The following is a 110928-nucleotide window of genomic DNA, read 5'->3' on the forward strand; positions in this document are numbered from 1 at the left end:
TCTGAAGTTATGAAAACCATTTGGCCATCCACTAAAGGCAGACACATTTGAGTTTTTTGGTTTTGAGGTGGGTTTTGGAGGAAGCATTTTATGAGCAGGCACAAGTAGGGTAAGACTATCAAGGAGAGCGAATAAGCAACTTCCCAAGGGCTAGTGAGTATAATTTTTTTGGTTTTTGTACCTTTGAGAGTGAGGGTGGTATGGAGTATCAGAGGCATCCCATTCCTGAAAGCACTCTTGGTGACCTGTTATTCATTCAATTCAATTCAACAAGCATTTATTAAGCACCTGCTGTGTGCTAGGTATTATGCTAGTTGCTGGAGTTACAAAGACAAAAATGAAAATGGTTCCTGCCCTCAGGAGCTTACAATCTACTCTCCTCATGACTCAATTAGTCTGCTTCATGAGGGTGGCAGAGTTCCACTGAGAGATGAAAGGAAAGGCTAGGGCATCTAGTTCACAATGGAGTGTGGGGACAGATGTCAGCAAAGCCATTTGAAGCAATGACAGTTAATATATAAAGCAGAATATTTTTATTTTTAAATTGAAACAGATAAAAAACCTTTACATCTAATTAATTTACATTGAATAATAAATTTTCAGAGCATGGATTACTATGGGAATATCAGCCTAATAACGTTTCATGGAGTTCTCAGGCCATTTCTGAGTGATTATTTTAAGCAGCATGTTTGTGGAAAGGGAGTAAGGAAGAGGCTTTGGAAGGACTTTCAGCTCATTAACTTTCCCTTCCTCTAGGGAAGCTGATCTGTCAGCTTTGGTTCAGAATGAGGCGAATGATTTTCACCTGATTTATTTCTATCTCATTGAACCTCTTGGTATTCCTTGTTGGGAAACATTTTTAGCTCTAGGAACACATCCAATAGATAACTACTGATTTGGCTTAAGACTTTTTCTTGCTCTAAGGCATACTCAGTGACCCAATTTGGCCTCTTGGGAGGTACACAGGTATTCCTTATTCTAAGTAAATTCAATGATCCCAAACTCACTATTATGGAATTTACAAATTAGGGGATGAATTTCTTAATATTATAGGTGAACCAAAAATATACAATTTCCAGATCCTTTTGGTGTGGTGCCCAAAGAGCCTAGCTCATGGTCTAATTCAGAGAAGGTTAAAAATAGCACCTAGAGAAGCAGATGGCTTAATACCTTGTTATGTTAAAGAGGCTTTTAAAGGAAAAAAAAACCAGATTTATTTTAATATCCCAAAGTGAACTGCTGGTGGGAACTACAATTTGCAGTGGACATATTGCCATTGGGATACTATAGTATCCATCATGCCCTGGGGTGGGAACCTATTTTAAATCCTTCCTTGAAAAAAGTTTTAACTCAGTTCATTGGAGGATTTTTATTTACCATAGGAACACATCTCTGATTTTATAATATATCAGCAAGGGAAAAGGATTCAGTATATAAAATTTTAATTTACACACATTTTCCCAAAAATGCTACTTTTTTTTAGTGAATCAAGGTATGCTAATGTACTGTTAGTCTTTATATCAAGAGGGCTACTTTTCATCACTTTTAAATATTCATTGCAATGTGAATTCAGCATTTTCTATTAATCCTTAAATGAAAAGAACTCAGATCACAGGACTAGAAGTTGCTTGAAGCTAGAGCATGTTTTCCTAAGTGCTCCACAGTTGGGAGACTTTAGCCTCCTTTCTGGATTCCTTGTCTTTTCTATAGGCTGCTGTAAATACGTTTGATAGTCTCAGCTTCTTCTTGATCAAGTATGCCTTTCTCCACATAAATGTCAGCCTGTTGGTTGATGAAGTCCCTCATCTTTGAAAGGTCATAATCTGGAAAATAAAATTAGTGCAAAGTGAGCAAAGCAAAACCCACTATAATGAATACCAGAACCATGAAGCTCTTTCCAAGTGCAAGTGGATGGTCCTAGGAAATAGGACTCTGTTGATCTGATTAAAAAAATTACATATAACAGATACTCTCATAAACAAAAGCTTCCTTTGGTTCTGGGCTATTAATAGGCACACGATTTGAAAGGAAAATTATATTTGGAGTCAGAATAATTTGGGCTTGAATCCAGGCCTAACTGGATATGTGTATGAATTAGGGCAAGTGACTTGGTTTTAAGGCAAGTTTCCCAATCTGTAAAATGTAAAAAAATATATTTCCACTCCCTATCTCAGGTTAATATTTTATTTTATTTTTTTTAATAAATTTCTTTATTTATTTTTAGTTTACCACACACGGTTCTACATAGTTTTGAGTTCCAGTTTTTCTCCCCTCCCTCCCCGCTCCCTCCCCAAGACGGCATGAAGTCTCATATAACTGTCATGTATAACTTCACATTGAATTAATTTATGCACTAGTCAAGTCGTGGAGAAGAATTTTGACCAATGGAATGAATCACGAGAAAGAAGAAACAGAACCAAAAAAACCACAAAAAAACCAAAACCCCAAAAACAAAAACAAAAGAGAAGCAGAAAAGGCGAGCATGTAGTGTGCCTCATGGTTAATATTTTATTTAATAAAATTTAAATAAAACATTTTATGTGAAAACAGGTCATAAACTATGGAGTGGCATACAAATGTAAATTATTATCATAAAGACAGGAATGTAGTGGAAGGAGTGCTAGATGTGGACTCAATAGAGACCAAGGTTCAAATTCTACTTCTGATACTGTATCAGTAAGGCAATAAACACAACATCAACAATAATCGTGAATATGCCTATGTAGTTCTGTATTGCAGAGTATGAGAGACTCACCATATAGAAGGCAGAAGAAATAAAATATTTATTCAGATACCAGATAACCATATCCCATAACCAAACAATCTGCTCCCACAACCAGTCAGCCCACTTTATCATAACAGCAAGGAACTTAAAACACAATATCACAGCATGGAGCCTCACCATCCCAAAACCTCTCTGACCTCTTGCTGGGATCTTCCCAAAAACTCAGAGTACAGCTATCACAGGTCAACTTTCTTTACCTTAGCCCTATCACTACGGCCATTAATAGCCATAACAACTCTCTCAGCATTTCCTGTGACACAACTTCCTTTTCCTCTCAGCAAGCTCCTTCTACCACATGTGACTTAGGCTTCCTGTGACATAAGCAGGTCACATGGCCTATTTATGGGTGGGAAAGATCTTCAAATCTAAATTGCTATTACAGACACTTAACTGGATCTGCGGGTGTGAAATCACCTAATCTCTCAGAGAGCTCCGGTTTTCTGTAAAATGGGCTTAAGAATAACCTTCACCTCACAGAGTTGCAAGGCTCAAAGGACATGATAAATGTAAAGTGCTACAAATAAGTCGTATCCCATCAGGTAGAATGTAAACTCCTTGAGGGTAGCAATTGTGTAATTTTTCATCATTATACTCATAGATTCCAATACTATACTTGTATATATAGTGAGTACTTAATAATGTTTATTGAATTGAATTGTCAGGAAGAGGAGAACTGAGTTGAGTTATAAGTAAGCTTTTCACATTTTTTTTTGTCTGATATCAGTAGCCATCTTCCTTCAGGTCCCTGCCCCCCCAACATCCTAACTACTCAGACCAAATCCAACAACACTCCAAAACCACCAGGAGAGAGGGAGAGGGAGAGAAAGGAAAGGAGGGAGAGGAAGAGAGAGGGAGGGAGAAAGAAAGGGAGGAGAGATAGGAGGGAGAGGGAAAAGGAGAGAGAGGTAGTGAGGGAGAGGTAGGGAGGGAGAGAGGAAAGGGGGGAAGAGTAGGAAGAAGGGGGAGGGGGAGAGAGGAGGAGGGCAAGGGAAGGAGGAGCAGAAAGAGAGAAAGAAGGGGGAAGTGGGAGATGGGGAGAGAAAGGAGAGGAGGAAGGAAAGGGAGGGGGAGAGGGAGAGAAGAAGAGGGGAGAGAAGGTGGGGGTGGGAAGATACTGATTTCAGAACCAAGAGGCAGCCTCACTATTCCGAAGTATAACCTCCGTCCTAGAGACCTGGATAGCACAGAACTATGAGCTGTCAGGGATGTACTGCTTAGCCTATTCCTTTGGTATTCTCCAGCATGATAGTACAAATAACTTATGTTAGTATAGCACTTTAAGTTTTTCAAACAGCAGTCCTGTGAGGTAGGATCCATGGAATTTCCCAATGGGGAGAATTTATTATTATTTTTTCTCTGAACTCATTGAATTTTGCTCTCCTAAAATCTAGACTGTATCAGATAAGAACTAGATTTCAATTTCTTATCAGGAACCCTGTTCTGCAGATGGATAAGCTGAAGCTCTGAGAGGTTAAGCTGTGTATCCAAGATCACACAGCCAGTAAGCAGTAGAAATAGGATCTGAACCCTAGTCTCCTGAAGCCAAGTCCAGCCCTCTGCCCATTTTGGTCCCAGACATTGCTATGCTCTTCTACAGGACCTTTCTTACATATAGTTATTGACTACTCAGGTAATACATTTTGCTAGACACTACCTGAAGGTGCACAGAGAGACCCTGGAATGTGGGCAGTTTATTTCCTGACTACAGAAAGGCAAAAAGTGGGCTTTGCTTCCTTTCACAACCAGGAAAGTTTGTTGCTTGCATGTTTAGGGGCATTAGATGAACAATTGAGCTAAACCATGAGCATTCATGGAGAGTATACCATAGGAAAGTCAGTTTGGTACGATGGAAAGAGCACAGAATTTCAGAGATCCTTTTAATGGAAAAGAGAATAAACTTGTGTTTGGACAGCTTAATTTTTGAAAAAGGGTGCAGGGTGACTATTACTGCTACTAGGGAAGGTTTTTTTGTTTTTTGATAGGCTGGGAAGGGAACAAGACTTATTAATCATCTACTATGTGCACAGACACTATGCTAAGCACTTTATAAATGTCTCACAACCCTGTGAGAAGGGTGCTACAATTAGCCCCATTTTACAACTGAGGAAATTGAGGCAAATAGAGAATGGGTCACACAGCTAGTAAGTGCCTGGGGTTATATTTGAACTCAGGTCTCCCTGACTCCAGGCCCAGCTCTATAGACATTGCATCACCTACACAGGAGAACGAGGGAAAAAAGTGAAGCCAGTTATAGTAATGCCAAAAAAAGAAAAAGGAAATGCACAGAAGAGAACAGAAGGAGGCTCAGAGGGGACACACACAAGAAGGACAGCTTTTGAAATGAATGTGCTAAATTTAGTATATACTACACACAAAGCTGCACCTAATGAGATTCCTAATTTTGTTTACAATACTCTTTTTCTGGTTTTTTTTTTTTGTATATTGAAATGTTCATGTTTGTTGGTGTTTGTCAAGTTCAGAATAACAAGAACATTGAAAAACTTGTAAAAAGATATCCTTCTGACAACCATTATCTGTGTTTAGAAACTACCATTCCTGCCTTTTGTTTTACCTGTTAGCAACCAATCACTGAAGTATCAAGGTTTGAAGGGCTAACGAGATTCACCGGGACAAAGTTCCGACTACCCTAGAGCTTCATATGTTGGTGGTGATAATAAGAGCTCAAGTTTATACTCAGTATTCCAAAAGTCTAAGTGCAGTTTTGAGCTAGCAAAGCTTAATTTTGTGTTTTGATTTATTTGTTTTATATTTGTTTTGCTTTATTTTTGTTTTATTTGTTTTTACTTTATTTTTTGTTATATATTTATTATATTTTTGTTTTATTTGTTTTATTTTACTTATTTCATTTGATATCCACAGCAGATAGGTAGCACAATTTTACAGGTAGGGAAACTGAGGCTCAGAGGCTCAGTGATTTTTTCTGTAGTTGTACAGCTACTAATAAGTGTCAGACGAGGGTCCAGATCTCTTCTCAGTACACGCCCAGCACTGTTTCCAGCCTATCATGTGAGAGAGTGGAATGAACAGCAGTTCATTTGGGAAGCACCGATCTTGGAATTAGGAGCCTGGGATTCTAGTTCTTGCTTAATCATTAACAAGGTGACTTTTGGGCAAGTCATTTAATTTCCACAGACCTCAGTTTCCACATCTATAAAAGGAGTACAGAGAGGAGATCTTCCATGGGATCATAGGTTTAGAACAGGAAAGGATTTGTGGCCATCCAGTCCTACACCTTCATTTTGTAGATGCAGAAACTGAACCCCAGAGAAGTTTAGCACCTTGCCAATGTCACACATGTAATAAGCATTGGGGTGGGGAGGGTGGGATTTGAACTCAGGTCTTCTGACTCAAAAGCCAGTGTTGTTTACAGCTTCTTGTGGCACTGCTTTCCATGGCTAGAATTTTATGATCTAAGATTCATTACCATGCAATAATCCTGATTTGCTCTTTGCACCAAGAAAAGAAACTGTAAATATGTCTACAGGCATGTATACATTCCCTATTTTGGGACATGGGTGAACAAGAAGGTGGGTTGCAAGAGGTGTTGCATGGAGACCTTAGGGCAAAAGCAATAATTCTTCCATTATGCTCCTCCCAATGGACACACACACACACACACACACACACTCTTACACATTTAAACTGTACTTCAAAGGATCACAAGTCCAGATCCAGAAGGGATCTCAGCGGTCAAGTAGTTCAGCCCCATCACTTTACAGATGGATAAACTGAGGCCTTGGAAAGTTGAGTGACTATCCCAAGTTCACCCCAGACAGTAAACATCAGAGGCAGGATCTGAACTCAAATGTCTTGGTTCTAAAGTCAGTGATCACTGTACTACCTAGACCTAGATACACTTAAGCTGTTCCTTAGAGAGTCCACATCTCATGGCTATTGTGCTACCTCAAAATGGCTGTGGGCAGCTAGGCAGGCAGTGGATGCAGTGCTAGGCCTAGAGTCAGTAAGACTCATCTTCATGGGTTCAAATCCAGCCTCAGGCATTTATTAGCTGTGTGACTCTGGGCAAATCACTCAACCCTGTTTGCCTCAGTTTCCTCATCTGTAAAATGAGCTGGAGAAGACAATAGTAGCAAATGACTCTAGTATTTTTGCCAAGAAAACCCCAAATGGGGTCAAGAAGAGTTGGACAGGACTAAAACGACCAGACAAAAAACAGCCATGACATTGGTTTCTGGGCATTTTCAGTACAGCCAACTCTGCGTCTATTTCTTTCTATCACTTGTATCTGACCTTTTCCCCCTCATCAAATCATAAGCTCCCTGAGGACAGGAGCTTTTCCTTTCTTGTCACTTAAAAAAAATCCTCTAGAGCACCGAGCACAAAGCTCTGAACACAAATAACTGGCTGTTATTGTGCTTTACTATTACGAAACAATTTGCCGATGTTGCTTCCTTAGATCATCACAATAACTCTGTAGAGTAAGTTTGGCAGGTATAATTAATCCCATTTTATGAATGAGAAAACTGAAGCTCAGAAAAGCAAAATCACTGGTTCAAAGTCAACTTGATAGGCAGTGTCATACTTTGGAATTCACCCTACACCTTCTGGCTCTAGATCCAATGGGGTTTTCCCTCCCATTACCCCGCCAACTGCCTCCCAGCTGTGTTGTAAGAAAATGCTATTGATCAAAAGATGGATTTGGACATTATGACTACCCTAAGTAGAGATTCTTTTTTCCTTTTCCCTCCTTAAGTAGATCTTAGGAGTCTTCTGGTTTCCAAGATGAAATCTGCATTCAACTCATCTCATTAGGGGAATTTTATACATAACAAGGATACCTAGCCTTGTAGTATACTGGTTAGAGAGCCAGCATTAGTTGGGAAGACCTGAATTAAAGTACCACCTCTGGCACACACTAGTTTGAAAACCTGGGCAAGTCAACCTCTGAAGTCAGGAGACTCTCTAAGACTACAAGTGAGAGATGAGCTGGTGATCTGTATCAGTGGAGGGAAATTCTATACTAAGAGTTCCTTTCAAGGATGAAATAATATATGTTTCCCTTTCCCAATGGCATATGGCAGGTTTAAAAAATGATAATTCCATACCTTCTTTATTTCCTTGTTTATCATGTTTCTTCAGCCATTCAATGTTCTTTCTGATGGCTTCCAAATATGCCTCTGTTTTCCCTGTAAAAACCAAGCAAACCAAAATTTAAAAATTCATCATAAGTTAACGTTTTATTCATTGAAATGCTCCTTTGGTCAAAATGAAAAGATCTAGGGTTAGGTGGGTACTATGGGCCTGGAGTCAGGAGGACCTGAGTTCAAACCTGGACTCAGATACTTACTAGCTGTGTGACCCTGGGCAAGTCATTTAACCCCAACTGCCTCCCCCAAAAATGAATCTATCAAAAATATTGATTTGGTAGCTGTATAGAGGATGGATTGGTGAGGAGATGAACTGGTAGGAGGGAGAACAAATGGGATATTGCCATAGTCCAGGTGAGAAATGGAAGAATCTAAACCAGGGTTGGGGAACCTACAGCCTCGAGGCCACACGTGGCCTTCTAAGTCCTTGGGTGTGGCCTTTTGACTGGGACTAGAGTCCCTTGGACTTGAGTCCAAGTTTTACAGAACAAATCCTTTTATTAAGGGGATTTGTTAGGTGAGGTTTGGATTCAAACATAGGGCCATACTTGAGGATCTAGAGGGCCACATGTGGCCTTGAGGCTGCAGGTTCCCTACCCCTGTGTCTAAACTCTGGTAGTAGTGGAATGAGTACAGAGAAGGGATGGATGCAAGAGATATTGTAGAGAGAGACTAGATAAGATTTGGCAACTGGTTGGATATGGGGAGTAAGGAAGAACAAATATTTGAGAACAGTTCCAAGGAATCTGGGTAACTGGAGCAACGGACAACAAAACAACAAAAATAGGAAAGTTTGGGAGAGAGGCAGGTTTAGGGGGAAAGACAATGAGTTCTGTTTTGGACATGGCTTCCTTTAAGCCTCAACTAAAGTCCTATCTTATACAGGAACCTTTGTTTCATTGTTGTTGTTCAGTCATGTTTGACTCTTTGTGACCCCATTTTGGGGTTTTCTTGGCAAAGATACTGGAATGATTTGACATTTCTTTCTCCAGTTCCTTTTACAGAGAGGAAACTGAGACAAACAGGGTTAAGGGATTTGCCCAGAGTTATACAGATAGTAAGTGTCTGGGGCTAGATTTGAAATCATGAAGAGGACTCTTCCTAATTCTAAGCCCAGTGCTCTATCTACTGTGTCACCTCAACCCTACTTAATTCTAGTGCCTCTTCTCTGTTAATCATTTTCTCTTTATCCTGCCTCTAGCTTGTTCTGTATATATTTGTTTGCCTATTATCTCCCCATTAGATTGTAAACTCCTTGAGTGCAGGAGCTGTTTTTTGCTTCTTTTTGTATCTCAAGTTCTTAGCACGCAGCCAAGAAAATAGTAGGCACTTGATAAATGTTAATCGCCTGATGTTGAATCAAAGATGTCTACAGGACATCCAATAGATTTCTAGCAGGAGGACTGGCATTCTAGAGAAGGATCAGAGATAGATCTATAGATTTAGTTTGGGAGCCATCTGGTAGAGACGATACTGCAATTGAAACCACGGGAGCTGATGAGGTCACAAGTAATTATAAAACCATGGCCAAGCATACACAGTGCTTGAAAGTTTGGAAATCACTTATGTTAATAATCACACTTTAGCCTCATAAAAAACTTGTGAAATAGGTACCACAGGTATTATTATCCACATTTTACAGTTGAAAAAATTGAAACTTAGAGAGATTAAGTGACTTGTCCATGGTCACACAGGCACTCAGTGTAGTGTCAGACAAGATGTAGTGCAAGTCTTCCCAAGGGCAGTTTCAGTAATGAAGTGGGCTTGGAAGCTGGATTGCAATGGGCTGAAAAATGAGGGGGTCCAAAGAAGTAGAGGCAATAAGTGGACATGCCTCTTTCCAAGAGTTTGGTTTCCAAAGAAAGATGAGATGGAAAATGATAGGGCATATTTTAATAAATTTTACTGGGTTTAGCATCCAAAATAGTTTTTTTGGAGGCAATCCGATTAAGTAGCTTGCCCAGGGTCACATAGCTAGTAAGTGTCTGAGGCTGAATTTGAACTCAGGTCCTCCTGATGCCAGGGCCCGTGCTCCAACCACTGCACCACCTAGCTGCCCCTTTAGTGTTGCCCCTGGAAACCTCTCTCTCTCCCTCCCTCCCTCCTTCCCTCCTTCCTTCCTCTCTCTCTCCCCTCTTTTTTCTCTCTCTCCCAGTGCTTTGACACTTCATCATCTCTCAAAGGATGGTGTAACACAAGAGTAAGGTTCATTAATCTGATAATTTCAGTTACAAGAAATACACACATATATAGACAGTTTGACAGAGACAGAGAAAAAAAGAGAGACAGAGATAGAGGCAGAGTCAGAGAGACAGAGACAGACATAGAGAGACAAAGAGAGACAGAGATAGACAGAAGTAGAAAGACACCATCTTCTACGTCACAGGAGTTGAGGAGGAGGCTGAGCTGGGAGACCATGGTATTTGAAGGAACATCAAGTATATTGAAGACTCTCAGTATAAGGGCAGGGGTAGGTGTGGAGAAGAAGCCTGGGATCCGGGTACCAAACTTCTTGAGAATCATAGAGAATGACTTGGAGACTGGTAGATGACAACAGCAAGGATTTGGACTGAGGGATATAGATGACTGGAGTGACTCTCAAAGGAGAGGTTGCTGAATTATTGTGGCAAAGGGATAGTCAAGGTGAGGAGCAAGGAGAAAGCCTCCTCTTTCTCTTGGCCCAGTGTGTCAGAGAGGAGAGGAGAGGAAAGGAGGCATGTTAGGGAAAGTACTCAGTATTAGAAAAGGGGTGGTGAGGATTTCACACTTTCTGGAGATTCTGGAGAAAGCCATGTTCTGTAAGTTCAAGAAGACAGAAAGAATATCAGATGAACTTATTAAAAATGAAAGAGAGTTTATTATTAATAGAATAGGAATTCCAGAGGGCACAATGCAACAGAAGAGCTGAGGAAGACATCAATGGAGGGCTGAGGTGTTATGCTGCCACCTTGAATCTTGCTAAATCTATACGTTCTATGGCTTTCTTACCTTCACTGACTTTAGACTGTCTGAATATACTCCTACCTGTTTTGATAACCCCAGGCTTCCTGGACAGAGAGAGGAATTTCAGACTTCAAGATCATGGATGTAGCATAATTATATTATGATAAAATGTAAGCATTATCTTGCCTGATAGAGAGAAGGCTTAGTTTAAATGTAAGGTGCAAAGATTTTCATTCCTCAACTTCACATGGGAATCAATATATAGATTTTCATTGTCTGCTGGCTGAGACTGAGAAGGTCAACTAAATTTAGTACAGCAAAAACAGTGTTCATTAATTCAAATAAATTCAGCAGAGAAAGGGACCTTATAGATTGCCAGTTCAATCTTCCCATTCACAGATTGGGGAAACTGAGACTGAGAAAGACATGACTTGGCCACAAGAACCCACAGAGAGTAAGTTCAAACCTGGCTCTTCTGACTTTAAGACCAGCCAGTGCCTTTCCTATTCTACTCTCTAAACTAATGAAAAGTTTAAATTAGAGAACATCTTTGAAGAAATATAACCTAGTTACTTTTAAGTACACACAGTAAGTAGTATGGGGCTAGACTGAGAGTCAGGAGACCTGACTCAATTTAACTCAATAGTTCTGTAAGAAACAGGGAGGGGCGGGGAGCAGTTTTGTTTCCACAGAGTTGAAAGTATCCCTTTTCCTCCCCCTCCCCCCGCCCCAGCTTTAGCAGAGTTTAAGTCAGACCAAAGACCAGGCTTCTGGTCGGGTAAAGGTTAGAAGCTTGTACATATGCTTAAATGAGCCGTTTGAGGCGGGCATGACAAAGGCAGTCAGGGGTTTGCGGGAGATTCAATGTGGGGGTCAGTAAAAGGACTGGCACCCATCTGAGTCCTTTGGACTCTCCTGTACTCTGTTCCGGGGACGTACCCATTTATTCAGACTGAATAAATGTTAAAATATAATTAAATGCCTCTGACTTCTCTTGCTTGGGTGGCGTCCTTTCTCATGAGAAAGAAAAATAAATGCCTTTTCTAATTTCGGACTCGGACTCTGAACTCTTTATTGTGTTGTTGCACACAGTTCCTCAGTGCTTGCTATATGCAAGACACCGGGCTGGACCCTGGGGATGCAAAGAAGAAATATATAATCTAGATATGGTTTACAGAGAACTTTCCTCCTACGAACCTTGTGAGGTGCATAGTGCACGCTGTTATCTATCTTTCATAGGTGAGGAAACAGGTTTGGAGAGGTTCAATGATTTGCCCAGCTAATAAGTGAGCCGTTTGAGCAGAAATTCACACATAAGCCTCTTGATTCTGTTCAATTTGGGCGGGGGGGGGGGCGTGGATTTTTTAAAAATTTTAAACTTAAATACAAAAGAAGAAAAAAGAAACAAACTTAAATACAAAATAAGAAAAGAAAAAAAGATTGATTCTCAATCTAGTACTTTTTCTAGTTATATGCTTGGTTCCTCTCAGTACTGGCTGCTAGGTGATGGAGGAGATTCAATTCTGTTCCAGAAAGAAGAAAGACCAGTGCTCAGATCTGACACTTATGAGCTGGGTGACCCTGAGTAAGTCACCTGATCTCTCTTAGCCTCAAGTTTCCTCATCTGTAAAAGGGGTATAATAATAGCATCTTCCTCCTAGGGTTGTTGTGAGGACCAAATGAAATAATCATTATAAGGCCTTTAGCATACTGCTTTATGCAAGCATGATGTCAATGTTAGCTATTATTAGCAGTGGTAGTACAGCCACTGGATCATAGGTTGAGAGGTGGAAGAAAATTAAAAAGTCAACAAGTGTGACCCCTTCATTTTATAGATGAGAAAATCAATGGGGAGAGAGATGAAATAACTTGCCCATGGTCAGGCAGCTAGGATTGGGGGTGGGATTTGAAACCACATTTTTTTTTGACTCCAAGTCCACTTCTCTATCCGTTGTGCCACATAGATTCTTTTTTTTTTTTTGGTTCCTGGGCTACTGTATTTTTTTTTAATTTTTTTAAATTTTTTTTTATTTTTAGTTTACAACACATGGTTCTACATAATTTTGAGTTCCAGATTTTCTCCCCTCCCTACCTCCCCCCTCCCCAAACGGCATGAAATCTCATATAAGTACCACATATAACTTTGCATTGAATTAATTTATACACTAGTCAAGTTGTGGAGAAGAATTATGACCAATGGAATGAATCATGAGAAAGAAGAAACAGAACCAAAAAAAAAAAGTTTGACAAAATACAACACTCATTCCTATTAAAAACGCTAGAAAGCATAGGAATAAATGGAACCTTCCTTAAAATTATAAATAGCATCTACCTAAAACCATCAACAAGCATTATTTGTAATGGGGATAAGCTAGATGCATTCCCAATAAGATCAGGGGTGAAACAAGGATGTCCATTATCACCCCTACTATTCAATTTGGTACTAGAAACACTAGCTGTAGCAATAAGAGAAGAAAAAGAAATTGAAGGAATTAGAATAGGAAAAGAAGAAACTAAATTATCACTTTTTGCAGATGATATGATGATTTATTTAGAGAATCCCAGATAATCAAGTAAAAAACTACTTGAAATAATAAACAACTTTAGCAAAGTTGCAGGATATAAAATAAACCCACATGAATCCTCAGCATTCCTATACATTACTGACAAAGCCCAACAGCAAGAGATAGAAAGAGAAATTCCATTCAAAATTACTGTAGACACTATAAAATATTTGGGAGTCTACTTGCCAAGACAAACCCAGGGCCTATATGAACATAACTATGAAACACTTTTCACGCGAATAAAGTCAGATCTAAATAAATGGAAAAATATCAGTTGCTCATGGTTAGGCCGAGCTAATATAATAAAAATGACAATTTTACCTAAATTAATCTATCTATTTAGTGCCATACCAATCGAACTACCAAAAAATTATTTTACTGAGCTGGACAAAATAATAACAAAATTCATCTGGAAAAACAAGAGGTCTAGAATATCTAGGGTATTAATGAAAAGAAATGCTAGAGAAGGTGGCCCAGCCATATCAGATATTAAACTGTACTACAGAGCAGCAGTCATCAAAACTACCTGGTACTGGCTAAGAAACAGAGGTGTGTATCAGTGGAATAGGATAGGAATACAAGATGGAGAAGTCAACAACTATAGCAATCTACTCTTTGATAAACCCAAAGAGGCCAGCTTCTGGGCTAATAATTCACTATTTCACAAAAATTTTTGGGAAAATGCCACATAGATAGTTGAAGACTCTTTGCCATCAAATAGCTTACATGCACCTTGATGGTATAATGAATAGAAGGCTGGACCTCAGTTCACAGCTCAGACACTTACAAGTTGTGTGACCTTGGGCAACTCATTTAACCTGTCTGCCTCAGTTTCTTCAACTGTAAAAATGGGGATAATAACAGCACCTACCACCCAATGTCATTGTGAGGACCGACTGAGATAATATTTGTAAAGAGACTTGAGAATTGGTTATATAAATGCTAGCTGCTCTTATTACGGTATAGCAGGATGGAGGGGAGATTAAAAAAGATCTACATATCACTATAATACAAGATAGAATGTGATTACTATGAAGTCCAAACAAAATGTAATGAAAACATGCTGTGTGACCTCAGCAAAGTCAATCTGTGTCTCTGGAGATCAGTTTCCTTAATCTATCAAATGAATTCAATTCAACTGGCATTTTATTAAGCCTCTGCTACACACAAGGCACTGGGGACACAAAAGATGAAGCAAAAACCAGCCCCTCCCCGACAGGACATCCTACCAGGGGAAATGAGTGAGTTGAACTAAATATACCTCGAAGCCCATTTTTCAGCCCAAACATTCTATGGTTCTAGAAACTAGGCCAATTAAATCTTGTCTAGTAAAGGTCCTTAGAGAGTCTGTTTAGTGAAGAGATGAGTCATTAGTCATTAGTCATTAGCATTTAGGCTGTTTGTATGTAAATGATGTTTCTAAATCCCTGAGGGTGCTGGAAAACTGTTTGTTCTCTGAAATATTTTAAACACTGCTCCCACACTGTGTTTATAATATTAACTTTCACTACTTGGGGGCCAGGAGTAAAAGAGCTTCTTTAAACCAAAATAAACCTTAGCCCTGGCCTTGGCATATTAATGAAAATTCTGAATTTCTGGATTCTGTAAAGACAGTTTAATGATACATCGGGAATGAATAGCAAGGCCTTTATTACAACTTTAAAATTTGAATGAAAATTTGAAATGAAAGTGATGCTAAATAAGTTTCTTTGTAACACAAGGAAAATTAGGAACCCCTGAGAAACCCCTAGCTACTGACAAGCACCCCCAGAAAGAATGGACTCAGATATCTTTGGCATTTAGCAAACCCCCTGGGACTCCATGACTCCACCAAGGAATGTCAATAGATAGGATCATCCCACTGAAGGATAACCTGGCAGACCCTTTCTAGCAGATATCCCTGGGGCTCCGTGACTCCACCAAGGAATGTAAATGAGATTATCCCACTAGTAGGATAACCTGACTGAATCTTTTGATCAGCCAGGACCTTTGTTCCTGTCCCCCCCCCCCCACTCTGTACCCCCACATATCCTATATAAGCCAAGCCATCACCCCAACACATCGCCATTGACTTGTGGTGCCGTACCCCAATGGCCGCCGGCTAATAAATTCTCCACTTAAAACTTATACTCTGTGGTGTCTCTTGCTCGCTTCTGGTACAACATTTTGGAGGCCCCAGCGAGATGAGGCAGTATTTCGTGTTACCGCCCTGGAGACACACACAGAATTCCGGACCTCAACAGGAAGTCTCTGCCCCTGATCCACCTTCTCTCATTTCAGAGGGCCGGCTCCTGGGGAGTTCTTTTCCTAGGACTCTGATGTGGAGTGATGGTCTCAGAGAATGGGCTCTTTGCTGACCTGTCCCTTTTCAGCCTACAGAGAATTCTGGTTTGCAGACCTCTGGAGGTAAGGTTTTTCTGGTTTGGTTTCTGGTTTGGGGCTAGCCATTTGGGTCTCTGTTATCATGCTAAACTCTGACGAGGGTGTGGTACAGAGCTGGGGGGCTGGGACGCCACCCTCCCTATTGGGGTGTGGGAAGATTGGGGGTTGTATCTTTGAAGAGGAAATCTTTCCTCTGAGGGGACTTGTTTAGCCTTCAATCAGCTCATGCCATTTGGTTTTCTGTTTTGTGTTTTGGGATGTGGGGAGATTGGAGGTCGTTATCCCTCCTCCGAGGGAATTTGTTTAGCCTTCTATCAACCCATGCTGTTGGTCTCTGTTTTGTGTTGGAGTGTGAGAGAGATTGGGGGTCATATCTTTGAGGAGGAAACCTTTCCTCTGAGAGGACTTGTTTAGCCTTCGATTTCACCCACACTGTATGGTTCTCTGTTTTGTGTTGAGGTGTGAGAGAGGTTGGGGGTCGTATCTTTGAGGAGGAAATCTTTCCTCTGAGGGGACCTACTTAGCCTTCAATTCTATCCACACCGTGAATTTTGTTACATTTTGAGTTTGTCTCTGTTCGTGTGTCTATGTCAAAATTGTGAAACGTCGTTTTAAAAAAAAAATCTGAAACATAGGCAGCCTGAGATATCAGGCTGCCACTAAGGAAACAGAATCCCTTCCTTGTGGCTCCCGTTTGGCCAACGTGGAACTACAGGGAATGGGTTAAAATTTGGCAAATTCTGGGTTTTAAATTGTTAAAAAGTTTGGAAATTGGTTAGTTGAATTTGGGAAGAAAGAACTCCTGAAATTGTAAATCCATTCCAGGAGCTCACTCTTGCTGAAAACACCTCCTCCCAATAACTGCCTTCCTCCCTTTAAGTCTTCAGTGGGACTCTCGCATTTGTCTTAGTCCCTGATTCCCTTAGATTCAAGTACAAAAGAGGTTTTTGGGAGTGAGCAAGGGGGTGAAGTTTACTTGAATTACAATCATTGAGATCTTTTCTCAATGGGCTGCAGTAAAAGTTAGAGCAGTTAAATCAAACTCCTCTCCTCCCAGATCCGATTAGAAGAGAATGCAGGAGTAATCGCTTTCCCCACCGGGCAAAAGGAGAAGAGCGACAGAAATTCACAGACTGACAGTCAGTCCTGTGACCCTGAGTACCTTTGTAGCCCGTCCTTGTGGTAAAGTTTAAAAGGTAAATTTGTGAAAGAGAGAGATAGAAAACCTGTATAAAGAATTTAGGGGGGTTGTAGAATAGCAGCTTGAGACTACCTGTCTAGTCAGGAGTCCATGTGCTCCTCTTGGCTACCATGTGCTCCTGGCCTCACCCTTCCCCCACCCTCCACATTGAAAGGTTATCAGAGCTGAAGCCAAAAGGAAACTTGTAAAGAAATAGGGCTGGTTAGTTAGTGCTTGGAAGGGTAGGCTCCTGGCCCTCAAGGGGCTGCCAGGCTCCACCTAGGGAGGAGCCCTTTAGAAAACTAAAAGGGATTTTTTCCTGCTCTTATCTTCCTTGGGAGTCCGAAAAAAAATCCTTTTAGGCATTTTTGTATAAGATGAAGCTTGGAAAAAGTGGGTGCAAAATTAAGTTTCTCTTTCTTTCATAAGTTCATTCATGGCCAGGCAAAAGTTCCTATACCTGTACCAGAGGTAGTGGTGCTGAAGAATATACAGCTAAATAAAGTGTATTTGGGATGTTAATGTATTAATATATGTGATACACGTATTTATATATTAATACATTAATATATAATACCGGAAGTAATAAGACCAACAATTTCTATATTGTATCTGGAAATGCAATTGGTGTCATCTGAAATTTATTGTTTCTGTATTTCTAAAATTATACTGTATTTTAATTTGAGTTTGATATATGTGAATTGGATGCTTTTAAAGGATGTGATGAAAAGTTGGTCATTTTAAACTATCATATTTGGTTTAGAAATGTATCTACCTAGCCTGAAATGAGTGGTTCAAATTTTACATACATAATAATGTTTAGGGCATCGTTACATTTCTAAAATATTTTGTTAGAGGTGCATTAGGTTAAGAAGTTGGACAATTGTTGTAACCTAAAATTTATTACCTCCAAGTTTTGTCTGGAAGTTCAGTTGAAATTGTTCTTGTTATAAATCAACTATTTTGTTAAAATGTGGTTTTATAAACATTAACCTTTTTCTTTTTCAATGCAGAGAGTATTGGGCCTTAGAAATTAAAATGTTACCACTAGTGGTTAGGAATCAGATTTGATTTGCTTATCCAACTCAGTTCACTAGATTGGTAATTAATTGGAATCTGTTTCAAGTTTTAAATACATGATAATATAATACCTTGAAAAATATAGGGGTATGATTTTCAAGCCTGTATTATCTAAAGATGTATTTACGTATGTTAATCTGGAGGTTTATGGACTAATTTGTGAATGAATCCAAATGTTTAAAGGTTATTTTGCTTTAAGAAGGGAAAATACTTTTGAAAAATGTTCTGTAAAATCTTTTTGTATAATTTTAGAAGGCCTGCTGAATTTCCACCTGTAAGCCAATTGGTTGCAGTTCAAACCTATTGTGAGTTCTTGGAGTTTCTGGGTGAGAATTAATGCTTATCTATAGAAGCCTTGAGAGGTAGGTTGAAGGCCCATTTGATGTCTTATTCAAGTTTTTTTTGAGTAAGGAGGTTCCAAACGACAATCTGAATTCCTTACTCCTCCCCACCCTTAGTTTAGATAAGAAGAAGGGAAGGAAAGGGGAGGGGCAGCAATAAGAGGACAGTAGGGGCCAAGAAGCCTCCAACCCGGCTTATTTTAAAAAAACTGATAAGATTAAACTAAGACTTGAGATGGGTTTGGCCTGGTAGTTTAATTAGTGAAGTCTGCCATCTGATGGAGAAGAACCCACCCTCAGGGGGAGGTGAGATGGCAGATCTTTTTAATAAGTGTTCCCTTTTTTAGAATGAGTTATCACAAAAAACAAATCCCCTTTTTTTGTGTCTTTGTGTGTTTAAGAAGCTGGAATGGGATTCCAGTACACACAGTTATGACAATGAAAGTACTAACTTATGAATTGTTTTGTCTTATGGTTGAAATGTAAAGGAAGACTGAGTACTAGGTTTGAAAGATTTGGAAAGGTAAATTAAGGTTGAGGGAAAATAGGAAAGGCAGATAAGAAAATTTGGGGACAAATGGGAGTTAGCTAAGCCTCTCCTGTCCCGAGAATGATAGTTTCAGACGGTCAAAGTAAGTTGGAGATGAGTGTGAGGAAGTATTTAGAAGATGGAAAAGTTATGTAGCTTGATTTGATAATTGTTAGCTCAGTAAAATTTGGGCAGTCTTATCTGAAGGATATTTATTTGCTATTTAAGATTTTTTGGGACTACAATTTAATATTGTCTTAAGCTCTGATTACAGGACTAGGTCACATGAAGCCAGTAATGGCATGGCAGGCATTGCAAGCTGAGAACTTGAAAGGTCTGTGCCTGGGAAAGGTCTTGAAGACGACCTTGGACACAGCCTAGGTAGGATCTTCCTGACTTTATTTCCCAACTCTGCTATTTCCTTTCTGAAAAGGAAAGTCCCCACCTGGTTACTCCTAAGCCCTGCTTTCAGCACCTGGTGACTATAAGATTAGCTATCATATATGACTCGTGCCTGGAATCAAACAGAGCTAAGGAAGTTCTTTCCTTCTGTTAAGATATATGACATAGTCCCTCATTTCTTTCATAGCAAATTTAAATTATCAAGAAGTTTTGTAAGCACTATGCTAAATCTGTTAGGTAATAGATAGATGAATATTGAAATATCTCTGAGTTATTATAATAAGATACTAGCTTACAATTTTAACATGTTCATGACCAAATAAAACATTGAAATAATATAGGGATAACATCCTCCAAAAAGGCAAAATGATTAGGCAAAGCAAATAAGGCAAAGATGTAATGTGATAAATGTCTAATAAAAGGAAGGGAAGCAAATTTTTAAAAAGGCAATAGGATCAGATTGATCCCCCTAAGAATTATGTACAGATGTATATGATTGGCTCTAAAATTTATCAATTCTGGAAATTCAAGCTGATAAGTATGTTTTGGTAATAAGATCTTAAATTTGGATGCTAATACAAGAAAATTGTATAAGATAATGGTACAAGTGAAAATATATCCCCTTTGTAAAGTATCTGTAAGTTGTAGTAAGTTAAAATTGCCTGAGAATTTCTAGATCTGAACTAGAGAGGCAGAACTTAGCCCTGCGTGGCTGGGACCTATGTTGTGTTTCTTAATCATCAAATTACATGTGTTCTGGGAACCCCGTGTGAGGAGTGGACATCTGGGCCTATAGGAGCCTCGCCCTGTGGTTCCAAGAGCCTGAGAGGGACAGCACCAGACGCGGACGGCTTTCTCACAGGATCCGGAACCAGAACTTGAGCAAAGACCTGCTTTTTTCCCTTCTGTGTCCTTGTGTTCCCAAGACTGTTTTTCCTGAATTTTTATTATGTTCCCTCTGCTTTACTTACAATTAGTTTACAATTTCTGCCCAACCCTGGGGATGTCCAAATACAGAAAAGGGAAAACCTGACTCCACCTTGAGTGGGATTTTAAAACTTCACCCTGTGGAAAATGAGTTTTTCCCATACCTTTAGTTGGTCTTTAGGCAAAACTTTCAGTTTGCCTTTGACCAAAAAGGGGGAAATGTGGGATGTTTTATACCATTTTTTAAAAATTTCTGGAGTGCAGTACCTGGGGAGGCTCCTTGGACTCTCCTTGAGTCTTCCAACTAGGTCTGGCCTTCCCCTGGGGCCAACGACCTAGCATTCCTTTTATTGTCACCCCTGCTTAGCATTTTGGTTGGCCTCCTAATTTTATTGCTATGCCCCATCAGGTCGTTCCTTTTTTCAAGGATTTGAAATTCCCATGGAAGAAAGTGAGGAATGTAATACAAGGAAAATTAGGATCCTCTGAGAAACCCCTAGCTACTGACAAGCACCCCCAGAAAGAATGGACTCAGATATCTTTGGCATTTAGCAAACCCCCTGGGACTCCATGACTCCACCAAGGAATGTCAATAGATAGGACCATCCCACTGAAGGATAACCTGGCAGACCCTTTCTAGCAGATATTCCTGGGGCTCCGTGACTCCACCAAGGAATGTAAATGAGATTATCCCACTAGTAGGATAACCTGACTGAATCTTTTGATCAGCCAGGACCTTTGTTCCTGTCCCCCCCCCCCCGACTCTGTACCCCCACATATCCTATATAAGCCAAGCCATTACCCCAACACATAGCCATTGTGGTGCCGTACCCCAATGGCCACCAGCTAATAAATTCTCCACTTAAAACTTATACCCTGTGGTGTGTCTCGCTTGCTTCTGGTACAACACTTTAGGAAATAAGATTATGGTGATCCCATCCATTTTGGCAAAACAAACCTAGAATTATATGTACAGATAAATCAATAGAGAGATAGTTCTAGCATTAAGGGGAATTAGGAAAGGCTTTCTGTAAAAGGTGGGATTTTATTTGGGACTTGAAGGGAAGCCAGCAGGCAGAAGTAAGGAGGGAGAGTATTCTAAACATGGGAGACAGGCAGTAATAATAATATAGTTAGCGTTTATATAGCACTTTATATATTTATATAGTACTTTAAGGTTTGAAAAGCACTTTACAAATATTATCTCATTTTATCCTCACAACAATTCTGGGAGGGAGGCACTATTATTTTCTTCATTTGTATGAGGAAACTGAGGCAGGGAAAATGCCTGGAGTCTGGAGAGGAGTGTTTTGTGCAAGCTTACAAAATATGGGAAAGGGAGTGAGTTGTAGGAAGACTGGAAAAAGGTGGGGGGCGGAGGGAGGGCAGGTCGTGAAGAACTTTGAACTCCAAACAGGATTTCATATTTGATCCTGGAGGTGTTAGGGACCCATTGGGATTTATTGAATGGAAGATGGTGGTCACATGGTCAGATCTTCAGTTGAGGATTGATTTGACAATTTAGACTAAGAATAATCTAAAAACCGAGTGGAGGGCGGGGAGAGACTTGAGCCAAGAAGGTCAACAGCAGTTTCTCGCAAAAGTCCAGGGGTGAGGTGATGTGGGCTTGCACCAAGGTGGTGGTAGTATAACAGGAGAGAAGAGGGTGTTTTTGGGAGATGTTACGAAGGTAAAAGTGACAGGATTTGGCAAAAGATTGGAAATGGGAAATGATAGAGAGTGAAGAGTGACTCCATCATGCTGAGTCTCTATTTCCACCCCCCTACCCCACCTTTTTTAATATAGTTAAGATTGTATGTGGCCTTAAAACAAGCTGAAACAGAGGGAAAGCATGCCAGAGAATCAATCCTGTATCATGTGGGCTTTCAACATCAGAATTGTTAATTTGTCATATAGGTTTGTTCTGACCTCAATTTGCTCCTCTTGACCCAGGAAAATTGCTTTGTTCTATACTATGAGCACAGATGGCAGAAATCACTATACTTAAATGACTGGATAAGTGCAATATAGCTTCCAAAATGATACAGAGTAAGGCTCACTTACAGAAATCATACAACCAATGGGAAATGCAAAGAAATCTGGAAAGATCTTTATGAAATTAATGCAAAGTGAAAAAAAAGAACTAGAAAATGGGAGCTAACGCTAGGAAAAATGAAGACTTGAAGGGAGTGACTTACTCATTGAAATTAATTAATCTAAATGCAAACAGTTACTAAACTAGTTGAGTTGTTTGTATGGATATTCAATATTAAGTTTTTAACAAAATACTTAATCACAGATAAAATAAATTATGGAACTATATATAACAAATTGAAACATTAAATACATAAAGTACTATTAATGATAATAATTTTGAGGAGATGTTTAACACATAGTATACTATATAATGAAGATTTTTTCATGTAATCATAACAAGTATATTTTTTTAATGACAAAATCCCATATACTCAAAAATGATCATTAACCCATTGAGGTAGGATGGTCAGGGCTGCTCACAAGATGGATGGGCAGTCCTGACCCACTCTACTGTCCCCATTCAGTTAATGAAATGAATAAAATACAAATTTGGGCAGCAAATTCATGTCAAATATCTCACAGCAATCAATGTACTTATGTCTTAAAATAAGAGATTATGAGCCTAACTCTCTTCCCTGCCCCACACTCTATCCCTACTCTTCCCCTGACCAGGTTGGGCAGGAGGCAATTGCAAATCTGTCCCAGACTTGAACAAATTAGCACAGATTGGTGCAGAAAAACTGGATCTCCCATAAAGATACCACAGCTCTATGGGAGATTGGAGGGCTCATGCCTTAGCATCTCAGTCATGAAAAAGATTGGGGATGGAGATCTTTTACCTATATTATATTGTAACAGTCTCCTTGTTAGTGGTGTTTTTCCTTCCATTCTCTCTGAGTTCCTACCTCTCCTGCAAGCATTCAATCCTGAGTAGTTTTTTTTTTTAACTAGGCCATTGTCTTAATCTTTACTGTGAGATATAATCTTACTCTATCACTTCTTCCAATGACTGATGATGCTCTTGACAGGTCTATCCTGTGCCTTCTGCCCTGAGGAGAATGTAGTGATGAGCACTTATATATCCAGTTTTTGCCATAGTTGTTTTCATATTATTTAAGAATTCTTCTCTAGTTTGACTCCCTTTAACCTAGACCTTAAGCCAGATCTATATCTTTCCCTCCCACTCACCATCTTATTGCTGCATAAACCATTAAAACCTCATAAACATTTGTTGAATGAAAGAGACAGGAAGTCCAGACAACTTTGGCCTCAACCAGAATGGAAGTTTCCACTGTCCTTTCCGGTAATGAAAGCTGGATTTACAGATCATTTGGACTAGAAAAACAGATCAGTTTTTTTCACATTAAAGTAAATGAACTAACCATAAATATAGGAACATATTTCTTAGTGCCTTTGTCTCATGGAATGTAATCCTATTCATTCAGTAAATGTTAATCTTTGATTCCAGTTCTGGCTGGTCTATTACAACCATCTGTTGTATTATGTGGCAGTGGGATGGGGCAGAGATAGCACAAATATCTAAAAATTATATATATATATATATATCTATATGTATATACATATACATATAGATATAGATATATATTTTAAAGACAAAAAAACCTTTTCATTTTACAAAATACATTCAGCCTCTATGGCATGTTTCACTGGATTTGATAAAAATAAAATTCCATGGAAAGAGTTTCACTCTTTTAATCTCCTCTTCTACTTCTAATGGGGCTTCTCATGAGAAATTAAAGAAATAAGCTGATCGTCAATCCCTGAGTAATCAGCTCCTGAATAAGCAATAATCAATAACGTAATTTAAACCTCCCTTTTCAAAAAATAACTGACCTTTTGCTAAAAATGAACAGGTTATTTTCAAAACTGAGTAAACTGAGGCTGAGAGGTTAAATGAATCGCCCAGTACTCTATCCATTTCACCAACTAATTACCTACTTCTGGGACTGTTTTCTTTGGGACAGCCCCAAGGAAATTACTCTTAGAAAAAAAAAAACTCATACTTTTGAAAAATGTTGACCATAGCATTATTTATGATATATGTAGGAAAAAAACTGGAAACAAAATAAGTACCCAACAACGACAGAATAGCTAGTTCATATCTTATAGGAACATAATGGAATATTATCGTGTCATGAGGAATGATCATAGATCATAGAGCTGAAAGCGACCCTAGAGGCTATTTGAATACAATTTCCTAATTTTAAAGGTGACAAAACAGAGGATGAAAGGTTTAATGATTTGATTTTCCTAAGTTCATAGAGCTATTAATTACCTGAGGCATGATCTGAGTTCAGGGCAGCTAGGTGTCACAGTGGATAGAACTCTGGGCCTACAGTCAGGAAGACCTGAATTCAAGACACTAGCTGGGTGACCCTGGGCAAGTCCCTTAACTCTGCCTCAGTTTCCTCATCTGTAAAATGAGCTGGAGAAGGAAATCGCAAACCACTCCAGTATCTTTGCCAAGAAAACCACAAATGGGGTCATGAAGAGTTGGACACAACTGAAATGACTAAACAAGAACATCCCGATTCCAAGTCTAGAACTTTATCCACTGTACAAATATGAAGAATTCAGAGAAACACAAGAAGATGATGCAGGTATGAAGATGCAGGTATGTGGAGGGAAGAAGGCAGAACCAAAATAACAATGTATACAATTACCACTACGATGCAAATAAATTCAACATTGGAAAATAAAAAAAATTCTGGTCTAATACAGCACCAGGGTTTGATGGCAAAATTAAAGGCAGATCTTGAAGTAGAAATTAGGGTGCCAGGAATAAATGCAGCTGACTGGTAAGGGAGAGAGGATGCAATTAAGTTATGACCATAGGACCACTCCTTTGTAGACTGGAGTCAAAAGTCACAGGAATGGAGGAGGATTAGAATTTGGGATGCCGGGGTTTTTTTGTTTGTTTTTTGAAGAAAGCAGGGATTATACTACAGAAAAAGATTTAGTTCGTTACTTAATTTATAAGAGAGGAAGGAAAGCAAACTGGAAGCCCAAACCTGATGGTGATAAGGATCTGGATTAGGTTCTTTAAACAAGGTGAGGTTACTACTCCTTGGGTTTGTAGGGTCTGGGAGGGAGGATCTGAAAGTGGCAGGAGCAAAGATCATGTTAATCTTTCTTCCTGACTCTCTGTGCTAGAGGACGTGAGAGAAGAAGTCAGCCCTGAAGACAGTGCCAAGGGATGTATCTTCATGAGGAAGCTAGGTTTTGGTGAGCAACAGAAAATGAAAGGAATGTGAGAGGAACAGACCTAGGATCAAAGGGAGCATTTAAAAAAATTTTTTTTAAAGAATAGATGAGGGTTCCAGATGTATTAGAGCCTGGGTAAGGTTGAAGCTGACCTGGTTAAAGATTATAGTGGGAAGAGAGGCAGCAAGGTAAAGGGGTTTCAAAGTGGGGCAAGATGGGGTAGGGCAACAGAAGAGATAGTCCAGTTGCAAATGCAGTTGTGATTTTTCCCTTTCCCCTCTTACTCCAGCCTCCTCTGCTAGGGTCTGCCTCCTCTCTCCTTACACCAGGGCTGCTTTGGCTATTGCCATAGAGCAAGCGGGGACGGGGGGGGGGAACGGGGACAGGGACTGGAGGGCTTTATCCTTTCCCCTTCTACTCCCAATTTCTGTGGCCAGCAACCCATTTCCCTCATCCTCTCCATAGTTGGTCTTCTATCTCAACCCTTAGGGGGCTACAGGACATTAAGAGTCTCAGGTGCATTCTTTACACAATGATAAAGATGAAACAGCTGTGCCCCCTCTCCTCTCTCTACCCCCAAGTCCTGATATATTTTTTAGGAAGGCGTTGTTTGGGTGTTTTTTGGGAAGTATTTATTGTACCAAAATGAAATGTATCAAATACATTTTAAAAAATATTGTCACTAATTTAAATATATACACATATATTTGTATATACTTCTACAAAACATACACATATGTGTATATACATGTGCACGATATACATATAGGTGCATGTTTGCAGCACACGATATATACATGTGTGCATATACATGCACACATGTACATATGTGCACACATGTATCTGTGTGTTTACATATATTTCTGTGTGTACAATGCACACAGATGCACATACACATACATAAATGTTGTCATAATATCCAGGTTACCTTTCAAGGGTAGTTTGTCTCACTTGATTTTTTCCAGAAGTTTGTATAGGGTTTTGTTAAAGCAGTATTTGTTATTAAGTACAAGTTGTAGACTATGTATGCCACAATAACCTACTCAACTATGGCATAATAAAAAGAACAGTGGATTTAACATCAGAATGGTGTTTAAATTCCTGTGCCCCTAGCGGTGTGATTTTGGGTCAAGTCCCATAATCTCCCTGAGTCTCATTCTCTTCGTCTATAAAATGGGTGTAATTACATTTGCATTATTTTCCTTACAAGGTTGTTGAGAGGAAAGTATTTTGTAAATCTTAAGACACCGCATAAATTGAAGTCATGATAATGACTTGAAACTATGGGCAATCGGTCCTAGATTGGAGTATGGGGATGGTCTTTGGAGAATATGAACAGCATAGCACAATCAATAGCCAATAACGGAAATGCGATTTTAAAACCATGTCTGCTTGTAGGTAATCGTACCAGCTTTGTATAACAAGTTTCACAATGTACTAATTGTCAAACCTTTCTTCGGTGTGGGGAAACGGAATACCTTAATGTCATCATAAGTCAAGGGTGAAGATTCTATACCTTTTGGTTCCTCCTTGTTTCTTTCTGCGTTCGATCCATCTTTTGTGGAATCTTTTTGTGTTCCGTATTCCTTTTCCATTTTAGCTGCTTCCTCCTTTGTGCTGTCTGCTTCTTCATGACTCTTATCTGAAGGAACCAGAAGCAAATATCTACCGTTATATCTACAATTTAAGACCAGTTGTTAACTACTTAAATGGTAGCTGTCCGTTATTATGTGGGATAGTATGAAGTGGAAATCTGGCAATTTTCTATTCAGTTTAATTAATATAGGCGACAAGAACTGGGCAAATCAGGCCCATCGAGAATTTTGGGGGACTAAAACTGTCCAGTTTGGATGTTTTTAATTAATTGAAAAAACAGTTTAACTCTCTATTGTGCAGACACAGCCATTTATTCCAAACTGAACAATCCTAGAGAATCAGACCTTCATGTTCTTCAACTTTTAGCAGGCCTTTGTTCTTTTGAGCCCCATCTCCTCATTCCTTAATTCTTTTTATGTAAGGAACTGAAGGGGGAAATTGGCAGACTAAAAGAAGCCATTCACTGACGTTCAACATCTGTTGAACCTTCTAAAAATAGATAAAAATACAAGCATATTCTTTCTAGGAGGTTGAAAAAAATTCACAAGCACCACTAACACTGCTTGGGAATAGGTCATACAGTGATAATTGTGTGATAAATGCTGTAATAATAGGATCATAGAATCTTGGAATTGCAGGGGATTTTAGAGGTCACCAAGATGCATGCATTCCTTGGCAGTCAATTTAAGTCTATCCCTCTTACCCCAAGTTTTTCAAAATTACAACCTAGTGGCTGCTTGTTACTAAACACAGGTCTTTTTCATTAATCCAAGTGATATTTGTCATTTTTAAGGCCATGAAGGAAATAATAAGAAAAAATACCTGGAATTAATCTGTTTTTATTGTCAGTGGCATTTTTTTCAAGCTTATTCTTGGTCTGTAGAGCTATTGTTGCATCCAAGTTTTCTGGAAAAAAAAAGTCCCATTAAAAATTCCAAGTTTTGATTTTAAAAAGTTTGAAAAATCTTTCAAAAAGCAAAGAGACACTTTAACTTAATAAAACTGGATAGGGAAGCAGTCGAGTCTGAGCTAGATTACATTTTATAGCATTATGTAATTCAAGAATTAAAAAGAACCTTAGAAAGCTTCCAGTCCAACCTCCCACCCAATTCTTTTTAGGTGTTCTGACAACATCCCAGGAAGACACTTATGCAGCCCCACCTGTATAGTGTGACTAGCAGGAGACCATGTCTTATTCTTCTTTTGCATTCCTCTTATTCTTCAGCAGCATCCTGGGCACACCATCAGAATATAATGCCTCGTAGTAACACTCATTTGTACTTAAAACTGTTATCGCTCACCCAGACATGAACACAGATCCACAGAATAGCAGAATCAATCATATCACTCTTGCCTTTTTCTTCTTTGTCCAAATAACTAGACTATTGCCTCATTCCATCTACAATCTGCCTGATTAATTGCCTGATTAGTCCTTTGTGGTCCTGGAGCATCTGATCTGTTAACACGGTGGTCTATCTGATATCTATATTCATTGCTATGCAAACTCTCCAGTATCTCTTCCCATAACAGATTGTTGTATCCTCCCCTGGGACAAGGCCGGCATGTACTTGTCATAATGCAATAAATCAAGGAAGGGAAGTGACAATCCATGCTTGGGGCCAAGGAGTTGAAGATGGAAGAACAATTGGAAACCAGAAAGGAGGGTCTGGTTCATACCAGGTTTTTGCAGAATGAAGAGTTATGGCAAGAGAGACTGATTGCCAGGCAGAGGTTTAAAGCAAGAGCTAGTAAGAGGGTCCGTCTGTATTTAAGAAGTCAAAATTCATGGACTGCCAAGAAGATAACCATTTGCCTGACTCAACATGATTCACCAAAGCTTCAGTCTTTTTAATGCTGCTGTTGGTATTTTCTGTTTTTGGAAAATGCTGATGACCTGGTACACTTGCGGGTAGGGTCCACTAAGCCTCCTTATGATTCAGCCATGTCTGCTGGGCTGCAGGCACATATACCATTTTCCCCTGCCTTCATTCAGACTGTGGCTTCATGATGCAGCAAGACCTCTAATAACCCTGGGCCACGTACATATCCTGTCCGCAGGCCCATAACCCTGCCAATGTACTTATAGTAATAGCTGACGTTTATATAGTGCTATGTGCTAGCACTAGGCTAAGCATTTTAGGATTATCTCATTTAATCCTCACCACAACCATGAGAAGTAAGGGCTGTTATTATCTCCATCTTACAGATGAGGAAACTGAAGCAAATGGAAGTTAAGTGACTTGCCCAGAGTCACACAACTAGTAAGTGTTTGAGGTCAAATTTGAACTCTAGTCTTTCTAACTGCAGACCCAGATCTCTGTCCATTTTGCCATCTAACTGCTCTAAGGTCTTGAAACAGTGAGCGCCATGTCTCTAAGATATCTTGGACAATGTATTTTTCCAGTTCAGCCACAATGAGGAGTGGTTGGACAACTCAGAAGGTATAAATTAGAGTTAAATTGAACTAATTATAGCAAAGAATGATAGAACACAGAATAGTTAGAATGAGGGGGATAGTTTCAACTGGTAGAGGAGGAAGAAGAGAATAAGCATTTATATAGTACCTACTATGTGCCAGGCCACTTTTTACAAACACCTAATTTGATCTTCATAACAACCCTGCAATATAGGTGCTATTATCCTCATTTTTTATGGGTGAGGAAACTGAGGCAAACAGAGGTTAAGTGACTTGCCCAAGGTCACACAGCTAGTAAGTGTCTGAATCTGGATTTGGACTCAGGTCTTCCTGATTCCAGGCCCAGTACACCCTCTACTGTAGCACCGGCTGTTTTTAGTGGTAGGGCACTGGGCTTACTACCTGAAGAATGGAGAAAGGACTAAATAAATGCCCTTTCCACCAAAAATTCTGCTAGTTGAGATGTTGAAGGAGGATAGCCAGGTCCAGTGCCCTATGCTCAAGGGTTCTCTTGGGGTACAGTGATTCGCACCCCACATGACACCATTTGTATGCCACATTGGCCATGCAGAGGTACACTGCAGGGCAGTGTGCGTATATTCCAACTTTCCTAATTAGTCATTGAACATGGGACCTGAAATAGCATGAGTGCAGGAAAAAATGTAGTAAAAATTTTAACTGGTATAGACTCAAAAGTTCTCAGTGGCTGAATGAACTGAGTAAATGTGATGAAACTCCACAGTAGACAGTAGGACGACCCTGTCATCTTAATGTGGGGGAAATGGAAGTGGTTAGAGTGCCAGGCTGGGAGTCAGGATAGACCTAGGCTCAAATCTGGCCTTAGACACTAGCTACGTGACCTTGGGCAAGTCGTTTAATATCTACTTGCTTCAGTTTCCTCATCTGAAACTCTCAGAGATGTTGTGAGGAGTGAATGAGATAATAATTGCAAAGCCCTTAGCACAGTGCTTGGCACATAGTAACAAAAAAAGTTAACTATGATGATGATGATGATGACATTGATGTTAGAAAACATAGCACTGGAGATATGATTCCAGGGGATGGTTCTGCCTGTCCATCAGCCTGGGGAGTGATATCTGGTGGAATGGTGAAGCTTTATTTATACAAAGGGGTCATCATAAGATCGTAGATTTAGAGTTAGAAAAAATCTCCAGGAGCATCTAGTCTAACCTTTTCATTTGACATCTGACGAAACTGAAGTGGCTTGCCCAAGGTCTCACAGATATTAGCAAGCATGAAAATCAAGATTTGAAACCAGATCTTCTGACTCCAGGGTCAACAGTTCCATGAAGAGATTATCTAGGACATGAGATCAACTGGGACCCCTGTTTAGAGATGGTGTTCATAGACCCCTGTCTATGAAGCTAGAAAATGTCCTTTTAGGAACAAGGAGGTGACCTTAACATGGTGAAAAGTCTGGCACAGGGAAGTGTCTTAGTCAAGATGTCATCTACCAGGACTGGCTACGTGGTATAGTGGATAGAATGCCAGTTCTAGAATCAGTAAGGCCTGTTCAAATCTGACCTCAGACACTTACTGGCTGTGTGACCCTGGACAAGTCACTTAACCCCGATTGCCTCCCCTCCCCTACAAAAGTCATCTACCACCGTGATAGCACCATTATTTCACAAGCCTGTATAGAAATCTAACATTACTCTCATGGTTAGAGGCATAGGTCTCAATAAGCTTGATGGACAGTACATTGGATGCCCAGTTTGGGCACAGACTTCACATAACTGTACCTAATTCTCAGTGCTGTGGTATAGTTATAGCAACCAGAAGCCACAAGTGACAGTAGAAAGCCCTGAACAGAATAGGTCCCTGTGGCCCATATCATTGTGGCAGAAGGAAGCGCAATGCTCACTAAGAATCTCAGGAGGTATGTACAGGAATGAAGGGAGGGTGCAGAAGCCCTTGTGATCCTTGGGTGTCAACATTATGGCTGCTTGGAGGGTGAGAAATGGGGCCTGATTGTATATAGATATTCTGTTGCTTTTGCTGGCAAATTAACTCTGATAGTTTCAGTTCACAGAATTACAGAATCTTAACATTGGAATGGACCTGAGAGAGGTCATCTGACCCAATCCAGGTGTACCTGAGCAGGAATCCTTTCTATAACATCCCTGAAAAGATGCTTGAAGACCACCAACAATGAAGAAATCATTGCCCCTTGAGGCATCATCTTCCATATTTGGACAGATCCAGCTCTTGGGAAGTTCTTTCTTATAGCGAGTGAGCTGAAATCTGTCTTTCTGCAACATCTGTCTAGCTCTTCCCCCAGGGACAAACAGAACAAGTCTAGTCCCTCTTTCATATGACAGCTTTTCAAACCCTTGAAAACAGCAATTTTGTTGCTCCCTCAATCTTCTTGTCTTCAGGCTTGATGATACAATGTCTTAAATATCCCAGGATCATCAATAGGAACAGCAATAAGCATTGTCAACTTTTTTGTAGAAAACACATAGGTTAAATGAGTAGCCCAGAGGCATATAGCTAATAAACATATGAGCCAGGGGAAGGAACCATGGGTGTAGTTGTTCGGGGAGAGGGAGTAGACGATTGTTCCCAATCCCTTCCTCAAGCACCTGCTGGGCCATAGTCTGACTTCTAAGCCATCTTCCAGTCTGCCTGCCCCCCAGCACCCCTGGATGGGGCATGGGCTGGAGGAGAACCAGGAAGTGTAGGCCCAACAGTCTCTGGCCTGCAGAAAGGAAAAAAGTGTTGGCCCCTCCCAACCTTTCCCCTGCCAGATAGTTGTGCTGAGGACAAAGTCCCACCTCTTTGTCCTGGTTATAGTTCTGACCAATATTCTGGGCAAAACTGTGAATTAGCTACAGGTCTACCTAACTCTGTCACAGTGTTTGTCATATGCACAGCTTTGTAGATTCAAATTTATTTTTACAACAAATAGCATTCTTACCAAGGTATGAAACACCTTCTTCTGGAGAAATTGTACCATATTTAACCATCATTTTCACAAAGTCAATCAACGTCTTCATTATAGTAATCAGTGTTTCTTTCTCTTTAGCCTCTTTCTCTATAGGAAAAGGACATAAATCATTGGACAAACAATTAAAATGTATCTTCATCTTTGATGACCACTTAAGATTCTCTCATCCATTCACTTATTTATTTAATACATATTTATTATATGCCCACTATGTCTAATGCTCTATGATTAGTGCTGGGGAAAATATAAAAATATGGTATATTGGTCATAGTCCACCCCCCACCCCCACCTGGGTTATATAAAACTAGAGAGTGGCTTATAATGTTATTTTCCAGCGTGGATTGTTTTCCATTCAAAGAGATCTCATTCTAAGGAGGGTTGACGGCTTGTATTTGGACCAAAATAGTAAATAAGATATAAGACCATATAATTTACTTCTACAAAAAACCTTGACTCATCTAGTCCAAATTGCCAATCTTCCAGATGAGATCAAAAAGGTTAATGGATTTGCCCAATGTTATACATTTACAGGTAATAAGTAGCAGTGCTGGAATTAGAACCCAGTGGGACATGGTTTAATTTAATTCAACAATATCAATTAATTACTTAGTTAATAATTAATGTTGCCTATTGTATACAATATATTGTGCCACAAGATGTGAGTTGAAAAAAAAAATAAAAGAAAAAAGAAATGGTCCCAGATCTCAAGAAGCTTACATTCCAGTATAATGTGCTTAAAATCTAGTAGGGGGAGCCGAAACACGTATATAGATAAATGTAATAAAAATTACAGCACAATGTGTATAAGGTGTATAATATGCTATATGGTACAGCATTCTGAAGAAATATATTGTGTTTTGTGAATAAAGCCTATTTATTCATGGTAAGAAGTGGGGGCGGGGGAAGGGGAAAAGAAGAAGCATTTATATAGAATCTTCTGAGTCAGACACTGTGCTAAGTGCTTTGCAGATATTATCTCATTTGAAGATAAGATAAGAAAGTCAGTGAACCACTGGGTTTCATCATTTACCTCTGAATCAAATCAAGTGTTGAAAATAGATTAAATTTTTAAAAACTTTTAAAATTTATAGATAAAGGCAAATAAAGAGAGAAGGTAAGGGCAAGGGAGCATGGCAGGGGAGCAAGGCAAAGAAAGGGCTGTGGGTGACTGATTTTAGCTACCTCATCATTTTGTCTGTAGCTACCTCTGCATTGGCACACTTCATATCATTGAAACACAGTCTTGGAGGTTGAAGGAATGACCTTCTCTGGCAAGTAGTGACTCACCAGGTAAACAGGGATAGGATTTTCAGCTGGGAATCTGCTTCCTAATGGTACACAATGACTCAAAAATGGGTCAATAAAGGTGACAAAGTCCTGGAGAGTGCAGCAAGTCTGACTCAATGTGAATGGTATCATCTATACCCCAAACTGGAGGTGGAGAAAAAGGGGTATTCTCCAGAAATGAAGTTACATGCATATGTTCAGAATGAGTTGTTACTGAGTCCAGTGGGTTTGTTCACCTGTCTGTTACCAAGAAGAGTCCTTAAGGAGGTAGGTTGGGGAGGAGTACCTGAAGATGACAGTGCAATGAAAACAAAAGGCACGGATAAAACATTAAAACAGCAAAATGAGTCTAAATATTTCAACAGGATCAAATAAGGATGCTAAGGAATGTTGGGGAGAATCTCTTCCATGTGCCTAGTCTGGGTAGCATTCATCCAGGTGAAGAATTATATAACATTTGCAGAAGGATAAATGAGGTTGTATGAGTTTTAACAGTGAGACTGGGAGCAGAGTGAAAGGGTAAAGAAAGGGAACTAGGGGTTGATTTAGGTAAATCTCCATGGTGAAAGGAAATGCTTCTTAGCATTATAGCTTACTATAGAATAAATAGTCTTTAATTATTGTGTGTAATATATTAGTATATTTCAGGTTGATGATAAAACCTTGACTGATGATGACCCAACTAATCTGAACTTTTAATTAAATGGTTTGAGCTAGTGAAAGGGGATAGGGTATGCTTCCTTTTTAGAAGAACAAAGTCAAATGATAATAAAACAAGCTAAAATCAGGGATTTATAAAGACAATACATTTATAGTAAGAAAAGCAATAAAGTAATCATAGGGCATAAAAAACAGTTCTAGAATATTTAGCTTAATCTCCTTATTCTTAATTCTCTCTAACACTTTAAGATCCCTGAGGTTGGTAATGAGGTGGTATGAGTTGAGAAACCCAGTGCCTATGACATAGTATTATTGTTCAGTTGTTTCAGTCATGCCCAACTCTTTGTGACTCCATTTGGGGTTTTCCTGGCAACGATACTGGAAGGGTTTGTCATTTCCTTCTCCAGCTCATTTTATAGATGAGGAAACTTAGGCAAATAGGGTTAAGTGACTTGCCCAGGGTCACACAGTTAGGAAGTATTTGAGGCCAGAGTTGCCAGCTGTCCTAGGACATAGTAGACCTATGATAAATGTTTGCTGATTAATTGCAAGATCCTGAGTCACCCAGGAGAAAATCAATCATCTTCTACATAAAGTCTTTCCTGATACCCCAGAGGCTAATGCCCTATCTCTCAAAAATTTACCTTGCATTTATTTTTCATTTGTTTTGCATATATTTATTGATATACATGTTTTCTTATCCAATAGACCAAAAAGCCCATGAGGGCAAGGACTGTTTCATTTTTGTCTTTATATCCCCAGTACCTAGTCCAGTGCCTGGCACCTAGTAGGAGCTAAATAAATGCTTATTGACTTATTTATATGGCAACAAAGACTAAATGTTGGCAAATCTTGTGCTCTCTCTGAGCCCTCAGTATATCATCTACTTGATAGGAAGTGTCTGCAGAAGTCTGAAAGCAAAACAGAACGTTTTTAGATTCAATATTTTCATCAAATATGGTAATATATCAGAATACCTACCTGAGTCAATGCTTTTTAGTAGTGCATAAAAATTTGGGAAATACTGGAGGTCATCAAAATTGTCTTCAGTATAAAGTTTATTTCTTCTTTCCAAGGTATTAGGTATGGTCCAGGTATTAGGTACTGTATCATCACTTTCTCCTTTAGTAAAACCATCTTGAATGGCTGGTTTTAGGGTCTCCGGTGGCAATGGGAAATTTCATTAAAAAACAAAACAAAACAAAACCTCATATATTTTGTGATAATGAGTGCCATTGTAATTTGATTCTCCTTTTCATTTGGGCCTTGAGTGTGGCGGGAAAAGAATTTCTCCCTTTTCCCCACAACTATAATAATAATAATAGCAACAACAATGGTAATGCAATACATGAGGTATATAAGTCAAAAGTAAGCAGAGCTTTTTTTTTTAAAAAAAGGAAAATAGCATCAATAAAACAAATGAAAATACAAACAAGAAAAAAACTTTAGAAAGGGACAAAAATGCAATTTTGTTATTACCTTGTTAAAATTAATATGCATATATTGGGGAGAGGGGACTGAGTCTGTGATTTTATCCATGTACTCTGGGCCATGTCTCCAGTCCTGGAATCAGGAAGACCCGAGTTCAAATTTCGCCTCAAACACTAGCTGTGTGACCCTGGGCAAGTCACTTAACCCTGTTTGCCTCAGTTTCCTCATCTGTAAGATGAGCTGGAGAAGCAAATGGCAAACCACTCCAGTAATTCTACCAAGCAAACACCAAATGGGGTCACAAAGAGACTGAAATGACCGAACTACAACAATAGGAAATTCCCACTGAGACAGATTGGCATCTGTCCTGCAATTTAAAGTACCAGAGAGTGGCCTGGGAGCCCTGAGAGTAGAAGTGATTTGCCCAGGTCTCATATGGCCAGTATGTGCCAGAGGTAGGTCTTAAAATTAGGGCTTCCTGACTCAGAGGCCAGTTTTCTGGTTGCTCTACCAGAGGGGTCTACAATGGCCCACAACACTCCAGAGTTTGTCCAGAACCAGATTCAAGCAGAATTGGGAAATATTTAACAAAACAAATAAAAATACAATAAAGCATAGATATGTGAATTTGTGGTTTTCTCAGTCACTATGCATGTGCAAGGATCTTTCTATATCATTCAGCACCCCTTTTTTATTTGAATTTTATGCCACTGAACTACACCATGAATGCTTCTATAATATTTTTAAAAAGCCAAATGTATGTAATAGAAGTTCAGAGTTTTATATACAATCCTCTTTTTGTCCTTATTTGTATGTTTGAATATTTGTGTTTGTTAATAATTATTAAGTTCATAATAAAAAAAGCAAAGAAGAGTAAGGAAAGATCATGGAGAGTAGCTATGAGAGTTCTCCATTCAGATTGGGCAGAGTGTAGGAAGGCTATCATTTCCTCTGATCAATATGGGATGCCTTCCTTGGAAGTGGTTTTCAAGTGACATTTGAAAGATAAGGGGAAGGTGGCAAGCTACAGGGAAAAAGAAGGAACAATTTAGGCCTATGGTACAATTTTTAGGGGAGGCTCAAATGCAGTTTTAAGATGAACAGAAAATGAGACAATCAAGGCATATTGGTAAAGGATCTTAAAAGAAGAGGTGAGGAGTTTGGTGCTGATCCCAATGGGAAATTACAGGAGAATTTTAAAGGAGAGAGGCAATATGGTACTGATACCTAAACCAGGAAGAGCCAAAACAGAAAAAGAAAATTATAGACTAATTTCCCTAATGAAAATAAATACTAGCAAAGAGACTATAGCAATATATCACAAAGATCATACACTATGAACAGGTAAGATTTATACCAGGAATGCAGGGCTGGTTCAATATTAGGAAAAGTATCAGCATAGTTGACCATATCAATAACAAAACCAATAGAAATCATATGATTATCTCAAAATATGTGGAAAAAGCCTTTGACAAAATATAGCACCCATTCCTATTAAAAACATTAGAGAGCATAAGAATAAATGGAGCTTACCTTAAAGTGATAAGTAATATTTATTTAAAACCACCAGCAAACATTATCTGTAATGGGGATAAGCTAGAAGCCTTTCTAATACAATCAAGGGTGAAGCAAAGATGCCCATTATCAGCTTCATTATTTAATATTGTACTTGAAATGTTAATTATATCAATGAGAGGAGAAAAAGTAATTAAAGGAATTAGAATAGGCAATAAGGAAACAAAACTATCGCCCTTTGCAGATGACATGATGTCATACTTAGAAAATCCTAGAGAATCAACTAAAAAACTAATTGAAATTATTAACAATTTTAGCAAACTTGCAAGATACAAAATAAACCCAGGTAAATATCAGCATTTCTATATGTTGCAAACAAAATCCAGCAGCAAGAGATAGAAATTCCATTTAAAATAATGGTAGACAACACAAAATACTTGGGAGTCTACCCACCAAGACAAACCAAGGCACTATATGAACACAACTATAAAACACTTTTTCATACAAATAAAGTCAGATCTAAACAATTGGAAAATATTAATTGCTCATGGGTAGTCTGAGTCAATATGATAAAATGACAATTCTACCTAAATTGGTCTATTTATTCAGTGCCATACCAATAAAACTATCAAAAAAATTATTTTATAGAGCTAGAAAAAATAATAACAAAATTCATTTGGAAGAAAAAACTCATGGATATTAAGGGAATTAATGAAAAAATGCAAAAGAAGGTGGTCTAGCCATATGAGATCTTAAATTATAAAGTAGTAATTATCAAAACAATCTGGTTCTGGCTAAGAAAGAGAGTGATGGATTAGTGGGATAGATTAGGTACAAAGTACATTATAGTAAATGGCCATAGTAATCTAGTATATGATAAACCCAAAGATCCAAGCTTTTGGAACAAAAACTCATTATTTGAGAAAAACTCCTAGGAAAACTGGAAAACAGTATGGCAGAAACTAAGTATAGACCAACATCTCTCACCATATACCAAGATAAGATCAAAATTGGCACATGATTTACACCTAAAGAGTGATACCATAAGCAAATTAAGAGAGTATGGAATAGTTTATCTGTCAGATTTATGGACAAGGGAAGAATTTAGAAGCAAAGATGATATAAAGTGCATTGCAAAATGTAAAATGGATAGTTTGATTATATAAAATTAGAAAGTCTTTGCACAAACAAAACCAATGCAACCAAAATTATAAGGAAAGCAGAAAACTGGGAAAATTTTTTTGCAGCAAGTATCTCTGATAAAGACCTAATTTCTCAAACATATATAGAACTGAGTCAGATTTTTAGAAATAAGAGCCATTCTTCAATTGATAAATGGTCAAAGGATATGAAGAGGCAGTTTTCAGACAAAGAAATCAAAGCTATCTATAGTCATATGAAAAAATACTCTAAATCACTATTGATTAGAGAAATGCAAATTAAAACAACTCTGAGGTACCACCTCACACCTATCAGATTGACTAATATGACAAAAAAGGAAAATGTTTGATGCTGGAGGGGATATGGGAAAACTAAGACATTAACATACTGTTGGTAAAGTTGTGAACTGATCCAACCATTCTGGAGAACAATTTGGAACTATGTCCAATGGGCTATAAAACTGGGTATACCCTTTGACCCAAAAATACCACTGCTATGTCTATATCCCAAAGAATCCAAAAAAGGGAAAAGGACCTATTTGTGCAAAAATATTTATACCAGACCTTTTTAATGGTCACTGAGAACTGGAAATTAAAGGGATGCCTCTCAACTGGGAAATGGCTAAACAAGATGTGGTATATGATTGTAATAGGATATTATTGTGTTATAAGAAACAATAAGGAGAATTATTTCAGAAAAACCTGGCAAGACTTACATGAACTGATGCATAATAAAGTGAACAGCACCAGGAGAACATTGTACACAGTAACAGCAATATAGTTTGATGAAGAATTGTGAATGACTTAGCTATTCTTAGCAATACAGTGATCCAAAACAATCCCAAAGGACTAATGATGAAGCATACTATCCACTTCCAGAGAAAGAACTGATATTGTTTGAATACAGACTGAAGCCTGCTGTTTTCACTTTCTTTCTTTCTTTCATTTTTTCTTTCATTCTAGTCTTCTTGTATAAAATGACTAATATGGAAATGTTTTACATAATTGCACATGTATAACCTATATCTGATTGCTTACCATCTCAGGGAGGGTGTAGGGGAGGGAGGGAGGGATAGAATTTGGAACTCAAAACTTTAAATAAAAATGTTTTAAAAAGTAAAGGAAAGGGACATGATACTGAACAAAATGTGCTGAAAAGACAACTTGACTACCATCTGTAGGAAATTCTAAAAGCTGAGAGTCTAACAAGGAGAAGACATAATGGTCCTGTAAGAGATAGCATGGGTCAAGAGAGAAAGGGGCAGGCACAGGAAGTGGGATATGCAGCTAAGTGAGAAGATCAGGCTACCTATTTAATAAATATTGAATATAATGAAATAAAAGAGAGATAAGCTGAAGATTGATTACATTTTCATGCTTGAGATATGCTTATTGTGAGAAGGTAGACAAATCAGTTGGTCAATAAATCAATTTATTTATTATGCATATCAGGTACTGTGTTAAGTATTGGAGATAGTAATGAAATAGTAATAGTACTTCTTGAGAGGGGAAATCACTATAATACCTGTGTTGGTCATGCTTTCTTTAAATAGCTTTTATTTATTCCCTAAAGGAAAACTCTATTTAAATCTTTAAACTTAATGCTTTTTTATAATGTATACTGCTAAAAAAACACTCACCGTTTCCTCTGGGAGGTTTTCGGCATAGTTCTCTGTCCTGCTGGAAGGATAATCAGGTTCCTCCTCATTATTTCTGGCTTCCTTAGAGATTAACTTCTGTAAGACCTCAGCCACTTCATCTTCCAGTGTGTATGCTTGACTTTCTGTAATCTGTTTCCAAGGGGTTAAAAAGTTTTTTTTAAAAATGGCTTTCTGAATAAAGTTTGGTCAGGTCTCTTAGCCATACCAACAAGGGATACAAACTCGAAGGTCTTTTATCTTTGAGTATATCAAGGGAAGAAGCCACTCACTTGTGAACTTATACAAGACTAAAATAATCCCAGGGACATATGCTCGCTTTCATATGTATCTAAATTGTCTCTTAGCACCAATGGCAGAGTCTTAAAGAGGAATTCTGGCTTCTGAAGCAAATATATTTGAAGGGGAAAAGTGGGAATCATAGTTCTCAGCTTTTCCTAGGGCTATCGTACTATGCCCTCTCCATTGAGAGCTGGAAGGGACCTTAGAGACCATCAAGTCAACCTTCTTATTTTACAGATGTAGAAATTAAGGCAGAGAGAAGTTAAAATGACTTGCCCAGAGCTCTGCAGCTAATAAGAGTCTAAGGAAGGATTTGAATTAAAATCTTCCTAATTTCAAGTTAAGTGCTGTATCCACTGAGCCATCTAGCCTTCTCTCTCCTTGGAATAGATGTCCTCAGAAGCCTCTAAAGGCCTTTTTTCTGCAAGGATACATGTGTCTAGAGAAGCTCTTTTCATTCCTACGAGCATCTTGCCCTTGTCCCCAGAAGCCCTGGGCTCTGAAAATCTCCTTCCTCCAAGGATGAATCATAGCTTAGGGAACCACTTCCTGGCCTGGAATTCTAGAGCTCAGATTGTTCCTCTTCCTGAGTGAAATGTTCTGCAAGGCCATTAAAGTATCTTCTCTCCCATGGGGGAATCAGTTATAGCATAGTATGTCTCTTTTCCAGAAAAGCGTGGACCCAGAAGTCTCCCTTTTTAAGGAAAGAAAGTGATCAAAAAGGCTATGCCCCCACCTGCCCCTCTGCCTGGGACTACACTTGGCCTGGAGGAGCACATCTCTCTGGAAGACCCTCTCTTCCATCTGCTGCTTATTCTGAGATTGACTTGCTAGGAACTTGTCTGTCTCTTTTCCTTGTCACTTCCACTTCTACCATGGAGAGGAAGGGCCATATTGGTACCCAAGCTAAAGGCCCTGGTTGTCCTATCTTAATTATGATTGTATGCTATGGAGCCAAAAAGGAAGAATGAAACTATTCATCTTAATTTTTATCTTTTCAACTAAAGCAAATCTAGAGGTAATCCTGAGTCTAGAAGGGAAAATTCCTCCCACTGATCTACTCCCACATACTCCCCAGCCACTAAGTATTCTCATCCTCATTGTGCAGCAGCTGGTAAAGTAATGCTGTTATAATCACTGCCCTGACATCATATGAACTGCATCAGAGTATGTGGTTAACCACTGTAAAAGCAGCATAATCATCCCTCATAGGCAAGCATAGACTCAGAACCACATCACATGCCTTTTGGGGACTCCACAGCTTAGGGAATAGGTGGATAGAATGAGACCAGATAATACCAGTTTACCTATGGATAGAGGGATCATCCTCCCAACCTGGCATAACTGCACATTAGACACCCCAGCACCATATTATACCATATTATATCATCATAACAATATATTATCATTATATTATTATTATTTAAGAAAAGGATCATAGGACCATAAATTTGGCGATGAGAAGGGTCTTAGAAGTCATCTAGTGCAACATCATCATTTTACCAATGAGTAAAATGGAGTCTAGAGAAGTTAATCATGGGCTCAGGGGTAGAAGGCAATATGGCACCATGCAAAGATCAGTGGATTAGGAATCAAAAGACATGGGTTCAAATCCTACTTTTGCTGCTTACTCAAGTCACTTAACCTTTCTGGAGTCTCACTCTCCTCATTGTGGGGTGGACTAGATGGCCTATTTGGACTCTTCTATTTCTAAATCTGTGATTCTAATAAGGAAGTGGCAGAATCAAGATTGCAGCAAATAATAAGCATGGTCCCCAAAAAAGTTCTGAAGTAAAGCCCTCTGCAGATTTATGAAGAAAGGAGGGAAGATCACTTCCTGAAATAGAGCAGAATTACCCTGCTAGCAAACCGCCACCTTCATGTTTTCCAAATCTCTTTGGGCAAGAGGCCCAGGACAGAGAGGGGGCAGAGCCAGAGGGAACTCTGCTTAAGAAATTACATCTGAATCCATCTAACTCCATATGCTCTTATCTTTTCTCCTCTGAGCTGGTTTTTCTGCACACTGATTTTTAGCAGCTATGAAAGCTTTTGTTTTGCAGCAGCATCACTAGGGCATGGCATAAACCTGAATGCATCAGGAAGCAGGGAAAGAGCCTTTTATCCTGTTGCTCCAGGGGCTATGATTACCCTGTAGGAGCCATAACAGGAGAATCATAGCAAAAGCTATTAGAACAAATTGTAGAAATATTCCATGAAGTAGATTAAATAACATGGTCACCAATGTAAGTCAAGGGTTTCTTATAGTAGGTTATATTCTTCCTTTTCTGCGTGAAAAGGGGAGATCAGATCTCCTATATCTCACCTCTTATTTTCCTTTCCAATCAGCTCTTCCAGAGGACTAAGGAGAAAAAAACCCTAGCAATTAGCAATAATTTATTTTAGGTCATATGACTGGTGGAAATGTTATACTCAGGGTAGCTTTTCTTCTCTCCAGAGTTGTCCCAAAGTGTGATTTATGCAGAAAAATCCCTATCAACCATCCCATAGGTAGATACACCTGACTTCATTCTTTTAAGACAATACGGGGAAAGGAGCTGGGTTATAATGGCCTGTATAAGAATTTACATAAATTGTCTCATTTGTTCTTCACAATCATTCTGTAGGATAGATTACTGTTGCTCAGTCATGTCTGGCTATGACCCCACTTGGGGTTTTCTTGGCAAAGACACTGGAGTGGTTTGCTATTTCCTCCTCTAGCTCATTTTACAGGAGGAACTGAGGCAAACAGGGTTTTGCCCAGGGTTACACAGAAAAGAAAGTAAGTATCTGAGGCCAGATTTGAACTTGGGAAGATGAGTCTTCCTGACTCCAGGCCCCACACTCTACACTATATCCACTGCATTACCTTGCTGTCCCATGGTATAGATACTAAAGCATTATTCCCATTTTTATGAGATGAGGAGATTGAGGCCTAGAGAGATTAGATGATTTCTCTATAATCACATAGCCAGTAAATATCGAAGGTGGGACTCAAACTCAGTTCTCTCCTGACTTCAATTGTGGTGTTTTTGCCATTATCCCAGGTGGACTTTCCAGCATTTAACACTAGAAATCTGTTCTTAAATTGTCACATTACTAGCCTTGGGTTTCGAGGTCTGAATCAGACCATCTTCTAACTCTAGAAGATGCTGATATCCCAGGAGGTTCTAACTCCAATTAAAACCAGAGCAGAGATGCCTCTCTTTGCTATGTTTAAGCTTTATCTAACTTCACTGTTTAAATACCTCTGGTTGGGTCAGATGTATTCTTAAGACCATATGGCAGGGCAGGAAAGCAGAGCTTTCTATAAAGAAATCCCACTCACTAGACTTGCTACAGATCTGTCTGTGCCAGTAATTTCTCTCCCTAGACACACATGTGATCCTTCACTTCCCTTGGCCCACTTCTCAGCTTTATTTTTCTCTACGGAATATTCCATCTCCCACTTTTGTCTTTCCCTAGGCTTTCCCCATGCTTGGAATGCCTTCCCTCCTTATTTCTGCTGCTTGGAACGCCCTTTAAGCTGTGGGTAAAATGTTTCTTCCTTCAAGGGAGGGAGGCAGGACCATCTTGGCTCCCACTTGTTAATTGTTTTGTGTTTATTTTGTATTTATCTTGTATCTACTAATCTGTGAACTTGTAAAATACAAGCTCCATGAGGGCATGGACTAGTATACTTTTGTGTTGGTATTCCCAGCTCTTTGTGGGGACTTAAAAAATACTTTATTCATTAATTGATTGAACTGAGAGGGAGCTGCAGATGATCCTGACTTTACAGCTATTTCACGTACATATTCCTGTATAATTAGGAGATATTCTAATCCTGAAATAATGCTAAAGCTGTGCTAATTCTTAGAGTAAATTTCTCCTTCAATAGGATTCTAGTTGAATATTAAAGTTGAATATTAAATATTGATTTGAATATTAAATATTGAATATTAGAGTTGAATATTAAACAAAAACATATTGAACACACCATGCACTTAGTAATGTATAAAACACAGATAAAATGGAACTCGGGACATACGACAGATTCCATCTGAGAATCTTCTCCCTGTTTTCCTGGTGAGTCATTATTTGCTATTGAAGGTCATTCCTTCAGCCTTCCAGACGATGCTTCAATGATGTCAAATGTCCCAATGCAGATACAGATTTTGACAAAACAATGTATATAAAATGATAGCCTTTACCATGTTCCCTTGCCATATTCTTTGTTTTTACTTTCCTTCACTCCTTCAGGTAGGTAGCAAAGAGGATAGAGCACTAGGCCTGGAGTCAGGAAAAACTTGATTTCAAATCTAACCTCAGATACTTACTAGTTATGTGCCCCTGGGCAAGTCATTTAATTACTGCTTACTCGGTTATTGTAAGAATCAAATGAAATAATATTTGTAAAAGTGTTTAGTACAGTGCTTGGCACACAATAGGTCCCATATAAATGTTTATTCCCTTCCTCACCCTTATTTATAAAGAAAAGATTTTTTTAAAAGTTTTATTTATTTTCACCAATTAAAATTGATTCAGAGAGGTAAATGGTGGAGACCTGTAACTTACTGTCTTTCTAACCATGAACATATAAGTTTTATTCATAAATATACCATAAAACATTTCATTAAAACATTTTTTTGTACTCAACCTACGGTTTCACTGGTGTAGGGAAATTCTCTCTGCTCTTGCAGATCATTAAGCAATTCACTTGTAACAGAGTTATAGAGAGACACCCGGGGCACTCAGAGGTAAAATGACTTGCATGGCATAATCATACAGCTGTTATGTATAGTATACTGGTAACCCCATTCTATCTGCTTCCCTTCAGATTTGCAGCTCTAACATGTAATAACTGTCAATATATGCAAGGAGGCTGAATCAGAGAGTATAGTGGTTAATTATAACCTCTGATCCCCACAAAAAAGCAACTCAAAGTGCACGTGATACAGACTACATTTTTAGATTTACTATATAATTTCTGTTAGATCCAAATTAATATGTAGCCCCTGGGTACATTCAGTAGAAAGAGTACTGGCTCTGGAAATTGGGCTCTGTCACTATGCGTCCTTGTTGAAGTTATTTATCAATCCTGAGTCTTGGTTTCCCCATCTTTCTATGGTCCATATTTTCTAAATACTAGAGCATGTAAGAAGGATGAAGTGAGGTTCCAAGAGGGCCTGAAACTATCCCATTCACTTTTAGAGAAGTGAAGTCATTAAAAATGTAGTGCCACAATGTTACTGTGCTGTAAGAAATGATGTATGTGATGAATACAGAGAACTATGGAGAGATCTATATGAATTGATGCAGAGTGAAGTAAGTACAGATAAGAAAATAACACACACAGTAACTAAAATGGAAATGGAAAGAATGACACACCCAAAATCAAAAGTAAATATAAAAAATTGCAAAAAACAAGTGGGATGCAAATGAAGAGATATGGGAAGACACTCCCAACCTAGCCCTTCATGGAGGCAGGAGGTCCACAGGTGTTACATAACGCATGTGTTTTTGGACTTTTTCAATATAGCAATTAATTGTACTGACTTTTTTTTCCTCTTCAAAAATACTATTTGTCATATGGGATCGCTCTCTGGGAGAGGTGAAACGAGAGGGAGGGATATATGGGATACTCTGGTAATGTATGAAAGAGAAGATATCATAGAAATGTATTTTATAGAAAAAGATAGAATAAAAAAGTATTGTAATTAGAGTGAAAAAAAACCCCAACACCCTGGGTTCAAACAACATCTTCTAGTTATGTGACCTTGTGGGGATCATGTAAACTTTTCTGGGACTCAATTTCTTTATCATAAAATGAGGGGATTGGACTAGATAAGAGATGTCAAACTTGCAGGCAATCACAAAACTCCCAAGGAGCTGAACAAGATTAAAATGTAATTGGGAAATTTAAAAAAATGAAAATGTAATATAACATAGATAATGTTATTTTCTGGTTTTCTAAGCCAATATGTGACTCACAGGGCTTCTAGTTGAATTTGATACCACTGGATCAAACTATCCCTAAGGTCTCTTCTAGCTCTAAAGCCCATGGTCCCACCTCTGCCAAGTACCCTTAGAGTATTTCTGTAGAGAAACACTGTGAGGTTTTCCTTCAGCTGTGGACCACACAAGTGTTCAGCATCATACAGCAGCAAGGGAATTTTGTAGCCCTAGCAAGGATAGAGTCCTGTAAGAAGATAGGTCAGGGCCAGTGGAGGCTATTACTCCAATGAAAGGGATGGAAAATAAAAGAGCGACCACTTGACTTTCTGTTGTGGCTGACTTCAAGCAAGTTAGGCATTTAGTTGACTTACCAAGCCAAGATTCAGAAGTTTAGAAACAATTTTATCAAATACTCCTCTGTCATTTTCCTCATAAATTCTGGTGGCGATCTTCTGGACAATGTCTTCAGCAGTTAAAGGAGTTCCATCTAGTTGATGAAGGCCATCTGGATCATCTAGAATAAGCATAATTGGGTTACTTGCTAATCATCTATTTTTGTTGAATAGTTTTACAATCTGCAGAAACCAGAAGTCTAGCAGATAGAGGACCAGCCTTGGAGCTAGAAAAGACCAGAGGTCAAGTCCTGATTCAAACACAAATTGGCTGTGTGACCATTGGCAAGTCACTCAACCTCTTAGCACCCAAGGCAGCTCTTTAAGCCTGTAAGAGATGCAGCATGGAGTAGTGGAAAGAATCCTAGATTGTCGGTTCCTTTAAGAGGATTAGAGTTTGCATCCTAGCTCAGCTACTTGCTATCTGTATGATGTTGAGCAAGACATTTCACCTCTCTAGGTCTCGGTTTCCTTATCTGTAAAATGAAGGGCTTGGATTAGATGATCTGGCTATACCAATAAGGTTAATGCTTTGCATATGTAGAAGAAATTTCCACTGGTTTTGCAGTTGGAGGATCTAGGTTCAAATTTTACCTCTGTCATTACCTACGTGAGTGACCTTGGGAAAGTCACCACCTCTCTGGGCCTCAAGCTCCTCAACTATAAAATGTTGTTGAATGAGATGGTCTCTAAGATCCCTTCCAATTCTAAATCTACACTCTTAAGCTCCCAATATGCAAATCTATGCAGCATGGAATGCAATTATGTGCTCCTGGATTTACCGGGGAAAATCTGACTGCATTTCTTTAAGGCCAATGCTGTGGAAACAGAACTCTAATAGCAAGGGGAGGGTTGCTATCAATGAGGCATTGCACCAGATTCCCTGGAGATCTGCCAGGCATCACTCGTTTATTTCCATTCTATGCCATGTGAAGTACATCAAGCTTATAAGGCACTTGGCTCTTTATGTTACCCTAAGGCTAATCTCATGCAGCAGTTTTCATGCTTGAAATCTAAGAAATGGTGTTTCTGTTCCAGGATGCTAAATAACCCTCAGGTAATTTACTCCCTGGCTAGTACTGTCCAAATAACTTTTATAATGTTTTTATAAGGTTAGGAGGTCAGAGTATTATTATTCTGATGCTGCTCTTTACATTCATATCTTCTAGGGGAACAAAAGGAGAAATTCCTCTCTCAGGTCCCTTTCTAGATTCCCTACAGCTAGTGACCTCTTTAACTTCTGGCAAAACAACTTCTTTGTGTTGCTTCAAAAGAAACATGAAGGAAAAAATGGGGTGAGAAGTACAGGAGGCAGCCAGGTACAATCATTTAGATTCACTTTTAATGGTTTAGTTCAGAATTGTGGATCAGGGCAATGGATAGAAAAAGAAAAAAGCCTTCTGAGTTGTTTTCATAAACCCAATATGGCTCAGGCTTACCATATCTCTTCTTGTTGTTGTTGTTGAAGCAATTGGGGTTAAGTGACTTGCCCAAGGTCACACAGCTAGTAAGTATCTAAGATTGGATTTTAACTCAGGCCCTCCTGACTCCAGGACCAGTGTTTTATCCAGCGCACCACCTAGCTACCTGCTTACCATATCTTTTGACAATTTAAAGTATCCCTCATTTTTTTGGTTGGGGTTCTCCTTCCACCTTTATACCTTTTAATTCTTTTACAGGTGCACAAATTAACTCTTGCTTAACCCCATGTTCTACCAGTAGGCTTGTTGTAAACATATGAAGTCCTGCATAGATTTAATCAGGCAAGGGAAAAAAATATTTTGCTTTCTACTCTGTCCCCAGGGGTCTATGGAAGAAAGGTTATTTTCTATGGCTGGAGATAGCAGGATGATTATTTTTGTTTTTCAGTTTGTTCCTTTTTCCTTTCCAATAGGGAGGATGCTAGCAATGCACAGAGGGGAAGAAACATCTTTTCTCCTTCCCATTTCAATATTCCCTTGAGCTTTTTATTAGCAGCAACAAAAGCTACTGGAAGAATTTTGTTAGCATGGCGCTTGCCAGAAAGCATGCTGGGAACAGATGTGTGAAGAGAAGAACTGCTGCTTATATGTGGTTACACCTTCAACATTCTGACCAAAACTTTGAATAGAATAGCAACATATAGGATCATTCATCCATATGTGCAAAAGTGGCTATTTCTCCCTTCTCTTACATGGTCCCAGAAGGAAGACAAATTTAAGAGATCAGATAAAAAAATCATAACTTAAGAGCTAAAAGAGAACTCGAAGGCTATTTAGTTTAACTCCTTTATCTTACAGTTTAGGAAAATGAGAACCTTATCATGTTCAGTGACTTGGCTAAGGTCACATTGGTAAAATATGTTGGAGACAAGATTCAAATTAAAAATCAGACTCACCTCTTATTGACTTTTATCAAGTACCCACTTCATGATGACTTGATGACAAAAGGATATAGCTATTATATCTATATCCCCAAGTCTTCCAGGGTCCTATAGTCATTTGTTAATAATTTTGATTGTCTCAGGTTCAGGGTAAATAATTTTTCCTCTTCAAAATAAGATCTTTGAAAAAAGTTCATTGCTTCCTCCAGTAGTGGAAGTGGACCAGAATCACTCTCACAATTCATTCTCCTTAAACATTACTAAGAGTTAGAGGCTTCCCCTGGTATATAACTGTCCCTTGCTCCCTCTCAGGTCCCATTCAGGTGATTCTAGATATGACTATATAAAATCCAATCCAATAAGGATTAGAATTAGAGATAAATACACATATATGCCTGGATCAGAAGACCCCTTCCAACTGTAAATTTCTGTAACTACAATATATTTATCAGTAGATATAAAGATATAGGTTATATGTATTACACATTGATTATATATATAGCTATAGATATATACAGATATCTATTTATATAGATTATATAGACATAGCTATCTATCATTCATCTATCTGTCTATCTACCTATCTATCTGTCTGTCTGTCTCCTATTGTCATCATACTAGATGGTAAATCCTTTGAAACTAAGCATATTTCTATATACTTAGGAAATTAAAATTAAACTGTCCATAGTTATATAACAAGTCAGTGGCCAACTCAGGCATGCAATGTGTGACTAGTTTTTCCATGCACAACTGGTTAAAATGACCAGTCAATTGAGTCAAACAACCTTTTGCCTGAATCAGTCAATTTCATCAAAATGATTGAATCAGTCACATGCAGACACATTTGTAGTTTACTGACTTCAAGTCCTATACTTGGAATCACAAATTAAGAAAGGAAATTTGAAAAGAAATCAAAATTTCTAGATTAGTCATCAATTTTAAGGATAAAGCAAAATATAGTTTCCTCATTTAGACTACCCTTCAGGTTGTGTTGCTTTATTAAAAAGCAAATTTAATTAGTAGCTGCCTTTCAGCAATGGGTCATAGATTTACAAACTAAAAATAATGAGCTTAATTCTCCTGCGGTCAGGGACCAGAATAAGGACACAAGAAAAGAACATTAGGCATTCTTAGGCACCCATGCAGAGAATGGAAGGACAAATCCCTTCCTCTAGGCATATATGTACCATTACCATACCTAAGGCACTGGAAAAAAGAACAGAATATGCAATGATGGACACTGGGCATTTTCTTTCATTGTAAAATTTCCCATCTTTTATATTACTAACTAATTTTGATGTTAATTTTATAGTTTTACTTTGTATTCAGAGTTTAAATCAAATGGAAAATTGTACAGTGCTTTAAGGTTTGCAAAACACTTTACACATTATCTCATTTGATACAATCCTGTGAAGTAGGTGCTATTAGTATTAATTATTAATTTTACTAATAATACAATTCACATTATAGGTACATTAATATTATTAACAGTGACTTATGTTAATACAAATTAATATTATTTATTATGAGTATTTAGCTATTATTAGCATTATCCCCCTTTTCCAGATGAGAAAGGTTAAGAGACTGAGACTGAGAGGTTAAATGATTTGTTCAGTGTCATGCAACTAGTAAGTGTCTGAGGCACATTTGAACTCAGGTCTTCCTAACCTAGAATCCAGAGCTCTATTACAAATGTTTTCTTTCCCCAAAGCATCAATCAGCTTGCCATGGAAATCCAAACTTGGAATTGTGTATATAGCTTGTAGCCTTGCACAGTGATTGTGACTTTATTACAATTTTTGTTTTAACACTATAGGATTATGAGTGTATAGTGGGTCTTTCTTAAATATGGAATTTTCTTAATCCTGTAATCATGCTAAATTGCAGTAAGGTGTAAAGCAAATAGGAAGGAAGTTTATTTTTAAATACCTTGAGATTTATTCTCTAGTCCACTTTTCGTAGAATCATAGTCATCCACCAATCTGTGATTCTTGGTTGAGTCTACATCTTCCACAATCAATTTCTTATTATGTGGTGAGTTTTGTACTGATTTCCTTTCTTTCTCCCTTTTCTCTTTTTCTCCTATTGCCTTTAGCAGGTTCAAGTTATCGGAAGAATAATTTCTTTCCCCTGCCTTGTTTTCTGGAAGAAAACCCCACAAGTCCAGCATAATTTTATCTTTTAGGTTAAGATCATCAGGTTTCAGATTAGTTAAATAATTATATATACATATTCATACATACATATATTTACATGTATATATTTACCTGGAGGGGCTGTTTTCAAGATCTGATCTGTTTCAGCTTCAGCAATCTAATTGTGAAATAAGCAAAGAAAGAGGAAGTTCCAGTCATTGTTTATACATATGCCACTACATTCTTTAAAAAAATCTCTAGGAAGTTCATACATTTACACATAGGGTTCATATAATGCATAAGATGCTAGATTATATCCTTAGCATTTATTTCAGTACAAATCTGTGTGCTTCTATCATTCAATATCCAGACATTGCCAAAAATCAACTTCAGTCATCAAGAGATTTCATTTTAATTTGTGCTAAGGGCTACTTAGTTCCTAAACTTTCTGATGTTATAATGACTATAATAACAATGCATAACAAGAAATAATGATAAGAAGAAAAAACACAAAATAATGTTTAGAGTTTTTCATTTGACCTACCTGTTCTTTCAAAGGCCTTTCTACACTTAGTTCTCTGTTGTGTAGAGATTTATCTAGAATAAACACACACATTATATATAATTAATGGTGTTTTGAAAAGTCACATGTATTTTAACTCAAATATGGATAGCAAAAGCATTTTACATTTCTCTCATAAAAAGAATAAATGGTCGTAAAATCTACAGAGGAAGAGAAACCATCTCTTTAGGATTTTGGTGGAGACAAATTGTATTATAAGAAAAATTGTCAGAATTTTTCTCTGGATTCTGTGTTTTCTGGATTTTCCTAGATTTATACTCTTCTCTGAATCCAATACACATTTTAAAAACTTGACTTAAAAGCCCTTCTAACATAGCAGAAGTATAATTGGATTGGTAAAATTAAGAGATTAAAAGCTCTATCCTGAACATGACATGGATGAAATATCCGGAAAACAGTGCAACACAAGTAGAAAACAAAACAAAACATTAGTGTGTGTGTGTGTGTGTGTGTTGGTGTTTTTTTCTTTTCAAAATAGGGTATTTGAATAAAATTTCAGGCTTAGATGTATATCAAAACAGATTTTTCTTGTTTTCTGCCTAATATACATGGATTTGGTCTGAACAGAAAGTGTGACATCAAAGATTTTATTTCAAAGCTTTATCTCAACAAAAAAGAAAGGGCGGATGTACACCTACCTTGGCTGCCCTCTGGTTTGGGGAAAGCATGAATTTGGCTCAGGACAAGCGCCAGCACCTGAATCATTGTCCCCATCCGGAGAAGCCCCATGCTTATCCCTGCGGAAACTGCTTGGCGTAGGGGCTACAGGCAACTGGCGTTGCTGACAGAACTGCAGAGAGACCCACCCGCACTGGTAGCAATGCTTTTGTTATGAATGGAGAGGAGGAGTAAAAACAGGAAGAAGGAATGGAAAGGGAGGGAGAGTAGACTGAGAGGAGGCTGTTTGTTCCGTTCTGCACCTGCCGGAAAAGCTGAAGAGAAGAAAGGGCTTTCCAAGATGCTGAAGTTGTCTGGAAGGGCTGCTAGAGCGCTGTCCGCCCCTTGAGGTGCTGAAGTTTCTGAGAACGGGAGCTGGCGGAACTCCCCCAGACTACAATCAATTTCCTAGGGCGTAGTCCGTATTTAGCTTCGGCAGCTTGGAGGCTGTGAGAAGAGGAGGCGCATGCTCCAACCAGGCTAGGGGCGGGAAAAGGAATAGTCAGCAGACCCCAGGACCGCTTCATTCCGAGTGAATGTACGGGGGAGGGGCGACGGAGTGGGTGCTTTTCAGCCAACGGCTGATATATTTCCAACTTCTTAGTAACCATGGCTGATATTTATTCATATAAAGTACTCTCACCTGAGGCGTATAACAAACCTGTTAAGTGGGTACCAGCAGGTTTTACTATCTCCATTTTATAGATGAGGAAACTGAAACTCGGAGAGGTTGATTTTTCCCAAGGTCAGAGTTAGTTTAAGAGGTAGGATTTGAACTTAAGTCTCCTGACACCAGGTACAGCACTCTATCCTTTATACTTTATTTCCTCAAGCCTTGGAATCTTTCCCTATTCCCCATTTATTTGAGTCATCATAGTACCCTATTGAGAAACCACTTTGCAGAATCCCTGGCAATGGAGGGAGGAACATATACCGCATCTTTTAAGGTCCATACTGGCCTCCCAGGTCCATCCAAGTGACTCTAACTCTGAAGAACCCTTAGCTTTTGCCTGCTCACTCACCCTCTTTCCCCCAATAATCTTCTGAATACCTATTTAAGAGTCCCTTTCCCAGCCCTAAGACTTGATGTAAGTTCTCTCCCTTGGAAAATTCCTGCCTTTTAAGAGACTGGATTTATATTTTAAGTCTTTTCCTGACTCTTATTTTTGCATGTCAGTACCACAAAGAAATTTGCATTTAGTAGTCTGATACTTTTTTTTTCAAAGTGGCAAAAGTGTCATGACACAATTTCAATCTAACACAAGCAAAACCTGAAATGATTTTTGTTTCCATATAGTAATACGTATTCTTTCAGTAGTCCTCTCAGGTATGCATAGCAAGAGAATGCCAGAAGACCCTCTCAGAGGAGGACAAGTATAAAAGTCATTCTGGGATATGGCTCTGAGGAATTCTACTGGGATCTAGGACCTGAATTCTTTGGAGGCCAGCCAGGAAGAAAGGAAATAATTGTAAAGGGAATATTCTATGGGAAGGAAGGGTGAAATAGTTAGGGGCAAAAATATACTCTATATTTTTGGATTTCTTCCCAGGTGTCTAGTATGGGATGCTTGAACAAATCAAGCTACCAGTCTTAGAAACTACTTGTCATGATTATTATGATTACAATAACCCCACCCTTCTGGAGCTCTGTGAGAAACAGAACTCTTTCAACTAGCCCCAAATAGGAGGCAATCAGACTATAATCAGGATTATGGTCAAGTTGGTTGGCCACTGCATTTTTAGAATTTTAGTCCCTGGTAAAAGAAGGATAACAAGTTGTACTGACTTTTGACTCAACAGCTTTTTTCTAAACCAGGAGTTCTAAACCTACATCTATAGATCTCCAAGGGATCCATAGATAGATTTTAGGGGGCTTTGTGAATGTGGATGGGAAAAATTGCATCTTTATTTTCACTGATCTGTAACTGAAATTTATTATTTCTTTCAATATTGAATGTAGGGGGTAGAACATTATTCTGAGGAAAGGTCTATAGGCTTCACCTGACCGCTAAAGGGGTCACTGACACAAAAAAGGTTAAGAATCTCTGTTGGCTTATTTGGGAAACTTTTTGAAATGTTCCTTACTCTGTGAATCTGTAAGATTTTGTATTTGGAGATTACTGTGATTTTCATCTGTACATGTGGGTTTGCATGTGATATTTGAGACTCTATTGTATGGCACTGAGGAAGCAAGTGAAAGGACATTGCTCATTACCTTCCTCCCCCTGAGATCACGGGGAACTGAAATGAATTTGGGATGAGGATTGTGTTTAAAAAATGCAATCCTGCTAATTTGCTGGGACTGGCAAATTTCAAATAGGGAAAAATATGTAAACTGGGCTTGTCTGGGCATGCCTAAATCTCCTAACATGGAGGCACCTTAAGGGTCTTTGGAACATATCCAGATTACCTAACATGGAGACCTCTGTGTCTCCTACCACATGGGTGGTATAGTCTCCTTTGATTGGCTGCCTTCATCTTTAAAATTGGTGAGACTTCCACTCTTTTTCTGCCCTGTACAGAGTGTGAAAAATCCCAGTTCACCCACAGCATGAAAACCATGGCCTCTCCCTCTTTTACCCTGACTCACAGAAATGGTCCTGGGAGTGTTTGTTTCTGTTCCATGTTTGTTCTCTTCAGTTTTGGTTGTTAGAGTTCATTTTCACAGGACCAGGGAGTTAGAGACATCATAACCTTGGATCCAGAGTTTCAGGTGGGAATGGTACAGCCAGATAGATCAGCATGGAACCCCTGCGAAGCCAGAGTGCCTAGAACTTGAACCTGAGGCAGGTTTTAGATTTGGAACTGGGTTCACACTGTATGGGAACTGGGCTAAGCTATAATCTAGTCCCGTTCCACTCCCCAGAGAGTGAGGTGGTACAAAAAGAGAGAATTTTTCCTCCCATATGCTGGGAGAGTAAGTTTGTATATTTGTGACTCTGTCTTTTGAAATAAATATTTCTATATAAAAGCTGGGGGAAAAAGACTCCCTGTCCTAGACTCAACTCAGGTGCAATCTCTCATATGAGGCCTATCCTGATCCTCTCAGTTGCTAGTGCTCTCACACCAGAAATTACTATGTATTTATCATGTACGTTTCTATATTTTGTATTTACTTTTCTATATTCATATTGTTTTCCTCCAATAGGACGTGAGTTCACTAGGGACAGATTTTGATTTTTGTCTGCATCCTCAGCATTTAGTACTCACTAGGAACTTGAAAAATACTTGTTGAATAAGTGAACACCCAAATCCTTCCTTGTCTTTTTAAAGAGCAGGTTGTTGATTCAAAAGCTTTTCTTTCCTTTTTATATATTTAAAGATATTATGTGGTAGCTTTTGAATTAGGAAACCAATGAGTGTTCTTTCATCCACCTTCTTTGATGTGAGGAGCAAGAGAAAACCAAAAGACCTTCTGAGAAGAGGAGATGTGTTTCCATACTTCCAAATTGCTACCACAACCTCAAAAATCAAACTAGCCAAAAAATGAACAATTGTTTCCTCTGAGTTAGGAGCCCACTTTTTTATGGTCTCAGCAAAGTTAATTTTGACAGACTATTCTGGAAGTCTAAACTGAGAGGAGGGCCAATCTGTAGACCTAAGGGAGACAGCAATTCCATCACAATAAGAGCCAACATTTCTAGAGTGCTTTTCCAATATGCAAAGCCCTTCCTATATATCATTTCATTTGATCCTTTCAACAAATAAAAAAATGAGACTCAGAGATGCTAGGTGAATTCATCCAGAGTCTAGAAAGTGTCCATCAGATTCAAACTCAGATTTCTTCTGACCCCAAGTCTGCATCTTTTTTCAGATTATACTCTTTGCCTTTCCAGGAAAATCATGAAACAACTATTGTAAGTTTCATCAAAATCTTAGGACTCCAAGGTTCATTCTTCTCTTCATCTATATCCTCTTCGGTTGCGATCTTATCTTATCTGTAGTGATCTTATCTCAAAGCTTCAATTATCGTCTCTATGCAAATGACTTCCAAACCCAAATCTGGGGCAGCTAGGTGGCGCAGTGAGTAGAGCACCAGCCCTGAAGTCAGGAGGACCAGAGTTCAAAGCCGGCCTCTGACACTTGACACACTTACTAGCTGTGTGACCTCGGGCAAATCACTTAACCCCAGTTGCCCTGCCTTCCCCCCTGCAAAAAACAAACAAACAAAAAACAACTACTGGCTAAATAGCTCCATCTGCATTATCCTGCCAATACTTTAAATTCAACATTTGTGAAATTGGTCTCATTACTGATGGAGTATGGAGTAGAATGACACTGGAGTTGGAGGCAGAAGAGCTAAGTTTTGACTTTGACTCTAACACTTCTTAGCTGTGTGATCCTGAGCAACTCATAACTACTCTGCCTCAATTTCTCTATATGTAAAATGAGCATAATAATATTCATAAAATTGGCCTTAAATGGTTGTTATGGGGAAGGGACTTTTCAAACCTGCAAGAATTACATAAATTTGAGTAATTATTTTTATCTTCCCCTCTAAATTTACCCTCCCTCAACTTCTTAATTTTTGTTAATGAGACCAGTATCTACCTAGTATTTCAGATTCATAATCTTGGAACCATATTCATTTTTTTTCCCTCTCTCTCATTCCAGATATCCAATCAATGAACAAGTCCTACCACCACAATTTTTCTTTGTTTCTTGTCAAAAGTGTCTCTTTAACTTTGACATGTTATCAGGAGGGATTAGCCCTAGGTGTTTATGGGTGCCAAGGACAATATAAAGAAATGTCATTTTAAAATACTTTCCCTGAAACTACACTAATTCAGGCTTTTATATCCTTTTGCTTAGTAATATCTTCCTAATGGGACATCCTACCTCTAATCTATATCCTCTTGTCTTATTTTTTTCTATTTGTATTTCCAGGGCTTCACACAGTGCTTGTCACACAGTAAATGCTTAACAAATACTTTTTTATTCATTCATTCTTAATATACTCTCTGACCAGACAGACCTCTTCAATCTTCTTAAAAGACTGTAATCCCATCAAGTTTGGTCTCATATCATGTAATATTCCTTCCATTTCACTGAAGACCCTAGAATTCTCTTTGAGGGTACAAACCACAGAGAAATAAGCTACATCAAAGTGCTACTGCAAAGAACTACTCTCTGTCCCCTGTTTTTGTCCTGCCCTCCCTGATGTCCATGCTTTTGCCTTTGTTTGGTCTTTTCCACCCAAGATCTGATCTGGCACATTCCTAAAGAAAGAGAAAGTAGTCTTAGACTTCCTTAGGCAGACATATAGCTATCAATGAATCTGAGATATAGATTCATCATACTGTCTCCTATGGTTCAACTATGACCCTGTTCTAAGGATAACGAAATAACATATCTATAGAAAACATGTCTTGGGACTATGATAGGGGTAGTATGAGAGGAAAGAGGAGAGTATGAGATCAGAGAAGTCAGCATATTAGCTCTCTTGGCCATTTTCCCAGAGAAGTCCACAAAATGATTATTAGCATCAGAATCATCATCATCATCATCATCAGAATCAACATCAGCATCATTGCCAATATCATCACCGAACATTACTATCATGCTTCAAAGTTTTTGTAAATGCTCTAAATGCATCATCTAATTTGATCACAGAGCAGCAAAGCATACAGACACAAACAAGGAAAACATCCAGGTAACCAAGACAACTGTGAGTCACATTTCTTTTCCCAGCCAGATCCCAACCTGGAGCCATGGCTTTTTGCCTTTTCAGTCAAAACAACAGTGCTATGGACTATTTTTATTTTTAAATTTATTGATACATTTTGACAAATCAGAGACTTCCGGACAAATACTCAAACAACTCTCTCCTTCCATAAAGAACATTGCCCCCAAAGAGCTAGTTTTTTTTACTATTAACAAAACAAAACAGTGGAAGCTGTCCTTTAATTTGGACGATATGATATTAACATTGACTGCAATAAAATGCCAAAATTTGATTGCCTCTCAATATTGATTTAATTAACATTATTGTAGTAATTGTGTATAGTGTTCTTTTGGCTTTGAATTCTTCTCTCTGCATCATAAATTCTTTATATGTTCCATTAATCATCATCACCATCATCATCATCGTCATCATCCTCACCACCATCACCATCATCATCACAATCATCATAGCATTTATTTAGTTCCTAATGTGTCAGGCACCATATTGAGTGCTTTACAAATACTACCTTATTTGATCCTCACAGCAACCCTAGAAGGTAGGTATTATTATAATACTTTTTTTTTTTAACAGTCAAGGAAACATAGTTCAAGGACACATATCTAGTAAGTATGTGAGGCTAGATTTGAACTCAGTTCTTCATGACTCCAGCTCCAGAACCCTACCACTTTGCTACCCGGTTGCCTTGAGGTTCCACTGTTCCTTCAGTAGTGGAATCTCTGAATCAAAGGGGAATGAAAATTCTGCCATTTAATCACTTGTCTCTTGAGGAATGGCTTAATCTTATAGATATGGCAATTCTCTATAGATTTTGGACTTCATACTTTTATCAAAGATATAAAATATGAATATTTTCCTGATCCATGTAATATGTTCTAATTTCAAGGGCATTGATTTTTTTGGGGGACAAAAGTTTAAAAATTTTTACATCATCAAGATTGTAAGTTTTGACTTTTATGAACTCTTCTATCCCATGGCTAGTTATGACTTCTTCCCCTCTCCACAACTACGAAATATATAGCCTTCAATTCTCCTCTTCTTTCATAAGATGAATTTTTGTATTTAGATTGTATATCCATTTGAAATTTATTTGGCATATAGTGTAAGATGATCTAAATCTAGTCTTTCCCAGACTACTTTACGGTTTCCTCAGCATTTCTTGCTGTCTCTTTCCCAGTAGTTTGTGCTCTTGGCTTTTTTTTTTTTTTTTACTTATAGACTGCAGTGTACTTTTTTTTTCTTGATTAGTCCATTCTACTGATATACTTTTCTATTTAAAAAAAAAATTCTCTTTCTTGTTGTTTAGCCATTTTTCAGTTGCGTCTGATTCTTCATGACCCTATTTGGGGTTTTCTTGATAAAGATATTGAACTGGTTTGCCATTTCCTTCTCTAGCTCATTTTAAAGATGAGGGAACAGAGGCAAATAGGGTGAAGTGATTTGCCTGGGGTCACACAACTAGTAAATATCTGAGGCCAGATTTGAACTTAGGAATATGAGTCTTTCTGACTTCAGGCCCTGCACTCTACCAACTGCGCCACCTAGGTGCTCTTTTAATCCAGTACCAGGTAGTTTTTTGTTTTTTTTTTTACTGCATTCGCAGCATAATTTGAGATCTGGTAACACCAAATTTTCCTCTTTCCCACATATTTCCATTATATTCCTTAATATTCTTGACCTTTTATTAACCCACATGAATTATGTTATTTTTTTCTGATTCTATAAAGTGTTTCATTGGTAACTTGTTTGTTACAGCAGTAAATTTGTAGAAAAATTGAGTCAGTAGCTCTCTTTTATTATATTGGCATAGCGAAGCCATGAATAATGAATATTTTTTCTAATTATTAAGGCTTCTCTTTTTGTAAAAATTGTTTTTGCAATTTTATTTATATAATTCATGCATGAGCATTTGTTGCTTAATTCATAGATGTTTAATGAATTTTGTGTTATCTTAAATGATATTTGTTAGTAATAGAATTGATAAAATTGATAAAATCATGCAATTTAAAAATGTTTTTGATAGTGATACGATTGTGTTTATAGTTTTTCAACAGTTGCAACATCTTTGCATTTTTGGAATAAACACAACAATGTCCTAGTGAGTAATTTTTTAAAAATATGTATTTCTGTAGCGTCTTTGCTAATATTTTATTTCATACTTAGGCATCATTATTCATTAGTGATATTGGTCTATGGTTTTCTTTCTCTATTTTATATATTCCGAGTTTGGATATTAATAATACAATTGTCTGGTAGGAGATATTTGGTAAAGTGCCTTTTTATTAATTTATTTTTGCAAACAGTTTATGTAGCATATAGCTTATTCGCTCAAATGCTTGGTAGAATTCACTTATAAATCCAGCTATACCAAAGGTCTTTTTTCCTTCCCTCCCACTTTGATGAGTGAGTTTCAATACATGAGAAAGGCAACTATTTATTATCCTCATTAAATGTGGAAATGCTGAAAGACTCACCTAAGAAACAGCCCTTGCAACTTTCTTCCTGCCACCAAAATCCAGTTGGAGTGTTTTGCTTACAGCACTAATATGGTAAATCTATTTATGAATGCTAGGCAAAATGAACAAACCAAATAGTTGTATATCTATTTGGCCCTGTTTTGAATTTCACCAGGAGGTTCATGGGCACAACTAAGAAATAATTCATAACTTGCCCAAGATGAAATGGATGGAACATCTATTGGAAATGTTACGGGACACCTAGGGGAAAAAATCTAATCTGTAGTTATAGAGAGAAACCTAAAATGGAGGATAGCCAAGGACACTAAGACTACTTTCCAACAAAGAATAGGGAGCAACCAGTTCAAGTACTGGAACACATAGCATCCTGATTAATTTTCTATTATGGTAGCATCTCTGTTTACTGTTGTTGAATGTAGCCATCAGAAGGGACTACCTTGACCTCACTGACTCCACAGTTGGAACAGGTCTCGTGATATATCTGGAAACTCAACGTGCCTTGAGCCCAATGTTCTGATTGCTCCCCAGCCTTTGGCTATTTGTAAAGTAACTTAACTCTTCCCTGTTGCTGCCCCTCCTAAACACTCTTCCCTGTTGAAGTGCATTTAAATCTGTCCCTTCCACCCCTTACAGGCACTCTTGCTCTCCAGTGCAGTGTAGTGTCCTAAATTGCAATTCCCGTGCCTTGATTAAAGACCTTTGTTGTTGCTACATTGTTAGTCCTCTTTATTCCAGGTGGACACTATCAACCAATAAATAAACATTTATTAAGTACCTACTATATGCCAGGCATGGTACAAAGTGTCAAGGATACCAAAAAAAGACAAGAAACAGTCCCTATTCCTAAGGAGTTTACAGTCTAATGGGGAGACAATATGCAAACAACTTTGTAGAAATAAGATAGGCAAAGGCTAAATGGGTGATAATCAATAGATGGAAGGCACTAGTATTAATAGGAGGTGGAATTTTAGCTGAGACTCAAAGGAAGACAGGGAAACTAGGAGGTGAAGATGAAGAGACAAAGAGTTTTAGACATGAGAGACAGCCAGCAAAAACAGCCAACTTTGACTTGGAAGGTGAAGTATGTAATGTAATGAGCAGCAAGGAGGCTAATGTCACAGAGTTCATGGGAGTGGATGTAGTATAAGGTATAAGAATGTAGGAAAGGTAGGTAGGGGCCATATTAAGAAGGGCTTTAAAAGCCAATTAGAGGATATTATATTTTGTCATGGAGACAACAGGACTACCAATAGTAATAGTCTAGGTATGAGGTGATGAGAACCTGACCAGGATAGTAGCAATAGAGCAAAGTATTAAAGGAAAGAAGACCACATATAGGAGAGAGGTTATGAAGGTACAAATTACAGGACTTGGCATCTGATTGTATTTGGGGAAGGGTGAGAAAATGAGAAGGATTACACCAAAGTTTCTAGACTAAGTGACTGGGAGGATGGTGGTACCCTCCACAGTAGTAAGGAAGTTAGAAAGGGGGAAGGTCTGGAGGGAAAGATATTGAATTCAGTTTTGGATATGTTAAATTTAAGAAGTCTATGTTAGGTACATAATACACAGTAGGAAATGACCATAGTAATTTAGTGTTTGATGAACCCAAAGACCCCAGCTTTGTGGGTAAGAACTCAACAATTGACAAAAATTACTGGAAAAAGCATAAAGTAGTTTGGTAGAAACTAGGGATAGACAAACATCTTACACCATATACCAAGATAAGATCAAATGGATAAAAGATTTAGGCATAAAGGGTGATATCATAAGTAAATTAGGGGAGCATGGAAAAAATGTACCTGTCAGATCCATGGACAAGGGAAGAGTTTATGAGCAAATGAGATAGAAAGAATTATGTTGTTGTTCAGTTGTTTCAGTCATGTCCAACTCATTGTGACCCCATTTGGGGTTTTCTTGGCATGGATACTGGAGTGGTTTGCCATTTTCTTCTCCAGCTCATTTTACAGATGAGGAAACTGAGGCAAACAGGGTTAAGTTACTTGCCTGGAGTCACACAGTTCATGTCTGAGGTGGGATTTGAACTCAGGTCTTCCTAACTCTGGGCCTAGAGCTCTATCCACTGAGTAACCTAGCTGCCCCCATAGAAAGGATTACAGGAAGTAAAAAAGATAATTTTGTTTTCATGAAATTAAAAGGCCTTTTGTACAAACAAAACTAATGCAGCCAAAATTAGAAGGAAAACAGGAAACTGAGGAAAATTTTATATCGTTTATTTGATAAAAGTCTCACTTATCAAATATATAGGGAACTGAATCAAATTTATAAAAATAAGAACATTCTTCAGTTAATAAATGGTCAAAGGACATGAAAAGGTAGTTTTCAGAAGAAGAAATCAAAGCTCTCAATAGTCACGTGAAAAAATGCTACAAATCATTGTGGATTAGAGAAATGCAAATTAAAACAGCTCTGAGATACCACCTCACACCTATCAGATTGTCTAACATGATAGAAAAGGAAAATGACAAGTCCTGGAGAGAATGTGAAAAAATTGAGACAGTAGTGCATTGTTGGTGGAACTGTGAACTAGTCTAACCATTTTGGAAAACAATTTGGAACTAGGCCCGAAGGGCTATAAAAAGTACATACCCATAGACCCAGCAATACTACTAGTAGGTCTATATCCCAAAGAGATCAAAGAAAAGGGAAAAGGACCCATTTGTACAAAAGTATTTATAGCAGCTCTTTTTGTAGTGGCAAATAATTGGAAGTTAAGGGGATGCCCATCAATTGGAGAATGGCTGAACAAGTTTCAGCATATTTTTTTTACTTTCTTTATTTTTGTAATTTTATTTTGTGTTTTCTTTTGTAACATGGCTAATATAGAAATATGTTTTGCATGACTTCACATGTATAACTGATATCAAATGGCTTGTCTTCTAAAGTTGGGGAGAGAGTTGGTAGGCAAGAAGAGAATTGGAATTCAAAATTTTTAAAAATGGTTGCTAAAATTTTTTATATTTAATTGGAGAATATTTAATGAAATAAAATAATTTAAAAAATAAAAAATAAGTCAGAGTAAAAAAAATCTATGAGACACCCAGTTCAAAATGTCCAATAGGCAGTTGGAGATTCCAGACTGGAGGTCAGGAAAGAAGTTAGAGCTGGACAAATAAATCTGAGAATCATCAGCATAGAAATGATAGTTGAATACGTAGTAGCTGAAGAGATCACCAAGTTAAACAGTATAGAGGTAGAAGAGAAGAAGGGCAGCTGGGTGGCACAGTGAGTAGAGAACTGGGACTTGAGTCAGGAGGACTCAACTTCCTGAATCCAAATCTGGCCGCAGATACATCTAGGCAAATCACTTAACTAGGTTTGCCTCATTTTCTTCATCTGTAAAATGAGTTGAGAAGTGTCTTTGTCTAGAAAGCCCAAATGATGTCACAAAGTGTCAGACATGATGGGAAAATGACTGAACAACAACAAAAAGAAGAGAAGAAAGCCAGGACAGAATCTTGGGGGATCCCTACCATTAAGGGGTATGCCCTGGAAGAAGAAGATTCAGCAAAGGAGATTGTAATGAAATTAACTGTAATAAATGGGACCCTCATTTGATATCACATGTGAATGCTTCATAGAATTTAAAGCTAGAAGAGGTCTTAGAGGCCATCTAGTATCATTTTATAGATAAGGAAACTGAGACCCAGATATATGAATTGAATGATCCTATTCCTTGGAGTTCATGTGTGTAATTCTTTATTGAGAAGGCAAAACATTTGGCAAGAAAACAGATTTCTCAAAAGTTTTGAGCTAAAAAATGTTATAGATTGTGAAGAGGCGGCTGCTGTGAGCTGAGATGAGGGCTCAAAACTCTCTATGCTTGTGAATTACCCCGCCTTCTGAGTTCCAACTGGTTGGAAGCAGACCCTTGGATGCTTGTGATTAGTATGTGAGAGCATCAAATGCTTGTGCAGTGGGTGGAAAGCTATTGTATTGTTTGAAAAACATAATTGCTGCTGAAATGATTGCTTAATGTGTATATGAGTGGGTTTTCATAAGAATATCCAGAATTTGAAATGGCTTAGCTGTAGAAGGACAAATGTAATAGTTTTGCAAAGAAAATGCCATGGAATTTTACTTCATGCGGCTAGTCATCATGTCTTTTTTTTTCTAATCAGAAGGAAGCATTTTCTTCATTCAATTCAATTAAACAAGCATTTATTAAAAACCAATTATACACCAATCGATAGGCATTTATTAGTTGCTTACTTAGCTAGGCATTAAGTGCCATATGGATGTTATCTACTATTATTGTTACTACTTATAAATAGGAATTAAGATACTCCTCCTTTGAAGGAAAGGGATGCTTAATATGAAGACTGTCAGTTTGAAAGACTCCCTGAGATAAGGATGAATTATGCATGGGCCTTCATGGGTCCCATTTTACTGATTCTCTCACCTTGGGATTGGGGATGTCAGCCTACAGGATGCTTAAGGACAGAGAGGAACCTTTTGGATTCTACTTCCTGTGGCAAAGAAAGAGGGAGGAGAAATGTATCAGTACCCAGCCCAAAAGATAAAAGAGTGGATCACTCTGGATGTGGTTGACTCAGGCAAGTCTCAGGATTTAGAGGTAGAAGAGACCACAGAGTTCAGAGAGTATAACCCTTCCATTTAACAGATGAAGAAATGCCAGTCTAAGTTAAGTGACTGTAATCTCCACTAGACTGTGAGCTCCTCATGAATGGGAAATTTCTTTTTCCTTTCTTGTGGGCTAACTTACTTGCTCAAAGTCTGAACAAGAAGTGTGATCAGACATCAGAGAAAGGGAGCTAATAGAGAATAAGTTAAAATTCCCAGTATGTTTATATTTATGACTAGGATTAACTGAAAGGCCTCTGTAATGATGTAATTTTTTTTGTTGATAATTTCCCTATGTGTATTTATGTATAGTACAGAGTAAGGTACTTGACTATTTGATGGATGAAATAGTTATTTTATTGGTGTGGAACTATTGGAAGGATCAAATAGTCATTTTCTTAGTGTGACACTCCCTCTCAGACACAACTTTTCACAGAAAAACCTGGAAAGGATTGTGTGATGTTTTGGAGGGAGATGTCAGAAAGAAGTAATCTCCTCCATGGTGAGCTAAGAGAGAGAGGAACCCAGGAATTTAGTGAGAGGTAATAGCAGCTCCAAAACTAAAATATAGAGAGGTGGCGCCAGTTAGAGATGTGGTAGACCTTGCTAATAGAAAAAAAAGAGTGTGAGGTTATGGGATACAACACAAGTTCCCACAAGAAACTTTAGATAATTCATCTCATAGTATAGCACTTAAGTGCATAAGGTTAAATTCACTATGAATAACTGCTGGCTGGGTTTTTTTTCTGCCTCCACACTAACAATTCTATTAGTTGGCATTTCCAATAACAAAAAATTGAATGCTCTTTGCAGTCTCACTCTATGTTAAGGAAAATGAACTTGAAAATGCAATAGCACAGACATTACTTCCTTGCCTCACAAATGACTAAAACATAGAAAAAAGACAAATCCATAGTTTCATAAATCAACTATATGGAACATGGTATCCCTCAAAATAGCCCAAAATGCCTTTTTTCAGATGCAGAGAGACATTATTGTCACTCGTAGACTTCAATCCATTCAATCCAAAGCCAAAAAATCATCGCAGGAATATTAAGCTATTAGCAAAAATCATCTAATGTTTCCTGTAAACCCTCTAGACAGTCTATGGCTTGGTATTTCTCATAAAGAAAGTGACATTTCCCCCCATGATCTTACCTTACATTTGGCAAAGGAAAGTAGAAAACAGATTTTTCAAAGGTTTTGCATTTGCCATTGTGGCTTATAAACAATACTCTGTGTTTAAAAAAAAATGATGACTCACATATTGAGGCGTGAAATCAAATTCAATAGTTGGTAAAAATAGAAAAAGCAATGTAGAAATTGCATGTGTTCTTCCTTTCTTTTTTAGAAGAGTGAGCATGGAATATTGCATATGTTATCAGACTCGATTGATGTGTTGGTTAGTTTTGATGAACTGCTTTTCTCCCCCACCCCCACTCCTTTTTATTATTTGGAATTGAAAAAATATATTTGGAAAATAACGTTACAAACAAAATACATCTCTCTATATTTTTTAATTATACGTTTTGTTGGTGGTGAAAGCAGGGCCTCCAGATAATTTAAATCTCCTACAGATGCTCCTCCCTCCAGGGGCTGACTGGCAGGAGTACCTATCTGAAGTTAGACCTGTGTTCAAATGCTGATTTTGTTACTGACTACCTTGATAAGAATGGCTTTAAATAGCCTTACTTCCCAGTTACTTATCTTAATCTGTTCTCAATGTTGAGAATCCTTTACTCTGCTTCAGCTAAACCCAGGGATGGTCATACCCTTGATCCCATTATCACCTGTAAGTAATTACCCTTTATAACTTGGCCCCCTGCCTACTTTTCCAGTTTTCTTATATTTCCTGACCATGTATTTTCACTGGCTGTTACCCAAATCTGGAATTCTCTCTCCTTGTCTCTGCTTCCTGTCTTCCCTGGCTTTCTTTGAGTCTCATCTACCTTCTGCAACAAGCCCAGTCAACCTTAATGCTAGGATCTTCCCTCTGTGATTATCTCCAACTTATCCTGTATACATCTTAATTGTACATAGTTTGCATTCTGTCTCTCCCATTAGACTATGAGTCCCTTGAGAACAAGGCTGTTTTCACCTTTCTTTACATTCCAAAGGCTTAGCACAGTTCCTGGTACATAGAAATCATTTGATAAATGTGTATTAACTTGACAAATATTCTACCTCCACAATCCGTGGCTCTGAAATTTTTGTGTGTGATCATAGCATCCTATCCTTGCTTCATTCCTTCTAAACCTATTCTTTATTCTCACCACAAACCAGTCACTCCCTGCTCTCCCAGGTTATCATCCTTGTTCTAATCTTGCTTTCCTCCCTTCAAAATTGTTGCCCTAAATGGTCAGCTTTACAGTCATCTACCTTGAATCCCTTGACCCACTCTTTTATGCCATTATCCCTTTGAAAACCCCAACCCTGGAATATTCCCGTTATCAAACTTCTCTGCTCCTGCATGGAGGCTGCAAAATTCCACTGGAGGAGCTTTTTAGTTTCCTTTGCTGTTTTTTCATCCATGTTCCCCCCACCAATAATGAGCAGCCCCCAAGGCTCTGTCCTAGGCTCTCTTTTCTCTCTAAATTCTCTTGGTGGTCTCATCAGCTTCCATGGATTAAATTATCATTTCTATGCATATGATTCATGTATAGATATGAATGTGAATATATATATATACACACACATATATGCATGTGTGTATATATATGTATGTATGTGTGTATACACACACACACACACACACACACACACACACATATATATATATATATATATATATATATATATATATATATATATATATATATATTCAACTTCAGTTTCTCTCTGAAACTCCAATCATGTATCACCAACTGCCTTGGAATATCTTGAATTAGATGTCTCATAAGCACCTCAAACCCCAAACAGAATTTATCTTTACCTAAAAAGAATTTATCTTTTCTTCCAAACTTCTGTATTACTGTTGAAAGGACCAGCATCTTCCTAGTCATATAGACTCATAACCTCATTATGGTCCTCAATTTCTCAATTGTACTTACCCCACACATCCAATCCATTATGAAATCATGTAGTTTCTACCTTTACAACATCTTTCATATTTATCCCCTTCTCTCCATTCACAGAATCTAGTGACTTATTACTTATTCAGACCCTCACCTCTCCTATTGCAATAGTTTTCTAACTAGTTTTCTTTCCTCAAGTCTTTCCCATTCTAATTCATTGTCTACTCATCTGCCAAAGTGCTTCCTTGAAGGCATTGGTCTGGCCATATCATGTTCCCTTCCCAGTGAATACCAGTGTTTCCCTATTACCTCCAGAATCAAATGGAAGGAAGGAAGGAAAAAAGGAAGAAAGGACTGAAAGAAGAGAGGAAAGAAGAAAGGAAAAAGGAGAGAGTGAGGGAGAAAGGGAAAGAGAAAGAAAAAAGGAAGGGAGAATACAAAGAAGGAAGGAAGGAAAGAAGAAAGGACAGAGAGAAGATGAAAGAGGCATCAATAAGACACTAAAAATACAGAATAGAAAAGAAAAAGAAGTTCAGAAGGGGATAGAAAAGATTAATTTTATTATTGCAGTGTTAAATTTGGCATATACTTAAAAACAAACTATACAAGTGGAGCTTATGACTTTGTATACAGTCCTCTTGTGTGTGTGTGCTGAACTGTTGATGTTTGCCAAAAGTTTAAAAAAAAACAAGAATAATGTGGAATTATTGCAAAAGTCTCTAAACTGTACTTATCCTTTGACCCAATGAAACTACTACTAGTTATATACTCCAAGGAGTTGAATATAGAGGGAAAAGTCTCATATGTGAAAAAAAAATTATAGTAGCAGTTTTCGTAGCAGCAAAGCAATAGAAGCAAGGATACATTTATTGGTTGGGAAATAGTGAAACAAATTGATGTACATAAGTGTAGTGGGTCGTTCTTGTACTGTAATAAATGATGAGCATAAGCAGCCCAGATATACTTGGAATGAGTTGTCTGAACTGATGCAGAGCAATGCCAGCAGAACCCAAACAATTTATGTGATAACCACAATAATGAAATAACGATGAAAGACTTCTCAGCTCTGAGCGATGAAGTTACTAATCATGACTTCAGAAGAATATGATGAACCATACCCCTTGCTTCCTGGCACTTTAGGTGCAGAATCAGGCATTAATTTTGGGTCATGACCTATGTATTGATTTGTTTTGTTTGACAGTACTTATTCATTACAAGGAACAGTTCAATGGGGGAGGCTGGGAGGTTACTCATTGGGAAGTGAAAGTGATGTAAAAAAAGAAAAGAGCATCAATAAAATCTTTTAAAAGAAAAGATGTGGCTTCCCCTTTCTTCCAGGTTTAGTCCAAACATACAAATGGGTTCCTCAATAGAAGAAATAAATCTAGGTCCTTTATTCCAAGTGGTAAGTTCAAATCCATTTTTGGTCTATTTTTTTTTAACCTATTGCTATTGGCTGAATCCTGTTGTTAGGGGAACTCTCAGGTGGCATATTTGGCAGTTCAATTTATCCAACTCTTTTGTTTCAACATTTTAAAGACATTATAACTTGAGTACTAATCAAACATTTTTATCCAAAATTCTGCAGTAGAATTGCCCCTTGAAATTTCTACATTCTAAAAACTGTCCCATTGACTCACAGGAATGCTTTTTTCACTTCTCTCATCAGAAGTAGCAAGTGGAGAAGAAGAAAGCATCTTCTAATATTTCTTCTTTGAGGCCAAGGTTGTTCTTGCTAATTTCTCAACATTCTTTTTTGTCTATTTTTAAAAATTTATTATGTGATTGTTTTTCTTTCCATTTATAGTTGTAAGTATTGGGTATACTGTTTTTCTGGTGCTACTTACTTCACTCTGCATCAGTTTATGTAAGTCTTTCCATGTTTCTCTGTATTCATTAAGTTCATCATTTCTTATAGCATAGTAATATTCCTTCATATTCGTGTACAACAATTTGTTTATTCAGTTCCCCAAACTATGGCCATTTACTTTTTTTCCATTTCTTTGTTTCCATAAAAAGTACTGCTATAAATATTTTGGTGTTTATAAACTTTCTTTTTGTCAGTGATCTAATTGGAGTATATGTCTAATGGCGGAATCTCTGAGTAATGACAGTTCAACCACTTTATTTGCATAATTCCAAATTGCTTTCTAGAATGACCACACTAATCCACAACTCCACCAACAATGCATTACTGTGCTTGTCTTTCTGCAACACCTCCAGATTGTTCCTATTTTTTGTCATTTTGTCAAGTTGCTCGGTGTGCAGTAAAACCTCAGAGTCACTTTGGTTTGCACTTCATTTTTTATTAATGATTTGCAGCATTCTTTCATAAGGTTATTAGTGATTAGCAATTCTTTTGAGAACTATTTGTTTATGTCCTTTGACTACTTATGTATTAGGGAATGGCTTTTGGTTTTATGTATTTCTATAGATTGTCCATATACTTTAGATACCTAACCTTTATCAGAGATATTTGATACAAAGATTTACACGCACTCTCTCTTCTGATTTACTTCTCTTTTTATTCTTGATGGACTAATTTTGTTTGTGCAAAAGCTTTTCAATCTATTTTGAATTATCTATTTTTTTGTAATTGCAGAAATAACTGAGGAAACAAAGGTTTGAGGTATTGAGTATATCAATTTATTGAGCAATGCATACCAATTGTATAACAAATTGGGACCAGGCCTCTTCAGCATGGCACTGGCATCTGAATATTAAGAGAAGACAGATTTTTATGCTTTAAACAAATACAATTAACAGGATATAAACCAGAATACAAGATGAAGTAACCTTATTTCTAGTTGGAAGAAAGATTAGGGACTTTCCATATTGGGATTGACCAGTATGGAGCCAGTTTTCATATCAGACATATGGCTCGTTTGAGATGTCTCATTGTGAGAAAACTCCTTTCAACAATCTTGAGATTTGATTGTGTTTCTGGTCAGAATAACCTAGGTCCTTAGTTAAGGGTCTCTAAGTGACTGGCGACTAGGTTCAGTTGATAGAACACTGGGCCTGGAGTCAGGAAGACCTGAGTTCAAATCTAGCCTCAGACACTTACTAGCTGTGTGATTCTGGGCAAATCACTTAACTTCTATTTGCCTTAATCCACCAGAGAAGGAAATGGCAAACCACTTCAGTATTTTTGCCAAAAAATCCCCATGGACAGTATGGGTGTGCTATGGTCTACAGGGTCATAAAGAGTTAGACACAACTGAATGACTCAACAACAAGAAGCAACAGGGAGAGGTGGTCCAATTTCCCAGCCACACAGAGCTAGGTTTAAATGATGCGATAAAGTTTTCTCCCAATTCCAACAACTGAATACATTTTTTTTCACAAGACAGAAATGGGACTAGACTCACAATTGAATAGAAAGGAAATTGAGCTAGATCCAGAATTGAATCACAAGATGGAGTCATTGTGGTTCACTCAATTCCCACATCTTCCTTGGTTGATTAAGAATTAATCTTCTGTTTATAATTGTGAGAATATGATCTGTTTCTCTTAATTTTTTAACAGTATGATCTTTAATATTCAGGTCTCATATTCTTTTAAAATTTATTGTGGAATAAGGTATACAATATGGGTCTGAGCATAATTTCTTCCTGATTGTTATCTAGTTTTCTCAGAAGTTTTTATTACATAGAGAATTCTTCCCTAAGTAATTTACCTGGTTTATCAAAAGCTGGGTTATTAAATTCCATCATTTATGATTCTCCCTTTGTCTGTTCCTTTGATCTGCTTTTCTATTTTTTAACCAGTACCAAATGGTTTGGATGATTGCAGCTTTATGATGTAATCTGAGGTTTGGAAGTGCTCTTTCCCCCTCATTCCTACCCTTTCCCCAATTATTTCTCTTGATATTCTAGATTTTTTTTTGTTCCCCCAAATGAATTTTGTTCTTATTTTGTTGAGTTTCCAAACATCTCTTCATAGTTAAATTGGTATAGTATTAAATCTGTAAATTAACTTTGGTAGTGTCATTTAAAAAATGTTAGCATAGCCCAATTATGACCACTGAACATTCTTCTAGCTATTTAAGTTGTTCTTTATTTATTCAAGGCATATTTTGTAATTGAATCTATACAAGTTTTGAGGGTACCTTGCTAGATTGACTCCCAACAATTTTATGCATTTTAATAGGAATTCTTTTTCTAATACTCCCTCTCAGATTCTATTGTTATTATATAAAAATGTTGATTTTTGTGGGTTTAATTTGTAGCCTGCAACTTTACTGAAGCAATTAGCATTCTTAATTAGTTTCTTTGCAGATTAACGGGGATTTTCTAAATAAACCATCATGTCAATATCAAATAGAGATAGTTAGTCTTTGCCTCCTTTTATACAATTAATCTTTTTATCTCATCTTATTGCTATTACTAGCATTTCTAAAAGTATATAACAAAATAGTGGGGAAAGGGAGCTTCATGTATATTTGCATTGCATATGATGCTTACTTTTGGTTTTAAAATGATTTTTTATAAATTTTTAAAAATCCCTTTATGCCTCTACTTTGTAGAGTTTTTTTTAAATCACATTTTTAAAAAGCATCTTTACTTTGTCAAAGTCTTTCTAGTATCTTTCTATCAATTATCCAGATGGCCTGGGAGAACTACGGTGGGTGTGGACAGCAGGACTTTGTTGAAATTAGAGGGTGGGGATAACACTTTTACTTGCTCATCAGGAAGAAATAACTGAGCTTAGCATCTAGTTTAGAAGAATAATTACTTCCAATGGGAAGCTACCAGATGGCTTCCTCCCCAATCCAACTCCACCTCTTTCTTCCCTTAAGACCTGGCCCCATCCCTTCTTTCCTAGCAGAGGTCATGATATCCTGGGGTCTTTCTCTTCTCCCCACAAGGGACCTTGTGTCCTGAAGTCTACTCCTCACCCAATTTAATTTATATTGCAAGGCTGATTAAAGGCTATCTTTTGTCCTGCCATTCTCAGGTACATTTTATGGGGCTTGACTCAGGTCAGAATTGCTAGTTATAGTTTTGTACAGTAATCCATATCTGGACAATAGTGTCAGACTCTGAGCAGCTACTCAAAGCCTAAACACAGTGTGTCATTTTCCCCTGGGGTGACACCCTCTATCAGCACTCCCTGTTGAATCTCCCAGGGGAATCCCTATTATGCATCCAAAGTATTCTGGATTCTAAAATTGTCCTAAAATTGTAGCTCACTAGCTTCCACCAGGGGCAGGTAGGTGGGTACAGGAGATAGAGTGCCAGGCTTGGAGTCAGGAAGACTCATCTTCCGGAGTTCAAATCAGGCCTCAGATACTTACTAGCTATGTGACCCTGGGTGAGTCACTTAACCCTGTTTACCTCACTTTTCTCATCTGTCAAATGAGCTAGTGGAGGAAATGGCAAACCACCTACCTGGTGCCAAGAAAACCCCAAAGGGAGTCATGAAGAGTTGGATATGACTGAAACAACTGAACAACAACAACCCCCACTCAGCTCAAAGCAAACGCATTTCCTGAAATGGGAAAACATTTGTTCCTTCCATTAAACTTGCCCACAAATATACAGAACATTAGTGAGAAGAGTAAGCACTCACACAGAGAATAATGGTGAGGAGGCACACCCATATGGAATACTTGTGACCAAGACAACTAATTCACATCTCTGACACTACAGGGCCTTGATGGCCTAATGCCTTGTCTCTTCTCATGGCATCCTTATAATGCTCCCTCTGGACATAGGGCCTGTGCTGGGCAGATTGCTTTACTGAGTTCCCTCTGCTTTTTCATCTCTGAAGCACAATTCAGCTCTATAAATGGACTTTCTGGTCCTGCTGTTGCTGGAGGTAGTGTCTCTTAGTGGGTGAGTTGCTCCTCTGTGAGTCTCCATTGCCAGTGAGGAGGTGGTGATGAAAAAGAAATCCTCTCTAGCTGTACTTTGCAAGAGGAACAACAGAGCTGGTGAAGAGCGATTTTCTCTCAAGAACTAGGTTCTTCCTCTATAGTTGACACTCGTCTTAATTGCTAAAGATGACTATCACAAATGTCAGAACTATACTATCCTGACCAACTCCAGAGATGGCAAAAAAAAGGCCACCAAAGGCATGACTGATCCTTCCAGCTGGAGCCACTTTAAAATTCCATCATGTTGATTGAAGCATCTCTTTATATATCATAAATTTCTTTACACCATGTTTACACATTGTGAATGGGTCTTTTTGAGTTTCCTAAATGGTCTTACATCTTTCACAAAATCTGAATGCTATTATTCCCAGCCTAAAGGAGCAAAACTTTAACATTTCATTTTCTCTGATAGTGATCCTTATATTATTCAATCCCATTAAGTGGCCTGTAGGGATTCAGTTGGTCAAGGGTTTCTTGACTAACTCTCAACTAAATAATAATTAATATTTATATGGTACTCTAAGATTTGCATGTCACTTTACATATACTATCTCATTTGAAACACTATACTTCACTACATCTTATTAACCATACCAACAGGTGCATTCAAACCAATGGCACCAAGGTCCAAGGTCCTGATTGGAGGTGATGATTGACAAATCAGATTTCTTCAATTTCTGTCAAATCTATTCTGGATATGCAAATGAGTAGTAGGTGCTATACAGAGACAATTATACCCCTTCACCCCTCTTCAAAAAAATGTATTCAGCACTATGTCTGGGAAGTCACCAAGTCCCTCTCTGAACCATCCCCACTGAAAAACATTCTCTCATGCAGGGAAAATTTTTATAATATTCTCTGTAGCCAACACCCAGGCTCTTCTCAGAATTCTCACTGTATTGGTAAGCATCCTGTTAATTGGATCAATGCAAATAATGATTCAACAAAATGTTGCTGTAAATCTTTCCCTTTGTAGCTATTACCAGACCACCCAGAAAGTTCCATAGCTTTGTGTTACCTATCTCTCTACTTGTCTACAACAGTTTCAAATTTTCTCCTTTTTCTACATGACTTATTTGTAGGCCAGATAACAAATTTTTTGAAGTGCAGACCTCCTACCCTGGAGGACTCCAGTGAAATCTCCACATGTCAAACTTGGTTTGTACCATTTAGAGCAGAAAATGTGGTTCGGTCATGTTGCACAGCTTTGACTTTGACATTTCTCAGTGTGCACTACAGGCAACACACAGGGACTATTCCAGGAACCCTACGTGTGCTTCCTTAAGCTGATGCATTATGACGGCAATGGTCGTGACCATTTGATTTACAACAGCTTTGCTAAGATTTGCTCCCTTCTGTATTTCCCACAGCATAGAAAGAGTTGAACTACATGGTGAGATCTCCCTCCATTGGTGAAAAGGAACCTGGGATCTGTTACAGCTTTCATGTTGGACCTTTCCTAAAGGAGAGAACAGCTTTCTGAAATTCGGACCTCCCGTGGGGATTTATTTCTGTGAAATCCTTGTGTGCTAAATTTGGCCCATTCACTTTGGAAAAAAGGTTATTCAGGGCACACATCCTGCTTCTTAGCATAGATAAAGAACATAGATGGCCCACACTACCTCTTGTCATTTGCAAAAACAACTTAAGAAGCTCCATCTCTTATGTGGATAGCTTTTTTTTTTTTTTAAGTATGGAACTGAGTAGTGGCTTCTGTGAAAGTTCTTTATGTTTTCACTTGTCTTTTCAATTAGAAATGAAATAGAAAGCACTCAGGTCACATTCATTTCTACTTCATAGCATTGATATTCTTGCGATATTTACTTCTAGTGCTGTCATTTGTACTGTCCTGAACTGATGGTTGAATGGGTGGATTTGATGGAAGAGAAAGTAGGTTGATGAGAGGCTGAGTGATACAGCAGAAAAAGCTCTAGCTCCCAGAAAACATCCGTTCAAATCTCACCTCTGACTTTAATGCCTGTGTGACCTTGGGCAAGTCATTTAACTTCTGTAGGCTTCGGTTTCCTCATCTGTAAAATGAGAAGTTTAGACTGAATGGGCACTGAGGCCCCTTTTTGCTCTAGACTGGTGATTTGTAGAAGACATGCCAGGTATTTATTTTCTGACTATGGGATATTTGAATAACACACAAGTTGAGCTGGACAATGCTTAGAGGCAATCTGGTGGAAGGGATAGAATTCTGGACTTAGAGTTGGGAGAGCTGAGTTCTTATTGGATAGAAGCAGCATAGCATGCTGGGAAGAGTGGCAAAAAAAGACCTGGGTTCTAATCCCCACCGTGACACTATGGTCAAGTCACCCCTCCCCCCTTCTCTGAGCCTCAGTTTCCTTATTTGTAAAATAGGGATAATATCTCTAGTATATAACTCAAAAACTTGTCATCAAGGTCAAATGAGATGATCTATGGAAGGAGTTTGTAAATTTCAAAGTGCAGTAAAAAAGTTAGTTATTGGTTATTAATTGTCACTAGGTTGCTGGCTTGGAAATCTTTGCATGATGAATTTGGGTCATAAAATTTGGAGCAGAAAATGTGGTGCAATCACGCTCCAGAGCTTTGACTTTGCCATTTGTGTGTGTGTAATACAGGCAGCATGCAGAAATTATTTTAGGAATATTAAAAATCCATGAAATCTGGGTTCAAATTTGACTGGGCAAGTCTTTATTGGATTGAACTGAATTTACTCATGCGTAAAATGAAGATAACAATATTCATACTATCTATCTCAAAGGTAGATAGGAACCCTATTTAATTACAACCCCATTAGCTGCCCATTCAGTTAGTTAGATAGAAGGCAAGAGTAATTTATAACACTATATTTACACAGTTATCCTCAGAACTTATTGAAAATATGCTTGAATAACACTAGTATTCTTTTCACTTATTAAAAACTCCAAATTTGAACTCTAGTGCTTGTGAAATTCTTATAAGCTATGAAACCATATTTTTGAGGCATAGACCTTTTATGACAAAAATCTCAGTATGTTGAACTTGGCTTTAACAGTTTGAAAACTAACATGGTGTTAGGTTCTTTTGCATTTCATAGGACTACACTGTGAAATTCTTAACATGTACCCATAGACTATCCAAGAATTTTCATCATGTTGCCTTGACCTAGTGAGCGTTTGGTCTTAGAATGTTGGCTTGGACATATTGGAGCACCACCTCTGGGATCATTTCCCCAACTTGTACTTACACTTGTGATTTGAGGTCCGCAGAGAACAGAGGATGACTCTTAGCCTTCTAGTAGTAAACCTATTGATCTGTACTTCTTATGCTGTTGTAATACCAGCCCCCGTCTAAAATGAGTGGGATGATCTTGACTTTTAAAGACTTTTCAGCTCTACATTTATGAGCCTAAGATCTCTATAATGCTTTCTAATTTAGGGGTCAGCAAACTTTTTCTCTAAAGCACCAGATAGTAAATATTTCAGGCTTTGTGGGCCAAGAAGCAAAATTGTGTCTATTGTATAGTTACATAATAAGAAAACATACTTTTTAATTGAAAAAATTTGAAATGCAATAAAAACAATAACTGAGTATATATATGATATGTATGTATAGGGTATATATATATATATATATATAATTGGTAATACAGAGCAACTAATAAGAAAACTGGAATTCTTTGGGGGGGATATTTTACTTAATTGGGGTTAAAGTTGGGGTTCCCTATCATCAAAATTGATTGTAAATGTCCATATGTTAATGCTGATCTGTAATGAGATTTTATGTATTTCATCTTTGAAAATATCTTTTCACACAAACAAGTACTGCCAAATGCTCATGTTAATCCATGAACATATGATTTTGAATCAAATGAATAAAGTTGTTATTGTTGTACAGTTGTTTTTCAGTTGAGCTAGATTCTTTGTGACCCCATTTGGTGTTTTCTTGGCAAAGATACCAGAGTAGTTTGTCATTTCCTTCCTCAGCTCCATTTTACAGATGAGGAAACTGAGGCAAAGGGGGTTAAGTGACTTGCTCAAGATCACACAGCTAGTAAGTGTTTGAGGATGGATTTGAATTCAGGAAAATGAGTTTTCCTGACTCCAGGCCTGATGCTCTCTTTACTGCCCCCAAATAGATAATAGTCTTAAATAAATTTATTTTCTCTGCATACATTTCTTTAGTTACTACAATCAAACATGATTGAATTGACTACCATTATTAGTAAATGACTTTCCTTACTGGCCAACAAATGGGCCAGTTGGAAACTTACTTTGGTTGTAGTCTTATTTTCATTTTTTATTTTTGTCATTTATTTAGTTTTTTTATTTAATATTTACTTATTTAGTTTTTATTTTGTCATTTATATAGTTTTATATTCATTTATATGTCATTTTATTTAGTTTTGTATTTTCTAATTTTTTTGCTGCTGCTTTCCTGTGAGTTAGAAACAGTGAGGGGTGTTTAGTCTGGTAGTGTCTCATATATTGTATTCTTTTAGCACAGCTGTAGTGTCATTGCATTGTAGACACAATGCCCTCTCTGGGTGGGTGGGGCAGCATCACTATTATCATTCTCAGCAAATATAGACAGCTACAATCTCTCCTGCCTTAGTCCTGGGTAGCTTCCAAGTAGTTGAGTTTGGGCGCCTCCTCCCTTCCCCCCAATAATGGCAGCAGCAGAGGAGGCAGGGATGGTAGCTATCATCCAGGAGCTGTCCCGTCTTTCTCCATTAGTCTATGGTTGCTCTTAGTAGGAGCTGTTGGGTCAGAAGCTGCGGAGCCAGGGATTAGGATTAGGAAGCAGTAGCTTCTCTAGCCCTCATTGTGGTAGTTGAATACTTGGAGGATACTTCACCACCCATCTAGCAAGTCTCCTGTTTTCTCTCTTTGTTTGACCCTATCCTCTCCCTAGAAAAATCACTTGCTCTTCCTCTCTGTCTTTGGGCTCTCCAGAAAAACTTTGGTGAGTCTGGCTCTATATGTAGATGACTATAACGTTGGATAAGTCATGTTGTCTCCTTCTCAGTTTTCTCATATGAAAAATATAGGAACTAATTAAATGAACTCTAAGGGCAGCTAGGCTACTCAGTGGATAGAATTCTGGGCCTGGAGTAAGGAAGACTCATCTTTCTGAGTTTAAATCTGGACTCGGACACTTACAAGCTGTGTGACCCTAGGCAAGTCACTTAACCCTGTTTTCCTCAGTTTCCTCGTCTGTAAAATGAGCTGGAGAAGGAAATGGCAAACCCCTCTAAATATCTTTGCCAAGAAAACCCCAAATAGGGTCATGAAGAGTTAGGCACAACTGAAAATGATTGAACAAGAACAACAACAAAAGGTCCCTATGAGGGCAACAGAGTGGAGAGAGCAGCAAACTTGGAGTAAGAAAGACCAAAGTTTGAATCCAGGCTCAGACACAAGCTGTGCGACCTTAGGCAAGTTACTTAACTTCTCTCAGATTCAATTTCCTCCTCTGTAAAACGGGAATAATAATAGTGCCTACTTCAGAGAGTTGCGAGATCCAAGTGAGATAATATATGCAAAGTGTTTTGCAAAACTTAAAGTCAATCAGTCAAGTCAGTCACCTAGCATTTCTGAAGAGGTTATTATAGGGGCAGCTGGGGGCCAGCTCCAGTTGTCCTGATCTATATCTTGCTACTGGACCCAGATGGCTCTGGAGGAGAAAGTGAGGCTGGTGTCCTTGCACAACCCTCCCTCACTTAAATCCAATACATTTGCAAGTCATGGCATCATCTTCCTGATGTCATAGTCCTCTTCAAGAATAAAGAACAAACAACAGTAACAATATAAGGGCAGCTAGGTGGAGTAGTGGATAGAGCACGAGCTCTTGAGTAAGGAAGACTGGACTTCAAATCCGGTCTCAGACACTTGACACTTACTAATTGTGTGCCCTTGGGCAAGTCACTTAATTCTGATTGCCTCCCCACCCCTCCCCCCAAAAAAGAGAGCCTATTATGTTCCAGGCACTGTACTTAGTGTCAGGGAAACAAAGAAAGGGCAGAAAACAGTCCGTGCTCTCAAGGAGCTCATGGTCTAATGGAGGAGATGACATATAAACAGTAAGATATATAAAGATAAATTGGAGATAGTTTCAGATGGAAGGCATTAAGATTAAGGGATCCTAAATAAATGTTAGTTATTAAGTTTATAATAATATAATACAATACAGTACAATAAACATTTATTAAGTGCATACTACATGAAAAATGTACCCAGAAGAAAGGGGCATGATGATGATGATGGAGGGCAGCTGGTGGGAAATGGAAAGCTGGCTGGGCTTCTGAGCCCTTCTTCCTTTGGGAGAAGCTTTTTATTCCACCTTCTAGCTCTCCAGTGAAAGAGGCAGAGGCAACTGAGGGTACTGATGACGTTTGAATACCAAAGTTGATGAATCTCAGTAATGATGTTTCTATATAACTTGTTAAGAGGTCTCCATGTACTGCTAGATTTAAAAATAAGTTGAAGCACTTAAAGATACAAAAAATCAAGGGGTATAGTTCTAGAAACCTGTAGCTTAATAACCAGGAAAAGGGTCTCTGCCCACAGGAAATCACAGTTGAAAGTCTGGCTCCTTGGAGCTTCATGAGCACTGGAGATGGGACTGGCCTGCATAGGCAACTGTGTCTTGTTCTGTGTCCACGCCCCCTTTATTTCTGAGGAGCTTCAAAAAAGATCAGGTACCATTTCTCCCTGTGGCTACTTTGTTTTGTGATCCCTTGCAAAATCAGCCATAGTAGATGTGATGACTGCCAATACATAGCAATGGAGGAAAAAAATAAAAGATAAAAACCAGCCTTCAAAAGAAGAATGGTAATTATCTCAGAGTCCCAGTCAATAATCTCTAGGTGCCATTCATGGTAAACTGACATTAGTATTTATAGTGAGAATAAGTATGGTAACAACATAAATAACTCCTTTTAATTTTAAGCCTCTGTTTTGTTTTTGAGATATTTTGATTGGTTGTTTTGTTATTAGGCTATTTTTCCATAAGTTATTTTTCAATTATAAGATAAACACATGTATCTTAATTATAAGATAAACAACATGTGTGCATTTCATAAATTTTGATATATATATATATGAACCTCCTGGTAGGACAGACCACAAATGAGAAAATATTGTAAACAACTTTATCGATAACTTATATAATTACGTACCAATCCAATAATGGTAGACAAATTAGGCAATGGAACAACAATCAGAACTTGAGTGTAACCAGCTAATGCCTTTAGCTAAAACAATAAAAGCTGGCTAGATGTCCCAATCATCAGCCTGCTCTTGATAGAGCATATTCCCGCATTTCCTGAACTTGAGATTCAAATCTCCTGTGCTCCTTTGAGGGCACTGTTAGTTGATGGAGACTTTCCAGACATCCATCTCAGAGGGAGACATAGGGCTTCTGGCTGGCTAGTGAGAGAACCTTGTCAAGAACACCAATTTGAGATATGCTTACCAGGACTTCTAGGCATTGGGTTGGTGCTTGGTTCATGCTTGTATTGTCAAAGGATAACTGCACATATTAGATTAACAAGTTTGATTGTGTACATTGATGAGTGTGAGTTTGATTTAGTGTTTTGATGCACTAGTCAGCATATATAATGGTAAATCAATTTGGTGCACGTACCATACGTTACAAGAGTACATGAAAAACACAAAACACAGTACACAGCATCACTTCACAGGCTGCTTCAGGGATTACCTGTCTAAACTACGTGCAAGACATGTTATATGCTCATATCACAGCAGTAATGCATATCCATAGAATATAAGCAAATGAATCACAGCAAACAATGTAAACTAGTATAGAAGAAAAATATTAATACTGTATTCTGAGTTGTAATTTATCAATACCATCTAACTCACTCCTGTTTTAGAGAAAAAGATGTCCAAATTGCTCTAGTTTCCCCATGCGCTCAGACACATCTCTCTAGTCAGTTAGTCAAAAAACATATATTAAGTGTCCCCTGTGTGCCAAGCACTGTGCCAAGCACTCTACTCCAAGAATATTTAAAGCAACATTTATAGGAGTCTTGAACAAGGAAATAATGATCATAATATGTTAAAATAAAGTTTTGGGTTAACATTCCTAAGTCACCATGCCATTCTTAACTAGACCACCCCCCCTCAAGGAATCCATGTAAAACCATCCTATGCATGCTTCTATTTATCAGTTCTTTCTCTGGAGGTGGATAGCATCTTCCTTCATAGGTCCTTTGTAGTTGATATGGATATTTGTAATACTCAAAATATTTTAATCATATTTATTCTTAGAACACTATTGTTGTTACTGTATGCAATATTCTCTTGGGTCTGCTCATTTCACTCTTCATTATTTCATGTAAGTCTTTCCATGTTTTTCTAAAATCAACCTGCTCATCGTTTCTTAAAACACTGTAGTATTCCATCACACTCATATACCACATCTTTTTAGTCCTTCCTCATTTGATAGGCATCCCCTCAATTTCTAGTTCTTTGCCACCACAAAGAGAGCTGCCATAATTATTTTAGAACATGAAGTCTTTTCCTTTTTCTCTGATCATCTTGTGAATTAGACCCAATAGTGGTATTGCTGAGTCCAAGGCTATACACAGTTTTATAACTCTTTGGGCATAATTCCAGATTGCTCTCCAAAATGGTTGGATCCATTCACAGTTCCCACCAGCAGTATATTAGTGTCCCAATTTTTCCATATTCCCTCCAACATTTGTCATTTTCCCCTTATATATTTTAGCCAATCTGATAGGTGTGAGATATCTCAAAGTTGTTTTAATTTGCATTTCTCTAATCAATAATGATTTAGAGCATTTAAAAATTACTATATATATCTCTGATTTCTTCATAGATATTATTAAAATGGTTGTTGAATTAAATTCAAAAATCATGTAACAAGATAAACCATAGGACACAACTCTAAATTTACCTTTAAAATTCTTCCTTTAATGTTTCTTTATCATACCGCCATTTTGTTAATGATTGAACATTTAGATAACTTGTGACACTTAACACCGATTGAGGTTTTTTTTTTTTTTTAATAATGAAGCTCTGACCTGGATTAAAGGAATGCTTGATATGGTCTCATTATTCTCTAGCTTTATACATTCTCTTGTGGAGAACTGGGTGGGGAACTGGAGCAGAAACTAGTCACACTGTTCCTTACTCCCATCCTCCTTGAACTTGGGGCATCAGACCACAGTTGCTTTGAAAAGTGCCATTTCCTCTCCCCCTGCCAAATGCATGGTTTTTAGATATTTTCTCAGTGTGTCTATGAATTAAAATCTGATTGGTCATTCAGATATGTGCCTCTTCTGCTTATTTAACTGTTAGTAGTAAGATTGGGAACAGAGGGGAGACAAAGCCCTGGGAGGGAAGTGGACTTCAAGTACTGGGTTTGTCCTGATATAACCCAAGTTAACACTAACAGGATGAGATTTCTAGTTAGGGGTGGGGTGGGGGAGGGAAGGGGGCAGGGTAGTTCAAGGAACTAACCACCAAGAGAGACAATATTTTATTTGAGAGAAAGGGAACAATCCCTGGGACCTGATACTTATAGCAAAAGTAAGCCCAGAAACCAAAGAGGGTGAATAAACCACAAGGTAGCCTTCATTTTGCCTTTCTTCCCTGAAATCTACACTGGGCTTGAAGAGCTTCTGAATGGGATTGGGAGAGAGTGGCATGAGCCAGCTCCAGTTGGTCCCCAGCTCAGTGGTTGATTGATAGCTCTGCCAGTGGGATTTGCCTATGCCACCTGGTGGTTACATAAGCCTTTGCTGTACAGTACTATACTGTTAAAATAATGATATCGATGATGACGAGACTACTGTGGTGGCTGATTAATAAAGAAGAGTAGCTGACATTTATATAGCCTTTTATAGTCTCATTCACTGTTCACCGTATCCCTGTGAGGGAGGTATGCCAGGCATTGTTTTTTGTCATTTTATAGGTGAGTAAACTGAGGCTCAGATATGTTAAGTGATTTGGCCAGCTAGGGTCAGAGACTGGATGTACACCATTTCCTTGCTTGAATCCAGAGGAATAAGTAGGATGGGGCAGCCAGAGTTTTGTCCCCGGAGCTCTCTGGAACAGGAGATATCTCTTTCTCTTGTTGTGGTGCTTCACAGTACATGCCTTAACAGTACTTTTTTTTCCCCCAGATCTCAGTCACTGATTCATCCTTTAGGTTTAAAGCTGCTACCACCTTTGTGGATTTCTTGTTGCTAACAGATCACAGGGAAAGACACATTTTCATCCCTCACTCCTTTGTCCTCAGTTCCCCTAAAAAATCCATCATACAATGTTTTTCATACTTTTGCTTAAAAACAGTTTTCTACTATGTACTATTCAGGGATGTGCCGGAGGCAGTTTGAAACAGCTCCTGAGATCCTATTGTTGGATTTTCAGTGTGAACATTTACACCTTGGAAATCAGCAAATACCAAATCAGACTTGATTTATTGTTGATTGTCTAGATTAAAAAAATGATAGAGAAAATGTTAATAATGCAGATTGGACTTCAAAGCATTTCCTGCATACATATTGTTTATTGATTCATTGTTGAACATTTGCTAGCACACTTCTCTCTTTTGAGGGGAAGATACATTTCAATGCATCTGTCATTTCATTGTTGTTGGCACTTCATTTGAAGATGCTGATTTCAACTCATTTATTCCTGTTTATTCTGTGCAATCCTTACCCATGTGTCCTTCCACTCTCCCCAATAAATGCCCCAAGAGTTAGTCAACAATCACTTATTAATCCCTTACTATGTGCCAGGCACTGGACTAAGCACTGGGGATAAAAAGGAAGGCAAAAATAGGGTCCCTGTCTTCAAGGAACTAACATCTGAATGGGAGAGACAACACACAAATACGAGCTATGTATACATATAAGATAAATAAACACATACATATACAATAGATATGGACACATAAACAATATATACAATATATGTACAACATATATATATACATACACAACATATACAGTATATGTATAATATATACATAGACACAATATAATATAGACACATACTACATAGTATATGTACAAGATACACACAATGTACAGTATATGTACAATATATACATTCACATATATACAATATATACAGTATATGTATAATATACACATAGACACAGTAGACAATATACAATATATGCAGTACATACAAGATAGATACAGTAAAATGGAAGGTAATCTCAGAGGGAAGGCACTCGAGGAGGGGGTAGGCTGAGGAAAGAAATTGTGCAGAAGGTGGAATTTGAGCTGTGTCTTGAAGGAAGTCAGGGAAGCTAGGAGGCAGAGGGAGGGAGGTATGGAGGAAAGCCTGCAGAAATACACATATTCGGGAGATAAGAGTATCGTGTACAAGGAAGAGCAAGTAGGCTGATGTTGATGGATTATAGAGTGCATAGAGATAGATAGATTGAATATTTATTAAGTGCTTACTATGTGCCAGGCACTGTGCTAAACACTGGGAATAAAATGTCAGAAGGTTGGAAAGGTAGAAAGGTCCAAGATGTGAAGACCTTTAAATGCAAGACAAAGGATATGATTATATTTAATCCTGGAGACAACAGGGCACCATTAGAGTTTGTTGAGAGGGAGTATTTGGCAGCTGATTGGAGGATAGATGGTAGTGGGGAGAAATTTGAGGCAGGAGACAGGGCCTCTCCTAGCTTTGTGAGTGGTGAGAAAGGAACATATACAAGAGATGTTGTGATGATAGAAACAACAAGAATAGCAACGAATTGGATATGTGGGATTGAGTGCAAGTGAGTTCAGGATGACTGCATGACTGTACGAAGAGGAGAACAGTGGTGGCTTCAATGATAATAGGGAAGGCAGGGTAGAGTCAAGATGGCAGATTAAAAGAAAGAAGTATATCACACTGCCCATCTCCCAAACTCCTCCAAACACATCTAGAAGATGTGATATTCTAAATCCTAATGGGACTGAATCCAAAAAAAAGTCATGGTGAATCATTTTTCCAGCTCAGGTTTGCATAAGAAGGCAAACAGAGAGGTCTACGGACACTGGGGATGGAATCTGTCCAGGGGTGGCTGGTTGGAACATTCTAGCATCCAGGAAATGAAAGAAGACAGAAAGCTGTATACCTGGACAAAACAAAGCCCCAGACCCATGCTGGATGCAGGAAGAGGTGCCAACTAGCAGCTTTCTTGCTAATTACCCAGTTTAGGGTCACAGATCCAGGGGCAGACTGAGGAGGGGACCTGAGTTGAGGAGTTGAGGAGCAGTTGCAGAACACAGGCTGTGTACTGAGAGAAACAAGTTCAGAAGCAAACAGTAGCTATGTGACTCTGTCCCCAGGGGAAGCATGGTCTCAGTTCCAACTTTTAGCTCCATCTGAAGACTACAGTGGGACAATTAAGAGCATTAAACCCAGACCAAAGGGAAGTTTATAGTCCAGTCACTCTGAAACAGCAGAGTTTTCCAGCTGGCTTAGAGAGATTAGATTCAACAGCAGACTAATGAAACTCCAAAGGAGACAAGCACAGGCCTGTTGCTCAGACTCAGCAACTTGCAGAGCCCAGACAAGGGAGGCAGCAATCAGACTTTGCCCTGGATCAGACCACTTTGAGAAAACTGAAAGATTGCAGGTTCCCAGACTGAGCTGCTTCTGAGATCCTGAAATAACAAAAAGCAGCACTAGGACCATATCAGACATTCCCACCAGAATTGTGCAGTGCCCTGCATGAATACCAAATTCAAGGTCAGGAAGTAGGTTGGAAGGATGAGCAAACAAACAATGAAAAAGAATCCCACCATGTAACATTATGATGTTCAAGGTGCAGAAGAGAATGACTCCAAAGCGAAGCTTTAGAGAAAAACACAGCTTGGGCACAAATGCAACTAGAATTACTAGAAGAGATGAAGCAAGAGTTTAAAAAAGAGTTAAAATGTCTTTTATAAAGGAAAATAGAACATTAAAGGAAAAATGGGAAAGAAATGAGAAATATGGAAGACATGGGAGTAATTTTCATAGAGTTGATAATTGAATTCATGGGAGCTGAGGAGATCACCAAGAACTAGGGCATACAGGGAGAAGAGAAGAGGGTCCATTAAGGTCCATTACAGAGCCCATGGCTAGTGGCTACGATCTGGATAAAGATATTGAGAAGGAGCTGTTAGACAGGTAGGAGGAAAACCAAGAGAGAACAGTGTTACAAAAACTTAAATTGTAGAGATTATCAAAGAGAACAGAGTGATTGACAGTGTCAAAAGGTATAGAGTATTCAGGAAGGATGAGGAAAGAGAAAAGAACATTAGATTTGGTGATTAAGAGATCATTGGTAACTTTGGAAAGAGTAGTTCCAATTGTATAATGAGTTTGGAAGCCAGATTATAGAGGGTTCAGAAGTGAGTGAATGAAAAGGAAGTAGAGGCAAGTAGTTTATATGACTTTCTTAAGGGGTTTAACCAAGAAGGGGAGGGAAGATATAACATAATAGTTAGGAGGGGTGGTTGGATCAGGCGAAGGGTTTTTAGAGACTAGGGAAACATGGATATACTTGTAGACAGCAAGGAAGGTGCCAGTAGGTAGAGTGAGATTGAAGATTAGAAGATGGTAGGGCTCATGATGGGAGCAATCTGCTGGAGAAAATGGGACAAGAGGGATTTGCCTTGGCAAGGAAAAGGGCCTCTTCTTCATGTCATATAGTGGTAAAGAAGATAGTAGGGGAGAGTGATATGAGATGAGGACGAAAGGATAAAAGGAAATTCTCTGAAAAAATGGCCTCCATTGGAGGTCCAGTGAAGTTGCTGGAGGCCTTCCTCTAAAGTTTTTTTTTTTGGTTAGTTTGTTTTATTTTAACAATCCAGGGACACCATCCCATCTGCCATCCCTTACTTTGTCTAAACACCTGACTTCCTTTTCAATTATATACATTCAGGATGATTTATTTACCACTTTTTATACATAGATGATCATGCTATGCACTATTTATACCTATTATTATTTGGATGACCCATAATTTTGATTTTTCAGAGACTGTACTATGTTATGATTTATAGTCATCTAGTGTCACTAGAAAATATTGGTATAAAAATGAGTTTTTGTTTAAGGGAGCAGCTTGGGTTTGTTGAAAACCATCACACAGTGTCATAGTTCATAAAGACCATCAGCTAAAAGAGTGGAAGAATTGGCATCTATATAATTGGAGGGAGAGGCAGCAGAAAAAAGTTTTGAGGCAGGTAAGCTGTAGTATTGCTATTATTCTAGGTCCTACCACCAATTGTAATATTGTTTTTGTGAGAAAATATTTTCTGAATTTCTCTTGGGGCATGAAGAACATACCTTAGACCTTCAATAGCTTCCAGATGTGAGAGACTCTTCTCTTTCCCCAAAGGGCAATAGGGATTCTTCTTATTCTTATGGGGGAGAAATGGGTAACAAACAAAATCTCCTGGTTCCCACTGGCACTATTTTTAAAAAATATAGTATTATTTATATCTTTTAACTTTTTCACCATTTTTTAATGTATCCTTTGCCCCTTTCCTCCCCAGTGAGTCATATCTTGTAACAAAGAACAAGAAGGAAAGAAAGAGTAAGCAGTTAGCAAAATTAATCACCATAGTAAGTTTGACTGCATAGTATACACAATGTTGCACAATCATAGTTACCCATCTACCCAGCGGCACCATTAAAGACTCCTTCAGGGGTTGGGAGTGGGAGCTGGGGCTTCAGAGGCAGCGTCTTCCAGTGGAATGGGGCTGTGGCTTCCAGGAGTTCAGGACTCTGTAAGTTTGGGGAGATAAGGGGACACCCAAGACAGTAAAGTCCAAGGTGACTGAATCTACCTTATATTGGTTGTTATATATTCTTTGGGGACTACACTGAGGCAGGATAGGGACTATAGGGCAAGAGCTCCAGAAACACTCACTGGGTAGTAGCAGCAGCAGGAATTCCCATGATTTTGGGGGTAGGGGAAGTGTCTAATACAGCAGGGGGTCATAATGAATAATTTTTAAATTGAGTCTTTGTAAGTAAAAATAAAGTGAAAAACAATATGCTGTAATCCGTACTCAGAGTTCAATTCTCTCTTTGGAGATAGAATTTTTTTTCATCGTGAGTTCCTCGGAATTGTTTTGAATCATTGTATTGATCAGAGTAGCTAAGCCTTTCACAGTTGATCATCACAGAGGATGCCCTATATTCACAGGGAAGACTTTGGAAGGGGTGGAAAGAAGTAGGACTGCTCCTGCTTCTGATGGAATCACTAGGGAAGGTGTAGTTTCTAAGGGTTGACCACAAGATGGTGCAAAAAAGGCACAAAAGAACATGAAGATTAGGAGATTGTCTAATCTTACTTCTTAATTTTACAGATGAGCAATGTCGAGCCCATAGACGTTAAATAGTTTGCCCAAGGTCACGTAATTTATAAAGGACAGAGCCTAGACACAACTCAGATCTTCTGATTCTAAATCTACAATGATAAAGATTTTATTTATGGGTTGATTTCTATTTTTTGAAGCAATTAATGCTTCTTGCCCCACTCCACCCCATCCCCGATATTTTCTATTTACTTCAAATGTATATATATATATATGTATATATATATATATACATATACATGTATATATATACACACACATGTATGCATACAGATAAGTAAATACTATATATAGTTTGTAAATAGTAAATATATGTTTACATAAATATACATTTATACATAAATATCTAAATAACTATAAATAGTAAATACTGTATAAATTATATATGTATATATGTGTGTAGGAGTATGTATGTAAGTGTGTGTGTGTGTATGGGGAGAGAGAGAGAGATTACTTATCTGTTTGCATGTTGCTTCCTCTGGTAGAAGGTAAACTTCTTGAAGGCAGGGGCTTTCATCTTTGAGTTTTTGAGTCAAGTACAATGCCTTAGGGATAGGAACTGAACCTCCAATTTCATTAGTATAAAAAACTTCCAGATGAGGGAACTTCCTCTAACGATGCGAATCATTATTTTCTCTGTAATTTATATAGTCTTAGAGGGTTGCCCAGGGCACTGAGATGTTAAGTGATTTTTTTTCTTATTTAATATTTTATTTTTTCCAATTACATGTAAAAACAATTTAAACATTCTTTTTACCCCAAAATTTTGAGTTCCAAATTCACTCTTCCCCCCGCTTTGAGAAGGCAAGCAATTTGACATAGGTTATACATGTGTAGTCATGAAAAACACATTTCTATGTGAGTCATTCTGTGAAAGAAAACACAGACAAAAACATGCACAAGAAGAATAAAGAAAAATGCTCTGCATTCAGGCTCTATCAGTTCTTTCTCTAGAGATGGACAGCATCTTTTATTGTAAGTCCTACAGAATTGTCTTGGATCATTGCATTGCTGAGAATAGCTAAGTTATTCATAGTAGATCGTCATACAATGTTGTTGCTACTATGTACAACATTTTCCTGGTTCTGCTCTTTTCACTTTGCATCAGTTCATGTAGGTCTTTCCATGTTTTTCTGAGAGCATCCTGCTCATCATTTCTTAAACCACAATCTTATTCCATCACAATCATATACAACAAACTGTTCAGCCATTCCCAATTGATGGACATCCCCTCGATCTCCAATTCTTTTCTATCACCAGAAGAACTGCTATAAATATTTTTGTACACATAGGTCCCTTTCCTTGTTGTTTTTTTATCTCTTTAGGATACAGACTGAGTGGTGGTATTGCTTAGTAAAAGGGTATGCATGTTTTTTATAGCCCTTTGGGCATAGTTCCAAATTGCTCTCCAGAATGCCTGTACCAGTATATAACTTCAACACTAGTACATTTGTGTTTTAATTTTCCCACATTCCTTCCAACATTTGTCATTTTCCTTTTCTGTCATATTAGCAAATCTGACGGGTGTGAGGTAGTAGCTCAGTTATTTTAATTTGCATTTCTCTCATCAATGGTGATTTAGAGCATTTTTTTCATATGACTATAGATAGCTTTGATTAAAAGTGCTTGTTCATCTTTTGACCATTTATCAATTGAATGACTCATTTCTATAAATTTGACTCAGTTTTCTATATGTTTGAGAAATGAAGTCTTAATCAGAGAAACCCATTGTAATTTTTTTTTCACAATAACATTTACCACCTATTTCCTTCCATCCTATTTCCCCACTGTTTATCCTACTCTCTCTCTCCTTTTACCTTATCCATTCTCAAAAGTGTTTTGCTTTGTTCTTTTACCTCCCCTAAACTGCCCTCCTTTCTATCTGCTCTCTCCCATCCTCCCCTCTTTTCTTATTTCCTTCCCTTCCTACTTTCCTGTATAGTAAGATAGATGTCTACACCCAACTGAGTGTGCATATTATGCCCTCTTTGAGCCAATTCTGATGAGAGTAAGATTTATGTGCTCCCCTCCTCACTTCCCCCATTTCCACCTCCACTGTAAAATCTCTTTCAGGCCCCTTTTATGTCAGATAATTTATCTCATTCTACCTTTCCCTTTCCCATTCTCCAAGTGCATTCTTCTCCCTCATCTGGTAATTTTATTTTTTTTAGATAATCATACCATCACATTCGACTCACACCTCTGCTTTCTGTGTATATATACTCCTTCTAACTGCCCTAATAATGAGAAAGTGTTTAGAAGTTATAAATATTATTTTCCCATATAGGAATATAAACACATTCCTTATGATTTCTCTTTCCTGTTTACTTTTTTATGCTTCTTTTGCATCTTGTGTTTGAAAGTCAAATTTTCTATTCAGCCTGGTCTTTTCATCAGGAATGCTTGAAAGTCCTCTCTTTCACTGAATATTCATTTTTTTCCCCTGGAGGATTACACTCAGTTTTGCTGGGTAGATGATTCTTGGTTATAATCCTAGCTCTTTTGCCCTCTGGAATATTATACTCCAAGCCCTCTGATTCTTTAATGTAGAAGCTGCTAAATCTTGTGTTATCCTGACTGTGGCTCCATGATATCTGAATTGTTTCTTTTTGGCTGCTTGCAATATTTTCTCCTTGATCTGGGAGGTCTGGAATCTGGCTATAATATTCTAGGAGTTTTTAATATGGGATTGGACCTGCATTTTAAGGAGATCATTTTGACAGTAAAGTTGAAGATGGACTAAAGTGGGGAGAGACAAATCAAGGAGACCAACAGGCAGGCTATTTCAATCAGTGGTCTAAGCCTAAGGTGATAAGCCTGGAATGTAGGGTGGTAGCAGTGTCAGAGGAGAGAAGGGTGCAAGGATAGAGTAGTCAAAGTAACCCACATCTATTAAAGTCTCTGTCTCTTGGAATCCTGTTTTAGGAGGTGATGGGTGGATTCTTTCAATTTCTATTTTACCCTCTGGTTCTAGAATATCAGGGCACTTTTCTTTGATAATTTCTTGAAAGGTGATGTCTGGTCTCTTTTTATGATCATGACTTTTACACAGTCCAATAATTCTTAAATGATCACTCCTGGATTTCTTTTCTAGGTCATTATTCTTCTAATGAGATATTTCACATTTTCTTCTACTTTTTCATTCTTTTGATTTTGTTTGATTGTTTCTTGATGTCTCATAAAGTCATTAGCTTCCACTTGCCCAATTCTAACTTTTAAGGAATTATTTTCTTCAGTGAGCTTTTGTACCTCCTTTTTCATTTGGCAAATTCTGCTTTTTTAAGGAGTTCTCTTCTGTGAATTTTTGTATATAATTTTCCTTTTGGCCAATTCTGCTTTACAAGGCATTCTTCTCTTCATTGGATGTGTGCCTCTTTTAACATTTGGCTTATTCTGGTTTTTTAAGGTGTTATTTTCTTCATACTTTTTATGCTTCCTTTACCAAGCTGTTGGCTTTTTCATGATTTTCTTACATCACTCTCATTTCTTTTCCCAATTTTTCCTTTACCTTTCTTACTTGATTTTTAAAATCCTTTTTGAGCTCTTTCATGGGCTGAGACCAATTCATATTTTTCTTTGAGGTCTGGAAACTGCCAGTGTTGCCACTGATTCATTTGCTATGAGGCCTGCTCTTGGTTTGTTGGGGGCTGGTCTGCCCTAGTGTGGTATTCACTCCTCTCTCACCCTGGTGCAACAGACCTTTCCTGTTGACCTTCTAAGTTGTCTTTGGCTGGAAAATTGTTTCACTCTGACCTTTTCTGGGTTCTGCTGCTCTAGAATTTGTTTAGAGTCATTATTTAAAGGTATTTGGAGGGGTTTGGGAGAGAGCTCAGGAGAGTCCCTCCACCCTTCTCATTTTAAGTAACTTGTACAAAGTTACACCATGAATAAGTGTCAAATGTGGGATGTTGAACCCAGGTTTTCTTGGCTTCATGGTAAACTTTCTAACTACTATATCAAATTGCCTGTTTTTGCCTAGTATATTACTGGTGCTTAAAAAGTATTTGTTGAATTAAAAGCACTTTTATATACATTACTCCACTTGGTCTTTACAATGACATTGTAAAATACATATTTTACAGATGAAGAAATTGAGTCACAAAGAGATAGAGGGCCTATTTAAACAAGTTTACAGAAGTAGTGACTGAGCTGAGTCAAGTCAAATCTCCTGACTACTGGAAGAATAGGAGATGCGGTGGTGGTATAAACACAGAAACAACTGAATTCTTTGGGGTTCTTTCTTAAATTCCACGGGAACATTCTGTGTCTTCAAAAATGATGTATGTCATAGATAAAACAGAAAGGTGAAGGATATTTAGTTTTTAGTCTCTTAATTGCTTCTGTATTGACCCCACCCCCACCCCATGAGGACAGAGTTGCTGAATAGTTGAAATTTTAAACCTTAATTTTGTAATAGTTCTTCCTCTTTCACGTTTTCTTTGCAACAGATTCCAAGAAACAGAGACTTTAATAGATGTGGGTTACTTTGACTTCTCTATGCTTGCCCCCTTCTCTAACACTGCTACCATCCTACATTCCAGGCTCATCACCTTAGGCTTGGACCACTGATTGAAATAGCCTGCCTGTTGGTCTCCCTGACTTGTCTCTCCCCACTTTAGTCCATCTTCGACTTTACTGTCAAAATGATCTCCCTAAAATGCAGGTCCAATCACATATTATCCCCCTACTGATGAGAACCACTTGTTCCAAGGGCAATGAAGGCAGCTCAAACAGGTGTTGTGGAGCACTTAACCCTTGATCAGACATAAAAGACACCAAGGTCATCTACTGCATCCCAAGCCATTGCCAGTAGTCTTGACTTTTGTCTTTGCCATTGGACTTAGATGACTTGGGGAGAGACAGAGGCTGATGACTTTATGTAACTCTGACTCACTTAAATCCTGTTCACATGCAATCCTCAATAGTATTGAAGGGCTGTGCTTTCTCTTGCTATTCTGTGTTAGCCGAGAATAAAGCTTGGTCTTAGAAAACACCATCACTAAGGTGCCAGAAGTATTACTCTTATTCTAACCCACTGACAATCTATGTTTGTTGATTTTTCCTGATCAATTAATCACTAATCAACATTTGCTAGGTATCTACCACTCATTGGCAACACAAAGCCAAAAGTGAGAGTTTCTGCCTTCAAAGAGTTTACATTCCATTGGGGGATAAAAAATATTCACAGATAATCAAATACAGGATACATATAAAATAAACACATAGCAACTTGTGGGAGTGAGCCAAGGTCCCTTGAAGATGGACTTTGGAGGGATTCAGGTGTTCTAGGAAGGCAAAAGTGAGGCAGAAGAGCATTGCAGCATTTGGAAAAGGACGGAGTTGGAAAGTAAAATGTGACAAGAGAAATGACAAGGAGCCACCTGGGCCGTCTCTGCCCTCGGGCAATAATTCTTTCATCCTGGTGAGCTCCTACTTCAGGTTGTATTAAATGCCTTAAGAGATTGAACTGGAGGGCTCATTTCTGTAATCATTTTGCTCTACCTTCCTTGGAAGAGAACAGTAATTTGAGCAGTTTATGACTCAATTGTTTGTTTGACCAGTAGAATGTTTGCTTTCTGTCTTAAGTGATTAAGCGTAGAGCTCAGCAGACAAGGGAATTCATTTTGTCCCATACATTTAGGAATAAATTTTCTTGTTTCTTTCATTCTACTGGAAACGGTTGTGTCTTCTTTGAAGTTCACTCCTCTGCCCAGCTCAGCAATTAATTTATTTTTATTTGGCACAGCTTTTCTGGTGTTAAAAATCATCTAGTAAACTCTATTACCACTCAAAAGCCAAAGATAAAAAATGTACCCAAATCCTTAATTTATAAAGCCACTAAGCAGATGTGTTCAATTTTTTTTGTTAATAAGCATTTTTAAAGCATCCACGGGGCCATGCACCGCGCTTAGTGCTTTACAACATTATCTCAATTGATCCTGCCAACAATACCGTGAAGTAGGTGCTACTGTGAAGCCTATTTTACAATTGAGGAAACTGTGATTTGCCCAAGGTCACACTGCTAGTGTCTGAGGTCATATTTGAACTCAACGTTTCACGTCTCCAGGTCCAGTACACTATTCATGGTGTCACTTAGCATATTTTACGAAGCATTTTTTGTTTTAAACATTTTACTTAGCATTTAAAAATCAATTTTCTGTATAACATTACACATACTTGCAAAAGACCACTCATTTTTATTTTTACAATAAAATGAATAAATATGAACTTTATAGGAATAAAATAAAATTAACTTTTTCAGAGAGTGTCTCTGCTTCAAGTAGGTGCTTAATAAAGATTAATGAGTTGAATTGAAAATGACATTTTGGGCTCATAGGACAATTTTCGTTGTTTCTTTTCAAAAGCAGACTAGAGTTTAGAAAGGTTAAGCGTCTTTCCAAGGTCACAGAAGGGATTCAGGTCTCCCAACTTTTAGTTCAGTGCTCAATTGATCTGGGGAGTGGATTATTTAGTTCCGAAGAAAGGTGATGAGGAGACAAAGGAAGTATGATTAATGGGTTTTATAATTATGACCGCTGTCTTAGGTTGCCAGTCATTCAGTTTCACCCACGCAGTCCGTAACATCATGGGGTTTCTTTCAAATGCAGGAAGCTATGAACCATTAATTTGCAAAGGTTAAAAAAAAAAAGTCCGACAGTGACTGCAGAGTAACTTTATATTTTTTTCTAGGTCTAACTTGAACCTGAGGCAGGCTGGGTTCAGAGTCATTAGAACCGAGTTCGAATTTCTATTCTAGAGTGTGACCATGAGCAAGACCTCTTTGGACTTAGGAGCTATAGTGGCCTAAATGTAGGATTCTGGGACAGTGGCTGGAGCTCCAAGCTCTTGCAGGAAGGGCATAACTCTTCTTCGGGTGCAAGGCTGATGAATGCAGTGGTCCCCAATCTTTTAGACTGTCAATGTTTGCATAACCTTCCTGGATGTTCCTTTTCAGTTTCTGGAAAAAAAAATTAATGTAATATCACTTGGAACCAATTTTGTTCCTGATTTCACTCTTCAGGGGGAAATTCCAGAGCGTCGTGATCCTTTCCTTAAGGTCACTCACACGCACTTCCCCCACCAGGCTGTCAGAAGGGATTAAACGCAAGACAAAATAAGCTCAGCCCGAGGACGGTGAAGTGGCAATGACGTAGATGTCGCCCCACCCACGCCTCGGACCGCAAATTCCAGGGAACTCCCGCATGTATGCGCGCGCAATCGCCGGACAGCGGGAAGGAGGACTAGTGGGTCACCGAAGCGCGTGCACAGGAGCGCGTGCCCGCGAAGAAAGGGGAGGGGAAGGACAGGGAGGGAGGGGGTTTGCCCGGCGTTCCGCGGTGGCTGGGCGGAGGTGGCGGTGGCGGAGTTGGGGGGGTGGTGCGCGCTCCCAAAGCCTTCCTCCTTCCCTCCGCCCTCTCTGTGGTCCCACGCTCTGGACTGGCGCACGTTGCCCCCTCACGCGCCCCCGCCCCGCTCTCCGCGTCCAGTTTTTGTGCGCCGGTGCAGCAGGCATTGGGTGCATCCGGGCATTTCCGTAGCAAAGCGGCCGTCCCGGGAGGCGCGCGTCAGCGTCGGCGGAGGAGCTCCCCTATGGCCGAGGAGAGGGGGAGGGGGGCGAGGCATTAAGGAGGAGCCCGCCCCCGGGGGGGGGGTGGCTGTCCCTTCTCTCAGACTCTGGCAGCGGCGGCGCTCGGTGCTCGGCTCTGCGCTACTCGGAGCCCCCGGCCCGGGCTCCGGCTCCGGAGATGCATCTGCACCAGGTCCTCACCGGGGCTGTCAATCCCGGGGACAACTGCTACTCCGTGGGCAGCGTCGGGGATGTCCCCTTCACGGTGAGCTGCGGCTGCGGCACGCGCGGCGGTGCCGGGAGGTGGGCTGGGGGCGGCCTTCTCCCCCGCCCCCCACCCCTGGCTGGGCTGGGTGCAGACAGGGCGCGTCAGGTGGCGCCGCGGGGCACCGGCTTGGGGCGGGCAGGGGAGGGAGGGAGTCCCGCCTGGCCCTGCGGAGGTGTGTGTGGGAAATACCCACCGGGGTGGGGGAGGACCGGGAGCCGGAGGACCAGCGGGGCCGGACCGGACTGGAAGCTTCCTGACCCCCGGCAGTCCTTCGAGCCTGTGCTAGGGGCTGCTGCCGATGCCGTTGCTGCCGCTGCTTCTACTGCTACCGGCGGCCGGGGCGGCGCCCTCTCCCCCTTCCTCCTCCCCCAGGCATCAGTTTTGCTCCCCAAGGTGTGGGTGGGTGTGAAAGAAACATCCCCTTTCATAGCTCCAGGCTGCAGAGGGGTGCCCTAGGTAGGGCTCTTCCCGGTTCATTTATGCCGGGGGAGGGGAGGCAGGCGAGGCGGTGCAGTCAATTGGCAAGCTTTAATTACGCGCTCTCTGTGGGCGATGTAAAGGTTGGGCCTGGGTTCGAATCCTAGCCTTCACCACCTGTGCGATGTTGGCCACGGCCCTTCACGGCTCTGGGTCTCCGCCTCCTCCATGGCGATTGGAGGGGGTTGGGCTGGGATCTCTCCCATGCCCCTCCAAGCCCTAAATCTTGGTTCTCTGTGAACTTGTCTGGGGCCCTCCATCTCCCTTGAGACATACGGGACCTTAATTATTAACTAAGAGGGATTAAAAAACAAAAAAAACAACAAACATCCTACCCACTCTATGTACCCAAATAATTAAGAGGAAAAGAGAACATTGCCTTCAAAAACACACACTCAGTCTCTCCCTTATCCTCCGTTCCTTCCTTCCTTCCTTTTTTTGGGTATTGCTTCAAAATTGGATGAAACCACCAAGATACAAGGTGTCCCAAAAGTCTTGGTGCGATTTTAAGCTACTAAATCTTACAACCATATAGAGGGAAGCTCCCAAGCTTAAAGCTGCACGAAGACTTTTTGGATACCCTGTATGTATTTTGATATAATTGCAAGGCGATACTGCTTGGGTCAAGGCATAGAATCAAATGGATACACTGCTAAAGCTTAAAACCGCACCAAGACTTTTGGGACATCCTGTATTTGTTGTGATTTCAAGATGATACTGCTTGGATTTGGGCATAATAGGTGTATACATAATATACATAATGATATATGACAATGGTTTTATCTGAAAGTGTATTGGCATATTATGTATGTTACATCTTTTGAAATCTGTTTAAAAACAATAGAATCATACTTTTAAAAAGCGCATTGTACTGCTAGCCAGTAAATTGTAGGAATAGTTGGTTGTATAATAGTCATATGAAACTATAAGGGCGCTTTTACCAGTGGACTAACTTCATTAGAGTAACATAAGAAAATAATTGAATTGCATTCTGTGGTAAACCATTTTTTGAGCAAATACCCTTTATGAATTTGAATAAAATTGGAAATAACAGTGATGCTCTTTCTTAAGGCAGGGGGAAGCATTCTGATATGGTGCTAGCCTTCAAACCGGATGTATGTAAAAACTGCAGAATCATTATGTGATACGGTTTTCAAAGGATTGCATCTAGCTTTTTAAAGTTGATAAATAATTTTTCAGAAGTGCGCATATATTTTGGCCATCTTTAATATATTTTAATTAGACTGATTCTGAATTAGAGGAAATATTTATGAAAATATCTACATGACTACTATTTATTTAGAAGATAGCTCTCATTGTTAGTAACTTCACCCTTCACCTGTGTAGGGAGGCTTTGTACAGAAATACACATGTCATTTAAGACTAATATATAGTACTGTGAAGGTTTCTTGTACACAGTGCTAAATAGTCTTAAGACCATCAGGTGTCAGAGATTACTTGAGAAAGGAATCATTCCCACAGGAGCTGTGGGGAGGGAGTCTCCCACATTGAAGGGGCAGGCATCCACCATCAGTATGCAAGGTGTGATAGAAAAATTATTACTCTATAATTCTACCATTCAGGAATGCTCTTTCACTATCACAGTAGTAATGACCAAGAAAGCAAAAAAAAAATAATAATTGTAATAATACCTAACAATTATATAGTGTTTAATATGTACCTAGCCCTGTTATCTCATTTGAGACTGATAACAATCCTGGAAGATAGGTTCTATTATTATCCCTGTTTTTTCAGGTGAGGAAACTGAGGCAAATAGTGGTTATGTCACATGCCCGGGGTCACACAGCTAGTGAGTACCTGAGACCAAATTTGAACTCAGGTCTATCCACTGTGCCACCTAGCTGCCTCAAAAAAAATAGGTGGTAAGGTGATGTTTGACTTCTGGGTTGGCTCACAAACCCAATTCTTGTACTCCCTTTTTCATATTTGATCTGTTGTCCGTGCCTGCCATTTTCATTTCTCCACTGATTTTAATGGGAGACCAAAGGAAAGAGAATTGAGGACAACTCAGTAGAATGTAAACTCCTTGATGGCAGGGAGTATTTAATTTTCTGTGACCCTAGTACCTGGGACAGTGGCTTGAGCATAATAGGTACCTAATAAGAATTGAATTAACAAATAACCCTTGGACTTGGAATTCTGATTTTTAATTTACAACTATTAATTACAAATAAAACTCCAATCCATTTTCTTATCCAGTATGTTAATGGTGAGCTTACTCAAGAAGGCTGGTCTTGGGACTTGAAGTGTCATGTGAATTAGGACTGAAGCAGCATGACTGTGGCTTGAGTTGTAGTTCTGAATGGAAAGCTTCCAATGTCTTGCTTGCTGTTCTTTCTCTTTTAGTGTTATTTAATTAAGTTAGATCATTTTTCTCTGCTTCCAGAAAGTTCTTTCCATATTCAATTTGAGCCTTTTTTCATGGCATCGTCACAAGTCAACCAACAAAGCTGACCTCCGACCCCCACCTCCTTAGAAAAAGTAAGGCTGTGTCATGGATCTAGGTTCTCTCTCTTGTTATTCCTTTCTTAGTCAGCATCCCTTAGGTAACTTTCCCCCTTGTTCTTCCCCTGTCAGTAGGATCATAAGATCATAGATACAGAATTGGAAGGGAACTTGGAGGTCATCTGGGCCTATTCCCTCATTTTACAGATGAGGAAACTGAGGCATAGAGGTTAAGTGACTAAGTTCTGACAAGTCAGTAAGTGTCAGAATCGAGATTCAAGCTCAGGTTTGACTACAAACCCATATTCTTTTACAGGATACCCTGCTGCCTTTTTCTATTCCACTCTCCCCTTTCTGTGTTTCTGTTCTCCCCGTTGTCCTAGCCATGGTCAATAATAATTTATAGCTGACAGACTTCTTCCTGATTTTTTTCTTCTTGAATTCAGTTCTCATCAAATAGTAATTGTATCTTGTCATGTTGATTTCTAAATGTAGTCTAATCCACAGTCTCATCTAGACCAGACATCACGTTCTCTGGAGATTCCTTTTCCTCTTTTGATTTTGTAGGGTCTCAGAATATTAAAGAAAGGAATGTTATGTTAAGGAAACCTAGAGTAGGCCATGGGCAACTAGGTGGTGCAGTCGATAAGAGCTGTGAATCAGGAAGACTCATCTTCTTGAGTTCAAACCTGGCCTCAGACACTAGCTGAGTGACTCTGGGCAAGTCACTTAACCCCGTTTGCCTCAGTTTCCTCATCTGTAAAATGAGCTGGAGAAGGCAGTGGTAAACAACTTCAATATCTCTGCCAAGAAAACCTCAAATGAGGCATGAAGAGCCTAACATAATTGAAATGACTAAACAACAATGAAGAGGAGGCCATACAGTCTAAACTGTACCTGGAAAAAAAAATCCCCTCTACAGTATACCTGACAGTGGTTATTCCCTCTGTAGGCTCCTTTTTCTCCAAGAGAATCAGATCGAGTTAAAGAACTATAATGACTGATAAGTCCATGCCTGGAGCCTCTGACCCAAAAGAATTCTACAAACCTCTGTGTTTATCCTAATCTTGCTGGAATCTGTCTGTTCTAGTGGATTGAGAGCTGGCCTTTAAGTCAAGAAAGACCTGGGTTCAAATGGGCCCCTGTCAGGTATCCTTGTCCAGGGTAACTCAGCTAGAAAGTGTCTGAGGCCAGGTTTGAACTCAAGAAGATGAGTCTTGCTGATTCACAGCTCTTACCAACTGCACCTCCTAGCTGTTCATGGCCTCCCAGAGCAACTTTCTAAGGTTGTAAATTGTAAATCTTATCTGGTAGAGGGAGATTCTTCACTCTTGAGTTCTATGTACCAGTGAAATCACAGGTATATACTAAAAGAAACAAAGCTTATTCATTTTTTTATTCAAAGGTGTTTGGATCCATTTGCAAAAGGCTACAGTTATCTTTGTTCTCCTCAGTATAAAACCATATTAGCCCTAACCTCATCTGGCCGTGAAGTATCAGCTGACAGTTCCTTGCAGGACTTGTTTCTTGGGTTGCAGTTATAGATATGGCTCCTTTTCTCAGGACCAGAACAAGATTGAGACCCTGGGGCAATGAAGTAACATAAGTGTCTTCTTGTATCCTTTTTTCCCCCGTGAGGTGCTTCATGGGTGGTTTTATGAAAGCTGAAGTTAGATGAAAGGAATATGGGGCTGTTTCTTATTCTCTGATAACCTTAACTGAACCAGCTTACAACCTTTGCTTAAAGACTTCTAGTTAAAGGGAACTTACTGCTTCCAAAAGAAGCCCATTTCCATTTTGGGATGACTGTTTACTAGGAAGTTTTCCTTCTATCTAGCCTAAATTTGTATTGCTGAAACTTGTCTATTTCAAGTCATCCCTTTCTTTTCAGGTGTACTTACCAGTTTTAGCCTCTCATATACATGCCAGGCTGTGTTTATCCCACTGCTCTTATAAAATCAATAGTTATTTAACATTTAATTCTTGTAAAGACAGTCTTTGAATTTACAAGTGCGTTTATAATCCTGCACTGGAATTATTAACTCCAGTTGATAGCTATAAGAGTTTTCAACTCTTGGCTTGCATTCTAGCTCTCTAAATCTCCTTTAGACGCTGCCAGGTTAGCAAAGTGGATAGAGTGCTGAGCCTGGTGTCTGGAAGACCCAAGTTCCAATCTGGCCTCTGACACTACTTAGCAGTTGTGTGACTGGCCACCTGGGCAAGTCACTTAACTCTGTTGCTTCACTTTCCTCAACTATGAAGTGGAGATGATAACAGCACCTACCTCCCAGGGTTTTTGTGAGGGTCAAATGAGATCTTGGTGATTCACTTGTTTAGCAGGGTGCATGAAAGGCACATAGTAGGTTCCAAATAAATGCTTATTCCTCCCTTTCTTCCCCTAGTTTAGTCTGACAACAAGTCCAGTTGATTCTCTGCAGTGTGTTTTATTTAGATTTGTCCCGCCCTCCCCCTTTCTCCATTTTGACAGTTTACTAGCTTTTTCTGTGTTTCCTGTGGATTACTGAAATAGCTTTCTACCTGGTCTTCCTCACACCAGCCTCTATTTACTATCCCTCAACATGATTTCTAGAATTTTCCTGAAGCATTTTCACTTCCATGAGAAATATGTAATGTCTTCCTAATTAACAATGTCGTCCTAGCAAACTTCAAATTTGATTATCAGTGTTGTAGCCTCTATCAACAGTGCCTTCTCCATTACTTTCTGCTGTTCCTATTCTTATTCCTATTCCATGTTTGGATACTCCCCAGCTTGGTTTTTCTGTTCTAGCCAGCTAATCTTTTTTTTTTTTTTTGTTGACCTGGTCTCTCCAGCTAATCTTATATTTAGATCTTTCTGCCTTTCTGGTTTTGTGTACCTTCCATTTCCCCATTTTCCTCCCTGAAATGTCTTCTGACCTTTTCTGTGTTAGTCTTTGTCAATCAGTTTTTCTAAGATCTGACTCAAAATTTACTCCTTCCAGGAAACATCTTGATTGATTCTACTACTTTTCTTTCCTATCAGCATTTATCAATTTACTTTCCAGTCTAATAACCTCAAACTCTGAGTTCTAGCTTAATCCTGTATTTTTGGTTTTTGTGCAATGGACAGGACCACAATTTACTTTTAAATTATACAAAATAAATTTACCAAGCAGAACTTATACAAAATAAGTTTACTAAGCAAATGAATGACATAGAAATTATATGGTATATGTTTAGTTCATTGAAGAGAATAAGCTGTATTTTAAGTGTCCAACTCACGTACCAATGCTTATTTTGCCTATCATTCTGCTAGGCATTTTGAGGGATGCAGAAGTCTAATGTATCCTTCCTCTCATCAAGGGACTTACAGTCTAAGGAGAAAAGACTTAATATGGAGCAACAACAAAATATAAGACCACGTAGATTTAGGTTGAAGTTTACAGGTGAAGGAAATCAACGAGGGCTTGCTGTCAGACAAGGCTTCAGAGAGCAAAGACGATTTAAAGGATGGATACAATTTGTATAGTGAAAAGGAGATGACATTCTAGGTTAGGAATGAGTATGGCCTACTCATAGAATAGTGATGAGACAGGCTGAATTAGTTTACTTAGAATGTATATGGCAGGATAAGGTTGGATAGGTCAGATTACATTGAGTCTTGAATTCTAGACTTAAGTTTGTACCTGATTTGATAGGGAATAAGGAATTATTGAAGATTTTGAACAGAGGAGTGACATACTATTGACCTATAAGGATGGATTAATGGTAGTGGGATGGCATGGGGTGGGAGGAGGATGGAGTCAGAGAGACTAGCTTGGAAACTATTGTTTTAATGCAGGTACCAGCTGGATTGGTTGCTGTCAAGCAGTGGTCATGGCTATTTCAGAAACATTATTTTGGGGAAAATGGAAATGTTGACTGGATATTTACTGAATGAATCTATATGGGCATGAATCACACATTTAGACAACATAGTACATCATGACTGTTTTCCAGTTAATTGCCAGATCTTATCATTTCTACCTTTGAATTGGTTTCCCCTTTTCTACTCACAGAGATATCCTAGTTCGGTCCTTATCCTTTCATCAGTCCTTACCTGAACTATTATAGTAGCTTTCTAATTGGTGTTCCTGCCCCAATTCCCTCCCTACTCCAATCCTTTTTCTACATAGTTGGTAAAGTGATATCCGTAAGTATAGGTCTGACCGTATCATTTCTCACACTCAATAAACTCTAGTGGCTCTAGGATTAAATATAACTTTTGCTGTTTGGCATTTAAATCCCTTCACAACTCGGCCTCTACTTACCTTTCCTGCCTTATTTGTGCGTTGTTCCCTTTCATGATCATTAGGGTTCCATTTAAGTTAGCTTTCTTGCTGTTTCTGCACAGGACACCCCCGTCTCCTATCTCAGTGTCTTTGCATTGGTTGTTGATCATGCCTGCTCCCTCCTCATATACGTCTCTTAGGAGCCATGGTTTCTTTTGAACAAACCTCATCTCCAACACAGCATTCTACATGGAAGTCTTCCCTGTCCTGTGCCTTTCTTTCCCCCCAGCTGTTAGTGTCTTCACTGATCATCTTGTGTCTGTTTGTATATATTTGAATATATCTGTATATTTATATGATGAATTCTTTGGCTAGTTTGAAAGCTTCAAGGTAGGGAATCTTGTTTTTGTCTTTGTATTCTCTGTGCTTAGCACAGCGCCTCATACGTAATAGGTGTTTAATTCTCTAGGATTGATTGATTGATCCATGATAAGGACCCTAATGAGCCTCTACTGACTGACATTATCAGCCCAGTTTTAGTTTAATTACTTTGTGTATCTGAAAGTAACAAAACTATGTATCTTCAGAGGTATGATTCAGACTTCACTAATTCAGACCAACTTTTCCTTTTTTTAATCTAAATTAGGGAGATTTTACTGTATGTAATTTTGTACTTGTGATATAGGATAGAGAGCTAGAAGGAACCCTAGAGATAACTTAGTTCAACTCTCTTTTTTTATAGATGTCACTTTGAGTCATTGCTGAATGAATGATATGCCCTTAGATTATAAATTCATCAAGGGCAAGGGTTATGGCTTTTTTTTTTTGCTTGCATAAACTGAATGCGTCTAAAGCCTTTGTCACTTAACCTTTTATTTTGCTTGAAAGGAGCTGTTTAATTTCTGTACGCAACCTGATTTGTATGCTGTGAAAGGAAGAAGAGAGACCATTGGTAAGTGAAGGGGTAGCAGAGTAGAGGGAAGGTTTGCTTAAGGTGGAGAATTAAAAATATTTGTATGCTGAAAGTGAGGACGACTCTTTGTATAAGAGCTGTAGTATGCATGTATGGGTGTAGGAGTGGGGAAGTGGGAAGCTAGAGCCTCTGCAAAGAATAAATGTCATCAACATACCAACATGCAGTCATCCCAAAAGAGTATGATATGTTGGGTAGCAACCAGCATGACATCATGAAAAGCAAGTCATTATACCAACTTAATTTCCTTCTATGAAAGAGTGAAAGGCAGTATTGAAAAGGAGTTTATCTTGATGTTATCCTTGACTCTTCACAGTCTCCCTCACCCTGCCTATCTAAGCCAGGGGTCGAAGACTCTGGCCATCTATCAAATCTGGCTCACCACTTGTTTTTGCATGGCTTACAAGCTAAATATTTTTAGCTTTACATTAGTTTTTACATTTTTAAATTGTTGAGAAAAATCAAAAGAAGATCATTTCATGACATGAAAATTATATGAAACTTCAGTTTCATTGTTCATAAATAAGGTTTTATTGGAATACAGCCATGCTCATTTGTTTATGTATTGTTGATGGGTGCTTTTGTGCTTTATTGGTAAAGTTAAGCATTTGCAGTAGAGACCATTTGTGGTACTCTTATGGCTTTGGCTTTGCATTGCTGCTGCTTGGCATGCTACAAATTGCAGTGACAGAAGTTATAATTTAACAGTGTTTTGAGTACCATGAGTATTTCCCTACTGTGACATTTTGTATTTTTCTATGACCAGTACATACCTATCATTTCAAAAAAAAGAAAAAAGGAGAAAAGTGGACTTTGAATGTCATGCTCTTAAGGCACAGTGGAGTGTGGGTTATTTTATCAAATTAGATGGCAAAGCATTGTGTTTATTATGCAATGATACCATAGCTATGCTAAAAAGAATACAATATATGTTGAGCATGCCAGACTAAGCACTCATCACAGTCTTCTTAACTCATAGGAAATCAGTGATCAGAAAAATTAGAAAATGTAAAACTCACTATCTCATTGTAGCAGAATTTCTTGACAAAAATGAAAAATGCAAATGAGATTGAAACTAAAGTAAGATTCTGTCTAGCTCATTCGTTAGCCAAGCAGGGAAAGCCATTGACCAAATGGTGAATTAATTAAATTCTGTTTGATTTCAGGCAGCCAAAGACATGTGTCCAGAGAAGAAAACCTTTTTTTTTTTTTTTTAAAGACTAGTAGTCTTGGGGCAGCTAGGTGGTGAAGTGAGTAGAGCACCAGCCCTGGAGTCAGGAAGACCTGAGTTCAAATTCGGCCTTAGACACTTGACACACTTAACTAGCTGTGTGACCTTGGGCAAGTAACTTAACCCCAATTGCCCTGCCTTCCCCCCTCCAAAAAAAAAAAAGACTAGTAGTCTTTTGGCTCAATTAAAATCATACGTTTATGGATTGAATATTAGTATTTGCTAGTGCCTGCCTATGAGGAAAAGACATTAAAGATAAAATTAATAAAATCTCATTATAGATTATAGATGAAAATTTGCAATTGATTTTAAGGATAGAGAAATACTAACTTTCAGCCAAATTAAACAAAATGTTATCCCTCCCCCCAAGAATTCCATTCTTATTAGTAGACCTTTATTACAAAAAAGTATTCAATTATGAATATATTTTGAATTTCATCAATAAAAAAATTTGTGAAAATTAGTTTTTTTCTGTTATATAAGTTCCTAAATAATATTCTCAGTTTTGTGTCTTGGCACACAGAGCGTAAAATGTTTACTATCTGACCATTCCATCTCCTCAACCTGTTCACCATGACAGCACTTTAAGTTTAGATCCTTATCATCTCTTGCTTGAACTACTATACTACCTTCCTGTTGTACCTGGCACAACATCTGGCACATAGTAGGTTCTTAATAAAGCCTTGTTGATTGAGATATAATATCTCATAGTTTAATCATTTGCTAAATCTTGTTGATTCTTCCTCTGTAAACCTTTTGACTTTCTCTTCACTCTTGTGGCCACCACCCCTCTTCAGGCCCTCATTACCCCTTTACCTGGACTATGCAACAAACTTCTTATTGTTCTCCCTGCTTCACACAGTGGTGGCTTGGGGACAGAAATATTAGACTGATCAGGACCATCTTCTATACAATCACAATAGGGAGTCGCCTAGTGCTGTAATTTGACAGGCTCTAAAACAAGTATCTAAACATATCTTCCTTCACTGAGATTTGATTGTATGAAATCTACAACTTGAAATTTCATTCTTTAGGTTCCTTACCCTGCAGTCCTCTTTCAGAAATGTACCTATCTCCTGGGAAAGAGACCTTATTAAATAAATTTGCACAAGGTGTTAGCAATTTGCCAGACTCTTTCCAAGTTGACCAGAATGACCCTGGAAACATAAGAACTCTGGGGACTCTTGAAAAAGAGCACAGAATTCTATTACTTCACAATTTGGCCCAAGGTAGAATTTTTCCTGAGGCTTTATGACAGAACTCCACAATGGTGCTATCCCAGAAACCCAACATTAGTTTTTGTGATCCCTTAACAATTCCTTTTTAGTATCTTGGTGGTCTGTCCTCCGTTAGTGGAAAGGGCATGGAACTGGGGATCAGGAGAATTAGATTCTAGGGATCAGGAGAGTTAGATTCTAGTCCCAGCTTGTTGTAGGAGGGAGGTCACTTAGCTAGCCCCTAGCTAGTTTCTACCTGTGATGAACTCTGTGAACTCCCTTTGTGTTTCATGGGCAAGAAACTTAGCCTTTCTTGGTCTTAATTTTCTCATTTGTAAAATGAAGGGGTTAGACCAGATGATTTCAAGGGTTCCTTCTAGTTCTACTAGTCAATGATTCTCTTGAATGGTATACATATTTACTAGAGGTCATACCTTAACGATCAGTTTAAAGGTCTTCATAATCAGTCTCCAAACTACCTTTCTAGTCCCTATCATACATTATTTCTCTCCCTGCATTCTGCAGGTTTTGTCAAACTGGCCTTCCTGCCATTCCTCACACACCACGTTTTGTATCTGTGCTTGGAATGTACTTCCTTGCCTTCTCTGCTTCTTAGAATCCCCTGAAATTCCTTTAAAATATAGCTCAAGCATTATTATTTTTTTAAACATTACTTTTAAAATAGTTTTTCTGTTTTACTATTCTAAATTTGACAGGTATCACTAAAGGAACATTACCATACCCAAAGAATTGAACCTTTTTCCGATTTTTAACCCCCAATTGCTAGTGTCCGCCTTTCTTAAAATCACCCTGTATTTAGTATATATATACATATATATGTATATATATATGTATATATATATACATATATATGTATGTATGTATATATGTCAACTTAGACTGTAAGGCCTTAAGAACCAGAATTGTTTATTTTTGTTTTTGTTTTGCCAGGATCTAGTTTGATGGGCTCATTTTTAGGCTGGGGGGAGGAGGGTATTATTGGAGGGTGAGAATACCTCCTAAGAAAACTAGAATCCATGAACTTAAAAAAAATTTTTTTGATAATGGTTTTTGTTTAGCCATTTCAGTTGTGTCTGACTATTTGTCACCCTATTTGGGGTTTTCGTGGCAAAGATACTGGAATAGTTTGCCATTTCCTTCTCCAGTTCACTTTACAGATGAGGAAACTGAAGCAAACAGGGTTAATGGACTTGCTCAGCACTAGCCAGTGTCTGAAGTCAGGTTTGAACTCAGGAAGATGAGTCTTCCTGACTGCAGGCCTGGCACACTATCCACTGCACTGCCTAGCTGCCCTGAGTAATCATAATTGATAATGGTATGTCAGTATAATTACTTTCCTTTGCAGTCCTATTTATTGTGTTTTATGTATTTAAAGACATTATTCTGCGGAGTCCATAGGCTTAACCAGATTGCTAGAGTGATCCATGACATACAAAAAGAAACACTGGCTTAGGGGGCATAATAATTTCATCCCGGAGCTTATATTTATCTTTTAATAGCTATAAATTGGTTATAGAATTGAGAGTATGGGCATTAAGATGACAGAAATGGGTGGGGTTGCTGAAACTTGACTGCTAGAGACGATACATGCACAAAAAATAAAATGAAGTTATAGTTCAGCAGTGTACATGTAGGGACAAAACTAAAGTCAGTTCCTGATTAATGAGTGGGCGGCACTGGCCACCAAAATATACTTTTTTGAAATGTGTTCTACTATTTGTTCTTTTGTAAATTATTTACTTTCTCTGAGTGCAGATTTAGTGATGGCTGAAGAAGGAGGTCACATAGGAAGTGTTTCCTTCTCTAAGAAGGAGATATTACCATAAGAATTGCATTAACAAATAACCCTTGGACTTGGAATTCTGATTTTTAATTTACAACTATTAATTACAAATAAAACTCCAAATCCATTTTCTTATCCAGTATGTTAATGGTGATCTTACTCAAGAAGGCTGGTCTTGGGACTTGAAGTGTCATGTGAATTAGGACTGAAGCAGCATGACTGTGGCTTGAGTTGTAGTTCTGAATGGAAAGCTTCCAATGTCTTGCTTGCTGTTCCTTCTCTTTTAGTGTTATTTAATTAAGTTAGATTAGTTTTCTCGGCTTCCAGAAAGTTCTTTCCATATTCAGTTTGAGCCTTTTTTTCATGGCGTCATCACAGGTCAACCAACATAGCTTACTTCCAACCCCCACCTCCTTAAAAAAGTGTGGCTGTATCATGGATCTAGGTTCTCTCTCTTGTTATTCCTTTCTTAGTCAGCATCCCTTAGGTAACTTTCCCCCTTGTTCTTGCCCTGTCAGTAGGAACATAAGATCATAGATACAGAATTGGAAGGGAACTTGGAGGTCATCTGGGCCTATTCCCTCATTTTACAGATGAGGAAACTGAGGCATAGAGGTTATTTTTTTTTAAATACATTCTACTATTTGTTCTTTTGTAAAATATTTACTTTCTCTGGGTGCAGATTTAGCAATGACTGAAGGTCATATAGGAGGTGTTTCCTTCTCTAAAAAGGCGATCTATAAAATATTTCTACTCTGAAACTCTTTGATTTTAAGATAATGAGTGATGAGGAAAAACCAATTAGGGATTAAACATTTTCTGCAAATAATTCACATGCAAATTTAATCAAAAGTTGATTTTATTTGGCTATAACTAGGGAAAGGACTAGGCATAAACGTAACAGGAAAAATTCAGCAGTAGAATGCCACTCGAAAGAAGGAAATTTAATATGAGGTTGGTATGTTTTAATAAATGTATTATTTACAAAAGCAATTCTAATGTAATGACCATTTAATTGAATTGAGTTCTCAGTCAAAGGAAATATTTCAAACAGATACTATTGAATGATAACATCATTTGTCAAGCTGTTCCAGATTGCATTAGAATAGATA

At 38.4% G+C, this 110928-nt stretch overlaps 1 protein-coding gene across 1 annotated transcript; it reads right to left on the bottom strand.

The window, feature by feature from the left end:
• Positions 1–257: 257 nt before the first annotated feature.
• Positions 258–53036, bottom strand: SCG3 (secretogranin III). Its single transcript, XM_036734143.1, has 12 exons — positions 52545–53036; positions 51868–51920; positions 51456–51501; positions 51118–51330; positions 46806–46948; positions 40201–40350; positions 35436–35613; positions 32478–32594; positions 27943–28026; positions 27041–27166; positions 7873–7953; positions 258–1823 (listed from the first exon to the last, which is right to left on the bottom strand). Exons 1-12 carry the CDS (start codon positions 52633–52635, stop codon positions 1705–1707), a joined length of 1401 nt encoding a protein of 466 aa, XP_036590038.1. The 5' UTR covers positions 52636–53036; the 3' UTR covers positions 258–1704.
• Between the last annotated feature and the right edge of the window lie 57892 nt (positions 53037–110928).

This window comes from Trichosurus vulpecula, chromosome 8 (genome assembly GCF_011100635.1).
Source record: "Trichosurus vulpecula isolate mTriVul1 chromosome 8, mTriVul1.pri, whole genome shotgun sequence".
NCBI lineage: Eukaryota > Metazoa > Chordata > Mammalia > Diprotodontia > Phalangeridae > Trichosurus > Trichosurus vulpecula.

What these genes read in the sequence shown, in the direction of transcription:
- SCG3 (XM_036734143.1), bottom strand. Translation starts at nt 52,635, where the DNA reads ATGGGGCTTCTCCGGATGGGGACAATGATTCAGGTGCTGGCGCTTGTC. An exon ending in AAAACCTCCCAGAGGAAACG is followed by an intron (nt 35,614 to 40,200) that starts GTGAGTGTTTTT and finishes TTGCCACCGGAG; the next exon opens with ACCCTAAAACCAGCCATTCA. An exon ending in ACTAAAAAGCATTGACTCAG is followed by an intron (nt 32,595 to 35,435) that starts GTAGGTATTCTG and finishes CTTTTCCTATAG; the next exon opens with AGAAAGAGGCTAAAGAGAAA.